At 37.8% G+C, this 144179-nt stretch overlaps 1 protein-coding gene and 1 long non-coding RNA gene across 5 annotated transcripts; one reads left to right on the forward strand and one right to left on the reverse strand.

Annotated features, from left to right (window-relative positions):
• The first annotated feature begins 20635 nt into the window (after nucleotides 1–20635).
• On the forward strand, nucleotides 20636–92680 carry PTCHD1 (patched domain containing 1). Of its 4 annotated transcripts, XR_005559055.1 has the most exons (5): nucleotides 20636–23529; nucleotides 46025–46685; nucleotides 71064–73094; nucleotides 91948–91989; nucleotides 92520–92591. XR_005559055.1 is itself a non-coding variant. In XM_039362839.1 (4 exons), the coding sequence occupies exons 1-4, from the start codon at nucleotides 23101–23103 to the stop codon at nucleotides 92553–92555; spliced, it is 2142 nt and encodes a 713-aa protein (XP_039218773.1). In that variant the 5' UTR covers nucleotides 20636–23100; the 3' UTR covers nucleotides 92556–92680. The 4 variants fall into 4 exon arrangements, 2 of the variants coding, with proteins under 2 accessions (XP_039218773.1, XP_039218755.1); XR_005559056.1 differs by lacking the exon at nucleotides 91948–91989 and having other exon boundaries at nucleotides 92520–92616; XM_039362839.1 differs by lacking the exon at nucleotides 91948–91989 and having other exon boundaries at nucleotides 71064–72079; nucleotides 92520–92680.
• Nucleotides 82152–91102, reverse strand: LOC120316799. Its single transcript, XR_005559057.1, has 3 exons — nucleotides 90853–91102; nucleotides 89320–89422; nucleotides 82152–85729 (listed from the first exon to the last, which is right to left on the reverse strand). It is a non-coding gene; the product is annotated as an uncharacterized LOC120316799 (long non-coding RNA).
• Nucleotides 92681–144179: the final 51499 nt, after the last annotated feature.

A 144179-nucleotide genomic window follows, 5' to 3' on the forward strand; every position in this document is an offset into this window, starting at 1 on the left:
TAAATCATGTTTACTAGCATCCATTTCCAATTGTGAAGCATTCTAAAATTCTGTTGGCACAAAATAACAAATTTTCAATTGCAAAAGTCTGGGTATAAAAATGCAAAATTAAAGGTGATACAAGAATGCCTTTGCAAGGAACAACTACCACTACCATCGTTAAAACTGTCTTCTTCTTTCCAGTAATGTCACCAGGAAGATAACTGTGGTCCACTGACTGGTCTGGATGTTGAATTGCCCTCCAAAACTCAGAAAAATATCATAATATGGATCCTACATTACATACCATAGACTTCTATATTGGTGTTCACAACTCACAAATTTAGCTCCCAAATTGCATGTAACATAATTCAGCAAAATATACTGCAACTTTTGTTAAGGACATCAGTTTAAAGTGGTTGACATTTCCCTTTTAAAAAAATTATCATTCAAATATACAGGTAGTTCTTGACTTACAGCCACAATTGAGCTCAAAATTTATATTGCTAAGTGAGACAGTCGATAAGTGAATTTTGAATTATGACAAAAGTGAATCTGGCTTCTCCATTACTTTGTTTGTCAGAAGGTCACAAAAGGTGATCACATGAACCCAGGACACTGTGTGAGATTTAAAAACCCCAAAATTTGATACTCACAATACGAAGACAAGTCTGGTTAACAAAACAAAGTTTTATTGGAGAAAAACATAAAAATAATAAAAAGAAAAGTGTTTGCAAACGCAGCCTCTTTGACCCTTCCCCAGTTGGATTGAGTTCAAAGAGCGCAAAGAGCAGTTCCAAGCTATACATTTTATATACTTTACAAAGCACGTCATGCCTAAGAACCCTCCCAACTCCTTCTTATTTCTTCAGTCATTCTTTGAAGTTGCTTTACACTTAAAAAGGTCATCCTAGCAACTTCCTTCCATCCGCTGTGATCTTATCTTTGTTTATTTGTAATTTCCACCTTGACTCTATGTTCCTCTCTTCCTTATAGTGACTTAAAAAGGTCCTCCTGACAATTTCCGCCTTTGCTGATTACTTTTTGTGGTCACTTTGCATAGGCAGGAAACAGTAAACAAACAGTCTCATACATTGGCATTATATTGCTACATTTGCACTACATTATTACAATTTATAAAAGAATAACTTTTATTTATTTCCTTCAATTGCAACTATCATAAATGCATACCAGTTGCCAAATACTTGAATTCTGATCACATGACCATGGGGATACTGCGATGGTTATAAGTGCAAAGAATGGTTATAAGTCACTTTTTTCAATGTCATTGTAACTTCAAACAGTCACTAAATGATAAGTTGAGCTGGCATCTCCAGAACAGCTACTTGATGGAAACAAATTTGATGATATCTGACATATATGTATGCATGTATCCAGTTTTCTTAATGAAATAATGTATCTGGAAATGCCCAATGTGCACCAAATAAAACTATGGTATTTATCACCTATTCCATTACTTCTTAATCAAAAGATAACTCGGCATGTGAAGATTACAATCTATTTTTCTAAAAAAAAAAAATTCACTTGCCCAAATGTTACTTTACAATATTGATTCATTAAAGCTTTGGATGAGCTACATTTTGCTCCCTTACAAATATGCAATAGGGAAGACATAAGTTAGAATGCAAATTCCAGCTGCACAAGCTTCTATGAGATCTCACTCTGTTCAAAAATATCTGCACGCAGATGTTCATCAAAGTAAACCAAGTGAACTTCCTTATGCCTATAGAAGTGTGCATATAGTAAAAATGGAACTAGCCCTGCATATTTACTTCCACATAGACAATGTGCCACAATGTGCCACAAACACCATCCTTTTCTCAGAGCACTATTTTCATAATGTATAGGTTGACATTGCAAAATTCTGCTTAAAACTAACTGAATGAAGCAGCAACTATTTTCATATAAAAATGCGCAATGCTGCTTCACATAGTGAAATCTAGGTTCAGTCATTATCATCATCTCCATGGCTTACAGAACTAGTGATAAGAACAGCCTCTGACAGACAATATTGAGCTGGAGAGATAACCATTATAAGGGAAATCCTGCGTAATCTCAGTATATTTCTGATTTATAATTCAAGCCAACTATTTCTATTCCTGACAACAAAGGCAATTATCTTAGAAATTCATAACCATGCCTACCATGATAAATAACAATAGCATAATCAGCACTTAATTTAAACAGTCTTTTTATTTAAAGCACATTTAACCAAAACAACATCCTAAATCCATGATCATCTCAGACAGAAAAAACCAATATGCTTGACTTTTGTGACTTTTTCTTCACAAATATGAATCTATTCATGATATGAAACTTATAAAGGTACATCAGCACAGAGTAGATAATGGAAATTAATTTGAAATAATTATGTACATTGATGCATTATAAATATCTAGAGTTGAACATCAGAGCCTGTCTTTTTAAACTGCTGTTGAATAGTTGTAAGAAATCATTTACTGAAAAGTTTACTCTTTTTTCAGTGCAAAAGGAGAAAATTGTGATGTCCAAATAGGCAGACTTTTTTTTATCAAAGATTGCAATGAGTGTTGGATTTGAAATACAGTAAGTTGCATTTCCATCTGCTGAAACAAATCTCTATTAACCTATTTGATAATCATCATTGTTTCATTTGTTGACAATACTGGTTCCTAACATTGAAGAACTCCTAGGAAGAAATGACAGATGAGGCCAAGAACAAGTGTGGGAAAGATATGAAATTATCTTTTCTATTTTTCCCCACTGTCTTCTCTCTCATTTTCTGCAGGCGTTCTATTTTATTTCATGTCTATTTTTGTCCTGTATTTTCCCCCTTTTCTCATCACACTTCATAATAACTTTCATAACTAAAATTTTATCAGTAGACATAAAAGGTCAGATCTCAATTATTAAAGATAACAAAGTATACATCTTTTTTTCTTTTAAAAAATGATTTTTTATAATAACAATCCTTAGTGCCTAGTGTACAGTGCGTTATCTTGGTTGATATATTTTGAAAAAAAATAATAGTGGTTAATTAATAGTCAATAATAATTAATTTTTGTAATTCCATAATTAGTATATTAATTAATAATATTTTTTTTGATCTTCCCTTCTCCCAATAGTATTCTCCTTCAGCCTTAAAAAAATATAATTCTTAATATTTTCAATGCATAAATGGTTAAATATAAACATTTTTTATGTTTGTACAAATAATAACGTTCATTTATGACATTTTTTCTTATCAACGTGTTGTTTTTATAAAAATCATCTTATTAGTTCACCATATATCCTATTTTCATAATTCTTATTTAAGCTTAATTTCCCCTTAATATTCAAACAATTCTTATCAGTCATAATTTTCTCAATGTTAATTATCTAAATATCCAGATTTTCCATTTAGATACACCATCCTAATGTTTTCATATTTCATGCATTATAAAAATACTATACTGCTTATCTATCTTATGACATCTACCTATAACATTTTCTCTGATCAGTTTATATTTCACTTATATTTGTAAAAGTTAATTTGTTAAATCACTATATATCCTATTATCAAAGTTCTTATTTAAGGTTAATTTCTCCTCAGTATTTCAGTCATTCCTTAGTCCTAATTCTCTTCAATTTAATTTACCTTTAAATTTCAAACTTTTCATTCACATACATCATCCCAATATTTTTAATTTTATATATTTTGAAAAATACTATATTACTTATATCTCTTATCCCTCTTATTGTAAGACCCCTTTATATCCAAAGTTATTTGTTCTTTTAACTGTATTCAAACAGGTGTTTGCTCATGTAATACTCCATCTGGTAGAGTGAATCAAATCTCTTGAATTTGTCTCTGGCCTTCCTTTTTTGCTAAGTAGTTTTCCAAGTTGATATATTCCGCTTGCCAGGAAGTTCTTGCATTTTTGTAAGTATTGTTGGGAGTGGAGAAGACAGAGTGCGTAGAATATAAGCTTTTTGTCTCCCAAACTCTAATGGTTCTCCTGGCAGTTCTATAGTCCATTTTGTTAAATCTTCTTTTTTATCCTCAGGTTTATTTGACATTCTGATGAATAAAGTATCTTTTCCATTTTTATTGTTATGTCAAAGTCTTGTAAGTTTTTTTCCTGTTTGTGTTAAATTATAATTCTCTTCATTTGTAGCTTTGCTGATTAAATCACTTTCATCTAGTTTATGTTCTGTTATCTGATTTGTTTGTTCATTCTTTACCATCATTTTCTGAATGTTTTTTTGATTGTAGGTTTAGATTAAAGATGTGCTCATTTATGTCATCAAAGTTGTTTTTGTTCTCCTCATGTTTTGAAGCTATTGTCATTTGTATCTGTCATAGCATTACATACATTTCCTCCTGGAAAGTATTTGTCTTATCTTGAAATGTTGCTTCTGGAGGTCTTTGATATTGCAGGCTAGGTCCTTCAGGAGTAAGTATTAAATGTGGTTTTCTGTCATTTTTTGATAAGTATGCAATATCCATGTTATCTCCCCCTTTCAAATAGTCCTCCATCAGTGCCATAGTCTCTATAATTAGCCTTATCAAACCAGCCAAACTCAGAATCCAAACAGCCCAATTTTGTATAGTTATCTTTATATATACTTTTTATAGTCCACTGTATTTCCAATTGTCAAGGCATCAGTAAAATCAGTATTTTATAACAGTTCTTTTATTCAGGGGTCAGTTGTGAACCAGTCAAAATTGCAATTCAGCATATTTAGCCACCTTGAGTCCTTCCTGTAAGTTCCCCCCTAAAAGATTATGGCTGGCCCAGTATGTATTCTTTCTTTGTTCCCACCAGCTGTCTTCTGAGGGTTATTAAAGTTCAAGGGAACAGATCATTCTTTGTTTCTGAGCATCTTGCCAATTTCTGAGTCAGTGTTGTTAATGTTCTATGTTCTAGTTCTCCACTACGTGTCAATAGTTGTTTATTTTCCAGCTTTTTCAGACAAAAAATAGTATAATTTATTATTATTATTGTAGTTTCATCAAAACCCTTTAAAGTATAATCTTAGCAGTTTTTTTAATTTCTAGATTTATCCAGACTATAGTATTTTAACTTTGATTTCAATATATTTCTTCCCCCCTTAAAGGTTAATTTGCCACTTCCCTCTATAAGGGAGTGGGGGTGTAGTCCCCTGCCTTCACTTTCAGAGGTTTTCTTATTTGGGGGATCTTTCCCAAGGACTTAGTTACAGAGTAGAGGAGAGAAGATCAATACTCTCCCCAGTTCCAAGCACACTGTTCACCATTGTTCTGGTTCATGCTCTTGGACTTCGGCTGCAAGTAGCTTGGGCTAGCTATTGTGTGCAGCTAGCATTTCTCCTGTCAGGTTAGAGGGCTTCCCCTGGATTGAACGGAATGACCACTGTCATTCCATGATCATCGGGGCACCCCTCTTTCTTTGTTGCCTCTCCGGGGCAACTTCAGACCCATTTAGGGTCCCCTGGCAGAGCAAAACCAGCTGTGGGGTGTGAAGCACCGCAATCCCGCGGCCGTGCGCTACAGCACAAAAACCAGAAGTCCACAAAGTATACATCTTTATTTGGTAGAAAACCATATCAACTCAGGAGATTATATGATGAAGAAAATATGCTTTCAATTGTCCTGCACCCAATTTGTGAGAGACTGCTACTTCTTATATGTCTAGTCACGGTTTGAAGAAATACAGTTACATAGATTTCACAGGTTCTAACGCTTTATTAGTACCATATTCAGTAAAGAGAATACCTAAAACATATGATGCTTCATTATCAGTTCAGTAGAATACTATCCATTTCTCATGATAAAATGAAGTGAAACATAATTGAAATTAATAATACATTCAAGCAATCACTTTAACAAATTCAGGCACGTGTAAACACTGGTCTGGCATATACTAGACACTTTAAACTCAAGAATATACACTAAGGCGTGTAAACACTGGTCTGGCATATACCATTTAGGGAGGATGATTCAGTGCTATGCAACTTGCATCTTACTTGTTCAAGGGCACCTTTTGTCATGTAGAGGTTCACCTGCAGAGAAAGGTGCTTTTTCAAAAGGCAACTGGATTTTCTTTGTTTTTTTTCCTTTAAAATGTTTCGCTTCTCATCCAAAAAATTTTTTTTCAGTTCTGACTGAATGGGGGGAATGGAAGAATTTATATTCTTTGCAGTCATCTGATTGTTAGCACTCTCTCTGAGAGTCATTGAGGCCACTTGGGGATTTACAGAATCTGTGCCCTCAGAGTCACCTGAATCAGAGTTCAAATGGATGTGGAACCTTCTCGGAACTGCTGAAAGTACTGTGTTGTAAACAGGGGATAAGTGGTGTCATATCCCTCCCCCTTTGTTGAGAGAGGGTGTTCAATTTTAATGTATATGACCTCTTTGACCCCTCTTTCAAACCAGTGGTCCTTCCTGTCCAAAATGTGGACTTTGCTGCCTTCAAGACAGTAACCTTTGTCTTTCAAATGCAGATGGATTGCTGAATCTTATCTGATGGGTTTGTTCTGTGATGTGCCATACATTTGTGAAGTGATTGTTTTGTTGCACCAATGTATAGATCTGCACATGTTTTATTGCATTGTTCTTCATATATTACATTGCTCAGTTTGTGTCTGAGTATCTTATCATTGGGGTGGACAAGTTTCTGCCTTAGTGTATATTCTTGAGTTTAAAGTGTGCATGTATGTTGTATTGGTGAAAATCCTCCCAAGCTTTTCAGATATTCCTGCAACGTATGGAATGACAACACCGCTTCATTTGTTGTTCTCTTTTTTTGTGTGTTATGGAGAAGGTCTTGCTGGGTCTTTTTCTGGATCTGATGAAGCCCAGTTGGGATATCCATAGGTTCTGAGGGCTTCCTTGATGTATTTTAGTTCTTTTTCTTTTCCTTCTTTACTGGTAGGTAAACCTTCAGCCCAGTGGTGTAGAGTTCTGATCAGTCCCATATTGTGCTCCAGTGAGTGGTGAGAATCAAAATGTAAATACTGATCTTTGTGTGGGGGTTTCTGTAAATTTCAGTGTTAAGCCAGACTATTTTCTTTAACATCTTTCTATGTGATTTTAACGTATCAGTCCACAGAATTGATGTGTTTGGTGAAGGCTTCCACTTCCTGTGCTTTAATGTTGACCCAAGTATCATCCACCTGTCTATATCAATAAGTGGATGGAATTCCTGTGAAGGAGTTTAGGGCTTTGGTTTCTACCTCTTCCATGTAGAAATGGGGGACACAGGTGAACCCATGGCACAGTCATGTTTTTGTCTGTAGAAACCTTCTTTGTATTTAAAATAGGTAGTGATCAGGCAGAGGTCCAGCATGGCACATATGTGATCTGGACTGAGGTTGGTTCTGTTGCCTAATGTGCTGTCTTGTAGCAGTTGTCTCTTCACTAATGTGATAGCTTCAGTTGTTGGAATGCAAGTGAAGAATGAAATCACATCCTAAGAAACCATATATCAATGCTGCTAATATTGAATATTCTTGCTTTGACAAAATATGCAGAACTGTCTGGAATTTTTAGAGTTAATTCAGATGACAGAGAAAAGGAGGAAATTAGTAAGGAAAGCCCAGGAAAAGGAACGGAAGTGAATCTTTGCCCTCCAGGTTAATTGGAAGATGTGAATCATGACCCCAAAATAGGGGAGGGGAAATGCCTGGAATGTTATGTGCAAAGGGAAGGAAAATTCAGATCTTGGCATCCATCATGCCGTGCTGACACGCCTCTACACTAATAAAGGCTTTTTTAGGTTAAACCATGCCTGAAAGTTCTTTGAAGTGTTTCATTAATCAGACACATGACACCATAGCCTCATCTGGATCCAATTTTATTTTCCAAAATTTGCTGACAATGTCCTATGAATTGATGATGCAATGGGTGGTGTTGCTGACCAGAGGAGCTAATAAGGTGGTTACATGTTTTGCAATGTTGTAAGTGATGGAGTGGATGCTGCTGACAATTAATCTGAGTGGAGTTCCTTCTTTGTGGGTTTTGTAGAATCCATATATGCATGGAGTAGCTTCCCCATGGTAAAGGAAGTAGTACTGTGGCTTGTGAATTGCATTGTCCTTCAGTAGTTGTTGCAAGAAATTGATGACCTTTTGCTCATAACTACTGATAGGATTTCTCTTTAGAGTCTCATATGTAGCCCTGTCCCCCCAAGTGGCCTCAATGACTCCCAGAAAGAGTACTAATGACCAGATGACTGCAAGGAGTATAAATTCTTCCATTCCTCACCATTCAGTCAGAAATGAAGAAGCTTCTTGGATGAGAAATGAAACATCTTCAAGGAAAAAACAAAGTAAGTCCAGTTGCCTTTTGAGAAAGTTCTTTTGGAACAACCATGACTTGTATGACTGAGAATCTCCATAGTCACCTGTAAAGAAAATTTCTTCATATTTTTTTAAAACTCATTGCAGAAACCACATCCCATGCCAATCTCCAGCAATAGGGATGAAATATGGGATGCATTTTTCAGGACATCTGTCTACTGGAGTGCATAACTATTCTGTACAAGTCTAGTCATTGAAGTATATATGTATATATGACTGAAAATCTTTTCCCTCCCCTCTAGAACATACAGTATTCAATCACAACATGCTGGAATGGCAAGAGGAGTAGATCAAGACTGCTTTGAGATCAAAGTGGATAAATCTGCATTTATGTATATCCAGAAGATCAAAAGGTTAGTTATCTACCATTTCCAGATTGGCAAATGTAGTCTAACATAACAGAACCTTTCATAGAATCATAGGGCTAGAAGAGATCTTGGAGGTCTTCTAGTCCAATCTCCTGCCCAAGGTAGGAGACCTTATTGCATCTCATACAAATGGCTGTCCAAACTTTTTTTGAAGACCTCCAACAATAGAGTACCCACAACTCTGGGAGGTAAGCTGTTCCATTGATTAATTGTTCTTATTGTCAGGAAATTTCTCCTTAGTTACAGATTGAAAGTTTCAACAAGAAAGAAGATAGGCAAGAACTATAAATGGCTTGTCTATTGGGGGTGAGTAGTTAATTAATATAAGAAGGGAAAATACAGCTAGAGAAATATGGAAATGTTTAAAGAGATTTAAACTTTGACCAGGGAAATTTATCTGCTCCAGAAACATTACATATGGAGTTACAAAAGTCCCAGGATATGCAGGTTCAGTTAAATTTGATCCTGGAAACTAGACAGGCTTGCAAAAGAATGGGGGAGGAAATGAAAGATAATTGCATAACTGCTTTGCTGTTTGTTTCCTTAGGGAAATATATAGCCCCTTGATGAATGCTCTAGAGATGAGACCATAATGTGAACTTACACTAGACTATGTAAGAGGCAAGCTGATTGACAAATGTCAAAGGAAGAGTGAGAACACAGAAAATAGACAAAAAGAGAGGTGATAACTCTTCTGACTGAGGCACCAGAGGGAAAAAGACAGAGCTTGGTAAATTTGTGCTGCAACAAAGGACTCCCAAAGAAAGACTGCTAAATCTGGAAGGCTTAGTACTGCAGTGTGCTGGAAGAAATGACACAGTAAAAGCCACAGCTAACGCACCAAAAATAGATGATACTCAATAATCAGCAACTATCCTAAAAACTTCCTCATGAAGCACAAGATAAAAGAAGAAGAAACTAACTATGGCAGCAGTGAGCTGCAGATTATGGACCAAGGCAGTGACCTTCTGAAGTAACAAAACAGAGGAGAATATTTAAACCAGACATGTCAAACACAAGGCCCGGGGGCCAGATGCGGCCTGTAAAGTGGTTTCATCTGCCCCACGAAGCCATCCTGGAAACAGTGAGGGAATGACCCCCGCTGCCTTGGCCTTGGCCCAGGCCGGCCGGGAGCCAATGTACAATTTTGTGGTGGCCATTTATGCTGAAACGCATTTAGTCTCCCTCTGACTTTGCCCGGGTACCCATTATGAACAACCTGGCTAAGGAGAGCAAGCACAGCAACAGCAGCCTTGAGGAGGAGGTAAGTGCAGCTGGGCGCCCTCTTGGGGAAGTGGGGCTGGACTTGGTGCCACGGGTGCTTGAGGGCCAGGCTGGGCATTTGACCTCTGCTGCCCAGGGCTCCAGGCAGCCTGCACCACCATCCAGCCCCCCCACATGGCCTGAGAGGAACAGTGAGGCTCCTCCAGTGGACCATGCCTTGGCACTTGCCCTGGTCCCACCTCCTTCTGCCAGAGACCCTCAGATCTGTCCCACTCCTGCCCAGGCCCCCACAGGCACCATTGACACGAACAATATAGAGCTGGCCATGCCCACCCAGTAGGCCACACCCACTCCCTCCATGCCCACCCAGTAGGCCGCACCCCCCCGCCGCCCCCCCCCATGGGCAACTGCAATGCTGATGCGGTCCTCAATGAAATTTTGTTTGACACCCCTGATTTAAACCATAATTAAAGAAACAAAGCATAATCAAGTGCCAGTTTACAGGACTCAGGGCAAAATGGAGTGGCAAACAGAAAAGACAATTACCCTACAAACAAAGTGAAAAGCATGCTGAAAAAAAACCAAAAGGTTCTGAGACAGCTGGTAATTTAGTCAGCAAACTGGAAAAGAAAATTATGCACTATAGATTATGGATTAAAGCAGGTGATCTGAGTTTACATTGAGAAAGTGAACCAACAAGCTTAATCAATGTTATAAAGCACAAAGATTTTTTTCCAACTCAACAGTTGCATTAGAAGACAATCCCAACGCCAATGTATTTATGGTCTATTTATTGTGCAACTATAACTGACATAGATAAATATATGCATATCATATATTCTAGCATATCAGATGGAAAATCTACCAGGAGGTCACATGGTACTTGACAAGAATAAGGGAAAGGTAGATATCTGAAGCCACCAAGTTTTGTGGAAATGTACCCCAATCTAATTATCGGATCTGCCTTTGCGATGTTCTCACAGCCAGTCCAATTCGGATCTTGAGGACCAGTCTCCATGTTGCATTGCAAGCACATGACTAACTCAGATAGAAGCCTGGTGAAACCAGAAAAGCTAGTACTTTACATTATTCAGATCTGTGTCCTATAGTGCCCAAGCTACCAAACATCTTATTTTTAATCCCTTTGGTTGGCTCTTTTTTATTTTTAATATTGGGGGGTAGTGGGAAATCATACGAAATTCATTGCTCCAAAACTAATATGGTAAGTATCTCTAAAACTGTATATTGGTGTGTGTGTACGGGGGGGGGGGGTGTTTTATAATTTAACAAGCATGCAAGCCTTCACATTTAAAAATAATTACAAAACATGAAGAAACATATTTTGCCTGATTGGATAGATGCTAAGGTTTTATTTCTCTAATAAATGTAATATACAACTTTTTTTGGGGGGGGAAATAATTACAACACATTTTTTAAAATGTCCCAAAGATGCTTTTCAAGAGGCAATTGGACTATCTTTGTTTCTCCTTGAAGTTGTTTCACTTCTCATCCAAGAAGTTACTTCATTTCTGGATGACTGAGAATCTCCATAGACAAAGAAAAAAATATTTTGCTTGATTGGATAGATTAAAACAGGGGTGTCAAACTGCTGTTTCATCATACCGAAGCCACGCCCACCCCATTGCCGGCAATGCAAAAAGAGTCGCGATAGATCGCGACACATCACATGACGATTTTGACACCTGTGGATTAAAAGGTTTTATTTTTTTTGATAAATGGAATATATGCCTTCTGGAAAGTATGCTACTAGTTAAATTCCACAAACAAGAAAGTAGCCATTTCACCAATAACAATTTCAAGAGCTATCCTTTCCATTGTATCAGCCAAAAAAAAACCACTGAAACCACAGGATTCCGGATGATTTGCATCACCATTTGAAGGATCACGTAACTTCCTCGTTTTGAAATGCATTAACTGTTTGTTTCAATTCACTTCAAAATGTAGATTTTTTTTAATATAAATGTTTTATTAATTTTCTATTTTCACATACAAGTGCTCAATTGACAACATGGTGACCGAGTCCATTAGTAATTCTGTGGTTTTATATACCGTATATGCCGGCGTATAAGATGACTTCCGGAAGCGCTAAACTCGGCGCCAAAGACGGGGGTCGTCTTATACGCTGAGTCGTCTTATACGCCAGAAATACTGGTAGTTTCCAGCGTATAAGACGATGTTCTAGGAATGCGGCTCGGCGATAAAGACGGGGGTTGTCTTATACACCGGGTCGCCTAATACGCCAGCATATACGGTAAGCTTTTTCCAACTAAGTCCACTATTACACCCATCAGTACATCCTCTCTTCTTCTGGTAATAACCATTTTTCTGCATTAAGCAAATACAATTCTTATTATTGTTAGTAAATCTATAATTGCATATCAACATTTGTTACATTTTTATAATAATATCAAAAATAGTTTAAAATATCTTTTCTAGCCAAAGCATATCTTAATTGCATTTGCACTCAATTTCCACTTATCCTATTTTCACTTTTTTCAATTTTAATTTCCCATCCATGTTCAAAGTATCCCAACCATTTATAATTTTGAAACAAGTTTTATTTAAACAACCAAAAGCATCCCTTATTCAAAATTCTTAACATATTCTTATTTCCCTTTTCATACCAATATATAATATTCTGATTACAAATCCTAACTATCTAGTTATAATCAGAGCTTTTTTTCTCATAGAATGCCCAGAACAGAGTTCCGGCACCTTTTTTGGATGAAACCTTGTAGGATAGGCAAGGCGGGTTGTATGATGTGTATGACTTCCGGCACCTTTTTTTTTTTTTAGAAAAAAAGCACTGGTTATAATAATACTTCTATTTTTAACAATCTATTCTTAACCATATTCAAACCTCTAATTAATAATATGACATCCCCTCTAATAGGTCAAAACTTCTGTTTCCTTCAATCTTACTCTAGCTTTCTTTCTTTACCAACTAACTTTCCAAGTCAGTGCATTTGGATCAACAAATAATTCTTCCTCTATTTTTGTATATGTTATTTGGAACAAGAGAAACATTTTGGTTAAAGTGTTTTTGGAAGAGCTAGTCTGTTGATATTCATTAAACCACCTCTCTCCTTCTCCATTTCCCCACAGTTCTGTTAATGACTATCTTCCATTCCATCAGCTCTCCTTCCTTGTCATCCAGCATGTTCTAAAACCTTGGTTTGTAAAATGTCTTTTCTGTTTCCAGTATTATTGTTGTGTCTTCTGAATTTTCATTTATCTGAGTCTGGTCATTAGTTTCTTCCTTTAGATCATCAATATTTGTGTCAGCATTCTCTAGTTTTCCTTCTATTTTCTGGGTTGCTGGTTCCTTCTTTGTAGTTGTTTTCTGAGTTTGTAGATTTAGCTTAGAAATTTGTTCTTTTATCTGCTCACAATCTAAAGTAATTGTTTTTTGTATTAATTTCATCATGGAGAGAATTTATTTTTGTGTTTCATCAGTATTTTCTTGGTGATATGGCAAGTTAAGGCTACTGGGAACAGATGTTAAAGATGATGTTTTACTATTTAATGCTGAGTATGGAACATCCATTTTATTTTTATTTTATTTTTTTTTATAAATAGTCTTTATAGATTTATCCAACAACTGTCTGTTCCTGAATCTCCCCTAAGCAGATATAGGTAAAAATCAAATTTTTCAGTCCAGTAAGAAATATATCCTTTCTGTCCAGGGGGAAAAAAAAAACCATTGAAGGTTGTTCAACAATCAAGATTTATAATCCAAAGTATTCCATATGTTTCTTCTACAAGAAAATAATTCCACACTACAGTTCTGAAAGTCAGTATTTATGTTCAAAATGTAGACAGGCCAAATTTAGTATATTTATCATCTCTGCCACACAGATACGCAGCCCCCAAGCCTGTTCCTTTTTTCTCATCTGAAATTCTCAGTAGTAAAAGCTTCCAAGGTCAGCCAAAGTCTTATCTAATTCTGGGCTTCAAGCCAGGTTTCTTTTAGGCATAAATAAGTTGTAGTGCTGCAATTCACCACTAGATGTCATCAATGCCACTTTTCAGTTTTTAGATCCAGAACTTATACTGTACTTTTCAAGTCTTTTTCTTTAAAAAAAAAGTTTTAAAAACACTTTTAGTCCCCAAATTTTCAAGCTGTATGTACTGTATATATTAATTCCAAATAGGTTTTATGGGTTTTGCCATTTTCCCCAAGTAATTAATTCACCGCTTTTCTTTTCTGAGGGAATGGGGCAGAAATTCCTTTTCCCTCTTTCATTGAGGGCAGTGCTTTGGGCAGATTTTCAGGAAGAGGTCTTAAAATCATAAAGAAAGGATCAGGTCTCACCCAGTTTCATCCACGTTGCTATAAAGTTGCTTGGTAGTGCTTGTTGACTTCCATTGTCAGCAGCTTAGGACTGGCTACATGAATGCAGCCAGTCTTTCCCCTGCCGGTTTGGAGGGCTTCCTCAGATCAAACGGGAGGGCTGCCACCCCCCACCCCACAATCAATGAGAGTCTCCTCCTTGCTTGTTGCCTCTACGGGGCGACTTTAGATCCTTTCCGGGGTCCACCAGCAGGGCGAAACCAAATGCGAAAGATGGAGCCCCGTCTTCCTGCGTCTGCATCGCTGCAATGTCAAAATCGGAAGTCAAAATGTAGATTGTTTTTATACCCTAAATCAGGGATGTCAAACTGGTGGCCCGCAGGCCAGATGCGTCACGCACAGGCCATATCCGCCCCAGCTCCGTAAAGGCAAACAAGTCATAATATGTCATGTGATGCAATTGAGTTTGACACCCATGCCCTAAATGGTCAAAAGTACACATCCTTCTAGTTGAACCATCTTATAAATTATTTTAAGCTAGTTTTTACATGCTATTGTTTAACGCTTTGAGAAAAGTTGAAAATACAAAAAAGAAACTTCTTGGGCCTTGAAGTAAGCTTATCTCCCTCTTCATATTTGGTTTGCTAATTTTTGAAAACTTTTCCTGTTGCAGAGAACTTTTAATTGTATCTCTTTTGACTTGTTTGCAATGTTTTAAATTGTTGACTTTCTGGTGGTTATCAAATTGATGCTTTTTTCTGCTGAAATTAATTTTCTATTTTAATAGGGTTTTTTGATATTTCATCATTTATTATTATCTTTTAAATAAAACTAGGAGCTTTGGACATTCACATCTGAAGGATGCATAAAATATTATTCTAACATAAATAAATAATAAATAGTATTTGCTTTAAAGCTACCATAGTATTTTTGTGTTAAGTTAGTAGCATTGGAAATGAAATATTCATTCCAAAATGATAAGGATGTTTTTCTATAAAATGCACTGCATGCCTTATTCTTTTGCTTTTTCTGATTTTCAAATACATATTCAAATAATTGAACAGTCACTATATAGTTTATTTAATGATTCAGTATATTTGATAACAGGGTGCATTTTGTTAGACATCTAGAATCATATTTTGCATCTCTGTGATCTAAGCAATCCAGAAACATATACAGATTCAATTTAAATCTGAAATGAAGCAATTTGAAATACTTTTCTACAGAGAATTGCATATTATCTCAATTAAAAAATTATTTTAATTTGAATTTATTTAACAGTCATTTTATTATAAATTTAATAAAATCAGTTATTGTTCACAATACCGTATTTAAGCTTATTTGGATTTACTTGCAGCTAGATATCAACAACATAATGCGTAACTAATAAATAAAAGTTCTTTGCAAATGGTTGCCTCCAGTAACCAGCCCTGCCCACACATTCCCTTTTTGTTACGCAGTCCCCAAGGCATGGCTTATCACTGCTTTCTCTTCCTCCCCTGGAGTCGCCCCGTTGCCTCCCTCTGTCCTACTCGTGTGACCTGTCTACATTTACAAACATCTCTGAGGTCTTCCAGCTGTGCTTCCTCCAAGTCCAACTCAGCTTCCCAGCACAGCTGGCTCTCAGCTTGATCACAAGTGGAAGGACCAGCCTCTTCATTAGTTTGTAAGTCTTGCAGCTCATCAGAGTCTCCCTCTGACTCTGATGGCTCTCCAGGCCCCTCCTCCTCCTCCTCTTCCTCAACTACTGGGATCACAGGCTGGCATGGAATTACCACAGGACCTAAGAACTATTAAGATAGCGTCTGAGTATATAGGCAGTTCCACGTAGGGTGGTTTTTTTTTTTTGCAAAATCAGGATATTCAGGGCTAATAAGTTCAAAATTACCATGTATCCACGCAGCCCTTTGGGTATTGTTGCTAGGGCTCCTATTAGTATTGGTACAACCATTGATTTCTTCCTCCACAATCACTCAACTTCAATTTGCAAATCACAGTATTTTGTTATTTTTTTTCTGGCTGTTTCTCTTCAAATCGTGCATCCCAATATTGCAATATCAATGAACAAGATTTTTTCTTTTTCACAATAGTGATGTCAGTGTGATGTCTGTTTGGATTCAAAAGTCCCACAGGATCCTGACTTGCTCATTTTCAAGAAGTTTGTCAATTTGGTGTTCCCAGTCATTTTTGCTGCATTCAAACTCTAATTTCTGGCAAAGCTTCCAAATATAATTTTGGCAACTCGATCACGACGTTGCAGATAATCAATCTGTGAGATTTTGCTGCAGTCACTGATAAGATCCACTGTTTCAACTTTCTTGTTGCATAAGTGACATTTGCTGTTGTTGCTGACATGTTGAATTTTTGCTTTCATGGGACTGGTCTGCAAGGCTTGTTCTTGGGTAGCCAAAATGAAGCCTTCAGTTTCTTTTTTTTTTAGCCAGCTCCATGTTACCTCTGAATCTACCTTTCCTTCAATGTTCTTCAGGTATTCTTTTTCCAGTTAAAAAAACGATGCTCAGTTGTTTCCATTCAATATTCTGCTTTTAAACTTGTTGATTTCAAGAGGTTTTTCTTGCTCACCTGATTCAGCAGAGGTTCTTTTGCTTTTTTAATGTATTCATTTAAGCCATGTTTTTCCTCTTCCACAGTTTATTTCACCTGTAAGAGTCTTCTGCCACTCTGGGATCTTGGCAAATACAATCGATCAACCTCACTTTTTGGGTGCAGAACATGGTGCATTGTCATTAGTTTTCTTGTCTTTTGATCCAAGTTATCAAGTTCTAGTAGAGTCCAATCAATTATTCCAGCTGAGTATCATATTACAGGCACTTCCCAGGTGTTAATTGCCTTTATGATATTTTGTCCACTCAGCTTTGATCTCAAGATTTTCTGGAATTGCTTTATGTATTTAGTTGAAGTAGCTTCCTTGACTTGATTGTGCAACAGGTCAGAAGCTCCTAAGTACTTGTACCCCTCTTCTGGTGTTACTGCTTTTATCAGCTCTTCATTATCAAGTTTGAATCCATCAACTTCAACCATTTTTCCTGCCTTAACAGCAATTGTTGCACTTTTGTCAATGATAAATTGGATTTCAGTGTCTCTACTAAACTCCTCAGTGCTTTTCAATAGTGAGCTCAATTCAGCTTTTGTTTTTCCAAACAGTTTTAAATCATCCATGTAGAGCAAATGGGAAATTTTCAACCCTTTCTTAGCCAATTCACAGCCACAGTTTATTTTGTTCAAAATGCTTGTTCATGGTGCCATCAAAAGTACAAATAACAGAGGTGACAGTGAATCATCTTGGAAGATACCTTGTTTGATTTCAACTTTACCAAGTTCTTCTCCATAGACCATCAGCTTAGTTTGCTGTAACTTCATGGAAGTTTTCAGAAATTTCTGGATGTTGCTGCTAATTTCAAAAATGTCTAAGCATTTTTCAGTCCAGTTGTGTGGAACAGAATCAAATGCTTTTTTATAGTCAATGCAGGTCATGAACAAATTTGTTTGTCTTTTCTTTGAATTCTTCAAAACCCATTTATCAATCATCAGTTGGCCTTTGATTCCTCTTGAAGTTTTGCAGCACCTTTTCTATTCTACAGATAGCAAATCCTTGTTTTCTAGATATCCATAAATTTGGTTTGCAATAATGCCTGTCAGTAATTTGTATGTTGTTGGCAGGCAAGTGATTGGCCTGTAATTTTCAGGTTTATTTCCCTTTTGTGCATCCTTCTGAATCAAAGCCATTTTGCACTTTCACTTTCTGGTGTTTCGAGAACCTGATTCATCTGGTTTGCTAATCTTGCATGCAAACTTGTTAGTGATTTCAGCCAGAAGCCATGCAGCTCATCTGAACCAGGAGTACTCCAGTTCTTGATCACCTTTGCTTGTTTTTGCACAATTTCTTTTGTTAGGTGAACATCTTCCATTCTAGTCACTTTTACAGTGCTTTCAATTTGCCTGATCCACTTGCATTCCCATTGTGCTTCTTGTTGTTTTCCCATAAGTTCTTCCAAATTTTCAGAGTATTTTTTTTCCTTAAGTTTTTCACTTGTGGTAGCACAATGTCCACTTTCAAGGGTCTTATAGAAATGATGCTGGTTCTCTCAAAATTGTGGATTTTGCTGAAACTGCATTATTCGGTTATCATATCGCTTATTTTTTCTGCAATAGCTATAATTCTTTGTTTCAGCTCTTCAACCACAACTGCAATTTCCTTGTTTTCCATATCTTGTTGTCGGGCTAATTCTGATTTTTTTTTTATTCTTCAGATTTCCTTGTCTCAAATTCTTCAAATTACTTAAATGCAATTGAATTTTCTTTATTCTTAACTCCAGGTGGATTTTCTACTTTGATTTTCCCTTCTTAATTGCTTTATTCTTTTCAATTTTCAAGCCCAATTCTTTAGTAAGCTGCTGCATACATTAGCTGGTCTGTCTGAGCTAATGTTTCTGTTGGAATAGTCTGGACAGCTTCATTCTCATTCTTCAATACGTTAGCCAAACTTCTCTTACTAGAATAGAATAGAGCTGGAAGGGACCTTGGAGGTCTTCTAGTCCAGCCTCCTGCTCAAACAGGAGAATCTATACTGTCTCAGACAGGTGAATGTCTAGTCTCTTCTTAAAAATCTCCAGTGATGGAGCACCCACGATTTCTGGAGGCAAGCTGCTCCACTGGTTGATTGTCCTCACTGTCAGGACGTTTCTTCTTAATTCCAGGTTGCCTCTCTCTTTAATCAGTTTCCAACCATTGTTTCTCATCCTTCCCTCTGGGGCTTTGGTGAACAACCTGGCCTCTCTGCCTTGTGGCAACTCCTCAGATACTGGAACACTGCTATCATGTCTCCCCTATTTCTTCTTTCCTTTAGACTAGCCAAACCCAAGTCCCGTAGCTGTTCTTTGTATGTTTTAGTCTCCAGACCTTTGATCATCTTAGTTGCTCTTCTCTGAATTTTTTCCAAACTCTCAACATCTTTTTGTGATATGGTGACTAAAATTGGCTGCAGTATTCCAGGTATGGTCTTACTAGGGTTTTATAAAGCGGCACTAATACTTTGTGTGATCTTGATTCTATGCCTCTGTTTATACAACCCAGGATTGTATTAGCTTTTTTGGTTGCTGTCGCATACTTCTGGCTCATAATCAAGTAATTGTCCACTAGGACTCCAAGGTCCCTCTCACATTTGCCTGTTTTTAAGCCAGGTCTCACCCAATCTGTATTTGTACCTTTGATTTTTCCTGCCTAAATGTAAGATTTTGCTTTTCTCCACACTGAAATTCATTTTGTTGGATAGGGCCCATTGTTCAAGTTTGTCAAGATCTTTTTGGATCCTGAATTTGTCTTCTGGGGTGTTGGCTACTCCTGTCAGTTTGGTGTCATCTGCAAATTTAAATTGAAGTTCCCCTTCAATTCCCTCATCTAAGTCATTTATGAAGATATTGAAGAGTACTGGGCCTAAGACAGAACTTGTGATACCCTTGTGGTACTAGCTTGATTCAGTTTAAGCAAACAAATTCTTTCCATTTTTTCCATCTGAATCTTAATCTTCTAGTTAATTTGGCTCTAGCTGTTGGTTCTTCAACATCTAATCCAGCTCTTGTTTTTTGCTCCTCATCCACTTCTCTGATTTCCTTCCTTTTCTCCACTACTTGTTGCTCCACTTCTAAATTATTTCTATTATCAGTTACACTTGAGCCTTGATCTTACACTGCTCTCCTTGCAATCTCTTGCAATTCTGCATTAGTGAATAGCTTGTGCTTCAAAATAACACACTCATAAGTCTTTGGTCATTGATTTCTATATCCAGGTGATTCTCCTTCCAAATCTTGGACATGCATTTTTGAAATCCATGTTTTGTTAGCTCAGATCAATAATAAGCTTCCATAATTGAGTAATTATCATCCTTTGTTCAGTTTTTTTGCTTTTTTCATTCGTCTTCCAGTCTCCTGTCAACTCCATGCCCTGGTTGCCTAGCAGAGGGAGCTGAGCTCTGTAGCATATTTTTCACTGAACACTCAGGAGCCATAGTATTTAACGTGAGTCTTGTTCATCCAGGCGATACTCTATCTGGCATAGAATTCACTTGATGTGTTTTCACCATAGTTAAATGGTTTTGGAGCAAGTTTAGTCAGAGCACACAAGTCCCACCACCATGATAAAGTAAAGCTCCTTAGGGTTGTTGTTATTGTTGATTTAATCTTCAATTCAATTCACGGTCTGGGACTGGTAAAAATTTAACAATTAAAATCCTCACCAAAGACCTAAGAACTATTAAGATAGCGTCTGAGTATATAGACAGTTCCAAGTAGGGTGGGGTTTTTTTGCAAAATCAGGATATTCAGGACCAATAAGTTCAAATTTTCCATGTATCCACACAGCCCTTTGGGTATTGTTGCAAGGGATCCTATTAGTATTGGTACAACCACTGATTTCTTCATCCACATTCGCTCAACTTCAATTTGCAAATCACAATATTTTGTTATTTTTTTCTGGCTGTTTCTCTTCAAATTGTGCATCCCCTACTATTGCAAAATCAATGAATCAGATTTTTTCTTTTCCACAATAGTGATGTCAGATGTGATGTCTGTTTGGATCCAAAAGTCCCACAGGATCTTGACTTGCTCATTTTCAAGAAGTTTGTCAGTTTGGTTCCCAGTCATTTTTGCAGCATTCAAAATAAATAATAACAATAACGATAACAACAACAATAATAATATACACAAAAATGTGAAATCACAGCTACCAGTTCGTTAGCTGATGTTTGCTTTCATGCACACTGAGTTCTTCTCCAGAACCTGGAATGTCACAATCTTTCTTTTCAACTACAGTTTTTATTATTATGGTTCATTGCAGAATCAGCCAGATATTTAGATTTAGCATTTTTATCCACCTATTGGTCTTTCCCAAGGACATGGGATGTTGTTGTTTGGTGGTAGTAGGTAATAGTAGTAGTAATAGTACTACTTGTTTGGTAATTCTTAAGCCCCCGTTTCTACTGCATTGCTTTTGGACCCCATCTACACAAAGACTAACTGCCATTCTCCGTCCGCCTGGTAGCACCTTTTTCCTTGGAGGGAAAAGGGGGGATTTTAGGCAAGTTCCGGGCAAACGGTTAAGGGCACCGGCTTCTGTGCGGCGTCACCTTGTTAATGGGCATGTGCAAAGTATTCGCACATGCCCATTTAGGCAAGAGATTGAGCAGTTTTTGCTCTCGCACCAGCAAGACCGCTGAAGCCGCGTCGCACCGAGAGAGCCAGGCAGACAGAATCAGTGCGAAAAGAGGAGGGGGGGTGGGAAGCAGCAGACAGACAGACGGAGCAAGCGAGAGAAGCAAGTGGGAGGGAAGGAAAGAAGGGGAAAACGTGGAATTGCCGAGACGTTTTTGATGTCCGGCATTTGAACCGTCGGATCCTCACTATGCGTTGACAAAGAAGAGCAATCGCTTGAAACCAATGAAATACACAAAACTGTATCTCTGCGCTGCTCCGGTCGGGAAACAATGGGAGCCACGTTCGCCTGCGTACGGATAAGTCCACCTCTCCCAAACGGGCTTCTTCGGGGACTCCTTCAAAGGTGAGACTCGAAAACTTTGCCATGCCTTAGGAATCGGTTGAGTGTTCGCTCTCCTCTTTTCCTGGGTGATCTTCCGACACTGACGGGCAGCAGCTATTTCGCTTGGATGGGACGTGCTGTCGGCGCTGACATGGATCTCACCTGAAGGAGGATCCGGTCGTTTTTAAAGTAGTAACAATTACAGCCATCCCAGTTGCGGGATAGGTTCCTTGAAACTGCAAACGCCGAGCGAAGAAGAAGCTCCGATTTAGGTATTTGGCCATTGGACATCGGTAATTGGCAGCCAGCAACCGGGACTTCCAGCTAAGTTGCCCATATTGTGTAAGGGGGGGGGGGTTGTGTTATCTTATTTAACATTAATTCGGTGCGACCCTCTAGATCCCAGTGCCGGAAAAGAGCCTGGGAAGATGGGGCGAGAAGGCGTTCCTTCGCCTAGTCGCCTGTTCTGAGCCACCTGGGCCATTGACCAGCCTTTCGTACAGCTCAACAACTGTCATGAAAAAGCCGGCAAAGAAACTGCCCCTGAACTCCGGCGGCAGCCTTAGCGGCGGCGAGGGCTTTAAAAAGGCGAACCTCTCCCACTTTCGGGGTTTTGACTGAGGAAGGGGCGAGTCTCTTTCCTGGCCTCAATTGGAGGCGCGGGCGGGGGAGGAAAACCGTTCATTCAGTTCTGCGGGTCTGTAGTCAGCCGTAGCCCCCGGGTCTCCTCGGGAGCTTCAAGCCAGCGACGGCCACCGAAATCGCCAGCCTCCGAAAAACCCGGGCTCCCAAAGCTTAATCTTATGTGTGGCATTTTTAAAATAAGATTTGCATTTTTATCCCCTCCCCATATTTACCCCTCAACGCTCTGTTCTGTGCGGGCTGCTTAACTGAGTTAGTCAGCAAGTGTGTCTACCGATACCCCCCCTCCCGCCTACACACACACACACACACACACACACTTCTGTATTCCCCCATATCTTTCCTGGGTAAACAATTCTCACCCACCCACTTGGTTTGGCAGAAAGAGCTGCCACCATAAAAAGCGGAGAAAAAAAATAGGGGTTGCCATCAATAAGATCTTGGCTTCCTCGCTGGCCAATCCTCCCCCCCCCCCCCCACGCGCGATTTTTTTTTTTTTTTTTTTGCTCCCGCCGTCTCCCTTTCGGAATCTCTGTTGTTGTTTAAAGTCAGACAATGAGGCGCCGGGAAACTCCCTTCGGCAGCCTGGAGGGAGGCAAAGAGCTTTAGCACCCACCGCGCAGAAAGGGGGAGGGCGGGTTGCCTGCTCGGTCAATTTCAGCCCGCAGGGGAAGCTCCCGCCTGCCTGGGCTCCCCGATGGTTTTGCCTGGGCTCTGGGAGAGCTTCAGATTCCGTCGTGCGCACCTCGCCCTTCTGAGCTGCTTCTGCACTAGAATGTTGCGGCAGGTCTTGCACAGGGGGCTAAGAACGTCTTTCGCTAGACTCGGCCACTTCGTTGCCAGCCACCCGGTCTTCTTTGCCTCTGCGCCCGTGCTCATCTCCATCTTGCTGGGGGCCAGTTTCAGCAAGTACCAGATCGAGGAGAGCGTGGAACACCTGCTGGCCCCCAAACACAGCCTGGCCAAGATCGAGAGGAACCTGGTCAATAGCCTCTTCCCGGTGAACCGGTCCAAGCACCGGCTCTATTCCGACCTGCAGACCCCAGGGAGATACGGCAGAGTCATCATCACATCCTTTGTCAAGGCGAACATGCTGGACCAACATCACACCGATCTGATCTTAAAGGTAAGGATTAGCATTCCTGATGAGTCACCCCTTCTCCACCCCGTTGCTGAAATCCTTTCTTGCCTTCCTGCATGGATCCTTAAAAATGTGTAGAGGTATCTGGTCAGTGGAGTATCAGTCATGTATGCCTGTTCTAGTAGCCTTCTCTGCTCTGGTCTGCAGTTCATAGTTCTGCAACAGTTGGGTTAACTATGGTTTGCAGAGGAGAATACCTGTACAGATTCCCTCTCCTTTTCAGAGGTGATAAGAGGGGGGGGGTTGTGAATGAAAGACACTTCTCTCTCTCTCTCTCTCTCTCTCTCTCTCTCTCTCTCTCTCTCTCTCTCTCTCTCTCTCTGCCTCTTGTCCCTCCTGTACAAATTGAGTTAGTAACAACCACTTTTGCTAATTTGGAGTTCAACCTAAACTTCAACATTGATGGTTAACACTTGTAGGTTACTCTTACCTTACTCAAGACCTTCCATTGATTACATTGGCTATGCAAGTTAATTGAAAATTAAATACAGGGGCTGTTTTATTTCCAAAATATTTCTTTCATAGCATTCTAATCATATTTTAAAAATTGCTGTATGCTACTTTCATATACACAAATACAAGATTTGAAATAAGAAGAAATGATTGTTTTTATAGTTTCTTTGTGTAGATATTTAATGTGTAATGTAATGCAGCAAATTTTACTGAATTGTTCCTGAACTGTATAAAAGGTCCTGCCTATTGCAATATTTTTGTCAATATTTAGTTTGTTGTCTATTTTACAACTGTGTCATACTTTTCAGTACAGGTTTGAGATAAAAACATGGAAAAATGCATGGATGGAATCAAGATGAATGAAGTTGATGAAAGGGGATTCTTTTGTGTTATATTTATATCTATATCTATATCTATCTATCTATCTATCTATCTATCTATCTATCTATCTATATATATATACATACAGTATATATACACATACACACCCACACACACATATATATATATAGAGAGAGAGATGGCTTTGAACATCCATATTTACTTTTTAGCATTAAATAACATTTTGATAAGCTTTGATGACATACTGCAAAGTAATCACAAACATTTGGACCATCAGTATCTCTTGCAATGAGAAAATACATATTCATAGAGAGTCCTGCCAGTTCCATTAAAAAAAACTTGCAATGGAATCCATGATATCAGCCTTTAGTGACCTCTCTTTCACATACACAGAAACACACTGATGTAGCAGTTATAACCAGTGTTTTCACATGGAAATAAATTGTCAACTAGGAAAACCCTCAGAAATATCAGTGCTTATATTTACTCTGAAAGATATTGCAAGCAGATGTAGGTAATGATTGATTTTTTTCTGGTGTGCTATCTCTAGAAACCTAACTACAATTGTAGCAGTAACTATCTTTTCTCAAATAAACAAAATTGTAATAAAAACAAAATTGTAATAACATTAATTATTGAAAAGAAAATTGATTAGTTGAACCCTGTATCATATTCAACATAATCTAAAATAGTTATTGTTAATAAAACAACAGTCAACTATGCACCATTATTATTTCAATACCATCAGCTCTTATACATTGAAGCCATCAGGTACATTAAATGTTATCTCTTGTTCTGTAGTCTTAATTGTCCAAAAGATTGGTTTAATTGCTCCTTTACTGGATTAGTGCTATGTTCTGCCAAATGCATGGCCTAAGTCAGGGCTTTTCAACCAGTGGTACGGATACCACCTGTGGTACATTGACACCTGGTACGCAACTATCCTAGAAAAGTGGTAGCGGGGGAGGGGAATGAGCTGAACTGGTGGCAGCACCGCACAAGCCTGAGCGAGAGATGGCTGGAGCTGCAGGGCTGTCAGGGCTCAGCGGAAGCTCCAGGATCAGTGCCGCTTTCCAGCTGATCGCTGCTTCTTTGGGGCTGTCAGGACTCAGTGGAAGCACCAGGATCAGCGCCAGGCTCCAGCTGGAGCTCGGCGCTGATCCTGGTGCTTCTGCTGAGCCCTGAAGAAGCACCAATCAATTGGAAAGTAGCACTGATCCTGACGCTTCTGCTGAGCCCAGAAGAAGTGCTGATCAGGTAGAATGTTGCAGCATCTCCAGGGTCTTGTGATTTACATTCAGATGCTTGGCAACGGATTCATATTTATGACGGTCACAGTGTCCCAGAGTCATGTGAAGTGACCAAAACCTGCTGCAACCACCCAGCAGACAGGGGGGAATAAAAACCAAACACCACCCCCGCTGCCAATCCTCAACAGAAATACAGCAATGAAAACCTTGGACAGGAGGAAGAGCGCTGCCAGGTGGGCAGGCAGGTGTCTGTGGCTTGGGCGGCACTTTTTTCAGTGCCATTGTAACTTCGAAGAGTCACTAAGCGAATTGTTGTAAGTCGAGGACTACCTGTACTTTATCACTTTTTTCCTTTTTTTTTTTTTTTTTGGTCATCAAGTTTTTGATACTTTGCTAGGCGACTGGTGGTACTCGGATGTTGCCATATCCTAAAAGTGGTACAATGGGTGAAAAGGTTGAAAAGCCCTGGCCTAAGTCTTTGAAAAATGCTGTAGATTGGACTTAAGTGAATAGAGACAGAAAAAAATACTGTTCTTGATAGGTTGCAACGATATGATTCTGAATTGTGCAGTAAAAGAACATAGCAAAGAAAGATATGAACTAAAATTATAATAACTAATGCTATTAATTGGAGAGTAAGCCACATAGAACAAAGTAGAATTTACTTCCAAATAACATGCTTAGGATTGTGCTACACTTGTAGTGATTCACATTATTTTATTAGCACATCAGTAAAAAATGATTCCTTCAGAAAAGATGGTCCAAATAGAAATTTATTGACTAAAATATTGTTTAAATATAACTGTCCACTCTATATTTAATATATTTATATTTAGTATATATTCCAATAATCAACAACCATTTTCCCTTTTTTATCAATTTTCATGTCAAAAAAACTTGACATTGGCACCAATGGTGGTGTAACCAAATATTTGAATGTATCTGGAATATCTCAATTGTAAAAGGTGGAAAAGAGGTGGTAAATTTAGTTTATCAAAACCTGAAGTTACTAATGTTTTGCTCCCTGCCCCCCTCTCCCCAGTATTTTAAATTTCAGAAGGAAAATTTCATCTGCCCACTTTTTAGATGTCAAGCCATTGTGTTTTCATCTGATTGACAAATTGTGCTATTGGTCCGATAGTTTTGCTTCAGGTCTGTTTCCTTTCGATGAATGTTGGTCTTGGGACATAAGAAAAAACTATATTTGAAGTAATGAATCAGACTTGGCAGAGAAGCGAAAATACATGAACACAGCAGCTAAACTACAGTATATCAGCCATTGAAAGTTCTCTCAGATCAAGCTAGATCTCAGATACTAATGTTACACCTGCTGCTTATCCTCCAGTGTCAAATAAAAGGCAGTTCTGGAACGCTGGCTGTTAATTTCTGACTTCATTTTAAATATTTCTAAGTATCAATTGCTAATTGTTTTAAGATGCAAGAGTGAAGAAATTCCTTTGCATTTATTTTGGTTTTGGGCATAAGTTAATGTAATTAATTTTTAAATGTTCATACAGCAATATAATATCGAGATACATTTTATACCTCCACTTGCAGATGTTTTGGGGCAACTTCTTGGCAGCTGATTCCATTTTTTGTCAGGCAAAATGCTAAAAAAAAGACACTGATTTTTGGGCAAATCTATCAAGTTACCATTTCTCTTGACAGAGTGTTGTTCTAATACCATAGTTAAAACAATTGAGTTTTTTAATGAACGACTGTATTTCTTATTACAGATAATCCTTGACTTATGACTGTTTAACAATTTTTTGAAGTTTCAGAAAAAATGACTTACGACCCTTCCTCGAACTTATGACCATTGAACTCCCCTCACAGTCATGTGATCATAATTCAGGCATTTGGCAACCAATTCACACTTACAGTGGTTGCAGCATCTTGCAGTCATGTGATTGTGATTTACAACCTTCAGACAAGCAAAGTTGATTGCAGAAAACAGAATCACTTAATGACTGTATGATTCACTTAACAACCACAGTAAAAATGGTTGTAAAATCAATGCCAGTCATATAAATTTCATTCTCAATTGTGAACATAAGTCGGGTACCATTGTATGTATACTTACTCAGAGGTCTCATAGTGTTAAGCAGAATATATTCCTTACTTATTAATTAGTGTGTACAATAATATAATTATTTAAAAAATTGGAATCTGAATAGAATTTTTGAGCAGTAGCTTCCCAATGGAACCAAACAGTTAGAAGTCACTATTTTGTGACCAGGAAACTTTTTGTTGTTGTTTTTGTTGGAAGCAACTATTGTATGGTCAATAAGGGTGAGGGGGCAGTTTTGTTCGTTTCTTGTTTGAAATTCATTTTAGGGTATTAGCATAACAACAAAGCATAAAAGGGAGTACAATTGCCCCAAACAATAAGAGATATAATTTGACAACAGTACTTTGAAAATAATTACCTTGTGTAACATCTGTCTGTCTGCCTATCAGGTTTATAATGTTTATTTTGCTTTCCTATGGATCTAAAAGCAAATAAACATTTTCACCCATTTCTCCTTTTAAGGAAACCTAGATCAAGTTTGTTCTTCAGATATGTTGAATACCAGTTACCATAATTAGCCTTCTAGCATTAACAAGAGTCACCTGCCATTAGGATCCCTTTGTTGGATTAGAAATCTTTACCAAAAGATGAAAGCAAACATATTGTCTGTGGGAGGTGTATTAAATCTGTTCAATTGATTGTGTTGATTTTGGATCTTCTGTCAAACGTTAAAACCAAAATTAAAACAAGAGGCCAATATTTACGGTAAGACTGAGCAGTATCAAATATAGGGCGGATTCTTTACAACCCATGACAGTAAATTTACTTTTCAAAGCAGTGTTTTGTTTTCCTTTGCTTATTTACACACTTGTGTATTGCTACCATGATTCATTTTAGCTGCTCTTAAGAAGGGTATCGCAACCTTAGTATTTTTACACAGTCCATTAGACAATACAATATTCAAGCATGACACAAAACCAAACTAATTTAATTTTTGCTTGTTCAGCAATCTGCAGGTATGGTGAAAGTATTTGAGTAAAATATTACCACAATATATGATTAAGAGAATCATGGATTATCATTAAGCCCAAACTGAAGTGCTATGGTTTGTTATTGAATGGCAATAGAGCATATCCCTGCAATATGTTGTTATAAATAATTTAATTCAAGTGAGTAAAGACATATATAACAACTGGCTCTTTTTTGGAAGAAAAATATTGCTAGACCAGAATGAATAAACTGATGTTCAGCTTAGACAAGAGACAGTTATTGGGGGCAAGGACTATGCTGAAAAGAAAGTAGATTTTTTCCCCCCATGAATGAAGACATACACTTCCTGTCTCAAAACAACACTTTTGCAGTTTGAGTTATCTTCCTCATCTCCAACTTTATTATGAAACCAACCATTCAGAATACAAAAGTTAGGGCATTAAGACCTGTTTCTTAGAGTATCCCAGATAATGCACAATGAACATGCTAAATACAAAGCATCTTTTTGTTACAAGGAAGAGTATAGGATCTCCACTTTAATTCAAAAGGTATTGGAGAACTGTAGCAAATGTGAATAGGCAGAGAATATTACATTCCCATGGTCTTTTCATCATAAAAGTACAGTCCAAATTTCTGGATGGTGGAATAAATGTTTAGTCACATTGGACAAATTATAAGTTCAAGCAATGATAAGCGTGTTGGGGAAAGGGAAAATTACTCTGAGGAATATTGGGAAATCCCGGGAAATCCCTACTTGTCGCTCAGGTCAAGGTAATGTAGGAAATAAATGGAGACACCTGAGATAAAACAAAGTGAAAAAGGAGCTTCTTGGATGTGAAAAAGGAGCCCCATCCTGCTGCAAGATCTTTGGGAATCAGAAGTGTTTCACTTGATCTATTCTAGCCTGTGTATTAAAAAAAAACGTGGTATCTCATAAAATGACTGGCATATTCTCCTTTTGACCAGAGATGGATGGTGATATTCAATCTAAATTCTCAACCTATAATCCTCAGCATACCACCCTGAGATCTGCTGCAGGATGCTGTTCTTCCATTTAGGAATGATCCAAGATATTTTGTTGCCCAGGAGAGGAGAGCTGAATTCCACTCAAATCAAGATGGCAGGGATCAAGTCAGTCAAGTTATTTTGGCACATGAACAGATAATTCCACAAGTACTTCTGGCAGTAAAAATAAATCAATTAACTTGTTTTTGTCATTACAAGATACTCATCTAAGATGATTGATTCAATTAATCAGTTGATTCCATTAATCATCTTCCTCAGAGTAACCTTTTTATACCTAGAATTCATCTTTAATCCAAGCATTTCTGAACAATTTTTTCATCTTCATATTTATCACATATTTACTAAAACTGGATCCCAATCTACTTGCTATAGGCCAGAAATTTTAAGGAAAACAGCTTGGCAATACTGTACTCTACTTCCTGTGTTTTTGGCAACATATATGTGTGTTTCAGTTTCAAAAATATACATATACAGAATTATTAACCACCTGAATTTGAACACCCGTTTTTCATGCCCTCAAGTGGCTCTGCGTAAGAGCCTTTGCTGGCGTATAAATATGGGATGCAAATCTTTTTTCATACTTAATTGACACAAATGAATTGCACTTCACCCATGGAGACTTCACAATATAAAACAGATTTCTTGAGATATTATGTAACCAACGAACCTTTGCTGAGAGAAAAATTGCTAAAAAACTTTTTGGGAATTATGTGTCCTCTTTCTTTTCATTATTATTAGCATTAATATTAAAATCTCAGTCCTGCTGTTCCTGAAGCCGGATCATTTATATATCATTTATACAACTGATTAACAAAAATAGTTTTATGATTGTTCACAGGAACTTTTTAAACCATCAGTATAAAACATGGAAGAGAATAAAACAGTACAATACAAAACATTAAAATACTAACTTCATCTTAAACATTTAAATCATGTAAAGAAAATGTTAAAACTTTCATCAGATATGGAAAAACCTTCTAAATTGTGCGCACTCCACAACTGGATTCTGAAAACTAAAATTTCTCTGTTTAATAGCCATTCACCTTTACCGAATTAATGGAAACACCCATAGAATAATTTCTGTGGATCTTAAGATTTGAATAAAAATTTGTATAAATTTGGATCTTAAGATTTGCATAAATGTCTATAGGAAGTGACACCATCAGATAACTTGGCATTACATTTTTATGAGTTAGGAGGCCATGTAAATATGATACATACATAAATAAAATAATTCAGTTAAGAATGGAAATTGGTAACTAGCAGACGTTACTGAACTACTGTCAGCAGCTCCAATCATGAATGACTTTGGCAGTTGTAGTTTTAACAATATCTCAGTGACAAGTTCCTCATCCTACTAAGGTTTAAAACAAAGGTTTTGTGACCTGGAATGCACTTTTTCTTATATATTTAATAGTTGTTATGGCTATTAGGATATCAGCAAATATGACAATATCATGCCAATATAAGGGACTTTTTTGCCTTTTCAACTTGTCTTTTGAAGCAGTGCTTATTTTATTTGTTTTCCCCACTGAAAATTGTTGAATGGAGAAGATCTTAGATCCAATCTACAGTATCTTTGGAAAAGTGATTGAAACTCAGTCAGTGTTAACTATACTGCGTTTAGTGGCCAATAATATGACATAATGTAAAACTCCAGGCAATGTGATTAATGGCCATGATTGATGAGAATAATGGATGTTTGATTTTGTAACTAATCATATTTGGAAAGTACTAACCAATATAACAAAACACTCTGAAATTTAGGATTATAAATGACTAAAATCATTTTTACACTGTGCTCTAAAAGAACTACAGAAATCATCAAGCCATGCATATCCATATTTATATATATACAATATACAATATATTTAATGTATTGGAACATTTAATATATACTATAGATTGTGCCACATTTGGCAAAAGTCAACATGAAAGAGTATTGACAAACCTAAATGAATTTTGCAAATCGTCACAAGTCTAGGCTATCACATTTAGGTAATACCATCGTCAATGCTTACCAATAGCTATGAATTTTCAAATATTCACAACATAGTCTATGCTTATCCACACTTTTAAACATTTAAAGTAATTATTAGATGGTGACGCACCTAACAGGAGCAAACGTGGCCATTCAAAAATAGGACTGTAATATCTACATATTCAGAACAATACAGCTGCGTATATCCTTCTAGTTTGTAGTTTAGAAGGAGCAGATTAAAAAAAAAATTAACCTGTAAGGGTCCAAGATACATGGATGTAGAGGTAAACTCTACAGATTAAAAAAAAAGAAGGAAATGCACCTTTAATTCAGTTTTTCCACTTTCCAAATATACATTCACTCCACTAGAGCTGAAAATGTTCAGATTATGGACTACCAGTTATTAACCCTTCTGCTCTGCATATCATAGCAGGAAAAAGCTTCAGGAAGTAGCACGGCGAAACAAGTCCTTTTCATTTTTTTTTAACTAAGGTTTTTTTTCTCTACTCCACACATTTAAGTACATAGCTGAATAGAATATTGTACTTCATTTCCAGATTGTAATTTTGCAATGGATTCTTTGATTGTAGCATTAGAGTGGATTTTTTTATTGCATACAGAATCAGATTTGTGCAAAGTCACTTACAATAATCGGTGGATTTGTTGAACTGTAACACACTCCCTGTAAAATTGAAGCAATCGATCTATAATATATTCTCGTCTTCTTACCAGTCATTTTTTGCATTCAGGTGTTTGCAAACCACCAGGGCAGAATCAGAAAAATAGATTTGTTTTGAAACAACCTCTTAAATTTTGCTTCTGGGACTTGTGCCATTGACATTTGCAACATTTTCCCCCTCGAAGCCCTGAGGAGATCATTTTTCTGTTTAATGAGAGAACCTAAAGTCTTCCGGTAACAATTCTCATATAATGACATGGCTCCAGGGAGCTCCAGCTTCATGAAGAAAAATGTGTTCCATCATGAGAGTTTTTAACCCTGCCTGCATAGAGCATCCTCTTTAGTTCTTCTAAATCTAAGCACAGGTTGCTCTTTGTCCTTGGCCTCAAAGTCAGTCTGTAAACAACTAGAGGGCAAAATTTATAGTTCCACAGGACTGTCACAAGTGTCAGGCTGTCATATTGGCAAAGTTTTTCTATTCTTGTCAGATTACTCACACTGCTGGAGCTAAATAAATCCATCACCCCTAATTTTATATGGTGATCTATTTATTGCCACATGTCTAATGACACAGTATAATTTAGAGTAACAATGTACCATATTACCCTGAAAAATGTTTTGCACAAAGGACCTCAAAGCAAAAGCAAAAATGAACATATTTAAATCTCAAGTACAGGTAAACTAAAAGAATGAGGACTGACAAGCTGTTTTTGAAATACAGAAAATATTTCTCATTCTACACTATTAGTGAAATTACCATAGAATAGTTCTATGTTCATCATTAATAGCAGCTTTAATCATAACTAGGTCTTAATTCCAGGTTTCTTAATTCTATACTTTAAATATGGGAATTAGGATATAGCTTTAACTGTGCAATTAGTCTATGACTGCAAGATTTGTGCTTCCTGTCCTCTGTTAGTTTCCAGATTTTTGGAAACACTTCAATGGATCTTATTTTTTCTTCTCATTGAACCTTTGGACCTACTCAGTCACTGTCTTGGTGTTTTCAGAGAGAAAACATAAAAAGAAAATTTTTCTTTGCTTTTTCACTCTTGCTTCTTTATAGCCAGTCAGATGAACACATGGTAATAGTAAGATGAACAATACATTTGATAAGCTGATGCTTTAATGCTTGTAAGGTAGATGACATCATGAGCTAATTTACAGCTTCCCATAACTCTGGCAGATCCACATGTGCTTTGCCACCTATAAAGCGTTTCTGTTTTGCCTTTTATTAAAACATACAGTTTAATACTCTGAAATTCCATGGCACAGTTTTAATTAAGCTCCCAAACAACACTTAAGATTTTTTAAGAATCTGAGAGCCTAGGATTCCAAAATAAATCCTGCATTTAATCTAGAAGAACCATAACAATCTGCTTTGAGGACAAAGATACAGCTTGACGTTACTATTGGAAACAAACTTTCTAGATGAACAAAATTAGCATATTTAATAGGGGAAGTATTTACTCCAAAGTATTTACTCTTTCCTATTTTAAACAAGTGTAATTGCCTGCAGATTATGCATACTGTTCCCTTGCCCAACCCAGAAGAACTGGTCCAGATAGCTCTTGTCCTCTGTATTCAGCCCTTTCTGTTCTGTGGCTTTAACCTCCAAAGCAAGGCAAGATCTCATCCTGAAGCCTTCTGGGCAGGGCTGTTACTTCAATCACGATCGCCCTTCAGGGACGTCTTTGCTTGCTGTTGATGATTCTGGCTCATCAGTTTTTTTCCAACCAGGTTGTCTTTCAATTCAGCATCCTTTCAGGCACAGATCCATTCCTAATGTTGCCAACATTAAGTAATTAATAGTATGAACTGTCAAAGTGACCATTTCTCATTTCAAATTTCTGGCCAGATACATTCTTTATAGGCTTCTAATTCACAGTTCAAATATACTGATGTTTGATCGATCCAAGTGGTACTTACTCTCTCTAGTAAATGTTTAAGTCTCCTTTGCATTATCGATGCAAACAAGGTAAGGTTGTTATCTCAGGTATAGTACAAGTATCAGCTCTAAACTTCTATCCTGCTTATGTGTATTCATAATACCTATTTTTTCTCAGGATTCTGCTGCAGGTGCAGAGGGCAGACATTTGATCATAAGAAGTGACACAGTGTTTTAAGAAGTTGCAGACAGGGTCTTTCTATTAATTTGAAGTGCTACACAGCCCTATTGTGCACAATAAATATGCATATTTTCTTTAGTGCCTGGGACTATACCGGAGGTTCTCTTCTTCTACTTGCCAGCCTTTGCGTTAAGAATACCAAATGAAACTCTTCTGTTAGCAGTGTTGATTATTTGTAGGTATAGCTCTCAGGCTCTCCCTCAATGCTAAGCAGAGTGGTGCCTGTGCCAGCCCAAGCAATTTACCACCAGTGAGACCGTCATCCATAATGGATAACAGGGCCATTGACAACAGTCTTCGCTACCTTCTCCATGCTATTGTTTGTTCTTTTTGTACTGCTCATTCTACTGTGGCAGGGGTTTTCAAATTGGCTGAGGAATTCTGGGAGTTGAAGTCCATGAGTCATAAAAGGGCCAAGTTTGAAGACCCCTGTACTATGGTTTCAGAGGGTCTCAAGAAATCTCGTATAATATGGTTATAGACCTAGGAAGTATTTCTATGTAATATCCTTAAGCACATTCTGTACTATAATTTATCCTTTTTTTTGGCAGGATTCAATTTGGGTTGGTCACCGACGACCGACCCAGATTGGATCCTGCAACATTATCCTGGGACACATATATTCATCTATTTTTTTTGTTCAGATCTTTCTCTCATTTTTTGCATGATATATTATTACAAATTGATGATGACCTTTATTTAGGCCCCTAGTATACTAAATAAGCAGGTACAGTGGTTTTTCATGCAGAAGTATTTCATACATAAGATGGACATGATTTTGCATTTGAGAGCATTCAGTTAAAAAAATATTTTGTGAGAAATGGGAAGAATTTGTGAGCAAAAGGAAATTGTTCACAAAAAGTATTTAGATCATGACTGCTTTTCATTCTATCCTAAAGCTCCTCACGGACAATTAGCATACAGCTTTCTTCCTCTCTGTGCTTTCTTTTTCATCTATCTTCTCCCTGCTAAGACTTCGTTTTCCCAACTGATTGTAACTGATGGCTTGGCTTTACCACTGACATGTTCTTTTTCATTGCTCTGTTCCTGAAAGAGGTCTACAATATGTCTCCCTCTTTCTTTCCAACCTTTCTAAACAGGATTTAACCCTTTTCCCCATTATAAATTAGGAATGTATAGAACACTATAAATCAATCTGCTTTACAGTCTTAGAGTCTTTACAGTGTATCAGGAAGCATTCTGCCCTGGTATATCCTTTCCATATTCTGTAATTTCCCCAATATAAACAGTTATTATATAAACATAGTTTACACAAGGGAAATTTATGTAATAGAGAACAGAAACAATACAATGTGCAGTGAAGTAAGAGTCTTTTGCTAGCCTGGGCCTATTATTACAGTCCTACTCTTGCCGTTCATTTCTCAGGGGTCATTGTTCCATTCCCAAGCCTGACATTCAGTATTGGAAGTATCATCCAAAGCTTAACCTGCCCAGGTACTCCCTAAGGACCATTATTCCAGAATCGGGCCTATCATTCTAACTCAACGTATCATCATTTCAGGTCTAGGTCTATTGATTTCTCAGCAGCCATGGGATAAGGGAATGGACGACAAAGCCAGAAACCCATAGACTAGGAAAACGAAATAGCAAATGACTTAGAAGGATAAACAGCACACTTTAAAGCCAGATAAATCTCCATTATTATACCATACCCATTAGTTACATTAGTATTAATTGACTATATCCTTAGTAATTTTTTTTAAACACAATTATTTTGTATTCATTATTGTGCTTAATTTGCTTTTATATTTAAGACATTCCTTAGTACCTTTGTCTTACTAACACCAAAAGGTTAAAATATTATTATAATGTTTTCCGTTGCTACAGAGAATACAGTTTTATTGGTCCAGGCCCTGTTTATCTCCCACTGGTCCGTCGTCTATTTACCTCACAATTTACAATGGACCATTTCTTAATTAACTGATCATTCTGGAAAGGCATTGCTGGATATATCCAGGTTGACCATTTAAAAGGGAACAGTCCTCTGCATTTGGTTCAAAGATGATAACATATAACAAATATCTTTAAATTTTTATTTATTTGTGGGGCATATAAACAACTGAGTCTGAACAATACACAACTCCCCAGTATGTAATGGAAGTTAAAAGAGAAACAAATCAGATTAAAAGCAGCACCATGTGCAATAATTATAGAAAACTGGAGTCAAGACAGTAAATCATTCAGAAAAATAGTCATCACAATGCAGCCTCCCTCCCCAACCTACTGAAAGCACCAGGCTTTCAACAATTTTCTTAAGGCCAAGAAGAGGGCCGGTCCCATGTCAGAGGAACGCTATTCCAGATGAAGGGAAAGTAGCACCTCAAAGGACATGCCAACATGGCCCCTGAAGATGGTAGTCTCTAATCAAGTGGCACATAGACAGTGTGTCTATTAATCCTTTTGGGCAAGAAGATGTCACTCAGAGAAGATAGGCCATAGATACTTGGTAGTCTATAGTGAAGGTAGTCTGTAGATACTGAACTATAATGAGCTTTAAAGATGGCAACCAGCACCTTGTATTGCACCCAGCAGCCAACTGGCAACCAATGCAGCTCTTGAAGTGAAAATCATGATTGTCTTAAGCTACAATCATAACTACTTTAGCCATTGTAGACCAGCAGTGACTTCCAAGTGCTTTTCAGTTACAGCCCCACAAACAGCACATTGCAGTAATCCAAATGAGAATAATTGTACCATATACAGTTTACTTGTTTTTAACAGTGAAGTGAAAAACCAGCATTTAGATAAGAATGAAAGGAGGAGCCTGATAGAAATAACTTCATCCACATCAGGAAGTCTGAGAAACAAAGTTTGTGAACGGAGCAGATTGGATACTTATTTATGTTATTTTCCTTTTCAGGGGCTCAGCTCTTATTGCCAAGGCTTATATTTTTAGGAATTCTGTCCTGGGGTTAGAAACAGATCAGGTATTTTAATCTGTCTGGCCTTCAAATTATCCCTAATGTTCATGGCACAAGCTGCTATCATTCATTTAAACAATGCAAAACCCAGTCAGATAAGCCTGGCAGGACCACTGATATGAAAGGGTAGAACTACTGTTCTCCAAGATCTCTTTGAAAAACAGATGTTTGAAAAGACTGGAAAAGCATGAACTGAAGGATAGGGGGAAAAAGTACCTGTGACAATGGGAAAATGAGAAAACTGAAGCATTGACTTAAGAGCTCCCTTGTGAAAGAAAATAAAGCTTTTATAGATTTCTATCAAGTTACTATTAACACAACTCAGTGATTTCATGGGAGGTTTCTTTCTCTTGCAAGTCCTGCCCACTCCCTCCCTTATCACCAATACTTACTTGGTGGCATTTCAGCCAACCCACCTCCACTCTTTTTTAGATCAGGGATAAAGAGAATAAGAAATATCTATTGTGAGCAAACTTGTACAACATCTTGGCAGACCATATTCAGGTATCAGACTTAATTAACCTGCCACAAAGCACATAGAAGAAAAAGAATGAAATAAGGAAGTATATGATACTTCAGCAATTGGACCTATAAATGCATTAACTTCCTTATAGCAAATAATCTCATCCATACAAGCTTACATAGATATGGTGTGTATGTGAAGGAGAGAATAGGCGTACTTGATTTTCATAGTAATGGAGGCATGCTTCAGCAAGTTGGCAGCATTTTTTTAAAGTACAAACACATTTTATTATTTAGCTCACTTAGTGACTGTTCAAAGTTACAATGGCACTGAAGAAAAGTAATTTATGACCATTTTTCACATTTACAACCATTTCAGCATCCCTGTGGTTATATTATCAAAATGTGAATACTTCGCATCTGACTCATATTTATGACGGTTGCACTGTCCCAGGATGATGTGATTACCTTTTGCGACTCTGACAAGCAAAGTCAATGGGGAAGCCAAATTCATTTAAGAATCATGTTGCTAAGTTAACAACTGCAATGATTCACTTAACAACTGTGGCAGGAAAAGTCATAAAATGGGGCAAAACTCATTTAACAAATGTTTAACTCAGCAGTATAAATTTTGGGTTCAAGTCAAGGACTACCTGTACTTGGCATGCTTTGACATCACCCACTATGGCTTTCTTTTCTGCCTGGCTTACCGCTCTGAATAATACCCAGTAGACATATTTCTTCTCTTTATAACATTTTATAATGCTCCCAGCCTATCCAGTTTCAGAAATACCATGAAAAAATAAAAAGTGGACCAGGTGGAACTTGTTATGGTTATTAGATAACTGCAGGCAGATAAATCTGCCAGAAGCTGATAAAAAGGAAGCCTTAGAAATCTTATAAGGCTGGGCTCAGCCTTTGGATCAACACAGTCTTGACAGCAGCCTAAAATAATATGAAAGGAATGATGTTAAGGGAAGAAGTCCCACACTGCGGCTATTAGTGCAAATGGATTGGACTTGGCACTGTTGGGCTTGAGAATTACAGGAGTCCCTTCAACTCTACAGCCATTGGGATCTCTGTGCTGAAATATTCTTTTCGATGACTGTTAAAATGAACTTGTCAACACAGTGGCGCTTGTAAAAAAATGACAATTTTTTGCTTACATATATAATATATGTAATATTAATCTGCGTCAGTCAATTATCCTAGAGTGCACCTGCAATTGTTACTACTCATTTGAGTCAACAATGTTGTAAATGAAAGCTTTTTTTTCAAAAAAATAAAACTTTATTTTAATACAAGTTCAAATATTCGGTATCTGACCCAGGATGGTATTATCTAACATTAAATTTCTGCCTACACAACTGGAATCTAGGTAGTTTCTTTCATTAGCATTTGCAAAGTGAATCGGACACACAAATGCGTTGACTATTTGTTACTTGTACTGGTAGTCCTGAACTTCCAATCACAATTGGTACTGGAACTTCTCTTGCTAAGTGATACAATCTTTAAGTGAATTGCGTCTGATTTTGCAACCTTTATTGTTGCAGTCATTCCCCCATTGATTTTGCTTGTCAGAAGCCCCTTGGGAAGATCATAAACGACGATTAGATGACCCCAGGATGCTACAGATATCATAAATACATGCTAGTTGTTTAGTGCCCAAATTTTGATCACATGACTATGGGGGATGCTGTGACAGTTGTAAGTGTAAGAACTGATTGTAAGTCACTTTTTTCAACACCATCATAACTTTGAATGTTCATCGAATAAATGGTTATAAGTTGAGGACTACCTGTAAACCAAACCAAAATCTTGAATCTACTTCAACTTGTGATTGAAATCCTCTGCAGTATGAGAAGCACTATATTTTTGCATCCTGTTCTAATTACTCAGTGTCTACATGTATCATACATGTTAGTTGTTAATTGCCCAAATTTTGATCACATGCCATAGGGATACTGTGACAGTTGTAGGTGTAAGCTTACTAAGGGGATCTTGTTTTTCTTTCATTTTTAAGGAGTGTTTGCTTTTTAGAAAAAGATTTCTTTAAAATATAGTGAAAAAAGTACAATGGGTGCACTTAGTGGATGGAAAAGCTCTAAGAAACTTCTGCTACAAGAAACACAGACATTTTTTTAGAGATATAGGTACAAGTGTAAATGGCATCCCATAATACACCATTAGGTAGTTCTCATATTGGGACCAAGATCTCAGTTGTTGAACAAAGTGGTTGTCATATGACTGCTTTGCTCAATGACTGCAATCCCAATCCTCCCAGTTGCAGTCATTAACATGGGTCATGAAAGAGTTGCCTGCTGAGTTCAGCTTCCCTCCATGGGTGGACATCCTCTAAAAGTGTCGCAGGAACAAACCTGGGATCTTTGGATCTGAACTCAAGTTTCTCCACCACTTGTCTCCCCTCCATGTGTGGAGGAGAATTTCTGTGAAGAACTGTAGAAACAGAGCTCATATCTTTGGGAATTGTTCTTCATTTTTGCAGCCCTTTAGAGGAATTCCCCCCCCCCCAGCAAGTAGTACTTTTGTTCAGAAAAGAGCTGCCTGCGGGTGGGGAATCTCAATTCTGTGCAGGCAGCAACTTGTAACTTCCCTGACAGTTTCCCTATTGACTTTCTGAGGAAGCTGCAGAGAAGATTGCAAATGACGATTACATGATTGAAGGGTGCTTGGCAACTAGTAGTAAATACAAACAGGATGCCAAGCACCCACATCCCAGTGAGTGGTATCCTGCTCTTCAACAGCCAGAACTGCTTTACCCTTTTTAAGATCGTTGTAACTTTGAACAGCCATTAAACTGGTCATAAGTCAAGAACCAAGAGATCTTTTATTTTTTTCATTATTTTTTATATTATACAAATATAGAATTGTAAGCTTACATTAATAACTATACTTTGTTCAAAAAATAGATGTGGCTTCCATACAGGATATATGCTACTTCAATTTATTGAACTGTAAAAAATAGTTTCCTTTAAATGACTGGAGTTAAAATCATTCATTCTGTTCCTATACATCCCCCCAAAAGTAGTCTTAAAATTATGAAATTGGAATGGAACCTATTTTATTAATTCTTTAAATACTAATGTAAGTTTTTGTGACTATGAATTGAGGCATCTGTCAAGATGAAATCAGATTTAATATTAAGAGAAAATAATATAATGGAATTCTTGGGCTGTCTGCTCAAATAATAATTTACCTGGCTTTATTTTTATCTATATTTTACAAACCACACCACACTATAAAATAGGTTACTTTTCAAATATTATTAATTAGTAATATTAGTTATGACAAGATAACTATCAAAATATTAATATAATGATTAGCAATGCAGTCACCCAGGGAGTTAAGATGCAGAGAAGTTAGAGAACAATTGGTTCTTTTTTCCAACCCTTGTCTTATTAACTTGATGCTACTTTGCAGTTGTATAGTAGTCTGAGTTTAAAATTAAAGCCTTTAGCCAACTCTCTTTGCTTAGGTGATTAAAATAGAGCCGCAAGCATTACATCTCTATATCTTATTTATTCGTTTTTTTCTACCTTACCTAAATTTTCCTTTGAATCAATAATAGTGTGTGAACGATAGGCCTGGTACTGTATAGATAACAGTATGTAATCTCTAGGTTTTCAGTTGCCCACTACTGGACAATGCCATGTTTACTCTTCAACAAGAGGAAAATGTTTGTTAAAAATAGAAAAGGATTACCCTACTAGCTGTAGCAATTACCTCACCCTGAGACAGTATTTTCAGTGTAAACATACCTTCTGTTGTTTTGTCTCCTAAATAATTAACAAAAAGTTGTTCATGATTTTAAGTAGGAAAAACAATCTTAGTTTAATCTGGGAACAAGGTGGAAAAGTTCTGGACATCCTCATAATTAGTAATACAGAGTCTTCACTGCTGCAGTGCATTTAGTGAAAATGCAGTGTTCTTGGCTCTGAAGTTACTTATACTGTGCAAGCTCTTAAATTATGAACAATGACTAAGCAGGGCAAGCTGCTTTTTCCCCCTGTACTATTACAGTTACAAAGTTTTCATGCAGATTAGATTACCCACTGTTTAATCTATTCTCTCCAGATTTTTTAAAAAATAACTTTTGATTCATCATGATTATTCAATTTAATAAAATGTATCAATCAAATTAACCTGCTTTTTCAAGTTAATCTACTTTTCTGCATCCTTTTTCAAATCTTACATTCACATTTAACAATTCTCACTTGATTAAGCCTACCTTAAAATTGTTCTAATGAAGCATCTTTTACTGTTATTAAATTTAAAAGTTTCCTAGAGAATTATTTTAATGTACTGTGCCCAAATGAATTAATATTTAATATACTAATTCACATTTATAATATTGTCATGTTTTATATCAGAAAAATAGATGAAAGTATTACATTGAATTCCTTGAAAAATTAATTACTGAAACCAAAATAATGAAAATTAAGTAAGTATTGCAGATGTACACAATGCCAAGAAATTAGGGAGATACAAAAATAGCTCTGTGAGTTTCAAATATTTTTTGGACTTTTGTAGTGATAGCAAGGTCTTTGGCCACTGCTGGCAATAAGGATTCTATATATTTCTCGTGAAATAGTCTTTCACACAACTGCAAATAATATACAGAGAAATACTGTAATTTATTAGCGTGGGTAGAGTTTTGACATATCTATTTTTCAATGGGATCATTTGAGAATGTGTCCAGCTCAAATCTAGCTGCTCAAAAGAGAAAAGGATGGAAAGGAAAAGACAGATTTGGGCATTATCCTGTTTCTCTGCTCAGATGTTTGGTTCCTCAGTTGTGACATGATTCTTCTGGGAATATACACAGAAAGAAAAGTCACCCAAGCCAGTGATAGGGAGTGAAAGGCCTCAATAAGGCTACCGATCGTGAAGAAGGTACAGCAGAAGTGAAAACTGTCCAAATTTGCTTCCTTCCAGATCATCTGATTTAGTCAAAGGAAGAACAAAGATCCTGAAGGACTGATCAAATGATATATTTAACCCAATCTAGGAGATATTTTTGATGTTTAATATCCATAGCCTGACTTGTTCAGTATTGTTGACAGAGGAACCAGTGCAATAACAAATAGTGCTGATTACAATTATTATTATTACGGTTGGTTGCATAGGTAGCCAGATGTTTAAACTGGATTTAGCATTTTCATCCACCTATTGTCCTTCCCAAGGACTTCAGATCAGCATATGTTGGTATTTGATGCTGTTGAAGATATTGTTGCAGGTTGTAAGCTGTTAACAAGTAAATCTGCCTGTTGCAACTAACTTACAGTGATTTCGTCAATGCTAGCGGTGTTGAAGTGGTGCCCCAGTTCTTTTGAAATTGTGACCAAGGCGCCTACTACTGTTGGTACTACCTTTGCTTGCTTTTGCCACAGTTGTTTGATTTCTTTTAATTGTGGTTCATCACACTGTGTGGTTCATCACACAGTCAGCCAGATGTTCAGACTGGATTTGGCATTTTTGTCCACTTATCAAATCCTTCCCAAGGACCTGGGATAGATAGATGTGAATGTTTGATGATGTTGCAGATATCGTTGCAGGATATAAACTATTCCAAGTAATGCTGCCTTTTGCAATTGACTGACAGTGAATTTGTCAATACTGATGGTATTCAAGTGGTGCCCCAGTTGTTTTGAGATTGTGCCCAAGACGCCTATTGCTGTTGGTACTACCTTTGCTTTCTTTTGCCACAGTCATTTGATTTTTTTTTATCTTTTCCAGTCCTTTCTGTTCTATTCTGTACTGTCACATCCACTTTCCAGACTTTTTTGTTTTTCTTATCGCCAACTGTTAAGTCTGGGATGTTATGTGGCAGGTGCCTGTCTATATGAATTCTAAAATCCCAGAGCACTTTAACATCTTCATTTTCTATGACTTTCTCTATTTCCCCATCAGTTCTCACTTGCAGACAAATAGTATTTTTTGCAGATTTTCCAATACATCTTTCTAATTTTTCATGCTATTGCTGTGAGTAGATTAAACTTCCTCTAGTTTTTTATTGGATATTCCTAACAATATTATGATATTCTTAACATTTTGATTATATATGGTGGATATTTTATAGTGGATTGTTATGGTTAATTACTGAAAGTTAATTTTTTATTTATTTATAATTTAGATTACAAAAGCTGTTCTACTTAGTATAGTCTTTGGGAAGGTTTATTGATGAAAGGGAGTTATTGTATCTGAGACGCTCTGTAACTTTTCAAATATACAAAAATAAACTTCTAACAAATGAATTACTATAAAATATTATGCTTTGTATGTGATTTATGACCAAACTAAACAAAATCTTTGATCCAAGATCTAACACAATGTTCCAAGATTTTGATAGGACTTACTTGGAGAACTGTATATAGAATTTGAATCTGAAAACACTGCTACTGTTCAAAAGAAATATCTATATGCAGTACAGTAGTTGCCATTAACCAGAAAGGAAGCGTGCTTTATTCATATAGGTTTCATGTAATCATCTTCTTTAAGAAAGAGTAATTAAATACATTTAATGCAGTAAGATCAATTGAGATATAAATATTCCGTTATTTGCAAAGCTCATTATGCTAACTGAATGAGCTTCAACATAAGCAGAAATTTGAAAATAATATTTACCATTTCTGATTTTTGTACATTAGCTTTCCACGGCTATAATGTAAAACAAAATAGAAATCATTGCTGCTGCAATAATTAAGTCTGGATTATCTATTTCAACAATATCCTCTGTTTATTATTTGCATAATCCAGAAATAAAAAAAATTAAAAAGCCTATAGAACATGTTAAATATATATACACCAGATGCAATGATCCATTTTCAAAATGCTTCTAGTTCTTTGTATTCACATTTGAAATCACATAGTAATGTAACCAGTCTATCTGGTTAGTACTGAGTCGGGAGACCATCAGAAACTGCAAAACTCTGGGTTGCTCTATATATGTCTGTCCAAATTCATTAAAGGGAAATCAGTAGAGATTTGGAGTAAGAGCGACCATTTCTAATAAAGAGTAGTTCCTAGCCAATCATACTGCTCAAGACTCTAAGAAGCTTTAACTTAGTTTGTGTCTGCCTTAGAAACTCAACAGTTCTGTAAAATCTTTTATAGGTCATGTAACAATCTTTTGGAATATAATGACCTCAAAAAGGATGCTTTAGGGACCATAAAGCAGTTCCGGCCATTATGTCATTCTGCCCTCTCCCACAGTCAAATGACCCCTTTTCAAACACTTGGCAACCATTTCACATTTACAAATGGTTGCAGTGCTCCACAGTCACATGACTGCTATTTTCTACTTTATTGCTGATTTCTAGCAATAAATGCCTATTTGAGAGAAGGCATTCAAACTTATGACTGAATGATTTGCTTAACAACTGTGTGATTAAGAATTACAATAATGTGATTCACTTAAAGACATAATAGTCATAAAATCAGATCCAATCACATGGGTTCCTCAACTTACAACTGAAATTACTTCCCCATTTTAGTCATAAGTCAAGGACTAACTGTGTCTTAAACGCAATAATCCACCTTCAAAGAACTTAATGCCTCTTTGAGTTGCATATTGGTTAATCTACCACAGTAATGCGACCACTGCACCTAGTTAGTCCTTGAATGGGAGAGTATCGGGGCTGTAGACTAGACTGGAGAGTCAGAAAACATCTTGGACAAATGGGTATGATGTTACAAAGAAAAATACATGGATGTGACCATGCATTGACCAGGAATCTATTTCAACTCCAACACAATTTTAGTTAAATGGTATGGGAACATTATTGCTTTGTTTCATTTTCTTTTAGATAAGAAAGCAGTTTTGATCTGATTGCAACAAAGTTCTTTCTTTCTCCTTATAGAGAACTTCTGAACTAAAACATGTTTGCTTTCTTAAAGGTGGGGAGAGTCTATTTGGTTGTTTGAAAAGACAGAGCGACCAATTGATACCATGGTGTTTCTTTTGCCAGATGTTAATTAAGTTGTGTGAAATAATGTTGGGGAATGATAACAATACTTTAATTATTTTTTTTTATTTTCAGAGGTTACTTATTATTAGTGCTTTGGTTATTAAATCCTGCTTGCTTGGGTAGATAAGAAAAAACATGTTTTCTAGTTGCCGCTGCTGTTCTGCTGCTATAATGCAAGATTATCAGATGATAAATAATATGTGTGATTTTTTTTCTCTCCCTTGTAGTTGCATTCTGCTGTGACCAGGATCCAAGTACAAAGACCTGGTTTCAATTACACATTTGCTCATATCTGCATCCTAAATAATGACAAGTCCTGCATAGTGGATGACATTATACATGTCCTGAAGGAACTGAAGGCTGCTCGCTTGTCTAATCAAACTAATTTTGCTATCACATATCCAATCACACACTTAAAGGATGGCAGGGAAGTATACAATGGGCACCAGCTTGGTGGAGTCACTGTGCACAGCAAAGATCGGGTAAAGTCTGCCGAAGCCATTCAGCTTACCTATTACTTGCAGGCAATCAACTCTTTAAATGACATTGTAGCAGAAAAGTGGGAATCCAACTTCTGTGACACAGTAGAACTGTTCCAGAAATTCAACCGGAATGTCACAATGTATCCTTTCACTTCATCATCCCTTCAAAAAGACTTCCAGAAGACAAGTAGGGTATCAGAACATTACCTAACCACAAGTCTAGTCCTTGTGGTGATCTTGGCAATGCTCTGTTGTTCCATGCAAGACTGTGTCCGCAGCAAACCTTGGCTTGGCCTCCTTGGCTTGTTAACTGTGACTCTGGCCACTCTCACTGCAGCTGGAATCATTAATCTGACTGGTGGGAAATATAATTCTACCTTCCTGGGAATTCCTTTCATCATGTTAGGTAACTATATCTCATTCTGTTATTACTGTGGATTTGTCTGCAATATTTATTTGATCTACTCTATTATGACAAAGTGACAAAGACAAAAGAGGATATTGTGAAGTGCTCTAGCAATTTGCTAGCCCTCTCATTTTGTTTAATCATTAACAATCATTCAGATTTGGGATACTTTATTTATGCTTATTTTGTAGTCAATAAATCTTCAGAAATTGTTGTTTATCAGTATCTCTGATTACTTTGCTATGGCATATTCAACATTAGTCCCTTCAAAATACAAGGAGTTTAAAGGGGGAGGGTAGACATACAAAGACCATCCAGTCTAGCTAAGTTCAAGCAGCAGGTATGTCTAATCCATGCCACTCTAAAAGTTCTCCAGTTCACTTTAAAACCCAAATCTGAATTAAGTTTGAAAAAGTAGAGTTCCATTCATTGAAAGTATAGTATGAAAAGAACACAAATGCTATAGTTTTATTTTTTATAAGCAAGCTGAATGGGATGAAGCATCCCAATTTCATGACAGATGTGGGGAGTTGTGGTTCATTTCTTTAAACATTTTGTTTCTAAGTGCCTCCAATTATATTGTTTTAAGGAAGACTGTAAAGTATTTTGGGTTGAGAGTTTTTCCTATGTTGCCAAAACACTTGCAATAGATTTTCTGAAGGAAAGTATATTCAAAAGGACTTCCTAAATGCTGTAAAGTTTATTGCTGAAACTTTTATTGAAAGTATAAAGGAGTAATTGTCTGCCTTTTCCATAAAATAAATCAGCCATTCAACTAGGTCAGCTGTTATATATTCCTCAGAAAATACAGCCTCACAAACCCTCAAGATTGGGAACTGTAGAACAGAGTATCACAAAGGCTATCTCTCAGTACCAAAGATATGCCCACCCACAGAACTCTCTGAGAAAATATTGCTATCTGAAGTAAACATCAGAACCAGACATGTTCTTTGGAGTTCTTGGTGCTATCTAAGCTTGGTTGTTTACTGAGATATTCATGAACCAACTCGGTGACATCATCATCATACCATGATGTTGCTAATTGGGTAATGAAATGTCTGCAAATAAATATCCAAACTCAGAAAGCGTCAAATATGCCACAGTTCAACCCCAAGCTATGTATATTCTCTTCCAGTAATTCTGATCATTGGAAACTGAAAGGTGGTCAGGTTTTTGTTGCTATATTGTTCTGAAGACTCAATAATATTCTAGATTAGTTGTGGATTAGCTGTGGATTTATTTCAGACCCGTTTGGAACATAATGTAATAAAAATTGAAATGATAATAGTGTCTATGATATACTGTATGTAATAAATGAAGAAATATAAGCAATGGACTTGTGCTAATTCTACTTCAGAATTTATAGTTACATTAGTTGTGGATTTGGATATAGGTTTATTGTGACAATTTGGCAAGTTATTTGTGATAGAGGTTGGAAGCTAGCATTGCACAGAGAAATTTATCAGTGTTATGAAGCAGGTGGGCAATCTGTAAGACCGCAAGGAGACACTCAAGTGTGGAGTATATACTGTTGCAAGTAACAGAACTTGTATTTCCCTTCTGCAGCTAAATGGGTATTTCTCCTTATTTGTTTGACCATCTATCACCTGGCCAGTAGCAGCTACATATACTTTAAAATCACCTATCAAATCAAGAACTGGAAAGACTATCTCAGCTGGTTATCCAACACCAACATTTTATCCTGGTGGTGATGTGAATAGAAATTGCCGCCAAGTGAACTTATAGTTTCCCTGCCCAGTGTTCAGTTTATTCAAGAGTGGGAGAAGAAAAAGCTGAGAAGAAGGGGCTGTTGTCTCTCCTCTCCCATAATTTTATCTCTTTTGGACTTGTTGCCTATATTGTTAGTAGCAGCACTGTTTTTTCAGGCCCAGCAAATTGCTAGTACTCTACTAATCTGCCTTCTCCCCTGATATATCACTACTTTGAAATGATTTAAAATCTTAGTTCCATTGCCTAGTCTCTTGGCAGCTGATCCAAGAATGAGTCTGGATTTAACATGGTCTGACATACTGACACTGAAGACATAAGAACGTTCATAGTAGCATTATAACTTGGGTGCTTTCTCCTCTGCTGGTACTATGGCTAACTCCCTTGTGGGAACAATTCCAGCTTTCAAAAAGATTCTTCTTTTCTATCATTTCCTCAATAGTAGACACCACCTACTCTGATGATGGTGTAGGTATGAGATTTTCTTCCTCTTCATCTTGCAGCATTAGAACTCTCTTGCCACTGCCAGTGTAGTCTTGGGTTTCTAGCCCTGTTATTCAATTAAGTCTTTAAAAAGAAACAACTGCTTTAACATTTTTAAAGGTACTTTATACCTCTTATTCTTAGATATTCTAAAGCACTGTTGTGAAAAAATTGCCCACTTCTGATTTATATAAATAACAGGAAACTGGATTTTGTCCTTTGTTCCATTTTAGGACTGCTCCTCCATGGCAGCTTGTATTGTTTAAATGTCACTCTGGCCACAGATTGATATTGGGGTTTTGTAGAAACCCAGAATTAACAATGGCAATTGTATTCAGCCCCTCGTCGTTTGCCAAGAAAATTGAAATTCATTCCAAATTGCCACATTTTGTCTCCGGATAGATAGTTGATCTGAACTCAGTGTACACTTGATTATCATTTATTAAATATTGTTTCTGCTGAGGAGGAGGGTTGACTTCCAATTGTATGATTCTATATAGTCACCATGAAACTTCAAGGGAGTCTTTATTTAGTAAGTTATAAGGAAAAGAAACTAAGCTGATCCATAGTATAATTTTTCCTCACAACTATGAACAATGTAAGCAATATCTGAGAAAGATATGATAAAGAAAAATATATTTCATTACAAAAATTGTGGTGATTTTGCACAGATTTTCTTACTGGAAAACTTGTTTCTATAAAAGTAGTGCAGTAATCACCATACTTTAGCAAAATTGTTAATGGCTTTTATTTTAAACAGAGTTTTTTTAGGGAACAATAATAAATAATCATAGTCTGATTTTTTTTATTGCGATCATGAATTTGTTATGAATAACATGCAGAAAGATATTCTGCCAATTTGCAGTTGTTTACTTTCAAAAAAGAAAATGTGAAAGCAATTGATCCCTCTAACTTCAGATTTGCCACCTAATTTAACTCTGAAAGCAGATTCTAGAACTGTTTTCTGTAATCTTAGGGGAGGGGAGGGAAAAGTCCATTTTCCCTAGTTTACTACAGAATACCATAATTTTAGATTGAAACTACTAAATGTATTAAAATTCAGTTGGACATGATTCAGAGATCTGTCCATCTATCTACTTGTGGCAAATGCAAGCATATGCAATAGAAAAGGTGAATGTATTGTCTAAGCCAAATGTTTTCTCTGATAATGCCTGCTACATGCCTCTCAAAAGATGCTTGACACAGCAGAAGAGTGCATTTCATAATGACTGAAATATTTCCAGTATTAGAAAATTTCTCTAGACTTTTATAACTGAGTAATTGAAGAAGCCATCTGGAGCAGAGGTCCCCAACCCCCTGTCCATGGACTGGTACTGGGCCACAGCATGCCAGTAACCAGGCCGCACTAACAACCAAAACCCCATCTGGGGGATGTAGATAGCACACAAAACCACGCCTCCTCCAGTCCACGGAAAAACCTCTCTCCACGTAACTGGTCCCTGGTGCCCAAAAGGTTGGGGACCTTTGATCTGGAGAAATTAAAATCATTATGTTAAATATGCTATATATGCTGACAAATTTACATATATAGATTAGACACAAAGTCACAAGAGATAAGACATTTCTTTTGATACAAGGGGTTAAAACAAGAAGAGAGTTCTAGGATTAAATGACATTTTAAGGTTACTCAGGCTATATTTTGTAAATCCCATACTTTAATTTTGCTACTTCTCATAAATATTAGAAACAAAAACCTGCAAGAACCCGATACATCTTTTGTCAAGAGCATTATTCATTTGCAGCAGATTCAGTGCACTGATTTTATAGAGGCTTCAGAACTGAGATTTAATTTACAGTGAATCTTTATGCTTTAGCATAAGGGAGCACATATTTCTTTGTCACTGTGTTATACATCTCTCAGGTGGGTTTTACGGCTTTTTAAAAATACATTCAAATTAATATATGCTAGCCGTACTTATGTCTTGCTTTTAACTGAAAAGCAGTTCTAGATTCATCCTTCTACAGTAGGTATCTGTGGACCTTAGATGTGCTTAGCTGAAAATAAGGAAAGCAACCCTGGAGGTAAACATTGTTTTATGCCAATTCCATATTATATCCAAACTATAAGATAAATACCACATGGTCTAAAGGAAACATACTACAAGGATTTGTTGTTAGAAGTCTGATGCTTACATGAGTTCCATACATTTGTCTGAATATAAAGTGACAATGCTTTGATCAAAACTAAATCAGCTATATAAATCATATTATTTTTCTCAATCTGGATAAGGAAAATATCTACAGATATAAATTACATTTTATTAATTTCTGGACTTTATTAAGTACAGACATTTTAATTGCATGGTAAACAGAACAGAATTTTGGTTATGACAGTTAAATGATTAATTAAGCAATCAATTGGTTGTGGGAGTAAAGGAAGGGTGCCCAAAGTGAACAATACATGGGTCACCAGTATCACTTTTTCAGACTCCACTAACATAAAGGTAAAAAAAGGAGTTCCTGCGGATTTTACTCTGCTAGTTGATGTCGACCATAGGGGGCAGTGCTCATCTCCGTTTCAAGACCATTGAGCCAGCGCTGTTCAAAGATATTTCTGCAGCCACGTGGCCAGAATGATGTCATGGAGCGCTGTTAGCTTCCCAGCGAAGTGATATCTATTTATCTACTCACATTTGTATGCTTTTGAACTGCTAAGTTGGCAGGAGCTGGGGTGAAGACCAGAGCTCACCTCATCACGTGGCACTCAGATTTTGAACCTGGGCTGCTGGCGTTCCAGCTGACAAGCCCAGCATCTTAACTACTGAGCCATTGCACCACCGGCCCCTCTAAAATACCAGCTTTGCATAAGTTCCTTTGAGGAAGGCAGGGAACAGTTGATTTCTTGTTTGCACTTTTGGAACATAAACAGATTAAAGCACAAAATGGATGTCATAAAGCTCCTCGGTAGTTAAGGATTTCACTCCTTAAACTCTCCTACCCTTTGAAACAATGAGCCTGGGCCCCACTCATCTTTTGCACATCATGGGGGTTAATGGATCAAAATATCTGTCTCCTAAGAACATCTTTTCAAATATTTAATTGACTGACAATGAATGCACTTCGATGTTTACTTTTTAATGGACTGGTGTTAACTTTGTCAAGTCTTTAGTTTTAAGCTTTCCATTTGTTCACCAATAGAATCAAGCACATTGTTGTCCCCTCCAGGAATTAGTTTCAACCAAGCTGCCCAGTGCTCAATAAGTCAGAATAAAATTGTCCAGTTTATTCAAATTCTCCCAATAGTTTGCATAGCTTAATAAAAACTGACAGAAGCTAGATTGTAAACTAGCACATAACAAATACACATAACAAATCTTTTATAAAAATTAGTTCAGTTTGACAGACAACTTTATCTTTCTAACATAGAATAATGGTACTAGTAACAAGGAATTACATATTTACTAGTGACAAAATATTGGCTTTCTCTTTTAAACCAATATGAAATATCTTCTCCTCTCTTGACTTCCCACATCTTTATTCAAATAGCTTCAGCTGTCGTTAATTCCTATGTTTCTCCTCATCACTCATGTGTCTTTCTACTCTTACAGATTTCCAGTCCTTTTCCCATGGCCTATTAATCCCCAATTGTCCTGAACATATGTCACATTTTCCTTAGGTAAGGTTTTCTCCTTGACAAAGAGGATATCTATTCAATGCCTATAAAGTAAGCCTGTTATTTTTCTCAACATGTTCCACTAAAATAGTGCATTTGACTGCAATGACAAGTTCCACAAATTGAATCAATGCATGAACAATTCGGCAAAGGAGGGAAACTATTATGAAAAAAGCTAACAATAATTGGGCTTTCAGGCAATATCTTATCAATTTCATTACTTCTGAAATGAGCATTGGAGTCTAGCAGGATTGTTAGGCCAATTCTTTCTTGAACTGTGGTAGGTGGCATATGGTTGGAGGAATCTCATAAAGTAAAACCTCTTCTGGATTCAGTTCAACTTCTGGTGGACTCTGTTTTCTTTGCCACAAAATACAGTATAAGTAATTTGCCATTGTCATCTTTTACAATAATCTTAGTATTCCTGGGAAGTGTCCAGTCTAAATATTAACCAGTCCTGGCCATGCTTAGCTTGCAAGACCACACAAGGTCAGCAAAATGCTGCCATCTACTGAGAGGAACTGCCTATATTGTCCTTCACTTTAAAATATTATACTTTGCATTTGATTATAATATACAGTGCTTTATTTGCGTTGACACAAAATCAGTTATAAGAAAAAAATGAAACCCAAGAAAATGAATGGGATGTTGACAGTAGCAAGAGAGCAGGGGATATGTAGTAACTGAATACTTGATGTACTAAGAGGAAAGAGACTGCTTATTGTGACTTGATAGAATCCCATGTCTGTCATCTTTGTTTGTCATCCACATTAGAAAATTTATGAGAAAATTATGCTTCAGTGCTTGCAAACAAAGAACTCATTTCATCAGCATTCATGCATGAACACCTACAGTTAGTTAGACTCCTTAAGGAAAACAATCCCAAACTTTCAAAAGAAAAAAAAGTCTGAAATTCCACTTATTTTCACAAGAAATTACTCTTGTTCTCATACAATTTATGTATTTTACTACAGTGAGGTTTGATCAATGAATTTGTTTGACATGATGGTTGTTCATTGTGTCTCAGTATTAATCTCTGACCTTGTCAATGAAAAGGAATCCAAACAACCGGATTTTTTTATTGTCTCAAATCTTGCTGGCTTTGGCCACTTGGACTCAACAGGACTGGACTGATCGACCAACATACCGTATTTTTCCATCTATAAGACGCACCCTTGTATAAGACCCCCCCCAATTACTGGTACTTCTTGGTACCATCACACAAGGAAGGCAACTTCCTCCAATCAGATGGCGCTCTGCAGGCTTAGTCCCGCCCACTCCCTTGGCCATCAATCACTGTACTGAGGCGGCTTCCCAGGCCCTCTTGCAGCTTCAGCCTGAGCTATGCCGGTGAAAAATGGGTCATAGAAGGCAGCTTCAGTGGGACTGGCGGCATCCTTGGGGCAGCACGATCCTCCAGCACCAGGCAGCATCTTGGGCCAGCTTTTTCTCCATCCAGGCAGCATCTCGGGCCAGCAATAACCTCCTGCACCAGGCAGCATGGCAGCAGCATGTAAAGAACCCACACAGGCATGCCCTGGGCTGCTGAGGTTACCATTATTTTTTTGTGTATAAGACGATGCACTTGTATAAGACGCACCTGATTTTTGAACAGGGTGTTTGCAGAAAAAATAGCATCTTATACACGGAAAAATACAGTAATGAAATGTGAGCCAATTCACTGTATTTCAGTTGCAACTGAAATGGAAGGAACTGAAAAAAATCATCCGCATGCAGAAATAGACCAGTGCTTATAAATATTTCCCTTCATTCTTGCAACAGAACCTGCAAAAACGAAGGGGGAAAAAACCCAACATGAAATTTGGGTAAAAAGAATGGATAAATGAATAGGGAAACAAAACAGGGAAATGTCTATGGAGATTTTCAACCATCCAGGTCATAGTCTCAAAAGTGCTTTTTCAAAAGGCAACTGGATTGTTTTCCTTTGAGGAAGAAGAAGAATTCTCCCACCATCCAGTCACAACTGAGGAAGCTTCTTGGATGAGAAGCAAAATATCTTCTTCCTCAAGGAAACAAACTTAAATGGAAGTGAGGTAAAGAGAAGATTTAACTGGTGAAGAAAGAAAAATCTTCCTACAACAAGGGTTAAAATTCATTGGGCAAATAAACTTCAAGCATCGGTTACCTTTAAGCTAAACTAGGCATTCATGCTTTTTAGCAGCAAAGCACTGATACCTTCATCACTATCTCCTTTGGCCTGTTTCTTTTTTTCTGAAGAGTCTATCACAAGCCCAACATTTTACTGATGGAGAGAACCTCATCCTCCTATATAAATATGGTATTGTGCATTTCATTTCTTTTTCTATTTGTTTTTTTGCCATTTTTATTTGATACATGTTTCTGTTATTGTCTTAGGGTTCCTTGTCCTCCTTTTTTTATAAGCATCTTCTCCCAGTTGTTCTTTATGTTTCATTGATCTTTGTTCTTAGTTTCTGCTGGAATCTTCCTAGCCTTCTCCCCCCCCCCCACCTTGCCCCAAACTCTCATTATCTTCAACCAGGATTCTGGGTTTTCTTTTCTTCTGTACTTCCTGTTCATGTTTTCTATGCCTTATCATATTTTCTCATATAATTCTCTGGTTCTTAGCCTTCCTTATCATGTCCCCCAATCTTTGGTAAGGCTGATATCTTTCTTGCCTTTCCCTTACCCCGTTTTCTGAGCAGTAATCTATTTGTCTGCAAGTTATAACAATCCTCTTTTTTTTCCCCATCCTGAACTCTGTTCCTTCTTTCTGATACTTTCCTGACATTTCTTTGTACACAATCAATACCTTTCTCCTATCTGTTTGCTTGTTAATATCACCGGTCACCCTTAGGGAGATTAAGCCTGCTTACCTTTCAGCTAGGGGCACAGAGGGCTTCTCGGTGAGATTTAAAACATTGCTAGGTTATTTTCTTTATTGCAAGATGCTACATCTACAGCCCTCCAAATCATATTTGAAGTGCAGACATAAATATTATGCATATATTAGGGATATAAATATTATTCCTATTAGCTGTGCCATTTAAATCAACATGCAAGACTAGAGTCTTTCTTATTGCCCTTCTTCATAATATAGCCTCTGTGCTTTCACACTTTTCTCAAGTCTTTTAACTCTCATGGTTTTCCTTTGCAGTAGCCTTCCTCCCTGATATTAAGACTTACCTTCTAACAGTAGAATCCAAGTTTACTTCAACATGTAAAAATAAAATTTCAAGACATGCAGGTAAAACAGAGCTCTATGCTTTTTCTTGTCCACACATTTTAATTAAAACAGTGAAGTTTTACAAATATTAAAAATCCCATTTTAATGGTTTCAAAAATAAATTAATGATTCATCTCATTTTTTATTTTCTTTCCTTTCAAGCATACCATTTTATTTTCCTTTAGTTATCTATACTCAGACATGTCCCCAATATTCACAGTACTATATGGAAAGAACATAAAATGTAAAGGTTGAAATGAAGCTTGTAAATCATTACTTCTAATTTACAGTGATGAAATCCAATACTGTCTTTCATTCTTTACTTTACCTTACTGCTCTGGTTTGTTCTATCCAACAATGGATAATTTCCTTGTGAGGCATTATATACTTCAGTCTTCTGAGCAGATATGATCTACATATTTTGCCATTTTTCAATGTTTTACTGATTAACTAAAAGTTTGAAAATTTAGGAATAATTGAAGATACCAACAAATAGTATTTTTAAAAAAGCTGAGCTGTTCTCCAGCATAGGAGATGGAGAATCCACCAATGGGTTAGCTCTGTCTTCCTGCCCATTAGATTAAGTCAGTCAAACTTGCCATGCCCGTCCTGGACCAGGACACACCCAGTCTTGATTTAGTCTCCAGCCCAGATGAATGTAGCAAGTTTGGCTCCAGACTTAGTTGCAGGTTGTATAGATCCAAATTATTGGTGGATTCTCCTTTAACTCTCCCTTAATTTTCCTGGGTTCAGCTCAGCAGCACTGAGTTCAGCGCTGCTTTAGCTGAGCTACTGGATGGCTAGGACTCCTTCCTAAGCCTAGGGTAGAGCGGAAGCCTTCGCTCTCCCGCTCCCCCATTTTGTTGCGGTGGTGGGATCAGCACCTCAGCCAGGAAACCCACGTCAGTTCCTCTGCCGATGTGCTGTGGCTTCTCCCTCGTTCAGTGAGATCAGAGGCTTCCGATCTCACACCCCCTCATGTCATCGCGGCGCTGGAACCAGCACCTAGGCCAGGAAATCCCCCTCAGCTCTCTCCAGCTCATCCTTTTGGTGGCCATTTTGGGCAGCCGCATGGCAGCAACTGGCGGGGATTCTTCTTTGGGTCTTGTCCTCCTTCTGCCTGGAGATTCCTGGTCAGAGGGGGGGTTCTTTTGCAATCCCCTGGAACATCATGCAGGCTTTCCTGCGGCCTCGTGGCTGGCCCCTTCTGACGATCGGAGCGGCCGCCATTTTGGAGGCTGCATGGTCGTCGTCACCATTCTTTTTGGCATCAGCCTGCTTCTGCTGCCTGGCTTGATAATAAGAAAGAACAAAGCTGATTTCCTTCCTCCCCCCTCATTATTCAGTGGGTATAGTTGCAATCGCGGTCGTCTCTTGCATGCCCCATATTGCCGAGAGGCCTATCCCTTCTGGAAGGCCTGGGCCTAGCAACAATTCTGATTCTTTTCCCTTGGGAGTGGGGGTTCAGTCGCAATTTTCCCTTCCTCTCTACACAAGCACAGTTCCTTTTTAAGGCATTTTTTCTACCTTAGTGGGAGACTTACTCAAGTCACCCAATAGGCCTTAACCTCTCTACACTGGCCTCGATTGGTGTCTCACTTCTCACCACCCAACCTTAGGTGGGCTTCGCGTTAGCTGGCTGTCATCACATGTGATTTTGCTGCCCTCTGCAGATTCAACCCGCTGTGTGAAAGTGCTGACACTCACCAACTTCTGGCCTGTCACCACCTAGCACCCTATGAGCAAGCTGGCTGTCATCGCACATGCGATTTTGCCGCAGCCGTAGATATGACCTGTCCTCCCACGAGCGACCACCGGTCTGGTAGCCAGGGGAGCAGAGTGGAACGAGCTTCCATCTGCTCCAACTGTAGTAAGCCTAATCTGCCAGAGCGTCTTGTCAAATAATTGTACTTGTCTCCATAAGCCTGGGTTCCCTCTCAGCACTACCTGAGATATCTCACCGCATGATGGAGATCAATACGCTGCCCCAATCCCAAGAGGCCATCTCTCCAACCGTCAGTCATAAGAGGCGCAAGTCTTCCAAGCAGGAGGCGGCCGGCAAGCTCAAGGCCAAGGCAAAGACCATTTCAGGAAGGAAACCTTCCAAGCTGGTGGAAAAACAGGCTAGCAGGAGGCACCAGGCTTTGGAGAGGGAATTTTCCAAAGTGCAGAAGCAGGCCAGGGCAGAGTCGGAGCAGACAGAGGCCTCGGCCTTTGACCTCTCACTCGGGCCCTCCACCTCTGCTCAGGGGGTCTGGTGCCCACAGGGAGTTCCCATACACATACCCCCCTCTGGGGAGATTTGCAACCCAGACACCTACCCGGCATCATCGGCGCCCTGGGGCCCCCAGTCAGGTCCAGAAGCCACTTACACTCCCACAGCTGTCGGGCTCAGGATAGCTGAGCCTTCAGGAGCTCTTTCCACTGAGCAACTTCAGGCTCTGATTTCACAGGCAGTCGACCAGGCTTTTGCTGCCAGGTGTTATCCGGTGCCTAGGCCAGAGTCGGTTGCTTCCATGACTGCATCATGTGTCCTCCAGTCTGGTGCGCCTGAGTACCATGGTTCTCTCTCACCACCTCAGTCTTCCCATAGTAGGGCCTCTTCCCCTGCAGAACAGGATCAATCCGACATCGCATGGTTGGAGGAGGACGACCAGCCCCCTGACCCCCCGCCATTTTGGGGTCTTTTTAACCCAGCCCTCTTCTTGCCACTGCTTTGCAAGGCCAGCATTACAGCCAACATAGCCCCTGACCGGATTCCTCAGCCAGGCCCATCAGTTGGTTCGGACCAAATCCGGTTTTTTTCCGAACCTGTTGTGACTCAGCACCACATCCTCTGTCCCCCTCTTTTCTTGAATGCCATCCACAAACAATATGTTTCACCCGGCACCTTCCCTTTTCTGGGAGGCATGGACAGGAAACTGTTCAGTTCAGCGCCAGACTTAGCTGAGGCTCTCAAGGTGCCAACAGTAGATGAACCCTTGACCCCTCTCTTGTCTTTGTCTGCGGTGTCGGGATTTGGCCAAGGCGCTGAAAGCTGAGGACAAAAGATGGGAATTGACCTTCTGCAGGACTCACCAGGCTGTGGCGTGGGTGGTAAGAGCGGCCACTTGCGCTTCCTTCTTTGCCAGGACCTCTCTCCTCTGGCTTCGTCAACTCCAAACCAGGATCCCTCAGGAAGAGGTACGTACTCACCAAGAACTGAGTAAACTGGTTGCAGCATCAAAGTATGTCTCTGATGCGTCATTGCATGTGGCCAGATTCTCTTCCAGAACCATAGCCTCCAATGTCACAGCACGGCACCTACTGTGACTTAAGCATTGGCAGGCAAACGCCAAGTCCAAGTGGCATCTGGCTATGGCCCCTTATCAGGTGGTCAGCTGTTCAGAGAGGCCCTAGCACCTTACTTAACTGAAAATAAGGACAAGCGGAAGGTCATGACCCACCTCAGCAGGCGGGCTGACAGGCGTGCTAACCCGTATGCCTGCAGACAGTCCTTTCGGTCAGGGACAGGCTCGGGTACCACAAAGCCTCCCCGCTTTTTCACAGCCAGACAGGACCGCCCGTTCCCACAGAGCGGGCTCTAGGCTCAGGCAGCAGTCCCAAGGCAAGCGGCCCTTTTGGGGGGGGGTCATCCTTTTAGAAGGTCCAAGTGACTCGTTGAAAGCGCCTCCCATAGGTGGCAGACTTTCCCTATTCGCCCACCAATGGGAAGCCACCACCACAGACTCTTGGGTCCTCCAAACCATCCAATTCGGTCTATCCCTGGAATTCCTGTCCCATCCTCCGGGGCACTTCATTGCTTGCCCGCACTCAAAAAATCCAGTAAAAAAGGGCCTCATGCACGAGGCCATTCGACACCTCTTGGAGATAAGGGCCATAGAACCTGTGCCGGCGGGCCAACAGGGGAGGGGTTTCTACTCCATCCTCTTTGTAGTCCCCAAAGCTTCAGGAGGATGGAGGGCGATTCTCGACCTCAAGGGTCTGAACTCACATATCACATACAAAAAATTCAAGATGCAAATGTTCCAGTCCATCTTGGGAGATGTACGGGAGACTTCCTGATGTCCATAGACCTCACGGAAGCATATCTCCACATTCCCATCCTCCCCGACCACCAGCAATTCTTCAGTTCTTCAGGCCACCATTTCCAATACAGAACCCTGCTGTTCGGCCTTTCATTAGCTCCAAGGGTGTTTACAAAAATCCTGGCAGTGGTCGCGGCACATTTGAGACTGGTACCAGTGCACATTCAATGTTATCTGGACAACATCCTTATCCAGTCGCCCTCCCTTCTGGCCACCCAGTCGGACCTAGCGTTGTCCATCAAGGTCCTCCAGAACCACAGGTTCTTGGTGAACTTTCAAAACAGCCAGACAGTGCCCTCGACCCGTCTCTTGCACCTGGGGGCCATCATAGACATGGACTGTTGCCAGGTCTACCTCTCCCCGGACCGTCAGGACAGCATCTGAGCCCTGGTCCTCAAGGTCCGCAGGGAGCGCATAGTGTCCCTGGCCGTTCTTTCCCAGTTGTTGGGAAAGATGATATCGTGCATAGTGATTGTACCTTGGGCAGACTACACTCCAGGAACCTTCAGTGGTTCCTGCTCCCTTTTCAAAGGTTGGGCACCAGCACCTCCAACCAAAGGGTAAGGGTCCCTCTCCAGACCTTGTGGTCTCTCAAGTGGTGGTCCTCACCAGTGGTAGCCAGAGGGTCCTTCTTCAAGGAACCCGTTTGGCTGACACGACAGACGCCAGTCTGTTCAGATGGGGACCGCACCTTCGGTCGCAGTTGGCTGAAGGACGGTGGTCCCAGTCAGACCTGAGGCACAACATCAATTGGTTGGAGCTCAGAGCCATACATCTGCCACTTCCGCAACAGTGTTGTGAGGCAACACGTGCTGGTCCTTATGGACAACGTGGCGGCAAAGGCCCATGTGAACCAGCAGGGGGGACCTATTCCAGGACCCTCATGGCCGAGGCCCTGCTGCTCGGCTCCTGGGCAGAGACCAACCTCGCCTCCATCAGGGCCAATCACATCTCGGGAGGCGAACCGACAGGCAGACTTCTTGAGCAGGTCGACAGTGGACCACTCAGAATGGCGCCTGCCTCTTCAGGGAGATACCAGACAGGCTTGGCCTACCGGTCATAGACCAGTTCACCTCTCCGGTGAACTCCCAACTCCCGAGATTCTTCTCCCGATTCCTGTCCCGAGGGGTGGAGAGAGCGGATGCTCTTCGAGGTCCATGGCCGGAGGGCCTGCTTTACGCATTTCTTCCTCTGATTCCGGCAGCCATCCGCAAGCTCCTGTAGGAGAGGGCTGAGGTGCTTTTCATGGCTCCGTATTGGCCATGGAGGCCGTAGTTTGCCGACCTCATGAACCTCTCCAGGTCTCCTCCATGGAGGATTGCTCCAGGTCGCACATCTCTCAGCCAGGGGGTTCTGCATCATCCAGACCCCCAATGGCTTCAGTTGATCACCTGGCACTTGAACGCCAGATCCTGTCCGGGGAGTCCTGTTCACCAGGTGTCATCTCCATGATTCAGGCCTCCCGAAGGCCTGCAACTAACCGTATCTATGATTCCACTTGAAGAATTTCTGTCATTGGTGCGAAAGGCACCATTTGACTATCTCGGATTTGACTATTCCAAGGATCTTGGACTACTTACTGGAAGGGCTTGACAGGGGCTTGGCACCTAATACCATACGTAGACAGGTGGCAGTTCTCTCCACCATACTTACCTGTGACAACCCAGTGCCATTAGGTCAACATCCCTTGATACGCTCCTTTATTAAAGGAGCCACCAACACCAAGCCCCCTGTGGTTCATAGGTATCTCTCTTGGAAGTTACCACAGGTCCTACAGGCCCTCACCAAGCCGCCCTTTGAGCCTCTCAGAACCTGTGACCTGCGGTCCTTGTCTCTCAAGGTTGCCTTCCTGGTTGCGGTTACTTCAGTCAGGAGGATTTCTGAGTTGGCGGCACTTTCCATCAGGGATGACCTATGCATTTTTCATCGGGACCAGGTGGTCCTTCATTTGGACCCTATCTTTATTCCCAAGATCAACACTTTGTTTCATAGGGATTTCTGTCCTAATCCTTCTCATGATTTGGAACGGCAGTGGCATACATTGGACGTACGCAGGGCCCTCCGCTACTATATCAAGTGAAAGGCGGCCTTCCACAAGTCTGAAGCCCTCTTCATTTCCTTTCACCATTCCTCTATGAGATGGAAGGTGTCTGCCTCCATGATAGGCAGGTGGATCAGGGCTTGCATTGCGGGGGCATACCAGTCGCATTCCCTGCCGGTTCCAAGTCGTGTCACGGCTCATTCAACGTGCAGTGCGGCTACCTCTGCGGCATGGGCTACTCAGCATCCATCAAGGACATTTGTCAAGTGGCTACATGGTCTTCGCCTTCCCCATTTGTGCAGCATTACAAACTTGACAGGTTTGCCACTGCGGACACCTCTTTTGGATGGAGAGTCCTTCAACAGGTGATGCCCAGGGATGAGACAGCGGCCCTGACTGTTTCCCTCCCACAGGGACAGTGAGGCTTTGGTATGTCCCATTGGTGGATTCTCCATCTCCTATGCTGGAGAAGGGGCATTGTCTTCTCTGAACGCCTTTTCTCAGCATGGAGATGGAGAATCCACTCCCGCCCCTTTTAGGTCCGTCAAGTCCAGTGTTAGGTGTCTGGGAGCCAACATGTCGGACTGTCGTCATTAGCTTTCGCCCTCATCAAGACTGGGTGTGTCCAGGACAGGCATGGCAAGTTTGACTGACTTAGTGTAATGGGCAGGAAGACAAAGCTAACCCATTGGTGGATTCTCCATGCTGAGAAAAGGCGTTTAGGTAAGACAATGCCCCTTTTAATGGGAATGGGAAATAAACAAGGATTGAAGTAAATGTTCAGCCATACTTCATCTCACACTTACTCTGAATGGTCTGCTTCTACACCATTTAGCTAAGATCAAGTATTTCTGTACGAATAGAAATAATTGACTTGATTGTATGAAAAACATTTTTTTCAGGTTTTCCACAGTGGGATCTAAAAATGCCAGGAATCTTACTTATGGTAATTTACTTAGGTAACTTCCCTTAACTAGTTCTGCCTCTGATTTACTGATAGTTTAAAAAAAACTGTACTATCAGAATCAAATTTTACAATATTATGAAAAGGACAATAGAATTAGACACATCTTTCAGAACTAGATAATAATTCTCAGATACTAGGAAATTATACTCCAGGGATTAGATATACTAGCAAATGTCCACAACAAACTGCAATTGATATCAAAATGATGTTTCATGTGTAGTGATATCATCAAGCTAATCCTACCATTACATACTTATTTCCTGAAATAATTATGTCACATTTGCAAGTTGACATTGTCTCCTTTGTCCTTCCCACAAATACCCATAGCTATAACTCTAAGAAAGACTTGCAGAGAAACTTCAGGCAAATAAATAAATTAAAGATGTTTGGGACAGGCTGCATTTGGAGAAGAGTCTGGCTAAGCCCCAATCAATTAAAATCTTATTTCTGTTGTAAATGAATTAAATACAAGTAAGACTATCGGGAATCATAAAGGATAAGTATGTTAGCTAACTAAAATGTATTTACATTTCTAATCTTCCTTCTTCCCAAACCTCAGGGAACAAAGTAGCTATTTAAAAATATTCAAAAATATAGCGTACAACAAAAGACAAAGATCCTAAAATGAGCAGCTGCTGCAGAACACCCTTGTATTACATTGGCAAGTTAGCTACACAAACAGCTGTAATGAAGCTCCATGACTGTTTGCTACCTATAGACATCTGGACCTTCCAGCACTTGAGCTAGCACAGACTTCATGCCAGAGTGACCTTTGTGTACAGCAGTTTATTCAAGAACATTATCAGAAGCCAAAAACAGTAGTAAAAATATGTTGAACACTGGTTTGTGGCTAGGTTAGAAGTAAAATGTAGGACAACTACAAAATATATTTGAACTTTTTCTTTTCTCTCCTGTTTGGTGGAGAGAATGATGTTTCTCCTAGCTTGCCTTTGTTTATATATATGTTTGCCTTTAATGCACTTTCTGACATCTGAATTGTGTACTAGATCAAAAGGAAGGCCATGAAAGAGGAAAGCACTCTGCTTTTACTTCTGATCATGTCCAATAACCGAAAAATTCATATATACAATATATGAATATTAAGTAGAGACTTTTTTCTAAGAAGCAAATTTTGCTAAGCACTTTAACCTCACAATTAAATTCACAGGGCTGTGATGTGGCCTAGTACTATGCACCTGAATTCCTTCCATCACTGCAGTGTAATTTATTGTTATATTTATATATCATATTTACTAGGAGTTGTACATTCTTCAAAATATTTTTGAAGCATCAGCTTAAAAATGTTGATGCCACAATGAATCAAATCATTAAATCAACATAATTTTAATACAATTTTTAAAAGCAGTAATAGCTTTTTTTCAATGTTGTGTGGAAGCCTGAAAAAATACCTGAGATACAGTGCTCATAGAAATAGTACAATATCCTATGGCATCCCACTTGATACTTCACTGTAATTTTATAAGTGATTGATGAGCATTTGGAGAATACAGTTTTCAAGCCAACTATATCTCCACTTGATTTTTATTCATCAACAACATATTTGTTGATCAGAATATCATGAAGAATATTATTAAATATTTTGGTTAAATCAAGATATATTACATTTATAGTATTCCCACAATCTATTAAGGACCAAATAAAACAAAGAAGCAAATTTAAACTGGCAAGACTTGTTCTTGACAGATCTGTGCTGTCTTCTGGTAACTACTATACTGTTTTCGAAGTGCTTACAGTTCAGTTATTTAGGATTTGCTCTAAAGCATTTCCTATCAGGATATAAAAATGACTATAGTGGCCAAGATTCTTTCATTCCAGAATATGGGGAAAAAATACTGTGTGGTGTTCATCTGATACTTTGAAAGTTCTCCAATATTTATCAAAATAATACATTAAAGCAATCCTCAGTTTTTTCAGGATTCTATTATTTAAAGGGAATGTGTGGATGGCCTTGGGAATAATTTTCAAGAAGCTTTTAATAAAACTCCTTAGCAAACATTCGTTAGTGGCATTAGCAATCGCAAAATATTTAGCAGATGTATGAGTACTAAATGCAAAATTGATAATTCTCATAATGAACCGAAAAACACTATTGTCTCCCCAAAACTTTATTGGAGCCAATGCTATTTAATCATATTTCTAGATGAGCAAGGGCTATATTTGCAGGTTTCCAAAATCAATAAAATAATATTTCTTTTCAGGAAAAAAGATAAAATTTAGATGTTGTAGTTTACTTTTTAAAAAAGTTTTGATGGGCAAAGACAATAAAGCAGACGTTAGCAACGTTTTCAAATAACAGGGATAATTACAGAATGTGAACAGAAAAATATACCCCCCAATCACAAAATTATCCCCTGTCCTGCCAAACTAGGACAGTTCTTAACAGAATAAGTTATGTCTGTGAAATCAAAATTGAGTGGAAATAAATAAGGTAGTCAAAAGGCATAGTCTATAGTATTTAGAGGAACTATAAAAGTGTAGGTTTCTACACTGGCAAGCAATCTGTTTTATTTTTATTTTTGCCTCCTTTTCTTTTTTAAAAAGGTCATTTTGCCTTTATGGAGGCAGTGAAAGTGAGCTTAATTATTTTCCCTGTTGAGAATAGACCATAACTATTTAAAACACAATTAACACTAGGATGTCAGTCAGTAGTTGTACTTTTTTGATAGTTTTTATGCCTGGGGAGTTTAACTGTTCCCAATTAGTTTTAATGAGGGCACTGTGCTAGTTATCAAATCGACAGTCATGATCTACCCAGTGGAAGCAACCATAAAACAATTTGGAGAACAAAGATTAATAACAAACATCTGACCACAAATAGATGCTAAATATTCTGTACACATCTATTCTAGTTTTGTATGATACGATTACACATGATGTCCCATAGCATCCAGAATACTCAGAAATACAGTTAGAGGTCTTGTTCTGTACTTAGCAGGTGATTATAAGGAAGGATGCTGAAAGGACCTTTGCCTTCTTCCTGTTTCTTTGCTCTGCCAGATGACCTTTGAATAGGTGAAATTGCTGTAACTATAAGATAACCTCGTCAAAAGGAGATGGTTTGCCATCATCTCCTTTTTGAGATCCATTTCCTTCTGTTTTAAAATTGGCTATCTCCCATGCATGTACATGTATATGTAAATATATTCTTGTATGAGTGATACGAGAAATGAAGTTCTTTAATAAACAAATAAATTATTTTAGTTCACTGTCCAGTTGAAATTGAAAGAATTGAAGAAGCCCAAGGATGTGGGCAGATTTTTACAAGGATTTACATTTCAGATAATTAGTGAACATTTTTTTTCAGCCTCCAATGCACCTATTTTCCTTTGTAAAAAAAATCAAATAAAACCAAAAATTTGTGTGCGGATGGAAGCTTCTGCTTCTCTGTGCAATCACCAAATCATTGCCATTTCCCTTCAAAGCATTTTTAAAAATGTATATAACCTAGGAACAAAAAAGGTATCTATTTCTCGTCAAAGCTGCAGGCAATTCAGCTGCTTAAGTTCTAATAATATTGCAAAGCCATGTATTAATGATTAAACTTAAATCTACAAAGAGTTATCGATATTTAATGTCAGGAATTTAAACTTGAGCAAGGTGTCCCCAATCAATTATTTGGATATTCTTTCTCCCTCCACTGTCCACCCATATCCAAAGCCAAGACCTACCTTATATAGCCAAAAGGCTTTCATAGTAAACACGGCAAGGGAATTCTGCTTCTACCAGGGCTTTTTTTCTCATAGAATGCCCAGAACGGAGTTCCAGCACCTTTGTGGGATGGAACCTTCTAGGGTAGGCAAGGTGGGTTGTATGATGTGTGTGAGTTCCGGCACCCTTTTTTTTTTTTTTAAGAAAAAAAGCACTGGCTTCTACCAACCCAATTGCACATGGATTAATATGATAGTACATATTATAGTTTATTGCTGCAGAAGAGACATTTAATATAATGGATCTCCTATGAAAAACTACACAATACTTTGACATTTTTTAAAAATATTAGTCCTATTTGCCTTATGGATAAATATGATTTATGAGTAACTTCATGTGAAGGTTTGGATTTTGGCTTGTTGATTGTTTGTTTAATTTACAGAAATCTGTGCAATAACTGGAAGGAAATTAAAAACTAAGAATTTAAGCATAAGCAACCAAATTTGCTTGCCCCCCTAAAGATCTTACCACAGTTTGATGATAGGTTATGAAATAAAATGTAAATGTGAAATGGTATGGCTTAAAGCAAGCTTTCCAGCCTGCTTCTCTCCACAGATGTTTGATTGCAGCTTCCAGAAATCTAGAACAGCCTAGCCTAATAGTTAAAAAAGCAAATTTTGTGGGAAAATGGTTTAGAAAGGAAAGGATGTATAGTCCTCAACTTACAACTGCAAATTTCTATTGCTAAACAAGTTTTTAAGTGAGTTTTGCCCACTTTATGACCTTTCTTGCCACAGTTGTTAAGTGAACTACTGCAGTGGTTAAGTTGGTAACACGGTTGTTAAATGAATTTAGCTTCCCCATTGACTTTGCTTGTCAAAAGATTACAAAAGGTAGTCACATGACCTTGGACACTGCAACTGTCATAAATATGAACCAGTTGCCAAGCGTCCAAATTTTGGATCACGTGACCATGGTGATGCTGCAGCGATTATGAATGTGAAAAACGGTCATAAGTCACTTTTTTCAGTGCCACTAAAATACCTGTTACAGGTAAACTATTATAAAAAATTTATAGATACAATATTTGGGAATTGACATTTGTGGTGTTCTTTACATAAATGGCTTTTTAATTTATTTTTAAAGTAGCACATGAGGGAAGACAAAATTAAAGTATCCTACCTTTTAATATGGAATTGGTATTCTGTTTAGAAGTGTTTTTACCTAAAGGCTTATAATATTGGCAGACTCAGTACTTGCATCTCATTAGCTCAGTCAAGCCCTCTAGAAATAAACTGAACGTATCAGTCAGAAGCCAACTAACTTATCAGTGTGTGTCCTAGATGGCATCCCAGGAAGAATGGGCATTCAGCATGAACCCAGAAAGATATGCGTAACCTTTTGCCATGGTTCCAGATTAATTCTATGAAAACAGATCGATCTGAGAAAGCCCACTTTCTTCAGGCATTAATCTTGAATTCATTATAGTAGCACACAAACCCCAACATTAATGGCAACAGTGTTCAATCTTATTTTCAGTTGCCCATTCCAAGAATGCATGAATACTGTAATGTTGTCCTTTTAACTGCAATAAATGTCATCAAAGCAGAACCTCTGTACTGATTCTTGTTTACCACAGGAATGGCTTTAAGTACCCAAGCATCTAAAACAGGCTATCTGTACCAGAGTGCCATTAATTAGGAGGCTGTGATTAATCGGTTCAGGACTAAAAACTTGGCAAAAATAGTAAGTATAACAATGTTAGGACAAGAGAAATGGCTTGCAGGAAGTATTGATCAGAATCCCTGCAATAATCTCTCTTGGTCATTTTTAGAGGAAACTTTTAGCCCGTCATGATTGCAGAGATAACATTCTGAAACTTAAGCAAAGCAAATGCAGAAATGTGTGTTTAAATGGGCAACAGCCCAAAAGAAATTTTCTGAATAAGTTTAGCTTTCAAAGATTGGTTTTTGGTGGTATGATATAACAGTAATTTAAATAAATACTTATAGGATTGCACTGCATGAAAACAAAGTATATTGATTAAACCTTTGAAGCAGGGTGTTCTCTGTCTGTTCCGGGTAGGATTTATTTTGCAATGAATATATAAGCATTTGATCCAATTTGTAACATTTTGATTCATTTACTCAAACTTCTGTACTGCCTATATCAAGAAAAAATACTGCAAAGTTCAGTGCTAAATGCAAATATCAAAACAGAAAGCAGTGCAATTACATAAAATTATATAAATGAAAAACATTCAACATAATCTTTTATAAATATTCCCTCAAACTAAACAAACACAGTCCAAGACTCAATCAGAAAAAAGTGGGTGAAGAGATGCTGAGTATTAGAGAGGAGAACACTGCAGACCGGACACTTGCCCTGTGTGACAGTCTGTGGGTTACAATATAATCAACAGAGTTCCCCTGATGCACAGACCTGTATCAGTGAAGGTAAGCTACAAGTACAGGTAGTCCTCAACTTACAACCACAACTGAGCCCAAAATTTCCATTGCTAAGTAAGAAAGTTTCTAAGTGAATTTTGTCCTATTTTATGACATTTCTTGCCATAGTTGTTAAATGAATCACTTGTTATGTTGTTGTTGTTGTTGTTGTTGTTAAGCTAGTAACACGGTTGTTAAGTGAATTGGCTTCGCCATTGACCTTTCTTGTCCCAGATTTGAAATTTGTTGACATTAAAACCCAGATTTCTCAGCAATAGTCTGTCTGAGGCAACAGTCTGTCCAACTGTTTCTGAGGCAAAAATCATTTGATGTCTGAGAAAAAGTGGAGGCTTATACCGATCCTCTATCCTATTCAAAGCGCAATATAATTATCTAGGTAAATAGAATAGTGGTCGTTTTGGAGGACACTGGGACGCTGAAAGCTGATTTACAAAGATGACAAATATGCTGCAGAAGTAGTGCTTCATAAAAAGGGCATGTGTAGGAAATGACCAGGCTCATACCCGACTATAGGGGGTGGTGCTCAGCTCCATTTCAAAGCCAGTGCTGCACATATGGTACATAGGTGTATATCTTCCATTGTTAAAATAACTGTATATTGGGTATCCTTAATAGCCAAAATTTTATAGGGAAATAAAATTCTAATTTTTGCTATGATGCTAAATCAATTATTTAGACTGGATTCCCATCACCACATGTCAACCGTCCCCTTGATAAATGCAGCAAAAGAAACTCCCGGGACATTATTTTACCAAGAGTATAACTTTACTGATAATTTCACATAGGCACATGAGTAGAAAAGCCAGTTCTAAAGTTTTCGTGTGAAAACCAGCCTAGGTAAAATCCCCTTTTTCCCCTGGATCTCCCCATGGTTCACTGTTCACCAGTCAATTGTATTCGTTTTGTTTTGGGAGCATTTGGAGCAGCTCAGAGTTTTCCCAGCGTTTGACCTTGGTGTGTTAAGACCATCTGGGGAAGCATTGGCTCACTTGAATTCCTCAGTTCCCTCTCAAGCCTCCCTTGCATTCCAATTCTTTCCCTCCTTCCTCCCTGTTTCTGTTGTCTGACTGCAAGCCGGCTGAGTGGAGAATCAGCCATGACACCACTAATCCCACTGAATTCAGCCATAAAAACGAATTGGTTTTAGTACTGATTAGTTACTTATAGAATCAAACTGATATACGTGTAACTAGTCTAGTTACCTAAAATTTTCTATACCTTAAAAGTTTAAATATAGTGATCAATATACAATATATTTGTTCCATAGCTTTATTCGTGACAAAACTATAATAATATTTCGATTCATTCATGTCTATCATCTAGATTATTGTCTGGGCTATGCATATAGAATTTTGCACAGAATTATGAATTCACTGCATAATCAATCTAACCTACCTTTGTGACTTTTAGGAACAATTCTAGCCTTTGTGTTTAACACAGCATTGTGACTGAATCAAGCACCTTAATCTATTTTTGAAAATAAATATCAGGATATCATAGTTACCTAAATCACATGACACCATATCCATTTTCAAACATTAAGGCAAAAAGATGCTCTTGCTTTAAAAACAAGCATTTGCATTGTGTGGAAAGACCCACGTGTACATTTTGATAGCATCCGCAAGGCTTTTTCTGAGCATGTTTATCAAAGAAAACAAATAAAAAAATATTTGTGCCATGGCTCAAATTAATCTTAATTATATCCCACATAACATAGACTTCATGTTTAAGTTTTCTGTTTAACTGCAATATCAATAAAAATATTACTGAAGTTTCTTTAACTTTGGTTACTTTTCACAAAGTAAAACCATGGCATCAAAAATGCATAATTTAGCTTTAACTGCATAACTGAACTTGTTTGCATAATTCTTCTTGGCTACAAATTTCCTGGCACAGATTCCTACCAGCAGCAATTACTGTAATTCCATCTTTTAAAATAACTTTCATGTCAGTGTATATGAACATTTGCCTACACCAGGACAATTTCTTCCTAAATTACCCATGCAATGCACAATTAGCTATATCCTCCTTTGCAGGAGCCACCTGATTTTCTAATTGTATAACGGCATTACAGTTGCTCTTTTCTTCATTCTAGGGCACGGATTATATGGAACTTTTGAAATGTTGTCCTCCTGGAGGAAAACCAGAGAAGACCAACATGTAAAAGAGAGAACTGCAGCTGTGTTCGCAGACTCCATGCTCTCCTTTTCTCTCACCACTGCCATGTATCTGGTGACTTTTGGGATTGGTGCCAGCCCTTTCACCAACATTGAAGCAGCCAGGATCTTCTGCTGCAATTCTTGTATTGCAATTTTTTTCAACTACCTCTATGTACTCTCCTTTTATGGTTCCAGCCTCGTGTTTACTGGCTACATAGAAAACAACTACCAGCATAGTATCTTCTGCCGAAAGGTACCAAAACCAGAGGTATTGCAAGAGAAGCCTGCTTGGTATAGGTTTCTTCTGACAGCCAAATTTAGCGAGGATACAGCAGAGTCAGAGGAAACAAACAGTTATGAAAGCCACCTTTTGGTGTGTTTCCTCAAGCGTTATTACTGTGACTGGATAACAAACACATATGTCAAGCCTTTTGTAGTTCTCTTTTACCTTATTTATATTTCCTTTGCCTTAATGGGCTACTTGCAGGTCAGCGAAGAGTCAGACCTCAGTAACATTGTAGCAACTGCAACACGAACCATGGAGTACACTACTGCTCAGCAGAAGTACTTCAGCAATTATAGTCCTGTCATTGGGTTTTATATTTATGAATCAATAGAATATTGGAATGTGACCGTTCAAGATGACATGCTAGAGTATACCAAGGGGTTTGTAAGGATATCTTGGTTTGAGAGCTATTTGAATTATCTGAGAAAGCTCAACATATCAACTGGATTATCTAAGAAGAATTTTACCGATATGCTGAGGAACTCCTTTCTGAAAGCTCCCCAGTTTGCCCATTTTTCAGAGGATATCATTTTCTCCAAAAAATACAATAATGAAGTTGAAGTGGTGGCCTCTCGAATGTTCTTGGTAGCTAAGACCATGGATACCAAACGAAAAGAACTGTATCACCTCCTGGAAACCTTACGAAAGCTCTCTCTCAAATCTAAGGTGAAGTTTATTGTTTTCAACCCATCCTTTGTCTACATGGATCGTTATGCCTCGTATGTGGGGGCCCCCTTGCAGAACTCCTGTATTAGTGCTTTATTCCTGCTCTTCTTCTCTGCATTCCTGGTGGCAGATTCTCTCATCAATGTATGGCTCACACTCACCGTTGCCTCAGTCGAATTTGGAGTTATAGGTTTTATGACCCTGTGGAAAGTTGAGCTGGACTGTATTTCTGTGTTGTGCTTAATTTATGGAATTAATTATACAGTTGACAACTGTGCACCTCTCTTGTCAACATTTGTCCTGGGCAAAGATTTCACAAGAACTAAATGGGTAAAGAATGCCCTGGAAGTGCATGGGGTAGCGATTTTACAGAGCTACCTCTGCTACATTGTTGGTCTGATTCCTCTCGCAGCTGTGCCTTCAAATCTGACCCGTACACTGTTCAGGTGCTTGTTTTTGATAGCATTAGTCACATTCTTTCATTGCTTTGCCATTTTACCTGTGATACTAACTTTTCTGCCACCGTCAAAGAAAAAAAGGAAAGAGAAGAAAACTCCTGAGAATCGGGAGGAAATAGAATGTGTTGAAATGGTAGATATGGATAGTACTCGGGTGGTTGACCAAATTACAACAGTCTGACTAATTGGTTTGTTTTGCCCTTTTTTAAAAAAAAAAAAAAGAATAACCACCACCCCTAAATATTGCCAAGACAAGAAAATCATATTGATTATAACAATGGGATTTGGATGGCTGTTTTCAAATTAAAACCAGGAGCATCCAGAGCAGCATGTGAAGGGGGAAATGTGAAAGTTTGTGGATTGGCCTTCATATAAAAAGTACAGTGACATTTACATTCACCCAATACAATGAGTGTCAACTTGGGTTGCTATCTGAGATAAAGACAGTAGAGATGGGTTACTAAATAGCATACTGCCGTGTCTGCCCTGCCAATGCTGCTGCCCCTGGGGCAGTGTGCCCACACATTGAAAGGTCAACTGTCAAGGCTGAAGAAGCAGTAAGTGTACATTTGGACACAGAGGCTATATAAAACTTTCAGTACAGCAATAACTCAGTTCCATGAGTCAGCTATTGTGGATCTTAGCCATTACATCTAACTTTTATTTCTCTTGCTTCTTTTTTTCTTTCTTCTTTTTCTTTTTCTGAATAGAACCATATATGCAAGCTGTTAAACAAAGGCAAACCAACAATGGCCAAGAAATTCAAATTTACGCAAGGCTAAATAGAGCTATCACTGTTAATCTACAGTCTTTTCGCAGTTGCCTTCTTTTCTGAATTAATAAATATTTTAAAGTGGAATTAATCCCCTATATATTTTAATATAACATAATTTTCTAGCATTTTTAAAGAAAAAAACAAAATTAGTAATACATATAAACACATTCAATTATCTGTTATAACATCATTTTTTCAGTAGGGTTTATTAATATTCAGTAGATGATATTATTATTATTATTATTATTATTATTATTATTATTATTATTATTATTATTATTATTATTATTATTGGAAACTCTGCTTTCCTATGCTAGATTTGATAGCATTCTCTTATATGTTAGGAGATCTAATGACAGGTTGGGAAAGGAATATATTTAACAAAGCCTATCAAATCCATGAAACAAGCCTCAGATGCCTAAATTTTGTCTCACAAATGTGAATGTTGTAGAATGTCTTAAGTTAGCAGACATTGTTCCAGGCTGTACACTATTAGTATACAAAAAGAGGCTCAATGTGCTGCTATACATAATATGTAACGTAAGTCACAATCTTCAACTAGAATTTCTGCCTCTGAAGTCTCTACTATAAACTATAAATCAAGGAAATCAGTTGAACTCTTCAGAAAAATGGTTTTGAATTCTTAATGCTGCAGTCTTTCATGAGCTAATGTTTAAAGGAACTGTTCTAATATAATAAAACCTAGTAAACAATTATCCCTGCCCTCTTGAAAGGTATAAGATGTGGTGCCAGAGAAGACGGAATCAAACAATTTACAATTTTTCAATGAACTAGGCCAGAAGGATCCATAAAATGTGTTCCCATCATCTTTGGTGTATCTACTTGGTATATCCCTGATATATGCTAAACAAAAATATTGCCCTCTGTGATATGGAAAAATACCAAATTTGCTTATAGTAGTGACAACTCATAAATTCTAGAAAATTTCAGTCGATATTAGCTACTTGTCACTTTAGTGCTGGGCATGCTATTAGACTCATAGTAGGTAAGACCTGTGCTTAGCAGATGAAACAGAGCAGATTATTTCCATTTCTCAAAGTTCTTTCTTAAGTAGGGATGACCCCAGTGAGACTGGTCAGTCAGATCTTGTACCTTTGGCCTTCCAGAGTTCTCCTTTCTCTTGTTGTTTGCCCTGAAAAAACTGGCAAAGTTGAATTAGAATTGTGCAGCTGTAATCATCAAAATACAATATTTTTATCTTTATATTGGCACAGTCCTTTTATGCTAAATCCTCCATACCATTGCAGATAATAAGATGGGCATGTTAATGTAGCAGATGAGGAACTGAACTGGTTAGTCCCTAGAGATTATTTTCCAATAGCACTTTCACTGCTGCTGCGTGGCAGGATCAGTTCCCATCATCCACTTCAGCTCCTTGACAGGGACATGAAAGGAGCGCCCAAGGGCATCTCCCGGGCAACTGTGACGTCACTGGCTAATCCTTTCAACCTGGAAGCGCCTTCAGAAGTGCCTCTGCCATGAACGGGATGGGGGGAGTAGAACAAAAAAAACTGGAGTGAACTTTTGTGTTACCACTATACTTTATGTACTCCATTCAAATAACGTATAAAAGGTATATCAAGAACCTGACAAGCTTGTAATTCAAACATATTTGAACTTTTTCTATATCACAGGCTTTTCCAGCAATCTAATGATTGGACAAATAGTAAGGATAAGCACACTGAATCATTTGCCAGAACAAAATGCTGCACCGTGAATTTGTTTTGCTCATTTTCAGATAGATATCCTAACATTTTTTTTTATTCCATTCTTATAATAAAAGAGTTTCTTTCAATTGTTGTTAACCTGTGAAATGTCTGCTATAGTAGAAAGTTACAATGTTTTGTTTCGTTATCAAATAATTTTCTTCAAAAGAGGACAACTTTATTCCTGCCAAACCTTATTTCTTCCCAATATGAAAACCATCGCAGCATTTTTCCTCTCCCAACATCGATTGGCAAGCTGCTACATGCATTAAATATCTATAAAATATGCAGTAGTTATTGCCATATAAGTTGTTTTGAGAAATTTCTTGAAATTCACAATTACCAAAACTAAATGTGCTTTTGAGAGAATAAACTAGTTGAGGGAATTTAATTCTTTACTCCCAACTGATAAATTCAGATCCAATGATATCTATGGCTTTGTCTTCTTTTAGAACAAATTTAAATTAATGCATAACAGCTTCATGTATAATGTGTTTTTTTTCTTATCTTACCACATATCAGGCTCTGGTAAAATCTTACTGTATGCCCACAAATTTGTAAACTTGTATAAATTATTATTTTTTAAATGTTCGGTTATATTTTTCAGATATGTTCTTGCTTATATATTATTTCTAAACTGAATGATAAAAGTACTTTAAATTTGGCTCTCATAGTTAGAGATGTCCATTAAATGAGGCTCTTACAGCATTGCAGTAATGTGTCCACAGAGTTTAGATTATGGACTTACAACTATTCATTTAGTGACCATTCTAAGTTACAACAGAACTGAAAAAAATGACTTATGACTAGTTTTCACATAAGCGTTGCAGAATCCCTGTAGTAACATGATCAAATTTTGAGCACTTGCCAATTGGCATGTCCTCATGACTGTTGCACTGTCCTAGGGTCATGTGATCACTTGTAACCTTCCCAGCCAGTTTCTGACAAGCAAAAACAATGGGGAAAGTTAGATTTTCTTAAGGAACATATAATTCACTTAAAAATTGCAATGATTTGTTTAACAACCACAGCAATAAAGGTCATAAAATGAGGCACAACTCAAATAACAACTGCCTAGCTTAGCAATGAAAATTTTGTCCTCAGTTATGTTTGTAAGTCAGGGGCTATATGTATGTGGAAATTTATTACATTTTTCATTACACCCACTGAAGCCGAAGTCCTAAACTTTTATGTTTACTTAAATATAATTTATTTAGCCAAATAACGCACTGATCAGAGCAATATTTTTTTACTCTGGAACCTACTTTTCTCTGTCCAGCAAGTTAATTCATACAAGTCTGTCTTGGATGTTCCTTAGAATGAAACGAAGGAAAAGCAACTGAAGTAACTGGAACAAATTCACTAAATGAGCCATATCTGAAATACATGCCCAGCATTTTATTGTAAGCAGTAGAAATCAGAAAAACATAAAACTGTGGAACTAGAAGAAAAGCTCTCTGGCAAAAACAAATAGATGTCTTTTTCCAATTCCCAACAATCTTACTAAATGAAACAAGACCTGTAAAAGTTTAAATATATTGCAAAGTGGCTAATGTTTCAGTGATATGTGCCAAATTCTATTCGTATCCTGGGAAGCTCCACAAGGCAGAACTATTTCTAGTGCCACTGGGTTGATTATACTTCTGCACAGTCTATATTTATTCACTTGTTAAGGGTGACTCCCTGCCCCAGTCAATCAAGTAATGGTATCCTCAGAAAACACTAGCAAAACTATATTACTTTATCTGGAACATTTGGAAATGTTACCATTTGCTGTGAAAACACATCTCCATATAACAAAAGAGAAAACCAAGAGCTATTTTGTAGGCTGTATCTTAAAAGTCATAATATATTCATTTTAATTTTAAAAAATTATAGGTCTTTACCATAAGCATCTGTTACTACGGAAATGCTCCATGTATCTATTAATGAGCATTTGAAGGTCATGCAGATTGTTGCTGTGATATGGAAAAGTGACTGCCAAAAATACCACATGAGAATGTTAGGGTATAGCTGCATTACTTAGGTTTCAGTAGCATCAATCTGATGCAGCTTACAATCTGGCTAAGCTGATTTTTTATCCGATATGTAACTATCTGATTTCTCTGCACAATCAAAAGAATAAAACATAAATATTATGTGATGTCAGGGTACCTTTTTGGCCTCTGACATAGATATCAATAATTCATTTCCTAAACACTTTTTAAAAAATCAAATATCTTTCTAAATAAAAAGGATATGTCAGAATCAGTCCTATCATTGATCAAAGTAAGGAAGCAGCTTCATGCAACAAATCCTAGAAAGATGGAGATGGAAGAAAGAACCAAGCAGGCTTCACAAACTGCCCTAATCCTTCCAGCTAGAAAGGAAAGATGTATTCCTGTTCCCAGTAGCAGAGTAGGATGAAACCGAGAGTCCAATCTATTGCTGTTAAGTAGAAATGCTGAGATTTTGCTGTCTGGAGTTGGGTTTAAGACAACTCTCCACAGCCAACTTTCCATGGCCAACTCACCATAGGACAATTTGCCATTGCTAACTCACTACAGGACAACTCACCGCAGGACAAAATTTCAAAGAATATCAAAAAAATGTGGAATAGAATCATTAAACAAATGATGCAAAGGGAAGAGCAAAATGAAATGTGAATGACAAAAATTAAAATATTCGTTAAATTAAATAAATAACAAATTGAATTGTTGAATTGTCCTGTGGCGGGTTTTCCCACAGTGAGTTGGCTATGGTGAGTTGGCAGTGGCACGGTGGCCATGGCAATGTAGCTGTGGCAAAGTGTCCCATTTCACCGGAGTCAGGTCCAAACTCCAGAGCAAAAGAGTCATTTCCAAATCTGCATGGTACATCATCCTCGCAGCTACTGGACTCACTCCTCCTCCCATCGGTCTAGTTGATTAGGAACAAAAGAATTGAGGCAAAGATCTTATATTTTTCAATAATCTCCCCTACCATTATACTCATTCCAGACATAAGTCTTGAGGGTGCAGACTGAAACAGGGTTCAGACGTTACACTAATTGTAACGCAGTTTACTTGATTTTTCACTTAAAATCTTACCAATTTCCAACTATTATAATTTATTAAATCAAATGTAAAGCTTAATGTATTATGCAAACCCCACAATATATGTGGTTTATTCAATAAATCCCAGTCAAAACATAGTTCAGATCAATATATGGTCTCTGAGTCTCACAGAGCTCCAGCCCAGATAATTGGGAGCCCCCCAAGAACTTTCAAGCTATGGATAGGAATATTATGGAAGAAACTGTATGTTTTAACAATTTCAGTCATAGCTTGAAGAACTTGCAGTTAACTGTTTCTTGCATGAAGCAAATCTTCATGAGCTGAATCACTGGCAATATTGCATGATGACTATAGTTGGAAAAGGTGATAATTTGGGGGCAGGGGGAGAACTGCCAATCAAAACATGGCAACACAAAGGATGTTTTTATTCCAGCAGGAGGCAAGAACTTGAGAGGCGAGGAAAGGGTTGGGATATGTAGATGGAAGGATAGGTCTGGTGGAAGACTATTGTCATAGCCTGTGAACATATTCTTTTGTTTTGGTTGGCTGCCATCTTGACTTTTCTGAACTCCATTGTGGATCCTCTGCTTCAGGGACTGAGGGTTACTTCTACTTTCGATGTCAGGGTAGATTAGAACTGGTGATATAGGTACCTTATACAAATAAGTGAATCTATTTGAAAAGCATTTTAGTTATTAAATAAAAGCTAATTCTTTTGTTTTTATGTTAATCAAGTGTCTGTGTTACCATCTGTCTCCCCCGTGTTCTATTCAATTCCATAGTTTTAGGGACTTAAACTATTTTTAAGCCATTGGCATTATAACAAAAGATAAGGGAAAAGAGCCTCAAAACAAGGAAGATATATGATCAGAAGATTTTGATAGATACAGCTGAAACTAAAGGTTAAAGTTGTAAATTACATTATTGGCTGAACCACAAAAGCTATATAAATAACATTTCATGCAGCTGTTAATTTGAACCAGTGAAGTCAATAAGCTATAAGAACAATAAAATAAAATAAAATAACAGATAACCCTTAAAGCAAGCAAGGAGGAGGAGCAAAATTATGAAAAAAGGATGTATTTTCAGATATGAAGAACTAAAATTTTGATTTTCTCAAGCTCTCTTGATGGGGCAGTTGGATATAGTAGTCCAACACAAGAGGGCTCTAAACTGAGAAAAGTTTATATACAATATCAACGCACCTGCCAGATAAACTGAAAGCATAAATATTATGTACTTTCTTTAAGGATGGGCATTAAAGAATGATAACTATGCTTGCTCCTAGAAGTTGTCTTTATCACCTCTAAAATATATTTTTAATTTACGGAGAAGAAAAACATGGTCCGCCATATGTCCCTGAACTGTAATTCTCATCATTTGCCATTGAAAGGTTGGAAGTAGAGTTCAAAACTTCTGGTAGGTTGCACATTGTCCAGTCTGATCTAAGTGATCTACCTAAACTTCTTGACTGATAGGATTATGCTAATATAATAAAGTATATTATATTATTGTACTCTGAGAACAAAGTCAACCATCAAGAAACAGTTACTTGCCTTAGATGATCAGTAATTTGCCCCATTTTTGAATCTGGCTATTTGTTCCATACCTTTAGCTTCACTTCATTATGCTAGGGATGTAGGGGGAGATCCTTCTGCTTCCCAGCCCCCACTTTCATTTTCCATGCAATTAAGACTCTGTCTACTTCTCCACCTCATTTAAACCGGGTGATAATTGCTTATATTAGCAGCAGTAGATCCTATGGATGATAGCAGCAGCAATTGCTACCCAGAGAAAATCAGTTTGCAACTAATTTACCTGTCCAAGTGAGCAAGCAGTAATGTCCATTAGGAAATATAACATAAGAAGTTGCTCAATGCTTGCACCATTTCTTCACAGCTCCCTGCTGTTGCTGCTCTTAGCAGCTAACATTAGGAATTCACTGCTTGCCTTGTATTAGTTTGGGGCATTTGCTTTGTTAGCAAATGGGTGGCAGCAAGCAGAATCTACTCTTGCTTTTCCTGTGTCTGTATATTAACAAATTAGTATCTGAGTTGCAGAACCCTATGAACTCATTAAAAAGATGCAGAATGCTCTTTGCTGCTATATTGTGGTCATCCAGATTTTTGCAATCAAGATCTAAATAAGATGAGTATTGTAATCTAATGGGTGACATTTCTGCATGTTTTATTTCAACATGCAAAGGAAAAATATTTTTGTAGGAACCAAGTATATCTATTGGGGGGAGAAGAATTAGAAGAATAACAGCAATAAAGTCCAAACATGACAAAGAAGGTTGAATATAACATTTATTGAGCCATTAAATCAAATGTGTCGCCTTCTCTTCTTCAGAACAAAAGAAACTTTTAAATTTTTAAACTTTGGCTGCTCCATATTTTGCCAAAATTACTGTCTTTATGGTTACAAACCTTGTTAACTTTTTTGTATCACCTTAATGTGCTTTGTATTTATCAATTTTCCAACATCTAAGAACTAGATTGGCAAGAATCAACCAAACTGGAATTCTGCTTGCTCACTATTTATTTATAAAATTTATATGGTTGCCCAACAATTCTGAGCTGCTTACAGAAATAAAACCCCAAACACAAAATCCAATAAGCCCCCATCCCCCTAGATGCCTTTGTTCCTTAGTTGTAATGGATGTCAATATTAACATACATATTCTGTATTTTCCTCTATTTTCACTTCAAATGCACTAGAATTTGTTGATACCGAAAATGATAGTCACTTAGCCAGGAAGATACCTAATCTGTATTAGCATTTATAAATGCCTACATATGTCTCATACATACTCTAATCATCATAGAAACAGTCCGTGACTCTTGTTTGCTTGGAGTGCCCATTTTTTAAATATTTAAGAACTTTTCACTAATTAAATCCCGCCTTGGATTGTTGAACTGTTTTCTCCAGTCTGGTGCATTGTTTTGCATGCCAATGCCATACTGGATGACAATTCTGTTATCAACAACATCTGGAGTTCATCAGATTGGGGAAGTTTGCTTTAGAATGACTTCAGGCACTTTTACAAGCTACATGAGTGATTCCTAAGTGATAAAATTTAGTGTACATTCAAATAGTCTGTAGGCAGTTGAAGTATTTTTCATATCAGGTCTTTTTCCCTTGAGCTGTGCACTTAAGACATTTTATGTGAGATGCCTCTCTATAGTCCCTTCATGAACTAGCTATATTAGAGAACAATTGTAAATAGAATGATGAAGAATCTATTTTTTACTAATATTTTAAAGACTTGGAGTGTGCCAGCATTGTAGCAATGCTTAATTCCTTATTTAGCAATGCTGCTGCTTCTTTCCTTTCATCCCAAGAGTACTGTATATTAATTGATTGTGGTATACAATGTAAATATACTGGAATGGAGAAAGAGCTGGTTTTTAATATCATATCCTTTTCATGAGGCTCCCCTTCAACTTCTCAACTTCCATATAGTCAGTTGTAATAGAAAAAAATGTGGAAAGAAGAGGAGAAATAGAATAATGGTCCTCACTTTAACAGAGTTGAAGAACTCTTTGACTTACAAAACTTAAACCATCAATATTATATTCACACCCAATTACCACATACACAGACAGATTGGCTATTGGCTATTTTAGATATTCAGCCACATATAGGTTTGCTTTATTTACTGTGGTTTTCAACGGCTTACTCTGCTTAGTCATTACTTCATGTGGTTCGGAAAGAGAACTGAAAGGTGGTGGGTTTTTCTTCTCAAATGAAATTCAACAAATTATCTCCTAGCATGCAAGGAATCTTTTCTGTAAAACAAACTATTTCTAAAATGTTTTTTAATTATAACTATTAAGAAAAGTACACTATTCAAACTTTGGCAGTTGACCTTCCGTGGGTAAGAATGTTGAGGTGTTTGGAGATCCAAAGGCTCCTTTTAGTGGCTGATCATCAGTTTCCTCCTCATGCTCTGTGAAAAGCATCGTCCTAGTGCAGTGTTTCCCAAACTTGACAATTTTAAGGCATGTGGACTTCAACTCCCAGAATTCCACAGCCAGCAATGCTGGCTGTGGAATTCTGGGAGTTGAAGTCCACATGCCTTAAAATTGTCAAGTTTGGGAAACACTGTCCTAGTGGGTGACCATATGCAATTCATCTTCAGATATGGATTTACCTAACATGGAGTACAATAGCCAGTTTTGGAGTACAGTAGTGAAGATAGCTGTTATTGGCAAAGTTACCTTTGTACTACAAAGTCCAGAATGAAATCTAACCACTCCCATGCTACACAACTGCTGAACTCAAATCCACCATAAAACTGGCTAAGACTTTATTATGTTAGGCAGATCCATGGATGAATATTTAAGCAATGAAAAAAATCATGTGTAATATATGTGCATCACAAAGTCAATGGTTATTAACATTCTCAAGCTTTCAGTGAACATGAGGAGAGCAAAGGAATCTCAGGTGATTAAGTAATGTAATAAAAATGAAATGAGTCATTATTATTATTATTATTATTATTATTATTATTATTATTATTATTATTATTTCTTTAGGCCATTTTGTGGGGTTTTTCAGCCACTGGGGGAGGAAATACTATTCTAAGAAACCAGGATGTTTGCAAGTCTGCCATTTGTTTTATATATCGACAGCAAAATTATCTCTTTTTTTTCTTGCAAAATTTCAAGAATTCAGCCACTGTGGTTTAATGGCTCCCCTAACACTCTTTTGCAATTGTAAGTACTCAGGGGTTTCTCTGAAAAGGGTGGCTGGATGCAGATTCAGGACTAATTGTATCCGACAAACTTCTGTAATTATGCACCAACAGCAGAAAGGACACAATTTTCAATCAACCTATTGTGACAGACACTGTGTAATGTCATACAATCAAATGCAATGTTTAGTAAACATAAACCTCTTTGTCATTTTGTATTTATTTATACAGGTTTAAAAAATAAAGCACACATTTAAAATATATTTATATATACATATATTGATATACTTCTACTGTTAAGCCTTTTTAACAACTACTCAGTTTCACGGTTGACATTACTTTTAAAACATGGATGATTACTTTGTTGCATTTACACATAAAAGAAGTTTCAGTTTTAGAGTAAAACTGTAGAGCTGTAAGAGTTGCAACTTCTGCACAGTGTTAATACTAGTAGAAGCCCTTCCCCCAATGAAATTGACTAATAAATTTAAAATTGATAGGATTTTTTTTCATTCAGTGTGTAATCAACCATGGTATATAATTCCAGAAGATCGTTGCTAGCTGAGATAGCTTCAGAAGACAAATTCATGGAGGACAAATCTATTCATGGTTATTAGCCTTGAAGACTAGGCACTCATTCCTCGCATGGAGGCAGTCTGCTTCTGCACACTAGGTACAAAGGAAAAGCAATGGAAGAGGAGGACTACCTTGATTCCCTATTTATAGCATTTGGGATGCCTCTGTTGGGCCACGGATGGCTAGATGGGCCTAGACCTCTTGCACAAGGACTAGTCTTATGTTACAAATAAGCTTAGATTCCAAATAGATATACCTTCATTTAAGAGTAGAGTCTTCCTTCCTCTAAATTCTAATTTAATACATGTAGTTGTCTGACTCCAGACTGAAATTTTTATTATTAATTATTTTTTTCATATAGAGTTGGATTATTCTCCCAAGATATTTAGTCGTTGGTTGGAGGTGTATGTGTTATGTGTGCACATGCTTATTTTCATTTTAACTTTGGAGAAAGTATTAAGAGGAGAGACCAAGACTGCAGAACAGCCAGCCAGTCACTTCTAGCTACAGCCAGGTAGGAAACGGAGGCTTAATTTTTCCATCAACCAACCAACATTCTGCTCAATCAGCTCCAGTTGGTCCTAAAGTAAATAGAATGGTTGTTAACTGGCCTGGCCCTGCACAGAAGTATTTCAGAAAATAGCTACTAGTTAACCTAGATCCAGTCCAATTATCTGCTTTATAACACACCATGATTCAAATTATAAGATTAGGAAGAAGAGAAATATATTAGTCTAAACCAATAATCCTTCTGTTCAGCAACCCTAAACAATGTTGTTATAAAGTCAGAAGATGAGTATAAATTGAAAACAGGGTTCTCAAATCCAGCAGATTAAACTATAAAGTTTTAGAGTCAGCTTGGTCTAATGGTTAAAGCATAGGCTAGAAACTAGGAGATTATGAGTTCTAATCTTACTTTAGTCATGAAAGCTGGCTGAGTGACTTTGGGACAATCGTTCTCTTGCAGCCCAATTCATCTCACAGCATATATTTTTTCTGGAGAAAATAGAAGGAATATTAGACATGTTTGCTGCCTTGAGTTATTTATAAAAATAATAAAAGTGGGATAAAATAATAAAAAACACTCTGTTTGACTCACAAGGCCTCTGTTCACAAGATTTGGGAGGTTATTGTTTTTTGCTAATAAACAACATTTGACAACTCTGAGAAAGGATTGCCACAGAATTCAGACACAGAATTGAAAAATGTATCTGAGCAAAGAGGTTTGGAACAAAGGTTGTATTATTTGACCATATGGATTGTGAAATGAATTTTTCTTTCAGTCTTTTCATTTTCTTTCAATCCAACGGTTAAATGTTAAGTCTATTTTTATATCAATACATGATCTAGCTTCTTGAATCAAACAAAAAACATAGGGCAATTTGTTTATCTCAAGAAAATTATTCCCTTGTGAGCTTATAAAAAATACTCTGCAGGTACAAAATAGTTTGAGGGAGAATGTTATGATTTGCCTAGGAACTTTACTGGAGCACAGTTGTCTCTCCCATCCTTTTTTTGATTGGTAGGATGAGATCTGCATGAGGTTAATGCTTTTCTCAGCTCTTAACCCCCTACCTATGATTTCTGCACTGTCAAAAATGAAATGATAAACATGCTCTACTTTATTAAAATGGTCTCTGGAAAGAAGGGTATTTGAGAACTGCACAGCAAATTGAGTAGCAGAACAAACGGTGCCATAGTCAATGGTCATCTTAAGGTACAAAAATGTTGTTTCTTTCAAATACACCGTAGGATACCAATGACTTCATTTTATAAAGTGTGTCATGCATTTTATAACAAACAGCATAGCTATAAGTCTTAGGAATTACCAGCATATGTTAACCTCCACTATGTTACTGACAAACTAAAGCACAAATTACATATCTTGGGACAATCTTAATTTTCAAATCTGATAGAGAAGAATTTTGAAAGAAGCAACAGCATAATGTAAGGCAAAAAAAGACAGTATCATTAATTATACTCTAAAAAGTAATTATTTTGGTTTTCAAATGGGATTTAGTAGATATAAATACAATCAGAGTATTCTACCAGGTGCAATTCTGAAGTATAAAATCACTCATTATTCATTTTCTAAGATCCTGCTTTTTAGCAGAATGATGCAACAATAGTGGTATCTTCAGTCAGCCAATGTAGTAACTGTGAGAGGGACCTTGGAGTCCTAGTGGACAATCACTTAAATATGAGCCAGCAGTATGCTGCAGCTGCCAAAAAAGCCAACACAGTCCTAGGTTGCATTAACAGAGGGATAAAATCAAGATCATGTGAAGTAATTAATACCACTATGATTCCTTGATTAAGACCACACTTGGAATATTGCATCCAGTTTTTGTCACCATGATATAAAAAAGATGATGAAACTCTAGAAAGAGAAAGAAAAGATCAACAAAGATGATTAGGGGACTGGAAGGCTAAAACAAATAAAGAACAGTTACTGGAATTCGGTATGTCTAGTTTAATGAAAAGAAGAACTGAGGTGACATACTAGCAGTGTTCCAATATCTCAGGGGTTGCCACAAAGAAGAGAAGGTCAACCTATTCTCCAAAGCACCTGAAGGTAGGCAAGAAGTAATGGATGGAAACTAATCAAGGAGATAACCAACCTAGAATTAAGGAGAAATTTCCTGACAATTAGAACAGTTAATTGGTGGAAGGACCTGCCTCCAGAAATTGTGGAGGTTTTTAAGAAGAGATTGGACAACCATTTGTCTGAAATGGTATAGGATTTCCTATTTGAGAAGAGGGTTGGATTAGAACCTTTCTGGCTTTCTGGACCAGCGGGAAGAAGGGGAATGGTTCTGTGTGAGTAGTGGGCAAGTGCCCATGTGTGCGCAGCTCCATTTGCATAAGTGATGGGCAAGCACACCTGCCACTTACACAAATGGAGTGTCCGCACTTTTCTGCTGCTCCCACAGGTGGGGATGCATGCATGCACTTCCCCACCATTTCCACAGCCCAGTTCCAAATGGAGAATTACCCCGGTAGTGGGCCACAGTCTAAGGATTGGGGACCCTTGAACAAGAAGGCCTCCAAGGTTCCTGCCAACTCTGTTATTCTGTTAGTCTATGTTCTCATGGCTGTTACAGGGGTGGAAAGAGATCAGGGATGTCAGGCTTATGTGACTGATGATGAATGCCATCAAAGCTCAAAGAAATCAGCCATTACACAGGAAAGACTTCTCTATACCAGAAAGCAAAAGGCCAAAATTAAAACAGGTATATGCATACTATACCATCTACTTTCTGTTAGTTTCATTTTCCATTAATATATCTGTTCCTTCCATAATACTTTCCAAAATTAAAACCAAATCAGTTATAAATGCCTTTAATTTAAAAAATTCTCTTTTTACCTTCACCCCAGCTATTTTCTCAACTTGCCTCATATATCTATTCAAAAGTTCAAGAGCCAGAATGATCAACAATGGCGAAAGAGGACATCCTTGTCATGTCCCTTTCTGTATTTCACAGAGTTCTAACAATTTACCCTTAACTATTATTTTGCTACTTTTTAAAGTATATTTTGATTTCACCCATTTAATATTTTTTTTCTCCAAATTCCATATTTTCCAAAATTCTAAACAGGAAATTTGTCCAGTTCAAATTATGAAATGCTTTCTCCATATCAGGAACTATCAGTGCAGCTTGTTTTTTCTTACGATGTTTGAAATATTTTAATATATTAAGAATATTTCTAATGTTGTCTTAACTGTCTTTTAGGCAAAAAGCCACATTGATCTTTATGTATAAAATCTTAACAAGGCATGTTTCATCCTTGCAGCTAAAATCATAATTAATGTCTTGTAATCATTGTCTATGGAGATTCTCAGTCATCCAGATCATGGTTGTCCCAAAGGTACTTTTTCAAAAAGCAATTGGACTTTCTTTGTTTTCCTTGAAGATGATGACCTAAAAAAGGCCGTCTACATTAAGACAAAACAGTCCTCTTTCAACAGAGGATGAGCGATACAACGCCACCTATCTCCTGGTTACAACACAGTCCTTTCAGCAGTTCCAAGAAGGTTCCATGCCCATTTGCACTATAAACAGGTAAACCTCAAAGTGGCCTCAGTGACTCTCAGAGAGAGTGCTAACAACCAGTGCTAACAACAAGGAATATAAATCCTTCCGTTCTCTACCATTCAGTCAGAACTGTAGAAGCTTCTTGGATGAGAAGTGAAACATCTTCAAGCAAAACAAAGTCCAGTTGAAAAAGCACATTTGGGTTTTATAATCATTGTTCAATAGGATATTGGTCAATATTTCGTTTTAATAAAGTTGGATGTTGGTCTTAAAGAATCAATGCTATATTTGCACCTCTCCAACTTTCTGGTATCCTTCCACTACACAGAATGGTATTCATTATTTTTTGAAGACATTGTAACAATTCATTTTTAAAATATTTATAATAGAAAAATGACAGCCCACCTGGGCTAAAAGCTATCCCTACTTTAGTCTTTTTATAGACTCATGGACTTCCCTTATTGTTATAGGTTTGTTCATTTTCTGCTTTTGTTTATTTTTGGCAAATTTTGTTTCTTTAAATATTTATCTACTTTTGTGAGGGTGATTTCTTCTCTTTTATAAAGTCTTGTATAATACTGATGAAATATTCTTTGCACGTTTGCATTATCTGTTACTGTAGCATTCCCATTTTGTAGTTTTAGTATCATTTTCTTTGTTTTCTCAGTTTATCTATTTGCCTGATTTATTAGCTAACTCAAAATTCTCCTGCTTTGCAAAATTAATTTTTATTTCCATTTTTAATTGTTAACATAGAAAACTAATATTGTAGCAGTTTAATATAATATGAAATATTTTCCCTTCCTGGAGACCTCTTTAATTCCTCCTGTTTCATTTTTTATCTCCATTAAATTTTTTTTGCATCTTCTCTTTGTCTTTTCACTGTCAAAACAGTTCACTTTGTACTGTTTTGTTATCAAAATTGTCATCTTATAAAGGTTTTATAGGTAGTCTTCAACTTACAACCATTCATTTAGTGACCATTAGAAGTTACAGCAGAACTGAAACAATTGACCCATGACCACTGCAGCATCCCCATAGTCACGTGATCAAAATTTGGATGCTTGGCAACTAACTTGCATTTATGAGAGTTGCATTGTCCCAAGGTTGTGATCATCATTTGTAATCTTCTCAGCCGGCTTCTGACAAGCAAAAAACAGGGGAAGCCAGATTTGCTTAATGATGACATGATTCGCTTAACAACTGCAGTGATTCACATAACAACTGTGACAAAAAAAGTCATACAATGGGGCAAAACTCATTTAAGTGCCTTGCTTAACAATGAAAATGTTGGGCTCAGTTGTAGTTGTAAGTCAAGTAATACCTATATTCGCATCTCATACTATACTTATATATATGCCTTTATTTAAATTAATCACCATAGTTCTTTCAGCTTTTTTTTACAGTGCTCAATTATTTATTATTTTCTGAAGCAAAGTTTCAATCAGCCTCCATCTCTAAGTTCTACCTTTCCCCTTATTTATTAAACTTACTAGGTTATGAACTAAAAAGATTGGGTAATTTCTTCATTTTATTAGTAGCTGACATAAGTTTCTTAGAAATTTAACATATTCTTATGAATAAATTCATAAGAATATTTCTTATTCTTGAGAAATATTTGTGACTTTCAGAAAACTATGTATACATTTTGGAATCACCATTTTTATAGATTTTTAATGTCTATTCTATATCTATAAGCTGAAAGTTGCCTATCATTTTAAAAAATATTTTTAGTGATTTACCTTTTATTGATTTAATTCCTTTCAGAAAGGTTCTGTCTTTTTGAGGGCAAACCACTCCATTCAGTTTTCAAAAAAACAAAAAAAGGACAATCCAATGTTCATTGGACAATTCTGTTTTTCAATAAATACCTTAAAACATGGCATCACAATATCATTATTTTAGTTTAATTCCAATTGATTTGAATACCTACACATCTGCCATGATGATCATTCATCTCTTCCTCTTCTTACTTTATTTGTTATATGGCTTCTTCTTATTGATCCAGTTGTATTTTCTCCATCTCTTCTTTGAATCTTTAATTTAAAAAATTGCATTTTGGGCTGAATTAAGTTGGGATCCAATCTGTTGATTGGAAGTTAGAATTACTTTTCCCCATTTGTCCCTATGAAATGATATCGTTTTCTGTTTAAGTTTGTCAAAAACCAATATCCTTTTCTCTTGCACAGTATTCTAATAGATATTTCTTTGAGAATAACGATTTCTGTGTTATTTAATCCTAATTTAGTGTTAAAATGTAGCTGTACTACCTGGTATCTTGTCTTGTTCCTGACAAAACGTGCATGTATATGTGTGGTACTTTTTTTCATTTTGCATATCATATATTCATCCTGTGTACTTTGTCAACTTCTTCCTCCATAACTTCTTATCCTTTTTCAAAGTTTTATTAGGGATTCCCTAATAATCTCTCTCTAATATCACCAGCTTCCTTTGGAACTGTTCTCAGTCTTAAACAAAATTCTTTCCCATAATCTCACATTGTCTACATCCTTTTCCATCTCTTAATTTATTATTTCTGTCTTATTTTCCAAAAGTTTTATTTTGTCTTTCATTTGTGTAACCTCTCCACCCATCTGTGTTACAGATTCTTTCTGGGGGATTTTACTCATCTTTTCTTCCATATTTGTACATATTTCCTCCATTTTGTTTCAGGGTAACTAAGTTTGACTGATGCAAACACTGATGCAGGTACTGACATTGTAACATTCTTCCCTAATTCTTCAAACATTGTCCATAAACACTTTAGTGAAATCCCATTTCTATTTGTTGTGCCTCTAAACATTATCCTCTCCTCTGTTCTATAACTTTTGTTGCCTTTCTAGTAGAAGCCATTTTTCTTTTTTCTACTTTGTATCCAATAAGGAGCCTTTTTTTCTATGTCCGTAACTCTTTAGTCCCTTTGTACACTATTTCTGTAGTCATATGATCTTTCACAACTTTCTCTTCTCTTCTTTCTCCACTTATCTCTTTGTCTAACCATCAGTCAATCATCATCTTTAGCAAGTTTAAACAATCCTCTTTCCCAAAGAGATATGTATTAATTATTCAATTAATACAATATTACTTCAAATAAGACAATACTTGAAATGTAACTATCTCCTTAGTCCATTTTTAAATTTTGCATTTCAAACTCCCAACAAGCTTTTTGCTTTTATTTGTTTAAGGTCTTTATAATTATTTCCTTACTCTCTAGTTAATCTTTATTTATTTATCGTATTTATATGGCTACCCATCTAATATGATGTGACTCAGGGCATTGTATAAACAAACCATAAAAATCAATTTTTTAAAAATTTAAAAACTACAAAAAATATTATTATCATACAAAAGCTGAGAGCATTAGATTATAAACAATGGTGCCACTGCAAATTTTCATTCCCATGTACCACCCAGGCCTGTGAACACATCCAGGTTTTAAGGGACCGTTGATTGAAGGTACACTCACCCAGTTAGCTTTAAGTACTCAGCTGCTTTGAAAAGCCTGTTTATATTTTAAGTTTTCTTCATCAAAAAGTGCTTTAGTAGATTGGGTAAATCCAGCGTGCTTTAAACAGGCTTCCAGAGAGACTATGAGTATTCTGTTTTCTCCTGCAGCTCTTGGATCCTACAAGTTTCCTTACAAGGAGCTGTCCTTTGGAGCTTAAGCAGCCAATCTCACAGCTTTCTCCTTGTCTGGAAAAGTGCCATTAATTCAAGCACACCATATGGCTTGCTAGTCTTTGCCTCTTCATTGATCCTAGTATACGGAGATGGGCTAGTTCACCATGTTTCCACCCCAGAAGTGGCCAAAAAAGCTGATCTTTCATCTGCATGTTAAGTAATTGTACAATTTATGCAGTAGCAACATAGTTTCTTTTAAAACACTTCTTGCACTGGAGTAATCGCTCTAATGTTGAGGATCTTCCTACATATTGTACTGGCAGACTGATGTGGGTGCCTTTTTCAGCTGTGTGGTTTTGAAATGACTGGGTTACATTGTTTGAGGTGTCTTGTATTCAGCTTTCTTAGATGTAGAAATGATATTTACCAAAATAGCTGATTCTTTTTCCACTATTAGAACCTTGTGTGGAAAGGTTTACTTCTTCCAAGATGAATTCAAGTTTCTTCTGCTTTCTGGCCTGTGTTTTGTTTGCCCTGGCTTTTATACTGTTTCAGTGGCTTTGTGAAAGTTCCGTTTTCTAAGAGTTGCATCCTTTTACACAGAACTTCATCTACAATCCCCAGCAACATAAGTCTCTTTTTAAAATGCTCTTACTTTTCCTCCTCAAAATCACAATGCTTTGCAAGCTCCTAAAAGCCTTTAATGAAGTTATATTCTCTGGCCTTCTTGTACACATTCCTTTTTAGAAGAAAATAAGCATCCAGATTAGTTAAAGCTGTCTCATACTTATTATTTTGGCTCTCTTCTTCAAGAGCAAACTGTTTATAAATGTTATTTGTTTCATACCCTGCAGCACAGAGAAAAGAGCTTGTACAGTTTTTTCTTCTTTTTGGAGCTTTATCACCCATCTGAAGCAGATAAATCTTTCTTTCCATTCAGGCTTTATTACAGAATTGTGGAAGCTGAAACCTTCTGGAACAGGTAAATTAGACATTTCAGAAGTCTGTGGATTTAAAGATAGACTTCTGACATTGAGTCATATAGCTCAGAAGACTAAAACTATTAGAGTATAATATTTTCTTTACTGTTCAATGAAAATGTCAAAATCAGAGAGATATAGAATATAAAGATCCCTATTGCAGTTGGTTTCATTACCAATAAAATGCTTCCCATTGGCCTTAACATAGCAAGATTCTCTCATTGTGACTTATTTTCCATAGTGTTCTGGTTTTTCACCAAATTGTAGAGCTAAACTTCAATTTTTGTGAAGTCTGTAATTGTAAAGTTTTTCCTTGTGTTTTAATAACCAGTAACCATGTGTTATACTGTGGGATGTCAAACCATTAGTTCAGGTACTGTATTAACAACCCCTTGCTAAATTGGACTAAAGCCTTATCTAATTCAGCATTCCTTTTCTGTAATGGAAATCTGATGTCTAAAGAAAAACCACAAGCAGGAAAGCAGCAGAATAACACTGTTCTCATTTGTGTTTCCTATAAATTGGTATTTAGGGGGCTACAGCATCCAGTATTGGAACCGATATATAGCATTTGACAAGCTGAGGAGCCATGTATTGGGTGTTCCACAGGGACCCATTGTTTATTTTCTTTCAAGTACAGTGTGGTTCTTCAAAACATCAGCAAAGCCTTCCTCCAAAGCTGCTTAAAAGATAACATGTAAGTAGTTCTTGTTTTTTAATCTATTATTATATTTATGATTCCTGAGATTCCCCGTGGAAGGAAATACATAAGAATAAATATAATCAAATGAAGCTGCTTTATACTGAATCAGCATTGCTCACTGCACTCTTGAGTAATGTTAAAAGAGCCATTATCAGCAAAGTAAATTGTTCATAAATTTTGTTCAAGACAAGTTCCAATAATATTAACTTCAATAGCTTCTTTCACAAACATCTCTCTAGAAGGATTATAAACTTCAAATCCTTAAATAATTTCCATAGGGTTCTGGATTTTCAGCAAAACAAATCAATATCACAAGAAAGTTCTCAAAAAAACCTTCACATTAGTGGTTATGATCTTTGCAGAATTATATTCCCAATATTGTTTTTTAAACTAGGATTATTTGTACTCAAAATATATCAATGCCCTTAAAATGGATTTCAACTCCTATGATGTATGCCAACCAATCTTAATTATGCAAACCTATGCAATACCTGTCTCTAATACTTGGATTATGGCTACAATTTTTAGAGATACAATTTCTGTTTATCTCTAGTTTGAGATGTATTCCCTGAAAGTTTACATTTTACATAATTCAGAAAAGTGCATGTTTAGTTCTAATTAGACCAACATATATTAATTTAAATAATTCTTCCTGGATTGGTAATTTGAGTCCAGGATAACATAATGCATTTCTGAGAAGAAATAAAACCCTACAAATGAGAAGCATTTTTCTTATTATAATGAAAAGTAGCTTCTATTTTCTACATCTTTCATGCTAGCAAATTTGTACCTATGTAATCAATTCCATAGAGCTGAACAAATAAATTATTTTGAATAATTCATCTGATGAATTTATCTTCTTTTTCTTTATAAAATATGCACAAGTGCATCAGTCTTCCCAAGTGGCATTTAATATTCCAAATTGGCTTGTTGTTTTTTACATCTAGAGAATGTATTACAAATTAATTATAAGACTTTTCTGCTTGTTTGATATATGAGACATTGCAACAAAACATGCTACAACCAAAACTTCATGATAATTTTATGAATTTGACCATAAGCATTGAGGTTGTCCCTTAATTTAAAAGAAGGAAAACATAATAAAAGTCTTCATTCAGTGCTGGGGAGAAAAGACAGTTAATTTATCAAATCTAGCTATGTCTTTGATGTTTCCATATCTTTCTATCTAAGCAGAATAATCAAGATTGTAATCATAGTAAAAATGCAAAAGAAAATGAAAGTAGCAAATAAAAATTAAAAGCAATATAAATAAAATACAAGCTTAAAAATGCTCAAAACTGTTCAAAAAGCATCGCTAAAGAACACTCTTCTTCCAGAGAAACTAGCCTGCTGTGTAACCATAATTTAAAGAAAACAGTATTTGGCTCATCACTGTAGGCATTTTATTGATACATTTCCAACTTGATTCATATGCTCAAGCTCCCCTGACACCGAAAAATTACATTCCTTCTTTGAAGCATGTAAATCTTTGGAAGAAAAACTCAAAGAATGGATATTAGGGATGGCCCCCGTGCATTTTGTTGACTGAGACAGAACAGCAAATGTGTCACCCTCTGCAAAAATCGTGGAAAAAGCCAGCTTCACAGGAAATTGTAAATAAAAAATATAATTACAGTTTGAGAAGAGCTTCTTAATCTTTAGATGAAAAGTGCTAAGCCACAATCAAATAAAAGCATTTCTGTTAGCTCTTTAAAATGCACAGCATATATTTTCCCAAGAGGAGAGTAAAAACTACTTTGATTTAGGTTCATTTGAAAATAGCTATTTACACAGAAAAGTTGATCCCCCTCTGCTAAAAGCTGTAGGAGGAAAATAAATGAAAGGAAAGGGGCCAGTCAGATCCTATGGACCTGTCTGAGCTACCCACAGAAGACTTGGCTTCCCTGCTGCTGCAGTCAAAGTACCAAATCTAGGCATGGTGGCAAGCAGCCAGGTGTGTCAGCCTACCCAAACCAATTTGCTGGGGGTGGGGAAATAACCACGCTGGAGGCATTTCCAAAATAAGGCAAGCTGAAGGATCCTACAGAGATGACATGTCTGGATGCTATCCAAGGCAGGACTATGACAGAGAAAACTGACAACAGTACAGTGCAGGAAGAATCATCTGTTGAGCATAGCCTTGTGAACACCCTGCTGAAAAGAGTAGAAAGCAAGCCGATGAAAAGTTTATGATGCTTATGGAGGAGAACTCCAAACTTAAGCCAGTATAGAATGGAATTATTACTATTATTTCTCTTCACATCATATAAATCTTACTATTATTCCTCAGAAGAATATCAGGTAACTTGTGAATGCTGAGGCCTTGGCTTGCATTTACACAGTCTTGAGCCTCCTTGGCTAGGAAGGGTTTCCTATTAGCAGCTTAAGAAATTTACTGACAGCATAGAATAGAATAGAATAGAATAGAATAGAATAGAATAGAATAGAATAGAATAGCAGAGTTGGAAGGGACCTTGTAGATCATCTAGTCCAACCCCCTGCCCAAGCAGGAGTCCCTACACCATTTCTGACAGATGGCAATCCAGTCTCTTCTTGAAAGCCTCCAGTGATGAAACACCAACATCTGAAGGTAATCTGTTCCATTGGTTGATTATTCTCACTGTCAGGAAATTTCTCCTTATTTCCAGGTTGAATCTCTCCTTGATCTGTTTACATCCATTATTCTTTGGCTGGCCTTCAGGTTCTTTGGAAAACGGGATGACCTCCTCCTCTCTGTGACAGCCCCTCAAATATTGGAACACCGCTATCATGTTTCCCCTGGTCCTCCTCTTCACTAGACTAGTCATGCCCAATTCCTGTAATCGTTCTTCGTATGTTTTAGCCTCCAGTCCCCTAATCATCTTTGTTGCTCTTCTCTGCACTTTGTCTAGAGTCTCAACATCTTTTTTATAGTGTAGAGACCAAAACTGGTTGCAGTATTCTAGGTGTGGTCTTACTAAAGCTTTATAGAGTGGTATTAGTATCTCGCGTGATCTTGATTGAATCCCTCTGTTAATGCAAAATTAGGATTGCATTGGCTTTTTTGGTTGCACTGTTGGCTCATATTTAATTGATTGTCCTCTGAGACTCCAAGATCCCTCTCACAGTTGCTGCTATTAACCCTGGTTTCACCCAATCTATATGTGTACTTTTGGTTTTTCTTGCCTAAGTGTAAGACTTTACTTTTTTCTACATTGAATTTCATTTTGTTAGATAGGGCCCAGTGTTCAAGTTTGTCAACATCCCTCTGGATATTGAGCCTATTATCTAGGATGTTGTCTATTCCTGCCAGCTAAGTGTCATCTGCAAATATGATAAATTCCCTTTCTATTCCCTCATCTAGTCGTTTATGAAGATGTTGAAGAGTACTTGGCCTAGGACAGAACCTTGTGATACCCCACTGGTTATTTCCCTCCATGTAGACATAGTATTTTTAAGGACTACTCTTTGAGTGTGGTTTGTTAGCCAGTTAAAAATCCATCTGATGGTGATGCTGTCTATCCCACTTTTTTTAAGCTTTCCAAGAAGTAGGTTGTGGTCTACTTTGTCAAATGCCTTGCTGAAGTCCAAGTATACCACGTCCACAGCGTTCCGCTGGTCCACCAATTTAGTCACTTGGTTAGAGAATGAAATAAGATTGGTTTGGCATGATCTATTTTTAACAAACCTGTACTGGCTTCTAGTTATAACTTTGTTTCTAGATGTTTGCAGATCTGTTTTTTTATTATCTTTTCCAGTATCTTCCCAGGTATTGATGTTAGGCTGATTGTTTTGTAGTTTCCTGGGTCTGTTTTTTTCCCCTTTTTTGAAGATGGGAACCACATGAGCTCTTTTCCAATACCCTGGTAGTTCCCTGCTACTCCAGGAGTTTTTAAAGATATGTTCTGAGATGACATCTGCCAGCTCCTTCAGAACTCTGGGGTGTAGTCCATCAGGTCCCAGTGATTTATGTTCATCAAGATCAGACAAGTGTTCTCTTACCATTTTTTTGTTTATTTTAGCTTTTGTTTCTAGTCTGTCTTTTTCAGTTATGTTTTTGGTGGGTTCAGCTATAATTTCTTTTTGTGTGAAGACCGATGCAAAAAATGAGTTAAGCAGCTCTGCTTTCTCTGCTGCCTGTTACTTCCTTGCTGTCTTCTCTCTTTAGTGGACCAACTGTTTCTTGATTTTTTTCTTGTTATTTATATGTTGAAACTTTTTTTATTATCTTTGGCTTTTGTTGGAAGTCTTTGTTCATTCTGAGCCTTTGCTTTCCTGACTTCTTCTTTGCAGATTCTGGCTATCTGCTGATATTCTGCCTTAGTTATGTGATCCTCTTTCCATATTTTGTGCTTGTCCTTTTTGTCTTTGAGTTTATCAAAGAGATCTTTGTGCAGCCATGCTGGTTTCTTGTTAGATGTCTTGTTTTTCTTTTTCAGTGGTATTGTGCTGGATTGGGCTTTTATGAACATATTTTTCAGAGTTTCCCAAGCTTCCTAAGTTGTTTTTCCCTTTAGGACTTTCATTCAAGTAATCTTTCCCAAGTTCTCTCAGAGTTTGTTAAAATCAGCTCTTTTAAAATCTAGGGCTCTCATATCATTATGTTCTATTGCTTGTATTTGCATTATATTGAATTCCAGTATGACATGGTCACACTTGCCCACGGTTCCTGCAGTTTCAACTCTCTCTATCACTTCTTCTCTGTTTGTGAGAATTAAGTCGAGTATGGCTGTCCCTCTAGTTGCCGCCTCTATCTTTTGGGCAACAAAGTTGTCAGCTAGTAAGGAATCTATTTGATTTCTCACTTGATGCTGAATTAATCTTACAGTTGATCAGGGTAACTGAAGTCTCCCATTACTATTGTAGTGTGTTTCCTACATATATTTGTTAATTGGTTAGCAAACATTACATCTATTTTTCCTGCTTGGTTGGGTAGCCTGTAGTATACTCCTATGGCAATGTCATTCTTTTTTTTCTTTTATATTGACCCATATGCATTCTAGGAGGTTTTTGTCTTTGGTCTCATTCATTTCTGTAGCAATATAGTGGTCTTTTATATATAGTGCAACTCTACCTCCTCTTTTATGGCAGGGCTTTTCAACCGGTGCTAGGCGTATCACTGGTGGTACTTTGGCACATGGCAAGTGATACGCGACTGTCCTAGAGAAGTGTAGCAGGAAGGTGTCATGTGTCTGACTAATGAAACACTTCAAAGAACTTTCAGGCATGGTTTAACCTAAAAAGCCTTTATTAATATTAAGGAGTGTCAGCACGGCATGGAGAATGCCAAGTTCTGAATTTCCCTTCCTTTGCACATAACATTCCAGGCATTTCCCCTCCCCTATTTTGGGGTCATGATTCACATCTTCCAATTAACCTGGAGGGCAAAGATTCACTTCTGTCCCCTTCCTCGGGCTTTTCTCTCCTCTCTCATTCTCATCTGAATTAACTCTAAAAATACCAGACAGTTCTGCCTATTTTGTCAAAGCAAGAATATTCAATATTAGCAGCATTGACAGACGGGGAATGAGCCAAAGTGATCCAAGCCTGAGGGAGAGCAGCTGGAGCTACAGGATTGTCAGGGTTCGGCAGACACCCCAGGAGCTCTGGCAGTGCTCCAGCTGATTGGCTCTTCTGGAAGCAGCACGGAGCTGGAGATGAACTGAAGAAAAAGGGGGGAGGAGAGGAGAAGTGGTTTGGGTGGGAAAGGGGAAAAAAACACAACAGGGAAAGAAAAGGGGACAGAGAATAAGCTGTGGAAGGAGAGCTTGGCAGGCAGGGAGACAGGGAAGAAGCAGCACCTATTGCTGGAAGAAAAGATTCCATGATTTGTTTTCTCCAGCCAGGAGAATGCAATCAGCGCTGATGAAATGAAAAGCTGGGAGACGAGCATGTCAGAAGGAGGTGGGTTTATTTTGGAAGCCAGTGGGTTCCTGTTCAGCTGGCAGCTTGAATGGATTATCATAAGGATTTTTATATAGTTTTTACAGCATTTTGTAATTCAGAGGCTCAGTTTGTGTGCTTTGATTATTGGAACATTTTAGTCTGTTTCACAAAGGCTAGCAATGAGCCCAAAGTATTGGCTTCAGTAGGTTTAATCCCTTTAAACAAATGTAATTAGTTTTACCTCCTTATCTTGAGTCTGTCTATGGCTTTTAACAAGTTTTCTTTGTAGGTAAACAGGCTTAATTTAAGGTTACTGCTTTTGGCAATTGCTGGAGCCTGTTTGCTACATTGTTTAAGCTGAGACGCCTGAGGCAGCTTAAAGAAAAAAAAAATAGTCAGTGTTTCTTTATTTTGTGAGCCTTGCTTGCTTTGCACTTGATTCCTGTGTCCTTAAGGATACAGGGAAGGGACTGGGAGATGCATTCTTACTACACTGTGGAAAGAGCTCAGAAGGGAGAGAGGAAGAAGGGTCAACCAGCTAGCTCAGGGGTCTACAAACTTAGCAACTTTAGACATGTGGACTTCAACTCCCAAAATTCCTCATCCAGCCATTTTGGCTGAGGAATTCTGGGAGTTGAAGTCCACAAGTTTTAAAAGTGCCATGTTTGAAGACCCCTGAGCTAGCTGGTAGTAGTGCATATTAATAAACATGGATAAATTCATCATACATTTGTCAGTGCAAAGGGAAAGTGATTCAGCAAAGGAACAGCCACCAAAGAAATTAAAACTGGTACTTTTTTCCTTTTTTCTACAGTTTGTAACATTTTATTAGATTATAGAATAAAATACAAAAACAAATAGTAGGATACGGTGAGGAGGAAAAAGAAGAAAAAAGTGAAGGTGAGAAGGGAAAAAGAACAGACTTCCTCTGTTGCAGTCGAAGGAAGCATTAACATTGAACCTCAACTTTTTACTTTTCCATAATATTATAAACTAGCCATTTCTATAACAACAAATGAATCTAATCAGTAAAACCCAAAATCCCCCCTACTTTTTTTTAGTCATCAAGTTTTTGACACCTTACTAAGCACTGGTGGTACTCAAATATTGTCATGTCCTAAAAGTGGTTCAATCTGTGAAAAGATTGAAAAGCCCTGTTTTATGGGTTCTGGGTTTTTTAACAGTTTGTATCACTCATGTGTTTCATCCCACCAAGTTTCAATAATTCCAATTATATTTACCTTCATGTATTAATAATTCTAGTTTACCCTGTTTGTTCCCCAAACTTTGTCCATTTGTATATAGGCATTTGAGATATCTTTATGTTTGATTCTGGGTATGTTTCCCATGTCTCCTATTTGGTATTTGAGTTTGTCTTCCTTCCCATCCCTCCTTGCCTCATTATTTGATTTGTTTTCTAGGGGTTTTTGCTTGTAATTAGGTCCTAGAGATCCTAAAGTTTGATCATCCTCCTCCCTCAGTTTTAGTTTAAAGCCCTCCTGATAAGTTGAGCCAGGCATTTTCCAAAAACATTCTTCCCAGTTTTTGTGGGGTGCAGCCCATCTCTTGTCAAAAGTTCATCATGGAGGTAGTGCAGATTGTGGTGCAGGAATCCAAAGTTCTTTTGATGACATCAACCCTTTAGCCAATGGTTCACTTCTAGAATCCTTTGTTCTCTTACCGGATGTTACCTTTCATTGGCAGTACAGATGAAAAAATTACTTGTGAACCTAACTCCTTGACCTTCTTGCCTAGCTGTTTGTAATCACTCCATATTGTCTTCAGGTCCATTTTCGTGTCATTTTTCCCTTCATGTAGTACTAGAAAAGGGTAGTAATCTGAGGGTTTTATTATTTTAATTAGGTTCTCAGCCACATCTTTGATTCTTGCTCTAGGGAGGCAACATGCCTCTCTGGATTGACTGTCTGGTCTATAGATGGATGATTCTGTTCCCTTGAGAATTGAATCTCCTATTACCAACGCTTTTTCCTAGACAGTTTTTGGGTACTTTTCTATCTATCACAGGACCACTTGATTTTGTTACTATTTTGGGAACATTTGATGATCCTTTTTTTCTAGGTGCCTCCTTGTTTTCTTCCAGGGACAGTCTATGAAAATGATTGCTCAGCACAAGTGGGGCTGCATCAAAGTGGGTTGGGTTGGACAGGGGTTTTGTTCTAGGTTTGTGTTTGTTTCTATGAATGACATGTTTCCATCTCTTTTCTTCTTCTAAGGGGTCAATTCTTTTAGAAGGTGTTTGATCATTATTGTGTTCAATTTGGGCATGTTCTTATTGCAAGGTTTGGGGTTTCTCACTTTGTGGGTTGAGATTCAAAGTGGTTAGAGTTTTCTCTAGATCTTTTACTTTTTCCTCTAGTAGCACAATTAGCTTACATTTGATACATTTATAGTTTGGATCTTCTATGGGCATAAACATATACGTGGAACATGTTTTGCAGATCACAATAGCATCAGTTTCTTTTTCCATGAGTCTGCTGGTCTGCTGCCATTCACCGGTCTACTGGTCTGCTGCCATTCACAGTCACTGGTCTATTGGTCTGCTATGCCATTGCCATTTATAGTCACTGGACTACTGGTCTGCTGCTGTTCGCAGTCACTGGTCTACTGATCTGCTGTGCTGCAATGTTCCACCATCCCCACTGACAGCTCAGTAGCCATGTGGCTCCATTTGCTAGTCCATTGCACCAGTGTTCTGCTTCCTCCAGCAAACAGGACTGCCTGGATGGTCCTCAGTAGGCTCTTCTCTCCTCTCCCTGGCTGGCTGGCTCTCCTCTGCGCTCCACTATCTCGCCTGCTCACCTCTTTCTCTTCTCTGCTGGTCATTGCACTACCTTCAGTCGGCTCTCCTCTCCACCCCACAGTTCTTTAAGACATACTGCTTCAACCACCTGTGATAAAGCCAACATTTTTACATTGAAAACATTTCCTTCATCTGGATTCTTTTATTAATAGGACAGGGTTTAAAGAGATAAGACTTGCCCAGGAAAAGGCTAAATGCTGTCTAGTTCCCACTGTTAGAAGCTATGAAATGGATTTTCTATTGCTTGTCCATTGCCTCTTAGGCCTTCCTCAGTGGATATAGTTGGTGAACATTTTTGATTACAACCAGTGGTAAGTGCTACTCTATTTATTCAAGAATTGATAATTATAGATCCAAGAGTAATGGCTTATAGTAATATGTGTATAGTACTGAAGTACTTAAAAAACTATGAAGCAAAGAGTTATTAACTCTGTAATTCAAAAGAAGAAAAAAGAAGTCCATCATTAATGTATACCAAAGAAATAAGGAGGAACATAAATCCTTATAGAAGTGCATATAAGATAATTGTTCTTGTTGTAGCACAATCAGAGGACATTTGAAAAGGATCATTATTTGGTCAGCATTGATGTGCTGGCATGGTGTTAACTACAGCTCTGTTCCCTTTCTGCACATCCCAATTCATCAGTGAATGTACTGCTGTCCAGCTATCTTTCCAGCCACCAAGGCAATTCTTTTGATTGTGCTAAACACTCTATTTAAAAAACAACAACATCGTTACTGTATATAGTTAAGCAATTGCACTGTTTATATTAAAGGGCCATAAGTGAATAGAGTTGCCATCTTTGGTCCTGGATTGGATTGTACTGCCCCAGACAGATCCAGTGCATAATCTGGAGGTTCACCTGAACTCACAACTCCTGCTCAAAGAGCAGGTGGCAGTTGTGGTCATGAGGGTCATTGTACAACTACAGCTTATGCACCAATTATATCTTTTCCTGGACTAATAATCTCTACACACAGTCACTAATGCTCTATTCATCTCCTGTCTTGACTATTGCAATGAATTCTATTTGGGGCTGCTCTTGAAAAGTATCCAAAATTTCAATTGGCCCAAAATGCAGTGGCCCACATGGTTTTGGTAGGTCTACGTGTGCACTTATGACATATCTCCTGCAGGAACTGCATTGGCTGCTGATTTGCTTCCAGTCCAATTCAAGGTGCTGGTTGTCACCATTAAAGCCCAGCATGGCTTGGGACCAGGTTATTTGAAGGACTGTCTTCTCCCAATCACATCTACCCATCTTCCAGAATGGGAAGGCAAGAAATGCTATGGGTCCCCTCTCTCTACCCCCTCATGAGAAATGTGGTAGCCCAGATAGTCAATTTTATCTTTATGGAGTTCACATTTTGAGAGTTTAGCATACAGATTAGCAGCATGGAGCATTTTCAAAACCACCTTGACTAATTTCACATGTTCTGCCTTGGTTTCAGTGTAAATCAGGATATCATTCAAATACACCAGAACCCCCTTATATACGTACTCATGGAGGACCTCATTGATCAGTTGCAGGGACTCCCTGTAACCCAGTGGTTCTCAACCTTCCTAATGCTGTGACCCTTTAATACAGTTCCTCATGTTGTGGTGACCCCCCAACCATAAAATTATTTTCTTTGCTACTTCATAACTGTAATTTTGCTACTGTTATGAATTGTAATGTAAATATCTGATATGCAGGGTGTATTTTCATTGTTACAAATTGAACATAATTAAAGCATAGTGATTAATCACAAAAACAATATAGCAATGCTCGCTGGAGAAGCTTACTCTTCCTTGCTCAAAATGTTGGGAGGGACGGAAGGGAAAGGAAGGAAGGAAGATTGAAGGGGAAAGGAAGGAGATGGAGAAGGAAGGAGATTGAAGGGGGAAGGAAGGAAGAAAGGAAGGAAGGAAGGAAGGAAGGAGAAAGAGATTGAAGGGGGAGGGATGGAGATGGATGGAAGGAAGGAAGGAAGATTGAAGGGGAAAGGAAGGAGATTGAAGAGGAAAGGAAGGAAGGAAGGAAGGAAGGAAGGAAGGAAGGAAGGAAGGAAGGAAGGAAGGAGAGATTGAAGGGGAAGGAAGGAAGGAAGGAAGGAAGGAAGGAAGGAAGGAAGGAAGGAAGGAAGGAAGGAAGGAAGGAAGGAAGGAAGGAAGGAAGAGATTGAAAGGGAAGGAGAAGGAAGGAAGGAAGGAAGGAAGATTGAAGGGGAAAGGAAGGAGATGGAGAAGGAAGCAGATTGAAGGGGAAAGGAAGGAAGGAAGGAAGGAAGGAAGGAAGGAAGGAAGGAAGGAAGGAAGGAAGGAAGGAAGGAAGGAAGGAAGGAAAGAGATTGAAGGGGAAGAGAAGGAGATGGATGGAGGGGGAAGGGAAGGAGATGGATGGAAGGGGAAGGGAAGGAGATGGATGGAAGGAAGGAAGGAAGGATTGATCTTTGAAGAGTCATGTTTTCCCAGATGGTAATGAACTGCAACTCCCAGCATTCCCCACTCTTCCACAGTGCTTTTTAGGGCTACTGGGGATGGTAGTCCAGTAAGGTCTGGAGACACACACAGATGCCCTAGCAGGGAAAATTGGCTAGGTAATTGCTGCGGCTTTACTTGGAGGCATTCTGCAGCTCCTGAAAATCACTTTAACCAATTTTCCCTGGTTCAGCAAAGGCAACATGTAATAAAACAAGCAACAGGTACTGGTAATAAAATAGCCCAAATTATCCTTTCCAGCGCAGATGAAAAGAACCAGGGAAAGGGAAATCGTGTCTGCCTCTTTGACCAACGGTAGGAGAAGCGGTAGGAAAAGCGCAGTGTTTCGGCTTGGGCACACAGCCTTGCCCACAGGCGCTGCCAAGGACACACAAGCAGCTCCATACAATTGCCCAGGGAGGGGGGGAGGCTCTGGTGGAGAGTCTTGCAAAGAGCCTTTGGGGCCTCGGAAGCCGCACAGAAGATCCGCACACCTCAGAGCTGCCGGCCGCCCTCTTGCGCCTGCCAACCTGGAGCCCTCCATCCTCATCCTGGCACCTTTTGCCCTCTCCCAGCCGCCCCCCGGGACCTGCCCGCCCCTCCAGCCTCTTAAGCGCCATCGCAGTGATGGGGTCGCCGGAGCCCCTTTCCACTCCACGCAGCCCTTCACCGCCAAACCCTTCCCCAACTTGTCACATGCGAGAGGGGCGCAGCCAGAGCACCAGCTCCCGCTCGGAAGGCACCACTTCTCCCCTCCCAGCCCGGCCGGCTGGCCTCTGATGCACATGCAGGCATCGTCGCCACCTTGCCCTCTTCCCCTTCTCCTGGCCGCTTCTGAAGCCCGTAGCCCACTGAGCTGGGAAGGAGCTGCTCCTGCCCGCCAGCCCCAGGGCCGCACTGAGCGCCAGAGGGCCGAGGTGGCCTCCAACAGTGGGGGAGGTGGGCTGGGTGGCACGGGGGAGGCTCCGGCGCGGCACGGAGGGCGGCCAGGAGCGGAGCACAGCCAGACAACCAGGAGGCATGGGGACCAGCTCGCCGCCACAGCTCAAATTAGTCAGCAGTGGCGGCAGTGGCAGAGCAGTCCACTGGCAGTTCCGGTAGAGGCCCAGACCCAGCTTGGCTCGGCCCAGCCACCCACGCAGCTGAGCCGGCCCAGGATGGCGTCGGGGGCGCGCGTGATGGCGCTGCGGTGGCAGGAGCAGGCATTGTCAGAGAAGAGCGCCCTGGAGACAGAGGAGCCAGCAGAGGAGGAGGAGGAAGGTGGCGGCAGCTGGATAGAGGAGCAGTTTCTCGGTTCCTAAGACCATCGGAAATATGTGTTTTCCGATGGTCTTAGGCAACCCCTGTGAAAGCGTCATTCAATCCCCCAAAAGGGTCACAACCCACAGGTTGAGAACCACTGCTGTAACCCCAAAAGAAGCACCCTGAACTGGAAACAACCTAAAAGGCAATTGAAAGCAATATTCCATTTGTCTCCCTCCTTAATCCTGATGTGGTAATAGCCTTCTTGCAGGTCTAACTTAGAAAAAATTCTCCCTTTTGCCAGGTGGGCTAACATGTCCTTCATGAGGGATACACATTTTCCACTGATACAATGTTCAAACATCTATAATCCATGTAGAGGCAAAGAGACTTTTCTTTTCCCTGAATAGAACAGGGACTGCCACTCAGGGTCTGGCAGGCTGGATGAACTCCTGGACTAAGTTCTTGTTGATGAACCATCTAATTCCCTAGGGGTCATCAAATATAGCTTCAGCTTTGGCAACTTAATAGCACAGTCTGTAGGTCAACTGACCTCTTCTCACTGAAAACCTCAGCTAGGTCTCGGTACTCTTTTGAAATGTTCTGAAGCTCTTGCTCACTCAGCATGGAAGTTAGTTCCTGCTTCAGACCCACTATCTTATTTCCATGCGAACCTGGGAGAGGTGCTCTCTTCCTTGGGAACCTTAGCTGCCCCTCTCTCCGATTGTTTAGGGAGTTCCACATCTTTAATCAAGTTAGCCCAAGTACCAAAGGCCATTCCATGCCAGGAGCCATGATGAACACTAAAGTCTCTGAGTGGCTTCCCATGGTCAGTTCCAGGAGATCAGTTACAAAACTGGCTGGGATGCCCCCTGCTACGGACCCAGGCTCTGCTTTTCTCTCGGGCTGGCTTCGTCTCCCCAGCTTCATGGGCTGGTGCAGGTTCTGAGTCTAGTCAATTTTCACCTCTTCGGCCAGAAGACACCATTCATAAAGGCAAGCAGGTGCCCCACGAGCCACACATACATTGTATAGGTCATCGTTCAGCCCGTCCTGGAAACAGCTTATCAGGATGTCTTTGAGCCAGTTCAGGTGACAAGCCAAATCTCAAAACTCCTCCATGTACTCGGCTACCGGTTTTCTCATGAGGGGGTAGAGATGGACCCAGAGAACATGCAGGCTGTTATGGAATGGTCCCTTCCCTATATCAAAAAGCTGTTGAGCTTTTGGGGGTTTGCCAACTTTTACAGGCAATTTATCCCCGTGTTCACTCAGATCGCACTCGCTATCACAAACTTATTGAAAATTAAGGGAGGGAGTAAACCGAAGCCTGGCCAGCCACTGAAATGGAGAGCTGAATGCCGAGTCACATTTGAGAAACTTAAGATGCTTTTTTCTGTGGAACCAGTGTTGAAACACTCAGACCTGGAAAAGCCATTTGTGATTCAGGAAGACATTAGCAATGTAGTAGTGGGGGCAGTGCTACTGCAGAAAAAACAGCAGGGCCAGTTACAGCCCTGTGCTTACACATCCAAAAAACTGTCAGAGACTGAACAATGGTGGGCTGTTTGGGAAAAGGAAGCATACGTAGTAAGATGGGCCCTCTTAACCTGGAGGCATTTCTTAGAAGGAAGTAAAATCCCTTTCCAGGTTTGGACTGATCATAAGAACCTGGAAGCTTTGAAAATCCTCAGGAGATTGTCTCCTAAGCAAGGGCACTGGACCCAGCACTTTCATCATTTCAATTTCTCCATTCACTATTGGCCTGGGGGGGAAGAACTTCCTAGCAGACGTGCTGTTACAAATGCTACAATATGTAAAGAAGTGGTTAAACCTCTACTTTCCCCACAGCAATTGGCTGCCCCAGCCATGACAAGAGCACAGGCAAGGAAACCCCCACCCTTAGACAATGTGGTGGTCGAGGAGTTCAGGAAGGTGCTGGAGAAAGATGCGTGGTTCAGCAACCATACAAATCTCTGTTCTGTGCAAGATGGGTTAGCTTGGGTTGGAGGAATGCTGTATCTGCCTGCGAATCACAGACTGAGAATCATGCAGACCTGTCACGATTCAAAAATTGCAGGACACTTTGGGTTTGTAAAGACTCTTCACCTGCTCAAGAGCAATTTTGGTGGCCTTCCTTGAAGAAGGACATTGAAAGTTATGTGGCTAGCTGCCCTATTTGTGCCGCTGCTAAACACAGGAAGAGAAAAACGCCTGGCTTCCTGAAGCCTGTAGCGAGCCCTTCAGCACCCTGGAGAGAGATCTCTATGGATTTTATTGTCAGGCTGCCTGAAAGTGCGGGAAACACTGTCATTTGGGTCATCACTGACTTGTTTTCTAAACAAGCCCATTTTATCCCATGTCAGAAGATCCCGATCACAAAGACTTTGGCTAAGTTGTTTGTGCAACATATCTATCACCATCATAGTGCTCCAAAATATATAATATCTGATAGAGATGTCCAACTCACCTCTAAGTTCTGGAAAGCCTTTTTGGACCTTCTGGGTTCAGTTCAGAATCTGTCATCTAGTCATCATGCTCAAACTAATGGGGGGGGGGGTAAAACAAATGAATTCAGGTCTGGAACAATACCTCCATTGTTTTATTAATTATCAGTAGGACAATTGGACTGATTTGCTGCTGTTTGTTGAAGTGGCTTACAACAATGCAGTACATTCCAGCACTGGTTCACTCCTTTCCAAGTAGCAAATGGCCAGAGATTCCTTCCTATGCCTGAATTGCCTGACAATGAACCCGCCATTCCTTCCCTAAAAGAGTGGGTTCATCAATTGCAAAACATCCGGCCAGTAATTAGAAAAGCTCTGGATGAGGCTAGGGAAGCTTATAAAGCACAGGCTGACAAGAAAAGAATGGAACTTAAACCTTTCCATGTTGGAGATAAAGTTTATCTTTCTACTAGATTTTTACAATCATTGCAGCCATCAAAGAAGCTGGGGCCAAAATTTATTGGTCCATTTTCTATTAAACACATTATCAATCCTGTTACAGTGGAGTTGGAACTCCCTAAGAGTTTGAGATAAATCCACCCAGTTTTCCATTGTAGCTTATTGAAATCTGAGGTCACCTCCAAATTACAACCTGTTACTGCTCTGGCTCCCCAACCTATTATGATCAAGGGCGAGCAACACTTTGAAATTAAGAATATTTTAGATTCTTGCAAACATCACAGGTCCACACAATATTTAGTGGCCTGGAAAGACCTGCCTGCTTCACAGAATGAGTGGGATTATGAGAAGCATGTTAGGCTCCCTAGATTGCTCAAATGCTTTCATACATGCTATCCAGATAAACCTGATTTTCCCCTTCCTGTTTTGTTTTTCAGGTGGATTTGTCTTTCTACTAGGGGGGCCAAATGTCAGAGCCACTCAATTCTGTTTTCCTTTAATCCTTCCCTTTTTTCCTCTCTTGCTTTTGCCTATGTACTTTGGGGGCTTGCCATATTATTGGAGGAGGGTGCTTGCAGGGGAAATATTATCTGCTTTGTTCTACTCTGGGCGAGATGCCCTCTCTCTGGGCAAGAGGAATGTGACCTGAAAACATCTGCCTTATCTCCAGACAACGGAGCCTGGGACCATTGACAAACAAGACCAGGAGAGACCTTGAGAAGCTAACTAAATCTGCGGCTTCTCATAACACGGTGGCACCTGTGGATTGGCTGGATTTCAGCTGGATGGTTGGAATTGCCTTTTTGATGTAATCCTTTACACGCCAAATCTCAGACCTTGCTTTGCTCTCTTGCCATCACTAACTCTCAATAAAAAGTTCCTTTTGGGACAATGCCTGTTTCAAGAGTTCTGCTTTCTTGAGGCAGGTTCTTACAGGAAGTATATCTAGTGCAGTGGTGGCAAACCTATGGCACATGTGCCAGAGGTGGCACTCAGAGCCCTCTGTGGGCATGCGCGCAGTCGCCCCAGCAGAGTTCAACAGAGTAGCAAGCACAAGGCGTTTGGAAGTGATGGGGCAGGAAGTTAGCAATCAAGCAGTGTTGGCCCCCCGGGGATGACCCAGAGATGGCAAGGGACTGGCCCCCACTGCCCTGTCCCCGACCTCACCTAGCCCAGCAGCCACCAAGGCATGCACACAGGAGGCGGTGAGTGCACGGAGGCCATCAGCATCAGGCAGCAGGGGCTAAGTAGCCCACTGTGAATACAGGGACAGCCTGCAGCAGCAGCACTGCAGTGGCACTGGTCCATGTGATGTGGACCACTGGACATGCTTATTCCATCCTATCTCTTTTTGGTTGAAGAGCTGGTTGCCACTGGTCATTTCCTCAGCTCTCTCAAGGGTCTTGCCCTTGGCCTGTGGGTGGAATGTATTCCCCTCATGCACCTTGGTACCTACCATGGCTGCCAATTGCTCATGCAGGTCCATTAAGCTGCCGCCCAGAGCTGCAGGCTCGCCCAGCACAAAGGAGGTGAAGCGATCAGCTAGGAAGCCCTGTGTAGAGATAGTAGAGCACGCCCAGGGCCAGCAGGCAAAAGGCTATCCTGAGCGGAGAAAGCCAGATCCCTGTCAGTATCATGGCCACCCAGGCCCAGAAGAGATGGGGGGAGGCATGCAATCCTAGCTGTGACTGGGGGCCATGGCGCCAATGGGGATCCAGCTTTCCCTGCTTGGGGTGGCCTTTGGCTTGCTGGGCGTGGGTGTGCTCTACCACCTCTACTTGAGCTTGCTACCTGGCCGTTTCACCTCCTTTGTGCTGGAGGGGCAGCATTGCGATGGCACCCTAATGGACCTGCGTGAGCTGCTGGAGGCGGCAGCCCAAGGCGGGGCCAAGGTGCATTAGGTACGTGAGGGGAACATGCTCCAGGCATGGACCAAGGGTAAGATCTGCAAAGGGGCTGAGATGACCAGCAGCGACCTGCTCTCCAACCACAAGCAAAAAGAGATTGGATAGGGAAGGCATGTCCGGAGGTCTGCATCACGTGCCTCCCCCCTCCCCTACTCCACCTGTGCTGGAGGGCTGGCCTGGTATTAGTAGCGGGTTGCAGAGCCGGAAGGCTATGGCTGCTGATGGACACCGTTGGCCCCCATGTGCTCGCTGGCCTCTGTGTGCGGGGGCCGATGGTATCAGGCAGCAGCCACTCCAGCCCCTGCCTTGCCTTGCCTTGCCTTACTCCACGACAATGGCACCCCCACCCTGCCCCCTGCCTCACCCCACAGGATGAGCCTCCTGTCTACCGCCTTGCTCACCAGAGACCCCCTGGATCTCCCCCAATCCTGCCTGGCCCCCACAGGCATCTCCCCATGAGCAACATTGAAGTGGCCATGCCCACTCCAACCATGCCCAGCCTGTCTGCCATGACCACCACAGCCATGCCCACCCAATGGGCCTCACCCCCCCCTGAGGGCACCACAATGCTAATGCGGCCCAGGCACTTTGCGATAAATAAGTGGGTTTTGGGTTGCAGCTTCGGCACTCGGTCTCTAAAAGGTTTGCCATCACTGATCTAGTGAAACCAAGAAGAGCTTTCACCATGTTTGCTCCCTTCCATGAATTATCATCCTTGCAGAATTAAGATGGGCCTCCACTTTGACACTCTTTTGCAATGCCCTGAAGACCTGCTTTTGCCAACAGGCCTGGGGAACCCAGAGTGGGATGGAGCCCATCAAGTAGCTTATTTGACTGATTGTTGTCAGCAGGGAGGTGGGAATTATCGCTTTTTATTGTTTTTATATGAGATTTTTATCTTTGTAAGCATTCCTAGAGTCACTGTGAGTTGGATGGTCATATAAATTTTCTTAAATAAATAAATCAATAAAATAAGTAATCAAGTAATCATTTTTTAAAAAATATGATGTGTTTTAATACAGCATATTAGTTTTAAATTTTACCATTCATTTGTTCCCTAATGTTCTTGGCCTAGACCCAATTAAGTGGAGTGTTTCTGTCTTCTGACATCATATTTTTTTTAAGGGTAAACAAATGGCAACATTGCCCCCCCCCCAAATAGCAAAGCATAGAAAAATCCATTAGAAAAATCATAAGAAAATAATTACTTCAATATTCACTTACAGTTATATGTTTTAAATATGTATTCCATATGATTCTATTATTTTATCAAAAATACATAAAACATGAATTCAGATTTGAATCAAATGGAAGATGTTACCATTTTTTGAGTAATGAGAATTGGTAGGGCACCAAGTGAGAGATTCCTGGGTTTGATGGCTACTGCTGCCATAATTTTTCAGTTCTTTTATCTACAATGTAAAGTTAATAATATTAACACCCTAAGGCAGTGGTTCTCAACCTGTGGGTCGGGACCCCATTTGGGGTTGAACGACCATTTCACGGGGGTCGCCAAACAAGGCTGTCCGCCATTTTTCCCCCTTTTCTTTGGCCACGCCCCTGGCACCCAGTGATGTATAAGTGGTTGGGGGTCACCACAACATGGGGAACTGTATTATGGGGTCGCGGCATTAGAAAGGTTGAGAACCACTGCCCTAAGGGTTACAATAGATAATGCTATAAAACCTGCTGAAAATAAGAAAATGTTATAAACTTTTTTGATTTTGCTATTTCTATCATTCTGGGCCTAAAATTTTTCTACCTATATTATCGAACTGTTCAACATAGGATTCACACCATATTACATTTTCAGACTGGTTGTGGATATTGAATTGGACCAAGATCAATGGCTCATCCACACTTCCTGATTGTCCCATCCTATTGTGCAGGCAGCTGTTTTTGGATGCCAGAAATAGATGACATGCCCTGTATTAAGCCTACATTTGCTTTCAATATCAGAATTGCTCCACTTTTGCAGTACACTTTTCCTTATCATGTTGCCTTGGATGTTCACATCTGCTTGAACCAGAAGACTTTATTTTGTTCCAGACTAACCTCAGTTAGTTATAGGCTATTTTACCTAACTCTTCAACTGAGCCAGTATTATTACACATTCTACTCCTTTCTATACCTCTCTTTACAAGTACAAGTGAAAGCACACAAAAGTTAAGATCTTTGCTTAGCACAGAGAAAGTAGCCAGTTCAAAACTTAGCAGTACATCTAGCAGTTTATTTGGGAGCTGAGTTGAAGACCATACTATCTCAATTAACTGGAAAAATGGTAAAACTGTAAATCTCTAGACTGATTTACAAACAAAATCCCAGAAGGAAAACTCTATACTCAAGGAAAGAAAAAAATGTAACAATAAAAAAATTAATGTATTTCAAAATCACACCGGCAGTGATTGATATTAATGGGGCAAGGTCAGATTGAACAAAAAGATTTATATATAAACCACTCAGTCCTGTTGGATTGGAGTTGCATAGAAGCCCCGGAGGGGGGGGGTAAGTAAAATAAATATATTGTCCTATTAACTGAAGATCAAGATTTTTTAAAAAAGAAAGGATTAAGTTGCTAACAAATCTAATATGGAATCTTTTTTTAAAAAGTGTATTATTGTGATGGATACAAAAATTTTATGTGCTGTATTCAAAGAGATAACTAGGAATTTACATTATGCCTGTCAACCTCTGCCTGAATTCCCCACCAAAAAACACACTGGTGTCAAAATGTCCTCTAATGGGTTGAATCATAGCGGCAAGTTAGAAAGCGTAAGCTGGCTCTAACGAAAAGGCAGGAAGCAGTTCATTAAAAGAATAACTCTCCTCCTCTCTCCTCTAACTGGACTGGTCACATTGTCCAATAGAATCATACATGTTTGTTATGTGAAGCATTCTCAATTCGCCAAAACAGAACTTTTCACTTCTCCACTTTCTCGCAATGATAAGTCACCTGTGAATTCTACTCTCTCTCCGCATCCCCCCTCCCCGCTCTGTAGGCAAGCTAAAGGCATGCAGCAGTCCTTAAAGACAGCCAGGTTCATAGCTTGACAATGTCATTTAGTTGTCTTTTTTTATACTTTCCAGTGACCCTTTCTCATTGACGCTATTTACACAATCAGTGTAAATATTGGATATTTAGCTATAGCTGTGTTGTTAATTTTTTGCTGTTCTCAGACCATTTTCATAGGTATTTTATTGGCAATTGGTGAGTCACACTCTATACTAGACAGACAGCCATTTCAATAATAATAATAATAATTGCCCAAGGCGCCTGGTAGTACAATAGTAATAGGCTCCTTGGTTGCAATCCCAAAACAACTGGAGCACCACTTGAACACCATTGGCATTGACAAATTTGCCATTAGTCAATTGCAAAAGGCGGCCTTACTGGGAACTGCTTCCATCCTGCAATAATATCTATACCATCAAACATCCACATCTGCCTATCCCAGGTCCTTGGTGAGGATTTGATAGGTAGACAAAATGCCAAATCCAGTCTGAACATCTGGCTGACTGTGCGATGATCAATAATAATAATAATAATAATAATAATAATAATAATAATAATAATAATAATAATAAATCTAGTCCAATCCCCTGCTCAGGCAGGAAACCCTACACCATTTCAGACAAATGACTGTCCAGTCTCTTCTTAAAAACTTCCAGTGTTGGAGCATTCACCGCTTCTGGAGGCAGGTTGTTCCACTGGTTAATTGTTCTAACTGTCAGGAAGGTTCTCCTTAGTTCTAGGTTGCTTCTCTCCTTGATTAGTTTCCATCCCTTGCTTCTTGTCCTGCCTTCAGGCACTTTGGAAAATAGCTTGACTTCCTCTTCTTTGTGGCAGTCCCTGAGATATTGGAACACTGCTATTATGTCCCACCTTGTCCTTCTCTTCATTAAACTAGATATACCCAATTCCAGCAACCGTTCCTTATATGCTTTAGCCTCCAGTCCCCTAATCATTTTTGTTGCTCTTCTCTGTACTCTTTCTAGAGTCTCAACATCTTTTTTACATCGTGGTGACCAAAACTGGATGCAGTATTCCAAGTGTGGCCATTGTAAAATGGTATTAATACTTCACGTGATCTTGATTCTATCCCTCTGTTAATGCAGCCCAGCACTGTGTTGGCTTTTTTGGCACCTGCAGCATACTGCTGGCTCATATTTAAGTGATTGTCCACTAGGACTCCGAGATCCCTCTCACAGTTAAATCATTTGATTTAAAGTATAGCTACATGCAGAATATTTTGCAGAATTCTAGCCATAACATGAAAAATATGATAGCAAGCCTGCATTCTAAGATGCACTGCAATCTCTGTAAAAGATTTTAAAAAATCATGGAGAAAGTGTGAGAAAATTGAGAGCCAATATTTTCTGATGGTCTAGAAATCTCAAAGACTGTTTTTTTTTAAAAAAAAGAATATAAATAAATAAATACATCTAAATGAAACAAAGGAGAAACTTGCCATCAAAACTATTACATATTCATCTCTCTCCCTCCCTCTTCCTTCTCCTAAACTAAAAAGTTTTGTGAATGGGTACTGAATTGACAAATTCTAGGGATTATGAAGTTCAATTAGAAGTAATTACCATTTTAGTATTAGAATCATAGGGCTGAAAGGGATAATTTTGCATCTAATTTTATGTCCTATTATGGGCCAAGAGAGGCTGGATTCCAAGGCCAGATTTTATTGCCTGTTGCATCTGCTGTTTTTGCTACAAAATATATTTCAAAAAAAAAAAAAAAAAAGCTGCTCCCATAACATGGCAGAGATACCCAAGAACACATGCATAGAGTTCCAGAGGAGTTTATGTTGAATTAGATATATTTCTGTTATAATACTAAGTACAAAGGGTACATTTTAAGAGAGAGATGGGCAATACTTTCTTTGTTTGGGCGCTTTTCTACAACTCCTTTCCCTACCTTTTTTTTTATTTCCTTCTGTTTTTAACAGTGGTATCTGCAAGATCCACTACTTTCATCAAATGATGACATGCCATAAACTCCACCTGTTTGTGCATACCTGTGACATCATGATGTATGTACAAAAGGGGTAGACCTTGCATCATTTGCCCTCTCCATAGACAGTTTTGGTTTTGGTGGATTTAAAAACTTAAGGCATCCAGTTTTTCTTCTTAAAATCTCCCCAGATGAGAGGGAAGCTGAATTTTGTGTGGGTTCATATTTTTTTTTTTTTTAATTGAAATTTTTCAAAAGTTTTACAAATAAGAATCCACCCCCCCCCTCCCCAACCACCCCACCCCCCCCCCGACTTCCCAGAACTGAATATAGGATTATTTAACAAATATTTTAAAAATAACATTTGCAATTTATAAAATAATTAATAATAATAATAAAAATCACAGTAATAATATATATAATAATAATATACATAACATAAACTTTAAAATGAATAATATATACTAAAAAAGAAAAAAAAAATAAAAAAGGAAGAGAGAGAGAGAAAGAAGAAAGAAGAAAGTAGACGAAAAATAAAGCATATATATATAAAAAAAAAAATATATATATGAATAATAATACGTAAAAAATGTATATATATAAAAAAGAAAAAGAAGAAAGAAAGAAAGAAAAAACAATCATTACAAATTATAAAAAGGCTAAATAATATTTTTTCCATATCCAAATTATGTTGTATGAAATTTATCCATTTTTCCCATACCGCAAAAAATTTTTCTTGAGATTGCTCCTTTAAAAAAGCCGAAATCTTTGCCATTTCTGCCAAATACGAAACTTTATGAAACCATTCTTGTAAAGTAGGCAAAGATTCCTTCTTCCAATATTGGCCTATTAACAACCTAGCGGCTGTAATCAAATTTAACATCAATATAACCTCCTTAGCATCACAGTCAATAACAATACCTAGTAAAAATAATTGCGGAGTAAATTTTACCCTTCTTTTAAAAATTCTTTGAATATTCCACCATATCTTAATCCAAAAATCTTTTATATGCTTACACGTCCACCAAATATGGTAATAGGTAGCATCCAAATATCCACATCTCCAGCATTTCGGCTGTAGATTAGGGTACATAATGGACATTTTCTTTGGGTCAAGGTGCCATCTATAAAACATCTTATAAAAATTCTCTCTTAAATTTTGCGCTTGTGTGAATTTAACAGTTCTTATCCAAATAAGTTCCCAAGTATCCATTGAAATCGTTTCACCAATATTCTGTGCCCATTTAATCATACAATCCTTAACTAGTTCAAGTTCTGAATCTAATTCCACTAAAACCCCATAAACTCTCTTAATATGGGTTGGCCTTTGATCTCTTACTTGTTTTAAAAAAATTTCATCTTCTCTAATCCAGCCCATTTTACAATCCATCTTCCATCTATCCACTATTTGTCTATATTGGAACCATGAATAAGTTAAATTTTCATATGTTAATTCTTCCAAAGATTTTAACTGCCAGTCTTGGCCATCCCATCTTAATAACTGTACGTAAGAGACCTTGTCCATATTTACCCCTTTCCTTATACCTTCTATGGCATGCCGAGGTATAGCCCATAATGGTATTTTGAAGTCACTTTTATAATACTTTCTCCACACTCTTAGCAAAGAGTTTCTTATAATATGAGACTTAAAAACCCAATCCACTTTTTTATTAAATATTAAGTAGGCATGCCATCCAAAAAATAGGTCCCAGCCTTCCAAGGTTCATATTTTTATATAATATGTATGCCGATTTCTTCTTGTTATGTTTGACTTGCAAGTTCATGACATACATGTTAATATACCAATAGCAGTTACTGATTAAAGTTAAGAAATACTCTCTATAACAACTGGCATCTTTACTAGCTTTGTCGGTCACTGTACACTTATTCCAAATAATGTTTAACTAGGGCAGGGAGGGGCAGTCTTGGATGAAAGAATTAAGATTGCCTTGACTTTGATACAGCTCATGCAATTACAATAACATCAGACACAGATTTCTACACTGGGAATAAAGGAGAGGTCAAGAGAAGAAACTTTTGTCATGATGTCCCTTATATATTTGAATAGGCATTGAGACACAACTTCGAAAGAGCAGGATTTGTGACATGACGTCATTGCAGAAATGGTGTCATTTTGACATAATCTCAATTTATTGTGTCTCCAAGTCCTCCTTCAAATCCTCATGTATTTTTTATTCACTCAAAGTTCCTACTTCTAAGTATGGATGTTAAAGGAGGATTTCTTTACTGTCCTGCTGCTGACTAAAGTTGGAACTTCTTCTTCTTTTAAATGATGGAGTTCTTGCTGAGGCAATGTATCATGTTTTCACCTACTTTGAGACCTGGCTCTGATTTTCCTCCCTATTTACCTTCCTTCAACTGTACATACCCAACAATTTCTAATGTCAAATCTAGTTATCCACTGATCTCGATGATATTTACCAATTTGAGATCCCTGCAAAGCAACAGTACTGAAGAATGCTTATCTCATTTACCCTTGTGCCCTGAAGCTGATTTCCTGTTTCCAGCATGGATTTCCGGCATTTCTTCTTTTCATTGCAGCTTCATTTTCATGTAGTTTCTTGAATATATACAACTTATTTAAATATGTGAATTTGTGCAATTTCTATGCTAGGCTTTCCTTTTTATATAGGTCAGACAGTTCTTTTCCAGAAAAGGATATTTGTTTACTGATATCAGTCCATACTAAATCTGCCCTGTTTTGTTTCCTGTTTGTGTGCTAGAATTTTGCAGATGATTTTGTGCATCTCCTCATATTCATTATTAATTACTACAGCTAGTCCTTGACTTATAACTACAATTGAGCACAAAATTTCTGTTGCTAAGTGAGACATTTGTTAAGTGAGTTTTGCCCCATTTTATTATTTTTCTTGCCGCAGTTGTTAAGTTAGTAACACAGTTGTTAAATGAACTTGGCTTCCCCATTGACTTTGCTTGTCAGAAAGTCACAAAGGGTGACCACATGACCCCGGGACACTGCAACCGTCACAAATATAAATCAGTTGCCAAGCATCTATACTTCGATCAGGTAACTATGGGGATGCTGCAATGGTTGTAAGTGTGAAAAATTGTCATAAATCACTTTTTTCAGGCCCGTTGTAACTTCGAATGGACACTAAATGAACTGTTGTAAGTCAAGGACTACCTACAATGTTGTTAACCAAACTAAGAAAAGTGTTGTGTATTACTCTGGGGTTTCAGACAAAGTACTTCTAAAGGTAAAAGCAAAGGCAACAATGTATCTTCAAGAAACAGGTTTATATTGGAAAAGACAGTTCTTCAAATAGTCGTGTCTCCAGCCATTTTCAGATATTAAATGCAGTAAATATTATTTAATTTCACTTGCACTAGTGGATCTCAGGTACCTCAGAAGGATCAGCCAATCAAAATATTAACTGTTTCTCACTCTATTGAAATGCAGTTATTAATATAACAACTTATATTAATATATAATAATCAGAGTTCCAAATAATGTAAAACTCCAGCCCAAATCAACTGCAGTCAGTAAGAAGGGTAGGAACAAGCCATAATATCTCCCAAACCTGTACCACTGCCATAACAAATACAACCTTGCTTGTATTTATGCAACACCTTGCATAACTTGTATTTATATATTTACACCTTGCTAATATTTCTTTATTTCAGATTCCAATATGGGACATGCTACTGAAAAGAATATCAATATTTTATATAGAAGACAGAGAAGATCATTCATCATTATGTAAATGGATGCATATGTGTGTATTTCTTCAAATAAATAAATAGGAATAATTGTTCCTATTTTCAGTACGAATTTTATGCTTGTGTATACCTATGTGCATGGGGCAAGGATGCCTAAGAATATTTTCTCCAATCTTTTTTCTAGATGATTATTATTGCACTGCAGAGAAGCAAACAGATGACATTCTGGAAAGCCCAGTTGAAATCCCACTCTGCTTAGACATGAAATTTAGCATATAAGCATCTAAAAGTATCCCTGTTATCATTTCTCTGGATTAATATCATCTGTTCAGCAAGAAGGAAGGGAGGCAGATTTAGATAGTCTGAATCTAAACCCCTAACCATCAGAGGAATTTAAGGCAATATATTTATTTTACTATATAATTGGTGACCCCAAAAACAGATTTAAATTACTCCCATGTTCTATTAGGAATCAGCATGCTAACTCCAGGAATCAGCCTGCTAACTATCTCTCTGGGTTGGCAATTAATACCTGGAGTTCTGAGGTTTTCTTCTATTGTATAAATTTGGTAAACAAAGCAGCATCTTATTTCAGTAAATAGTTATTAAATAGTTAGACCTATACTACATACATTTATGACCACTGCTATGGTACCCATTATTTCCATCCACTATTCCTCTGCAACTCTGAATGATTAAAGAGACTACAGTGTGAAGCATAATATACGGGTAAAAATGTGACTATAAATAGGTAACATGTATTCATCTCTGCATGAACACAAATGTCTCAGACAGACTCACAAATTGATAAGCTGTCCTTGAACATCAAGATTGGTGTGCTTTTTTCAGAGTGAAATAAAGGACAAAAGCACTTGCAATTAGTCTAATCCCTGGGAATAATTTTATTTATGATACATGCTGCTGCAATACTTTTAGAGAAGTAGAGCAACATCTTAAGTGGTCAACAAGTTACACATTTGGCAAACATTTACCAATGTAACTATCCATTTTTGCTTTTGAATCATGGGAAAATATCAAATAATGAAAGCAAAAAGCAGGACAACATCTTTTTTTTTCAAATCAGTATCATATGAATATATTTTACTTGTACCCAGAAAATTGCACCAAAATAATTCCAATGCCTTAAACAGTGAGAATAAAGAAAAACATTTTTTTGTCACTGATCAAAGAAATCTGCCAATAGTTATACCTGCTTTCACATACCTAACTGCTTCTTCTTCATCCTCTTAATGATTAGGAATGTTTGTACAAAGAGACTAAAGGTTTTCACACTCGGGATGTAATTTCTAATGGTGTCTGGCATACAATTCTGGGCATGAGCCTAGCAAGGGTAACTTCACTCTGCTTTCCTGGATTCAGTGGAAGACTGTAAAAAAGCTCAGCTCTACTATTTTGAATTTTCAGCTTTTTTATGGAGTATGCTTTAAATGCTGACATTCTGAATGATAATTAGATTAGTCTGACAACAGGAAGCATTTTAAATAAGAGCATATATACCATTAATAGAACAAAACCTTTTCTCCTGTAACCATCGGACACAATGGGAAGAAAATCTCCCCCACTTTTTTTGAAAAATAAATCTCCAGCAATTTATTTTAGAGGAAGTAGAATGTGTGATTTTTATAAAACAATAGCTGGTATCATTTTAGTTATTCCATCTCAGCACCATCTTGGGCTTTTGCTGTATTCCTGTTTCCATCCAAATGTATCTTTTTGATTTAAGAACAAATTTGCTTGAGTATAATACACACATTTTAAAAGTTCAAACTACCTTGTAAGTGTATATTGGGATTTTCAACAAGTCACTGTTTCAACTACATCTACAACTGCAACCCTTTTTCTTTCATTGAGTCATGCATCTTGCCTTTCTATCTACATGTCAAAATGAGAAATGAGATAGGCAGCAACTTCTTTAACCTTTTAGAGACAATCATAAAAAAAAAAACCTATCTTGCTCCAGTTGAGGCAATGTCTGAGGCTTCATTCTGGACCAGACATATTGAAGAATACAGTTCTTCTAGCTTTAATTCTTATCTCTCTAGTTCTTGAACTTGGAATTGTAATAAAGCCATTTTTCTCTTTTCTGGGCAAGAAAGTCACAGCTATCCTATTTATTGTGCTTTCACAGGAGGAAAATGAAAGCTTTCTATCACAGTGACTCAATTTCAGAAAAAAAATACTTCCAAAAGGTTGAAGCTTTTCTTAACCTGGGGCAGCTGAAGGGGCAGGAGAGGGAGATACTAGGGGAGATCAATAAAGGCAAGTCAGGTCATTTCCTTCCTACCTACTGAAGCGGTAGGCATGAGCTTAAATGGACTCCAGAAGATGGTAGAGGACAGGAAGGCCTGGAGGAGCATTGTCCATGGGGTCGCGATGGGTCGGACATGACTTTGCAACTAACAACGAGGTATTAAAACATTCTTGCATACAACATAGCCAGGTATAGTAATTTCTTGTAGAAATTCCAGGTCATATGCATGAAAGGATATACATATAGTTCAAGAATTTTTTCCCCAACTTTTACATTTTGTCAGTCAGAAGTGGAAGAAGTATGCAAAGACATTAGAGCAGTGGTTCTCAACCTTTCTAATGCTGTGACCCCATAATACAGTTCCCCATGTTGTGGTGACCCCCAAGTGGGTGTGGCCACCAATAAGAGGGAGTAGGACAGCTAGGGAAAAGGGAAAAAATGGCGGACAGCGTGGTTTGGTGACCCCCGTGAAATGGTCATTTGACCCCAAATGGGGTCCCGACCCACAGGTTGAGAACCACTGCATTAGAGTGAATGGAAGCCGTCTGAACACTGGGCCCCATCTCTAGCATTCCTCTTTAAGCTATTCATGTTTTTCCAGAATCCGGTGACAGGTCTGCATAATCCTCTTTGTTCCTGTAAACACCTGGAATGCTTAATGGAATGGAACTTGTATCATACTTCCTGTGTTGAGAAAACCCCTAAAATAGTGATTTCCTGGTATGCGTTAAACCGCCCATAACAAATTATTGTTTTCAATGTCTTTAGCTATCTCTTAAAGCCATATATCAAAATTTGAATATAGTTGTTTGGCAATTTATCAAAGAAATTTTCATGTGTCAGGTAGAGTCCATATTTTATTTATTTTATATATACCATAGAAGAAGATTAAAAAAATCTTTGGCATTTCCAAACAGGATTTGAAAAATCCAGTCCAAAATCCTAGAGAGTCAGTGTACTCAACACTGGACTAGGCAGACTGATGGTTGGAATTGGAGCAGGTTTCTTCTTATGTTTCTCAAAATCCGGCAACTGGAAATAAACCAATCTATTTTCCCAATATCTATTCATCTGTGGGAAAAGAAAACCTTATCCATTAAAACAGCCACATTAATGATATAATCTGCTAAATTAGGGAGATACAAAGTATTGCATATAAAAGCAATTGGACTTCCATTAAAAAGAGAAGAAATTAACCCTATAGAACTCTAAAACATATTATTTACATTCATTCTTGCAGTCAAAGAGAAATGCCTTCCCCTTAAAAGAATAGCTCTGCCAGATCTGGATGGCAACAATATAGGTGGATACTTAGACAGCAGCAAAGAATTAATGCTTTCAGGAAAATGATAATTTTCCTGCTGTACTCGACAACAAAGATTTTGCTTCCTGGACATCTCTAGAACTATCTTACAGATTTTTGACTGCTAATCATGAAAATAACCTGTAACTTAATCTATCATGTACCGTTTTATAGAAATATTATGTTTTTATACAATGGCAATATACACGCTTCAGTACCTGCTGGCTATGCTGCAGACATGAAAGAAACATACAAAAACATGGAAGTATTGTTGAAGCATATGCACCAACAACAACTGAAATATCTGTGGAGATGTGAAAATAGTGGCTTTGCTGCTTGGAATGCAACTTAGATATATTAGTAGTATTACATATGTGAATTACATTAAAAAGAAATGGTCACTTCAAAAGAAAAATGTGGCACAGAGCATTGGAGAAATGTCACAGAGAATATCGTAATTTACACAATTCTGATTTTTGTATGTTTAGACACAACATAGCTTTTGAATATCTTTTTCAAGGCATGACTTCTCTACCAAGTGCTAAACTGCAGTGTATTTCTTGATTGCTTATTTCTTTACTATTGATGTTTGATCCTAAAACAAACTATCCACCACTTCTTTGTCAGTTCTAAGGCCAGTTGCTCCATGTTGTTCCTAGTTTAATCTTCTTTACATTTAATTGTAATTCCATTGTTCACTATGGCCCTTGGCTTTTATTATTAAAGTTTTGCATTACAAAAATCTCTTTGCATTTCGGGTATCACGTAGCATCATCAGCATAGCACAGGTTATAAATGTTTCTTCCCCCGGTTTTAAAATCATGCTCATTTTCTTATACTCCAGCTTCCCTTATATTTAATCATGTAAATTAAATAAACAAAGAGGAAGTATACTATACAACCTTGTTGCACTCCTTTGCTAACCTGGGGCAAGTCTGTTTCATCTGTACTATGGCTTCCTATATATAGGTTTCTCATTGAAGAGAATGAGATTCTTTTGGAACTCCGATTTTTCTGAGCATATTCTACCAGTTTGATATGATCAACACAATCAAAGTTCTTTCTGTAATCAATGAAGCAAATGAAAAAAGGATGATTGGGAATTCTAATGCCAATTGATTGATCAGCAGACTAAATTTGGAAACCAAATTACAATCCTCCTTTGGATTTGTTATATTCCAAGATTTTTGCAATGTATTTCTTAGGTTCAAACATTCACCATTCTTAAAATATGCATTGTTTAAGGCTGAACACATTTACATAGTTATCAGAATATAGTCTGTGGGTATATGATTTTTTAGTGAATGTGAGCAGAGGCTGAGAAAACCATCTCTTGGCCCATGCAGACAGTGAGAATGAGGGAAAAGTTTGTGTACTATTTGGCTGCCAGCTTGTCCATTTAATTCCTGTGAAAACAGCTTTTTTACAAGATCAGACCTGGATCTATCATTCTGGCCTATTGTTAAAAGCTTGTGTCGGGAAAATAGGAGGCAACTGGAAATGGGCAATCCCAATACTACTGAAATATCACTGACATGGGGACATAGGATACGAAATAGGATCCTGACAGATAGGAATATCAGGGCAATGTGTGGCCTCTCTTCTATTCTGGTTGCAGCTTAAGCATCACCCACTGAATGGGGGTCTTACCAACTTAAAAATTCTGCTGTTTGTCGTGAGATGAGTTACTGGTAAAACATCAATTATCTAGAATTAATCCTGAATTGAAATGCTGATAGGTCATATCATAGAGAACTGACTGGCAAATGAGGAGGGATTTCATTTATTAGAGTACAGAGTAGTAATAGGATAGGACCTTGCTTTTGATATTTCTTGTTTGGCCATCACCAGAAAGTTGGCCTGATTAACTTCTTACAGTTTAGGGTTGTGCATGCTTTAAAAAGTATTCAAAACTGGTTAATTGTACCATGCAATTATATGAGACAATATCTTTCTAAAGCAGACAACCTAATTCTTCAGGTTGCTCAACTTCTAAAGGAAACAATTGGGAGAGGTCATCTGGAGTTTTGGGCTTGGTTAGTTCTACTGAAGCTCTATTATTTTTTACCTCTGAAGTCCGGGGAGAGATACTCAGCTGGATGAAAAGGAAAAGGCTGAAATTCAATCCTGGTAAGATGCTGTTAAAATCAGATTCAACTTATTTTTCATGAACTTTTTTCCCCTTAAACAGCAGGTTCACAATGTAATTGTACTCCTTGGTCCTCAGATGTCACTAGATTCACAATAACAGCTGTAACAAAGAGCACTGTTGCACAATTATGCCTAATACACCAGATGTGACCTTTCCTGAGCTGGTTGGATTTATGACAGTTACTCATGCCTTGGCTACATCTGATTTTTGACAATTACAACATGTGGAAGTATCCTTAAAATTGCATAGACATTGCTATTGGTATAATGAACCAGTTGTTTGCAGTGTGTAGGAATCATGATACTTCCACTGAAATGTTTATACTGGTTTACAGTTATTTAATGGAAATAATTTATGGTTAATTTGCTTGAGTCTCATGGCCTAGAAACCATGTTAATGTTTACACTAAATTATATTGGACATGGACCTTTGTTTGTAGTTAACTACAATTTAGGGAGACAGATTGAAAGGATGCTGCAGCATACTTTTAAATAGGGTGGTGACATGTGAATGGGTTTCACACAGTAATCTTAGACAATACAGTCTGTCCATACATCACCTTCATCACATTATTGTCTTTCAGGATAAACAATAATAAGCAACAAATAGAAGATTAAAAGGTAATAAGCAAACTAAACTCAATCAAAGACAAAAAAAAGAAAAACAAACCCAACCAAATATAATTTACACCAATCTAATTCATGAAACCTCTCCATATTTTTGTCCTTACAAACAATGCTACAATTCTTTTACCAAAGTTTAATTTATTTCATTTAATATATTATGTTTTGTTCTTAATCACCCTCTTTCTAAAAATCTCATTAGTTCCATATCAAGTTGATTCTCTTGGTCTTCCTCATCTCATCATGACTTTCCTGATCTTTCCTTTTTTTCAACTTCTTCTAACTTTTCATTTATACATATTTTGTGATTTTACTCTCATACTCTGTTTTGACCAAAACAACCTAATGAAAATTAGGTCATTCTTTTTAGTATTCAATATGCCACTATCATCTATTAGGGTTGGGTCAATGACTCAAACAGCCATGTGGCATCATAAAGCAAGTCCTGCCCCATTCTACATTCCTCATACATTTACAAAGGGGTAATCCTGCAACATAATACTGCAATGCTTTTGCCATTCTAATAAAAGCAACATGAATCTGTGGTTACCACTGTAATACACATTCATTCTCAACCCGATTTCTTCTTGTTTCACCTGATACATATAAGTAACACATTATCACTACAATCAACATACTTTTATGTTTCTTCTCATATTCCCAACTCTTCATTCTAACTCTTACTGCCACATAAAAAACAAGAAGCACCCTTTATACACAGCCAATTTCACTTTTTTTCAACAAATATTCATTTCATTCAACAGAGCATATACTATCCACTACTTTTCTACCAGTATACGTGTCTTGCAATTTCTCCATCTAATCTACTATATATATATAGTCTACTAATATATATAAACTAATTATTTGCTCCAATTTATTGAGCTTTATATATAGCTTGCAATCTCAATGAATCACAATTAATTTGATTTTACATGGGATTTTTCCAACAGAATCTTCAGGCTCATATTCCTGTTTCATCATATCATCTAGATGACATTCATTGCAAATAATTAAAGATTGTCAGATATTATCTGCATAAAAAAATGCATGCACATTCACACTGTCAACACCACATTTAATATTACTGCAAATATTGTTATGTCTTCTATCCATAAATACATTCAACTGCCAGTCTGGTGTAGAGATTAAAAGCTTCAGTCTAGAAACCAGAAAACTTGAGTTTTAGTCCTGCTTTAGGCACAAAACTAGTTAGGAAACTAAGTCAGTCACTCTCTCCCACTCCTAGGAAGAAGGCAGTCGCAAACCACTAATGAAAATTTTGTCAAGAAAATTGCGTGGACTTTATGCAGTCACCAGGAGTCAAGCCTGATTCAAAGGTACCCATGCCACAAAAAAAACATAAACCTAAGGTTTTTTATTTTTATATTTACCTACAGCACTTTAGATGTCTCAAATTAATCCTTTTTGATTAAGTTGTCAGCTTTTTTATTCCATGTATGGATTCACCTCTGTTTCATAACAACAAATTATGTTGTTCATAATCTTCAGATCTATTACTTCATTTTCATTTCCCTTATTCACAAATACACAACATATAATAATGATGATGATGATGATGATGATGATGATGATGATGATGATGATGATGATGATGATGATGTTGGAAAGGACCTTGGAGATCATCCAGTTCAACCCCCTGCTCAGGCAGGAAACCCTATACCATTTCAGACAAATGGCTGTCCAATCTCTTCTTAAAAACTTCCTGTGTTGGAGCGTTCACAGCTTCTGGATGCAGGTTGTTCCACTGGTTAATTGTTCTAACTGTCAGAAAATTTCTCCTTAGTTCTAGGTTGCTTCTCTCTTTGGTCAGTTTCCATCCGTTGCTTCTTGTCCTGCTTCAGGTGCTTAATATTTATCTTATCATTTATTTAATGAGATAATTCATGTTTTTAACTGCTTTTCAACTATATTCTTCTTACATTCCAAGTCACAATCTCCTATACATCATGGTGATCAATCAATGGGTCCATGAATAGTGACCTCCATCACTCATCACAGTTTGGTAACTAAAGCTTTCACATATTGTTTAAAGAGCAGACTAGGTTCTCAGCCTTAGTCATACCAATGCCATATGGAACATTCTTTCCTAACAGCAGGTTCTGGCACAGTTTTACTGTCAAAACAGTAAAGCTGTTTTATCGCTCATGTTATTCTAGGCAAGCTAGGAAATCTGATCTAGAGATTACCTTGCAAGCCAACAAACTGCCCATTATCACATCCCATCAATTGGGCATACGTTCAGGAATGTAAACATTAGATGGAATCCCATATTTAGAATCCAAGTTATTTGGAATATTTGGAATCCCAACCCTATTTACAAAAAGTGATATAAAATACCTATTTGCAATTGAAGTAAAGAAAGAAAAAGTGAAGCCAACTTGTTTTTTTCATATACCTGTCTTTCTTCTGTCACCCTTGCATGCCAATCAACAATCTCTTTAGAGAATAGTCTGTAATGCTAGGTCTTGTTTCAGTTCTACATATTCATAGTGGTCATGGGAAATAACAGTAGAAACTAAACTATATCCATTGATATTAACAATTAGGTTAATCTGAAGTGTCACTATTTTGAGATATCCTAGACATGCGAAGTAGTACATGAAACTGAAGAGCAATCATTCCATAAGCTTACTGTATATGATCTTACAATGCTATCAGACAGAGCTATGAAAATTTCTTTTTTCCAGGATATGGTCTAAAAGGTCTTTTTTTGAAAAAATGAAATATCATTAAAATAGTATTTCTACACATGCCAATCTTTCAGAAGTTAAATAAATGTTTCATATGTGAATTGAAACTCTTCTATTATGTGTATGTGTATGTCTGTGTATGTGTGTGTCTGTATGTTACACAATCATTTGCCAAACTACTCACCAATAGATAAATTACCTTATAATTAAATTATAGAAATGTTCTATAATAACAAACTACTAGAGGTCTTGATTTAGATTTAGATTATAAATAGTTATGAGTCAGAATATATATTATCCTGCAGAGTAAGCAACATTTTGGAATCCTTCATGATTAGCCTTTTTTCAGAGTACTGGAAAACAGTATAGTGCAGATAGATATGTGCTTGCTCCATCCTATACTCTCTTTGTGCAGTCTATTTGCTTCTTGTAGTGCTGCAGTAACTCTACAAAGAAAGAAGCTGTTTCCATGACACTACATCCTTAATTTGAAAAACGCATATAAACAGGCAGATAGAAAAACAATTGTACAATGTGCAACTGCATTTTTCCCCTCTTCAAGTTGATCTTTGGGCAGAAACAGAGGATCCTTAGAAAATTAAATGTAAGAATGACTCTGTGCAATAGGCAATCATCACCACCTTGACTTTTGTTTCCTTATTATATTCCTAGCTGGGTTAGATATGCTTTGGCTTATAGAAAACAAGACCATTTTAATGAATTAGACCTGCGTGTTTATTTGCCTTTTACCTTTCAGTCAAATTAGTCCCTCTGGTTAATGCAATTTTCTTCTTTATTAGACCTAAGCTCATTCCATTCCCTGTTCTGTTCTTTGTAATCTGTTATGCATATGCCATTTTCCATTTATTGCAAAGGGTGGAGGATGAGTAAGTCCCAAGACATAATTATTTGTTTCTTTCCTTCCTGAATCTTAAAAATGAATGTAATGGAAAATCCCTCTCCAAACAAGAGTTACAATTGTAATACATAAATATGGTTTATTTCAGCAGCTAGCAAGAAAACAACATTCTATGGCTCATACCCTATTAAAATCAAACTGGCCAAAGTGACCGTGTAATTTTTAAATCATATTCTCATTTAAATAAAGATAATAGTTATGTCAATTCTGAACAAAATGAAAAAAAAATCTCTTTTGTTTAAAGTAGTGCAATAGAGTTAAGATTTAGAAATAAATATTAATAAACCTGTGGACAGAAAGAGAACTACTTCAAGCCACAAATATTATTCATGTTCTTAGCTTTACTAGCAAGCCCAAGACTCAGGGCTTTTTTTCTCATAGAACGCCCAGAACGGAGTTCCAGCACCTTTTTTGGATGGAACCTTGTAGGGTAGGCAAGACACCCGGGTTGTATGATGTGTGTGAGTTCCAGCACCTTTTTTTTTTTAGAAAAAAAGCACTGCCAAGACTTAATATTATATACACTTCTGCATATATCATATAAACTCCTAATCAAAAAGGAGATTTCCAGATTATCTTGTCTTTTAAATCTGTGGGAATCTTAAGAGTTCCTAATCAATATATCTTGAGGGCAACAGGATAGGAAAAACTACTATAATTGTTTGGAAGTGCTAAGATGATCAAATACAAACAATGCAAGTTACAGTACCTTCTTCTGAATCTCTCATTTTGTCTATTCTGAGTGCTACAGATGAATATAAAAATTATGTTTAGTAGTCAATATCATCAAATGTCCTTCTCAGGCTGAAAGTTGGCAATTGATTAATTAAATATTGCAAGGAAATGAATGTTTCACACGGAAATCTTGATGAAAAGACCTTCTGAGATTTTCAGCAGTGTTAAGCTTATTGCTATTATTCCTTCTTAGTCTAGATCTGCTCCATAGCCAGACTACTTTTGCATAGTAATAAAATAGATCATAAAATTCATTAGCTCCTCCTTCCTCACTTAATTTGTAAAGGAATCTTTCCATCAAAATCACTCAATATCTTCTGTCTTCCAAAGTAACAGTAATCTAAGCATCTACATACTGAAGTACACTAGCCTAGAACACTGAAATCAAAGTTTTTGTGCTCATTAATACAGGCATAAGATCAGTAAATGAAATTTCTAAAAGCATTAAATGGTCTTAATTCATCTGTAGCTATATTCTTAACACATGCTGAACTGACTCCAAGAGAGAAACTAGGTGAAGCTCCCATACACCTTAATATGGATGAGAAATTCTGTCACGTGCATACATCTATATTGCAAATTCTAGGATGTTTCTAGGATGCTTTAACTAATCAGGCTTGAGAAGCAAAGCTTCACCCAAGCTGTTTGAAACATTTCCGATTCCGTATCGCAGTACTGGCGGACTTTCGGAGCAATCGCTCCCTCCGCCGTCCAGTTTTCTCCCGCTGGGGAGCCTGAAAGGGGTCGAAAGTTGCCTTGGAGGGGTGACGACCATGAAGAGGACCTCCTGCTTGATTGTGGAAGGGCGGCAGCCCTTCCGTTTGATCTGGAGCAGCTCTTCGGACCGACAGGGAAAAGATCAGCCATCCACATGGCCCATCACTAAGCCGCTACCTGCCGAGGCCAAATTCACAACCAAGCACTTGAAAGCAACACGGAGGAACTGGGTGAGACTTTATCTTCTTGTATCCCAAGTATTTTCCTGTCAAAAGCCGTCTGAAATTTCTTCCCCCTGTGAGGAGAGAGGGAAGGGAACGCTTCTTTCCCACCCTCTAAGATGGCAGCTCCTGACTACGCAGGGAAAACAAAGCCCTGAAAAATACAAATAAGCAGCTGGATGTATTTTACCTTGATATCTGGGGATCCAAAACTCCTATTTTCACTGGGACCTGTCACTTTATCTAGGAAAAAGAACTCTGGATAAAAACCTAGCCTAGACTTGAAAAAGATTCTAAATGCTGTCAGGGACATCTTGTGGTGAAGCTTGGCATAGCAAGTAAATACTTTTTCAAAGAGGCCTGCTTACAGCCCAGATTTGTCCTTGGCATTATCTAAAAGAGATTAAAAAACTGGTAGAATAGCTGGATTGTGAAATTGCTTTATAGGATTTGTGGAGGTGAACATTTACTGACTTTTATCTAAGAAATGGCTTTCACTAAAGGACTATCCATAACTGTGTTAGAAATGGAGGAAGACCAGCCACAACTTAACTATAAACTTATACTTGAAAAAATTCTTGAAGCTATTGAAATAATTAAATCCAGATCGAAAGATAAAAGCCCTAGCTTAAGCCTACAAAATGATACTCTGAATTTAATGAAAGAACCTACAATCCAAAAACCAACAGAGGTGGAAGAAACTAATACCAAGACAGAGGAACTTGAAGATCAACAAATACAACTTACTGAAAACCTTGACAGACAAACCCTGACTGCAACTAAAGCACCTACAACCCAAAAAGCAACAGAAGTGGAACAAAGCAACACCAACATGGAGGCTGTTAAAGACCAACAAATACAGCATACTGGAAACCTAGATAACCAAAGAACAACTTTAAAGCCGGACGTGACTCTCTACCTAAACCAGAGGAAACCTGATGACCAAACTTACAGAAGGAGCCACCAGGACAACAGCCTAACAACTATTAATGGACCAGCCTTTCTGGAAAATTGATAACTAGATGCTCTCCCTTGGTTCAAGCAATATGTGCAAAAATGAAGGGAGATCTATCTGATGATTTAAAGGCATTGGTATGGAAGCCAGGTTGGCACAAAAAGAAAGCCAGAGTTAATTTTTAAAAAAAAAGTGATTTTTTGATTTATGATAGAGGACCTTAAAGTCTCAACTAATGGGCTAAAGGGAGATTTTTAGATGAAGGGAAATATGATTATTGCATTTAAATATTCTTGTTAAATGATAAAAAATAAGGGATTAACTGGCTTAATATTTAGGATTTAGACTTATAAGGGAAATGAAAATTAATGAATAGGAATTAGCTTTGAACTATTGTTTAGCCCAAATAATATAGATGATGGACTTGAGACAATAAAGGACACTTTATCAGCAAGTGATGATATATTAGGATGAGAAATAGAAAATGTTTATGAAATAAGATAAGAATATATTTAAGTAAGTAATATGTATATTCTAGATATGATAACTTTTATGTAGTGAAATAAAGGAAATTTGGATTACCCAAAATTTAAACACTATGGATATTAAAGGTTAAATTGGAATATTGTAATAAAAAATTAAAAATTAGATAAAACTTAAAAACAGGATATGGATATGCATTAGTAAAAATATATTGATAAACGTTTTGATTAACTTTGTTATAATTAAAAATCTATTAGCTTAAATGTGATATAACAAATGTTAAGGGAAATAGAGAAGGAATTTTTGATGATGTAACCTGAAATATGTACTAAAGATTTTGTTATTGAACCACTGATTACCCAGTCACCACGCTGCTTTCCAAATACCCAATGTAAAATTTGAAAACCAATAAAATTTGTTTTTTAAAAAAATATTTCTAACTATTAAATTTGTTTAATTTTTTAAAATTAAAAATTAAATAACTTAGGTAATTTGATGGTTTTGGAATTTAAATATACATACATATAAATTCCAAGAATGTGAAAGCAATCCAGAAACTTGTTTACAAAGTGACAGCAATACTCATGACAAAAATAGAAAAGTTTCGACTTCCGGTGGTGACGGCCGTGGCGATGGCGGCTTTCTTCAGCCGTCCGCCCTGGGATGTGTCAAAGCCAGCTGAGACAGCGAGCAACAGCTGTCTTGCAGCTTGGAACCTCTCTCCCCAGGCAAAGGGGAGGAGGTGAGCTTTCCTCAGATAGTGGTAGAGCTCCCTGAGGCCCCAAAGTTTTCTTTTTTGGTGATCAGAGGGTGAGCTCCCACGGAGTCTGGGGTGTTCTCCACATTCCAGGATGCCTTTGCCCTGATTTTTCCAGGGCAAAGCTAGACACTGCTTCTACATATGCGCTTAAAATGAACTTGTGAGTAAATTTTAAAGCAGACAGAACTGACCAGGATAGACTAAAATGGGGATTATTTCGGACTTTAACTCTGGAAAAGAACTTATCTTCTCCTTCTTTTAATTAAGAGTGGTGAAAAATGGCACTGAGATGTTGATTCATTGAGTGAAAGGACCAGAACTTCTACTTGGAACAATGTAACAGATTTTGTATTTGTATAAATTGCAAGAATCTTCTTTTTTTCTTTTAAGGGGGATTTTGTCTTTTTTCCCCTTCTCCTTTTTTCTTTTTTTTTGGGGGGGGGGGGGTATTTGTTGATTTTATAAGATTTTAGCAGACTTTTTATAAGTGGTCTTAAAAATAAAATGGCTTCAAAGCGTCTCGGAGCTTCTGTTGCTTCTAAAGCCTCGATCTTCCCGGTAATGCAGACAACTCAGCAAGCTAAGTCTAAGTTTCCACCATCTTCTCCATTGTCTCCAGCATGTATACTTAAAGATTTACAGGATGCCTTGGAAAAAAAGGCACGACAGATTAAAGAAGAGATGGTGGTTTTTATTGAAAATAAATTCATGAAATTGACAGAGGACATAGCATTTGCGTTTCAAAAGTTTGTTGGTCACATAGATCTTCTGGATGAATGTATTGATGATGTTGTGGAAAATTTTGAAAAACTGGAAGATCGAATTGACAAAGTGGAAAATAATGTGGAAATAATACAGGATGAAGTTACTATGTTACAATACAAAAACATGGAATTTGCTTTAAGAATAAGGGGAATGAAGGAAAATATTCAAGAGGATTTGAGACAAGTGGTGGTAAAAGATATAGCTCTTATTTTGGGGATTGAGCTTGAAGAAATATTGAGAGAGACGGAAAAAGTTTTTAGGGTTAATTCTAGGGTTGCAAGACAAAGGAATTTGCCACAAGACATGGTTATCTATTTTTCTAGGAGATCACTTCATAATGAAATTTTACAGGCTTTTTATAAGCAGAGATTTCAAATTGCAGCTCAAGATGTTATAATTTTAAAAGAAATACCTTCAAAAATTCTTAGAAAAAGAAAGGATTTTGCTTTTTTGGTTGATGAGCTCAAAAAATGCCAGGTTCAATTCAGATGGGATATACCGGTTGGAATAGTCCTGAATTATGCGGGGATATATTATAGATTTAATACAATGTCAAAGGCGAAAGATTTTTACATTTTGGTTTTGAAGGTGGGTTCTCCATTATCTTTACGACCTGAGATAATAAAAGAAAAGTTGGAAGAGCAGCCGGTTGAAAGTGCTATGCTATTGGATGTGGGAGACAAACAGGCTGAACCTTTGCAGCAGTCTCTTGAGAAAGAAGATTTTTTAAAGGAACCGAGAATGACTCGTGCAGCCTATAGACGTAAATTAAAAGAACTGCAGAAGATGGATGTTGGAATAAAGAAAAGGAAATGATGAACTTTTGTAGTAGTTTTTTGAGATAGAAGATGTTTTAAAGGAAAAGTGAATGATTTGTATTTAGTATGTTTTAAAGGAACAGTGAATAATTTGTGTAGTATGTAGATGTAAAGTAAAAGAATAATAGAAGGTGTTGATTTAGTGGAAAAGTTTAAATATTTGGGAGTATATATATTTATAAATTCTTAATTTAAAGTGAAAAGTAATTATGAGATATTATGGGTAAATGTGTAAAAGAATTCAAAATTTTAATGATCTCTGTTGGTGAGAATTTTAGAAGATGAATGGTTTGCTGAAACTTTTTAAGTAGGAGGGTATTAATAGACTTTCTTAGGGGTAAAAAGCAAAGAGCCAATTTTATCGAACGTAAGTTTGTTAGTTAGGTTATATTGGAGGGAAAATTTTGTGTTTATTATGGATGAATGGTTGTTTAAAAGAAATATACACCTCAGCGAGGTGAAGATGGATAAATTATATGTAGAGTAAATATGGGTTATGATATGGGTTTAAAATGCATTATGCAGATTATGAATTATTTATAGTTTTTAATTTGGAAATGCTTATATTGTTATTTTTTTCCTTTTTTGTATTTGAGTTAAAGTATATTATTGATTTTATTATTTGTATAGTTGGATAAGTTTATTTAGAATTTGTTTGTTTATTTGTAACCCTGTAACCAGCTCTGGGAAGGGAGGGGGAGGGAGGGGGTTATTTTAGGGGGGGATATTGTTTAAAACTTGTATAAAACTTTTCAATAAAAAAAAATAGAAAAGTTTCACAGAGGGTTTCTGATAAAATATCTAAAATCCTAAAGTTAAGATTAGCAGCTTTCCATAGGATGGGTGTCATAACAAAGATATCTTTGGCAACTGTCTGTCAATCCTCAAGCAACCCTGAAATCAGAAGAAACCATCCAGATAATGACCAGTACTACCTACCAGGACAGAGTTCTCTCTTAATAATCTTCAGATATGCGTGCACACAATTGATAGGATAACCAGTTATATGTGATGAAACAGTGAATATAAGGCACTTTCACAGAGCACACTTGTTGCTTCTTGAAATATTATTTAGTATATTCTCAAGGTAATAATGGAGGCCAACTTTAATTTACAACTTTTAATTTTGTTGGCATACCAAAATGGATCATAGAGCCAAGGTGAGAATACCGTTTAGAACAGACTTCTATAACTTGATATCCTCCAATATGTGAAGACTTTCATTTCCAGAATTTCTTCAGAAATCTTCCTCCACGCTAGCTGGGAATTTTGGGAGGTATAATCTCCATATATCAGGATAATGCCAAGATGAGAAATGCTTGTTGGGCTTAGACCCCCAAACTTAATCCTCCTCCCTCTAGTAACAACCTCAGTGAATGATCTTGTGCCAGTCATTATGTCTTATCTTAACCTTGTCTTATGGTAGATGAAATGAAATAAATATACAAAACACAAGGACAGAAAGAAGCAGTGCATACCTGAGATAACCACATGCTTTGCATATAGAAAGAACCACTTTTTCTAACCATTGCCATCTTCATTTGAAAATCTTCAAATAATATAGAATGGTTTTTGTTGGTTTCTTTAAAAAAATCTCTTTCAGTCAGTATAGATACAGAATCTGGTCATAGAACACTAGACCTTAACTGCATAGCCATAGCTACCAACATAAATCAACATAAATAACAAACATGACAGTTGCCATTGCATTACAAGGACAGGATGGACATCCTTAGAATGTCTGAAGGTTCGGTGGGATCAATGGATGAAGCTGAATGGGAATAAATCTCACGGATGAAAGAAATGCAAAAAAAAAGAGAAAAGCAATAATATTTATTCCTTTTTCAAGCCATCACATCCTCAGTGTTAGCAAGCATATAAGCTTTATCAAGATAAATTGTTTTCTTCTTTCCCAACCATAAGTTCAAGGAACAGCTGCTCAACTTTTGAACAATAAATGATATTGATTGACTTTTCTTTACATCAGTTGATCTCTTGAATGGGATGTGGATTACTTTTCTAGAAAGCAACTGTGACAAAGAAAGCTAGAGGTGGTATTAAAGAAGGCTGAAATTGGACTGTGCTGGATGTTAGATTAAGAGTAATCACTGTCAATTATTTTCAAAATGAGATAATCAATTTCCTAAGCACAAGGGAAAAGCAAGCAAGCAAAGATCCGAATGAAAAGTTTTTCCTCCTGTATGAGAAAAATGAGGCAGCAAAATTTTCAGTGGGCAGTGTAAAGGCTTGGTATATGTCAGCATAAAATGTAGGTTCAATTTTTATCAATGAAGCCACATTTCTTATATTTACATATAATTAATATCTGGAGCAAAGATTTATATGCAATTCATTCATAGAAACATCCTGAATTTATTCATATCATTATTATTTGAAATATTTAATTAAAAGAAAAATTATAATAAGCATCATCTGTAAGTTTTGACCAACAACATCCCAAAAGATGAACAGATAATTGAGAGACATACAAGATGAAATCGTATGCAGATGATGTAGTACTAACAATTATGAAACCACAAAGCAGCATATGACATTTACTTTATCTTATTATAACCAAAGAAATGTACTATAAAAAAAAGAACGTCAAGAGAAATAACCCAAGCCAGGTACAGCTCTTTTTATGGGCATGGGAAGACAGCTCTGCAAAGGACTCAGTAAAAGCTAAAAGAGTCACAGTGGATTTTAGTCATTGCCGACTATAGGGGGTGGCACTCATCTCCATTTCAAGGCCATTGAGCCAATGCTGTCTGAAGACATTTCCAAGGTCATGTGGCCAGCATAATGTCAGGGAATGCTGCAAAGGACTCAGTAGCCCTCTGTTTCCTTTGGGCACTAGGCAAGCAAATAAACTCTATGCAAGTTTTTCCTCACTAAGGATCCATATCATAGTTCATTCCTTACATATTTGTCAGGGTAGCATTAAGTTATTCCAATATTTCCTGCTGTTCTGACTGGGTAATTGCCAATATTCCAGTACTAGTAATGCAGTTCCAACTATTTAAGCATGGCTCACATAGAACATTACACAATATACTTTGCTTCTATCTACTGCCTGGTATCCTATTTTTCAAGCCCTAAAAAGCAGAGGTCCAACCAAGCAAGAAACTGAAATTATTTCTTTACACAGGTAGTCCTCAACTTACAACCACTGATTCAGTGTGTGTTCAAAATTACGATGGCAATTTACAAATGTATTTAGAACCCATGTCTGAAGTTGTGGCCTATTAGGCAAAAGCAACAGAACCACTACAAAGAGTCTCAAACAGAAGTTTTATTGCTAGACACCTATGTTACAAGAATCCCATGAGAATGACTGAATTCCTTGCCAATGATAAGATAAGGCAGGATTCAAGGATTCTGGGGGAGGTCAGGCCTCTGGCACTTTCTGCAGTGCAAAGACTCCAAACTTAGCCCCCTTTTAATATTTCCCTCCAGTCTAGCTAGGAATCCTACCACATATCAGTTGCAACGCTTTGCAGTCACATGATAAAAATCTGGGTGCTTGGCAGCCAACCGACACTTATGATTGCAGGGACACTGTAACTCCCCATCTGCTTATCTCTCCCCCCCCCCCCCATCTATATCTACTGAACAGTCAGCACAGCAGCACTCAGCAGCAGCAGGGGCTAGGGCTAAAGTCAAGGTCTTTAGGAGTCTGAGCCAGCTGCAACCATTCCTAGGCCTTGACATCAGTCCTAGCACAATTCTTGCCACTGAGAATTTCCACCCAATTCTCCACACCACAGCCAGTCATGTCAGCATCATTCCATCCAGCCTCAGTTGCTCCAAGGATTGTGAGAATGGAGTCCAGTGTCATAGTCTTTTGGAAGGAGGATTCCAAACAATTGCAAGAACAGAGCACACTTGGCAAATGGCACAAAGTGGACTCAGTAAGAAGATTTACAGCCACGAGCAGCCTCAGAAAGGCTGCACCAGCCTTTTAGCAGTGGGAGAAAAACAGTGAAGATGAGTGGCATGCAGCAGGTCCTGGGGAGTATAGGGCCTTGGGGGATATTGCAGCTGAACAGTGTGGCTGATAACCAATGGAAACTTTAGGAACTGCATAAATCTGTCCCATCTCTCCTTTTTAAAGTAGAGACAAACATAATTTGTACAAAAGGTAATGTTAATCTCAAACCAGCTACGTAATCTGTACCTCAGAGTTTCATGCACTAAATGAGTTCTTTTTTTTTTTTTATTAAAAGTTTTATAAATTTTACAAAAAAGAAAAAAGAATACAAAACAAGAGACAACATATACAAAAAAATAAAACTAAACAATACATATATAAAAAAAAAAAAACCCCCCACCCCTCCCAAACCCCCCCCCTCCCTTCCCCCCCCCTGAGCTTCCCAGAGCAGAATATAGGCTTAAAAAGTAAAAATAAAAATTAAATTAAGAACTTTATATTTATATATATAAAAAGATTATCTATAATATATATAAAAATAAAACTTATGAAAAAACTATATAATATTTTTGTATACCCAATCTAAATTGTGTAAATTTTATCCATTTATCCCAAACAGCAAAAAACTTCTCTTGCATTTGTTGCTTTAAGAAAGCCGAGATCTTTGCCATTTCCGCCAGATAAGCTACTTTAAGAAACCATTCCTGCAATGTAGGCAAGGATTCCTTCTTCCAATATTGTCCTACTAACAGCCTAGCGGCTGTAATCAAATTTAACATCAATACAACCTCCTTTGTATCACAATCTGTAACAATACCTAACAAAAATAATTGCGGAGTAAATTTTACCCTCCTTCTAAAAATTCTCTGGATATTCCACCATACTTTGATCCAAAATGCTTTTATCTCTCTGCATGACCACCAAATATGATAATAGGAAGCCTCCTTATAACCACATCTCCAACATTTGGGTTGCACGTCAGGGTACATATAAGACATTTTTTGTGGATCAAGGTGCCATCTATAAAACATTTTATAAAAATTCTCCCTTAAGTTCTGTGCTTGTGTAAATTTGACATTTCTCACCCAAATTTTTTCCCAGGTGTCCAATGAGACTGGCTCACCAAAATTCTGCGCCCATCTTATCATACAATCTTTAATTAGTTCCGTTTCTGAATCCAATTCAACTAAAACCGCATAAATTCTCTTAATGTGGGTTTGTCTTGAATCCTTCACTTGCTTAATAAGATTTTCATCTTCTCTAAGAAAACCCACCTTACAATCCATCTTCCATCTGTCTAGTAATTGCCTATATTGGAACCAAGAATAAATAAAGTTTTCTTGTGCTAACTCTTCCCGTGATTTTAATTGCCAGTTTTGTCCATCCCATTTAAGTAACTGTCTGTAAGACACCATATCCATTTTAACCCCTCTTTTTATTGCTTCTATCGCATGCCAAGGTATAGCCCATAATGGTACTTTGAAATCACTTTTATAATATTTTCTCCAAATCCTAAGTAAAGAGATTCTTAAGATATGAGATTTAAAAGCCCAATCCATTTTTTTATTGAATATTAAATAGGCATGCCACCCATAAAGTAAGTCCCATCCCTCTAGATAAAGTATCTCAGAGTTTGTCAAATTTACCCAATCACTGATTAGTGTTAAAACCACTGCATCATAATATAATTTCAAATTTGGTACCTTAAGTCCACCCCTCTCACGAAGTCTTGCATAATTTTAAACTTAACCCTTGGCTTTTTGCCTGCCCAGATAAATTTATTAAGACCCTTCTGCCACTCATTTAAATTAATCTCATTTTTCAAAATTGGTAACATTTGAAACAGAAAAAGAAACTTGGTAAAATATTCATTTTTATCACTGCAATTCTTCCCATGAGGGATAATTGCAACTTTTCCCAGTTCTTCAAGTCCTTCTGTACCCTGACCCACAACCTTTCAATGCACTAAATGAGTTCTTTAATTATTACTGCAAAATTTCTGGAAATAGAACCAAAAATCTAAAGCATTATGATTCTTCTTTTATTCTTTCCATGACCAAAGAATAGTGATTCATCAATACAGCTGTCTAACTATAGCCATCTAGAAATCTTCAAGCCACGTCAGTACTTGTGTCCTAGGTTCAAAAGCCAGTCTCTAATGTCATTGACTTTTATGAATGAACTAGAATACTATAGAATACAATTTCGCTGTTTTTTCCAGAATAGTTGAATATCTCTAGCCTCTAGTTTAATAATTCCAATGTTGTGAAAATAACAATAAAATAATTTCACAGGGAAATTAGTCCTTTGATGAATTAACAAGCCATAATATCACAACTATAAAAATGTGTTTATCCGTTGTGTTCTTCAGTAAATCAGAGACAAAGTCACAACAATTTATTTAATTTTAGGAAGAAAAATCTAATGGTATGTGTTGGGCATGTGAGTAAGAAAAATGGCAACAAAATAGCAGTGAATGATGAGGTTTGTAACATTTCTCCTGGTAAACCATTTCTCTTGCTTCAGATTGATGGCTCCATTAGTACTACCAAAGACAATAAGGAAAATATGCTATGTGGAAAGAAAAGGCTGAGTTCCGTGCATTTTCACTCAAAATAAGTCCTGCTTCTCTCAGTGGAGCTTATCTCCAGATATGTACATGCCAACTAACAAAAGGCCTGTGAAAAAGAACTCACCACTCATTGTTTGGTTACCAGAGTCTCCTTTTGATTTGATTGATTGCTTGATTCAACCAGAAACCATGCAACTGACTCAGCTTTCAATCGTTCTGAGGTTGGTAAAACAAGGACTCAGATTATTGGGGGCAATATGCTGGCTCTGTAAACCACTTAGAGAAGACTGTAAAGCACTGTGAAGCGGTATATAAGTCCAAGTGCTATTGCTATTGTTATGCAGTTCATCTTTACCTTCTTGATCTTCCTTGCCCTTTTGACCACCATTTTTGATATTATTACGTTTTTTTTTCCATTTCAGCTTCTTTTTTAACTTCTCCATCTCTTTTCTCCAAGTTGCATTCTTGTCACATTCTTTGGGTTGACTCACAGCTATGCCCAGAACTGCACTGTTTCTTCTTTATCAGGTGTTGGCTAGTTCATTTCAGTGTCTCCATTGATGGATTGGTAGAAATGTTTCTAATTCAACTGAAATTGGAGATTCTGCCTGTGGTGTGCAATTTGAGCTTCATATCTGCTGAATGTATGATATATTATTGATATCATATTTTCTTGATTATGGCTCTTATCTGCTACTTTATTATTTCCAGTGTTTTCTTGAACTTTCTTGTCTCTAGCTAATATTTCTTGATCAGTTGTTCTTTGGTCTTCTTGTTCTTCAGCTTTTTTGTTTCATCCATTCTAGCTTGGTTGTATCTAATTTTACTCATGCTGATCTTATTTCCTATTTTTGTTATGCATTGCTTAGCTTTTTTTTCCCTGTGTGTTGCTATTGCATCCAAAATCTTCAGTTATAACTGCAGCTGTGCTATACATCAGTTGGTTTGTTTCTTGCAGTTTGCTGGGGCTTGTATTTAATATTCCATTATTGGCATTTTTTAATAATTGTGGTAGCAGATTTCTTTGTAACAAGCTTCAATGTAGACAACCTTATTCTGCTGTTTTAGATGCTCAGTTATTTTTCACTTCAGTTCCACTTGTTTTTCAGTTAGAGGACTTTGTTCTTTCTGGGAAGAAGATAGAGGAAAGGGTGCCTGGTTTGGACATGAAAACAGTCAATAGTAATGCTGGCTTCCTCCAATACCAATTCCCTCTTGTTCATCTACCTCTAGCAAGGCTTTGATTTCCTTATCCTGGGTCAACCTTTACAATTCTACCAGTTATACTTCTGTGAATACTTTATTTCAGATTTATTTCATTGATCTGCTAGTTTCTCTTCTGTTATTTCTGATTCTGGATGTTGTTCTTTCCAAGACTGAGGCATTCTTTTAGATATCCTATTCCCATTGGACTTGATTTGTAATTACAAATCTTTTCTCCACAATTTCTGCTGTTATGACAAGTTCTTTCATTTCAGCTTCTTTTTTATTCTTATCCATCTCCTTTAACCAAGCTGCTTTCTTGTATTTCTTTGGGTTATCTCATATCTACACCCGGTCATCTGTATCTTCTGCCTGCTTAAGTGGCTTGTAAAATGCGAAATTGTATTTCTCTCTCTCTCTCTCTCTCTCTCTCTCTCTCTCTCTCCTTTTTATTCTTACCCAAATCTTTTTAATAGGAATTTATTACTCTAATTCCTGAATTTCTATGCATTGTTTCCTTTACATTCAGTGTAACCCTAACTCTTTCTCTTCAGTTTGTATTATCTCACTAAGTTTCGGTAATACCTGTCACATCATAGTTCTTGAGTAAGGATCTTGAGTAGCACCTAATGGTGTCTCTGTTGTAGTACCTTGCAAAACTTTGAGTCTTTACCTATCCTCTTACTTATCCCTTTGAACTATTCTTTATTGGCTCTACTGTAGATATTGGTTCTATATTTAGTTGTTCAATTGCCACCCTCCACCTTTTATTCTAGTTTAATATTCTCTTAATAAGACTGGTGAACTCTCTGCCAAAAAATTTTTTCCCAATTTTTGTAAGATCTATCTTGTGTCTTCTCAGAAGTTCTTTTTGAAGTAATTTTGACTATTGTCATAGAAGCCAAATCCTTCTAGATGGCACATTCCCATAGCCACTTGTTGGTTTCTGAGTCCTTTTTTTTTTCTTGCATCATGACCCTCAACTGGGCAGACTGATTAAATAATTAAGTGTGCTTCCAGTTTTCATCTTCCTTTCTAACACTCATAATTTCCAGGATTGTTCAGGTTTCTCCTTCATTTGTGCCCACTTATATCAAGGGAAAAGGATGATTATTTAAATAAGAATTTAAATAATCTATGTGATCTCTCCATCATGTCCTGAACAACAACGCACTTTTCCAGATATCAGTTTTGCTCACAGACCTCAATTCTTTTTAAAAAGGAATCACCCACCACCATGATATGCCTCATTTTTTGGAATAGTTCTTGGGTTTTTTTTAATCCATGGATGCCCAAATAACTTCTACAACAATCTATTATTAAGCATTAATATTGTGCAAAATCTAATTTGTCAAGTTAGTGGGACATCTAATTGGATTTAGAAAGTCTAATTAGATCACAAAATTGAACTGGATTCCTTCAGATTGAATCAGATGATACAGATTATTCTGATCATGGGCAAAAAGGTCTTCAGAAATCAGTCTTTTTTACTTATATATAAATAGACTATTCCAAATCAGTTTGGAAATCTGGAATGAATCAACTTAATTCAATTTAAACATTGAAGCAAGATCAGATCAATTTTCTGCTTCAAATTAATTCTGGTTTTAATAATATTAATTCACACTCAGACAAATGCCTAAATGTTTGGATTTTTTGTAAATACCCAATTCATAATACCTAATGTGCATTCAAAAATTTAACAATAATATGGTATTGGCCTTATTCTTATATAAATAAACTTGAAATTTTATTTAGCATATAGAACAATATATATACTAGAGCAGGGCTTTTCAACCTTTTCACCCATTGTACCACTTTTAGGATATGGCAATATCCAAGTACCACCAGTCGCCTAGCAAAGTGTCAAAAACTTGATGACCAAAAAAAAAGGAAAAAAGTGATAAAGTACAGGTAGTTCTCGACTTACAACAGTTTGCTTAGTGACTGTTTGAAGTTACCATGGCACTGAAAAAGTGCCCCCCAAGCCACAGTCGAACAAGACACCTACCTGCCCACCCAGCGGCGCTCTTCCTCCTGTCTGAAGTTTTCATTGTTCTGAGCATTTCTGTTGAGGATTGGCAGCGGGGGTGGGGTGGGTATTTGGCTTTTATTCCCCCTCCCCATCTGCTGGGTGGCTGCAGCAGGTTTTGATCACTTCACATGACCCTGGGACACTGTGACCTGGAGAGGCTGTAACATTCCAGCTGATTGGCGTTTCTTTTGGGCTCAGCAGAAGCACCAAGATCAGCGCCGAGCTCCAGCTGGAGCCCGGCGCTGATCCTGTTACTTCCACTGAGCTCTGACAGCCCCAAAGAAGTGTTGATCCTGGCGCTTCTGCTGAGCCCTGACAGCCTTGCAGCTCCAGCCATCTCTCGCTCAGGCTTGTGTGGTGCTTCCACCGGTTCAACTCATTCCCCTCCCCCGCTACCACTTTTCTAGGATGGTCGCGTACCACCTGCCAGGTGCCAATGTACCA

This window comes from Crotalus tigris, unplaced genomic scaffold (assembly GCF_016545835.1).
Source record: "Crotalus tigris isolate CLP2741 ecotype Arizona unplaced genomic scaffold, ASM1654583v1 scf7180000017589.2436309, whole genome shotgun sequence".
Taxonomy (NCBI): Eukaryota; Metazoa; Chordata; class Lepidosauria; order Squamata; family Viperidae; genus Crotalus; species Crotalus tigris.

Excerpts from the sequence above, each read along its gene's own strand:
- PTCHD1 (XM_039362821.1), top strand. The coding sequence starts at position 23,101 with ATGGTTTTGCCTGGGCTCTGGGAGAGCTTCAGATTCCGTCGTGCGCAC. Across the intron at positions 23,530-46,024 it reads ACACCGATCTGATCTTAAAG|TTGCATTCTGCTGTGACCAG; the intron begins GTAAGGATTAGC and ends TCTCCCTTGTAG. Across the intron at positions 46,686-71,063 it reads AATTCCTTTCATCATGTTAG|GGCACGGATTATATGGAACT; the intron begins GTAACTATATCT and ends TCTTCATTCTAG.